Source organism: Miniopterus schreibersii (assembly GCF_964146895.1).
Source record: "Miniopterus schreibersii genome assembly, chromosome: 15".
In the NCBI taxonomy this organism is placed as follows: domain Eukaryota; kingdom Metazoa; phylum Chordata; class Mammalia; order Chiroptera; family Miniopteridae; genus Miniopterus; species Miniopterus schreibersii.
Genome location: NC_138115.1, coordinates 543000 through 664895, shown reverse-complemented (window position 1 = coordinate 664895; position 121896 = coordinate 543000). Strand labels below are relative to the sequence as shown.

Sequence of the window (121896 nt, the reverse complement as noted above, 5' to 3'; positions counted from 1 at the left end):
AAGTCAGCAGAAGCTGGACTCTTCCAAAGAATGGATTCTTCCCTAGGCCCTCCAGGGGGAGTATGGCCCTCCTGACACATAGCTCTCAGACAAGAGAATACATTTCTGTTATTTTAAGCCACCCAGTTTGTGGAAACTTGTCACAGCAAGCACAGAAAAGTAATATAATTGCAAAGGGGGCAAAAATCTTACAGAGGAGAAATCTGGCAGGCACGACCTTAATCATGTGGTCAAAGTGAACGTCATCACTCACGGGACACACTGAAATTGGGGCCATCCACTAGGATGGAATAAGAACATAGCATCCTTTCTGTGTCGTAGCGCCAGAGATGCATCACCTGAATCTAATCATGGGGAAAAGTCACACATACCCAAGATGAAGGAGAGTCTACTATTGTAATCTTCAACAGGATCAGGGAATGAAAGTCAAGGATAGACTGAGTGAAGGGGACAAAAGAGACATAATAAATGAATGCAACACCTTATCTTGGACTGGATCCTTCTTCTATAAAGGACATTACTGAGTCAGTTGATACAACTTAAATAAGCTTTGAGATCAGGTGGAGGTAATGCATTAATAGCATTTCCTGATCTTGATAGTATTGTGATTATGTGGTAGAATGTCCTTGTAGGAATTACATACTAAGGTTTTCAGAGACTTGGGGGTATGTGTTCAGCAACTTGCTTTCAAATGGTTTAGAAAAAACTGGTTTTTGTACTATACTTCCAGCTTTTTTGTGTGGCTTAAAACAACAGAAATCTATTTTCCCGTAGTTTTGGAGGCTAGAAGTCAGAGATCAAGGTGCCAGCTGGGTTGGTTCCTGTTTCAGACTTTGAGACTCTGTTCCAGGCATCTCACCTATATCTTCTAGGGATTGCTGGTGATCTTTGGTGTTCTGTGGCTCCTGCTGCATCACCTGATCTCTGCTTCATGTTCAGTGCTGTTCTCACTCTTTATGTGTCTGTCAATTTCTCATTTTATAAGGACATATTAGATTAGGATCTCAGCCTATACTAGTAAGAACTCATTTTGACCAATTATACCTACAATGACCCTATTTGGAAATAAGGTCACATTCTGAGATCCTGGGACTTGGGACTTCAACATATACATTTTTGGAGATAAACTTCAATCCATTACACATGATTCAGGTACAATCACATTGTGGGTATTTCATATGTGGGTGGAAGGATTCTCCTTCACCATCAGTTTGCAGACAAAGCACACTCAATGCACTGATGTGTGTAAAGCTGAATTATGTAGTTGCAACATCCTAAAATATGGGATCTAGAAATTTGTTATCATTTATGTTTCTGTAAGCATTTGCATAACAATAGTTCATTCTTAAATTATGCATTATCTTTCCCATTCTAGTGCTGCATGGCTATAACCTCTTGGCCAGGCTCATGTCCTTACTACAGGGGTCCTGCAAGCTCTTCATATTGTAACTGGTATATTTGGAAAATTAACTCAAAGTTTTTTCCCTACTAGTATCAGAAGTAACATTCATTCATTCATTATTTATTTATTTGTTATTTATATATTTACTCAACAAACATTTAATGAATCCCTACCATTAAGGTAAGACAAATCAGACTCCCCTTCCTTGGAGCTCTGGGTGGAATGAGACACATAGGTAAACACTTCAGTAAACGGCTGGACATAAGAAAATAGCTGGACAGTTTTCAAAAGAAAGAACTTCTCCTGACTCCGGATAGATGGAGATTTTAGAGCAATTAGGAGTTCTTCCAACTATTTTTTGAGTTTGAAATTATTTCAAAAGAAAAGACCACCACAAAGATTATTTTTGTAATTTTTAACCTAATTAAATAACAATAGCTAAATTTGATTGAGTCAGGTCACCAACTTAATTCCCACAGCAAACCTATGAATGAGGTACCACTGTTGACTCCAATTTACAGATAAGAAAACAGGCATCTTGATATTAATCATTTACCAGACTTCATGCAACTAGGAAGTGATAAGCCAGAAATTAAATCCAGATCTGTCTGATTTTAGACTCTTTTCTCTTAACCAGTAAATTTTACCATATTCAATTATTTGGTATTGTGCATGTGTGTGGATGTGTCTATGTGTGTGCATATATATTAGTGAGGGTTCTCCAGAGAAACGGTCAGTAGGGATGTGTTTGTGTGTGTGCTTATTATAAGGAATGGAATTATAATACCGTTATTGGTAATTATTAGCTGGCAAGCCCCAAGATCTGCAGTTTAATTCCAGTCTGAGTCTGAAGAACCAGGAGAGCCATTGGTGTAGTTTTAGCCCAAGGGCTAAAACTCAAGACCTAGGAAGAGTCAAAGTTTCAGTCTGAGTTCAAAGGCAGGAAAGAAGCCAACGTCCCAGACAGAAAGTGGTCAGGCAGAAAGAATTCTCTTTTGGGTGGTTCTCTTTTTGTTTTATTCAGGTTTTCAACTGATTGGATGAGACCTGCCCACATTAGGGAGGGCAATCTTCTTTACTTAGTCTACTGATTTAAATGTTATTTTCATCCAGAAACACCCTCACAAAAACACCCAAAATGATGTTTGGCTGGATCTGAGCATTCTGTCACCCAGTCGACACATAAAATTAACCATCGTAGTTCATATTACAATTGATGCTTAAACAACAAAGGTTTGAACGGCAAGAGTCCACTTATACACTGATTTTTTTTCAATAAATACTATAAAGCATTTTTTAATGATTTTTTTAAAAAAAGGTTATTCTTTTAAAAAACATTTTTATTGATTTCAGAGAGAGGAAGGGAAAGGGAGAGAGAGAGAAACATCCATGAGAGCCGTTGACCTGGGGCCTCCTGCGGAGCGAGGCCGCCGCCTGGGCTGCGGCCGGGGTCGGACCCAGGTCCACGGTCAAGCACCGCGCCCACGGCCAGGCAGTAATTTTCTTCGTAACATTTTTCTAGCTTACCTCATTGTAAAAAGGCCTTGCACAGCACCCACACCAGGAAGGACGGACTCACCGGCGTTTCCGTCGCGGCGCCCGGGGGGAGCCTCGGGCAATCCAGGTCAGGTGTGCGTTCCCACTGCAGGGCGCTGGCCCCTACCTTCCACTGCTCACGGGCAGACCGCGCGCCGCGCGTGGGGAGAGACGGGCAGAGGGGCTGCGGGCTGGAAAGCAGGCTCCCGATGACAGCTGGCCGGCGCCCCGCGGCGGGAGCCCAGGTGCCCTGCGCGGTGCGGCGCCCCCCCGCGGCCGTTCCTTCTTTATAATGCACCCTTGTCGCCCTCAGAGCGAGGAGAGGAGAGACACCACCCACGAGATCACGGGATGGAGCCGCCGGCCCGGACCCAGGTCCCCCAGCCCGGGGGCCGCGCCAACCACGCCCGCGCTCCGCCGGCCCTGCTCCCGGCAGCTGGGTCGAAGCCCCGAGTCCCGAGTCCACGGCCCGCGGCCAGGGCAGGGGAGACCTGCGTCCAGGCCGCGGCTGAGCCGACACGGCCCACGCCGGGCCGGACGCTTCCGCCGGGACCCAACGACGCGGGCCAGCGGCCGCGGCCCACTCGGGGGAGGCGCCTGTCCCCTGGGGGCCGGGAGGCCACGCGGTCGCCAGCCCCGCCCCGCCCCGCGAGCTCCGCCCACTCCACGGGCGGCGAGGCCACCCCGCCCGCCCGGAGCCCGCGCCCCGCCCCCCGGCGCGGCCCGGCAGCGCGCAGGCGCAGTGTCGCCGCGGGGACAGCGGGCCGACGCGCCGCTTCGCTTCTTGCCAACGAAAAGTGCCGGGTGCACATGTCTCCGGAAAGAAGTCAGGCCTGACGCCGGGGCGGCCGCTCTCGCGCTTAGGAAGCGGCACCCACCCCAATGTGTCCGCCTTCCCGCGGCAGTCCCTCGGCCCCTCGCCCCTCCCGAGGGACGCGCGCCGCGCCTTCTCCCGGGGCCGCGGGAGGGTGGTGCGGGCCCCCGGGCAGGTCGGGCCCCCGCGCCGCGCCCCGCTCCGGGCGCCTCCAGTCGCGGCCGCCTCCTCCGAGCCCGCGCCCCGCGGTTCCGCCCGGTCTCCCCGCTGGGCTGAGCCCGCGGCCGGCGCCCCGCCCCGCAGCCTCGGGAGGAGCCGCTCCGTGCCCGGGCCGGGGTCTCGCGGCCTCGGCCGCCCGCTGTCCGAGCCCACGCGCAACCTCCCCTCTCCGGGGAACCTGCCGGGTTCTCGAGGAGCAGCAGCGCCGGGAGCTCCCCGGAGTGCCGGCTGCAGTCACGGGCCGGCGCCGCCCGCGAGGCCGGGCAGGCTGGACGTTCGGCCCCGCACCGAGGGCGCGGCGGCTGGCTCCGGACGCGGGTGGACGCCCGCCGCCCCTGCCGCGCACAGAAGCCGCCGGCCGCCTCGAGCGGGGCGGGGGACGAACTGAGTTCACCGGAGGCCTCAGCAACGGAATTTTAAACTTTACTGGCTCGAACTTAAATGCCCTCACCCGGCAGCGCGCCGGAGGGGCCCGTGAGCGGAGCCCGCGCGTGGACAGCCGGCCGAGCGCTGCGCGCCGGACCCTGACCACTGGCGGGCGCTCTGGACAGCGAGTCCGAGGACAGGCCGGCTGGCCGCCCGCGGCAACGCGAGGGCAGCGCGTGTCTCTGCGGGGCGCGCGGGGGCAGCTCCCGCCGCATCTGCCCGCGGGTCAGGGCCGGCGCCGCCGTGTCCTAGCGCGGCCGGCAGCTGCAGCGGCTGCCTCCAGGCCGGCGCCTTTAGCACAAGTCACGGACAATGTCCTGTCGGCTGCCGCGGGCTTCCCGGCGCCCACGTCACGCGATCACCACCGCGGCGGAGGCGCAGCCAGCTCCCGAGGGCGCGCGGTCCCGGGCACCGCGCTGGGGGCCTCCCGCGAGCCCCTCAGCCCCGCGCCGGCTCCCGCTTCCCTCAGACGGGCCGCGCCGCGCCGGCCGGGAGGGTCGCGGGGACTCCGGCGGCCCCGCAGCGTCGCTCCCGCCGCGAGGGCACTCTCCCTCCCGACGCCGGGGACGGCGAGGCTCGTCCCTCACCCGAGTCACGCGGCCGGGAAAAGGCGGGGACTCGACGCGAAAGGGTCTCCTCCAGGCCCCCTGCGCCCGCGGCCGTCGGCCGCTCGGCCCGTCGGGACCAGCGCCCGCGAGCCCGCCCCGGTGCGCGCCTTCCGGCTCCGGGTCGGCCCGGCGGGCGGGGCGGGGCGGGGGCGTGCGCGGGCGCGGCGGCGGGAGCGTGCGCGGTGAGGCGCCGGCGCCATGTTGGAGGACTGGCCGTAGCGGCTCGGGGAGGTGCTCATTCTCTCGGTCTCGCTCTCTCGCTCGCTGCCCCGGCTCCCTTCGGTCCCCCCCCCCTCCGGTTGCCTGCGTGCGGGAGTGTGTGCGAGGGAGGGGGAGGGCGTCGGGGGCAGGGGGAGGCGTTCCGGTCCCCGGAGACCCGCGGAGGGAGGCGGAGGCTGCGAGGGACTCCGGGAAGCCATGGACGTCGAGAGGCTGCAGGAGGCGCTGAAAGGTGGGGGCAGCCGCCCGCTCTCCTTCCTCCTCGCCCTCCGCCGCCCTCTCTCCTCTCCTTCCGGGCGGGTGGCTGCGGGGCCGGGGCGCGGGGCAGGTGCGCTCTCCGCTCCCATCCCCCGCCTCCGGGCGGGGCCCTGCGGGCAGCTCCCCGGGCCGGCCCGGCTTTGTGTCCGCGCCGGCGCCCGGGCGGGGGAAGGGAGCGGGCGGCGGGAGCGCTCGCGGCGGCCCAGACCCTGCCCGCAGCCCGCAGCCCGGGCCGGCCGCGCGTCCGCGCCCGCGTCCCTGGCGGGGCGAGTTCTCCGTCAGGCCCCGCGGGCCGGGCGTCGGGTCAGAGTTAAAAGTAGAAGGTTGGGGGAGGGGGAGGGGGCAGAGCAACTTCAAATTCGTGTCTCAGGAAACCTTTCTCGGGGCTTCTGGCGTCGCCATTTCATCCTAATGCTAAGGTGGTCTCCTTCCAGGCAACAGGTTTGAGAACAGTGGTTTTCAAACAGAATAGTGTGATTTCAGCCTTTTGAGAATTACGCTTTAATATCCAAAATCATTTGGGGCGGCTACGTGAGATGGCTGGTGCTGCTCAACGCAGATGTGTGGGCTTCATAGAGATAGGTGCATCGAGTCCTTGGACATTAATTTTAATCGGATTTTCAGATGAAGCTGATGCTGATGCTCCCCCGGAACACACTTTGAGAAACATTTAATTAAGGATGGTTTGTGAAGTGAGTGCCCCCTTGAGGAAGATTCTTGTTAGCCTGTGAAAGGAGTAACGCGTGGAAGTAGAACTCGGAGAGTTGAAGTGGACATTTGTTGAGAGGCTAATTTTTTTTCTTGTACTTAATATGAGGAAGGACTGGAAAGAAAGTTTGTTTTTAGAGGGCATTGGAAATGGTTGGTGGACTTATGAGGAATACTGATAACTTTTCTTCTTTTCCGTATCTAGATTTTGAGAAGAGGGGGAAAAAGGAAGTTTGTCCGGTCCTGGATCAGTTTCTTTGTCACGTAGCCAAGACTGGAGAAACAATGTGAGTTGAAAACACGTATTCCTTGTTATAGACCTATGTGTCGTTCAGAATTGTTTGGGAAAGGGGAAAAGGCTTCAGAATAATTGAATAATCTGTGTAAAGCTCCAGTCATTTAAAGCAGTTATTTAATGCATATATTCGTTACTTTATGCATGATTTGTAATGAATATGAAAAACTTGGTTGGGTTTCAAAAAAAATTTTATACACACACACACACACACCCATGCTTTGGTACATTTAGAAAACGTTGTCGTCTAAAAGAGCCTGAGAAAGGAAGACTGCATGTTTCTCTTATGACCCTTTTTTGGCCATAACAGGCCTATTTCTAGGATTTTGTGGCTTTGGTTCTATTTCAGATTATTTTGTTGGTGGTATTTTCTCATATTGTCTTATATCCAACCTTTTGTTGTCATATTTATATATGTGGGTGTCTAAGGGGTCATTTTTGTATATTCTTTTGAGAATTTAGGGGGATTATCTGACGAATTCCAGATGCTACAGTTTTGACTGTCCTGTAAACTTTCTAGGATAGCTAACCTGTTACATCCGCTCAGCATTTTATTAGGCTTGTTTCCAAATGTGGTAAATCTGAAACTTATACTATGAAGTTAGGACTGTTTTCAAAAGGAACATTTCATTGCATTGCTGTGGAGGTAAGTTTGGGTAGCAGGAATTGTTTTCACACACTGGTGAAGTTAGTTCCTAGAGAGCAGTGCAGTTTATATGACTTTCTTGTAGTCATGTCTTTGAGTAGGGAGGGGGGAGTTGGAAGGGGAAAGATTTCTTTGGGTGCAGTGTTAAGTTGAATTTCTCGGGGCTCCCCTACTTCTTGTCTATTTAAAAATATTTCTTTGAGGTCTATAAGAATGTGAGCTTCAGCAAGTGATGTGTACTTTCTTTGGCTTTATTAACAAATGCTTGTTTTGCACAAGATTTGCTTATGGTTGTAGTGTAGCCTTAACTGGCCTAATTTTAGTAAAGAAAAAAAACCTCTTTGCTTTAGTGGTCCTTATTGCTTTATTAAAATTACTAGTCAACTTAATGTGATTGTGATGTTTTGTTCAGTTTTATATTTCTATTTGTGTTTAAAAAAGTGGAGCCATTTAGGGAAAAAAGTCTTCATAATCTCTTAGAACACTTGATTTTAAAAAATTGATTCAAAATAACCAATTCGTAGCCATATAGATAAGCTTAAAAATAAGTATGTGCCAACTTTCAAAAATAAATTGATCTCTAAATCATAAGTGCTTAGATTGCCACTGTTTCTTTCAAATTGCTGTTTGGTCCATACTTACCCTTTTCTGCATTACCAGGAGGAAAAGCATTTTTTAATTTCAAATTTTTGGTACACAAGATTATATGAAACTATTTGGAGATAAATACCTAAAAACCTCTTCCATTATCCCAGTAATCAGGTCTGTACATACTGTCTTCCCTTTTTGATAAAATAAATACATTGGCTGTAAATGTATAAGTAGTTGAAACTTTCTAAAATAAAGCTTTTTAATATCCTGACTGGATTACCAAGGGGCTAGGGAAATTTAACCTGATGTTTCTGGATGATTATTTTGTCCTTATAGAGCACATAAAGTGTCTCTGCCACCCCTATTAGGTGTTTGTACATTTACTATAAGGGTATTTTGTATTAAAATGATTGGTGGTGGTAGGTGGCCTATTGAGTATGGAAAATATTTTAACATTTATTCAAGCAGCTGATGGTTACACATTTAGCCTTTCTTGTTTTAATCACCATGGGCATGCCTTAACTTTTTTTTTTTTTTAATTTATCTTTACTGTTGAAAGTATTACAAATACCCTCTTTATTCCTCCATTGATCCCCTCGACCCTGAACCCCCTCCTCCAGGCCTTTGCCACACTATTGTCTGTGTCCGTGGGTTATGCATATATGCATGTAACTTCTTAAGATAATCTCTCCCCACCCACCCGCCCCTCCCTGCCTTCCCTCGGAGATTCACCAGTCTCTTCCCCGCTTCTGTGTCTCTGGATCTGTTTTGTTCATTGTTTTATTTTGTTCATTAAATTCCACATATAAGTAAGATCATGTGATACTTGTCTTTCTCTGACTGGCTTATTTTGCTTAGCATAATACTCTTCAGGTCCTATTTCATGGTGTAAATGTCTAAGAAGATGCTTGATTTGATTTCAGTCTTGAACTTGTAGAGGCTTGTTTTGTGTCCTAACATGCGGTCTATCTTTGAGAATGTCCTATGTGCACTTGAGGAGAATGTATATTCTGCAACTTTGGGGTGGAATGTTCTGTAAATGTCAATTTAATCCACCTGATCTAGTGTGTCATTTAGAGTCACTGTTTTCTTGTTGATTTTTTTTGTGTGGAAGATCTATCCAGTAAAGTCTGTGGGTGTTAAAGTCCCCTACTATGACTGTAGTGCTGTTGATCTCTCCTTTAAAGTCCTCCAGAAGTTTTTTTTTCAGCCTGTGTGAGTCTTTTGTTCTGAGATGGGTCTCTTGTAGACAGCATATATTTGTGTCTTGTTTTCTTATCCACTCAGCTACCCTGTGTCCTTTGATTGGAGCATTTAGTCCATTTATATATAAGGTTATTATTGATAGGTACTTACCTATTGCCTTTTTAATTCTTTATGCCTATGTTTCTCTATTTCTTCCTATTATTACAGCAGTCCATTGAACATTTCTTGCAGTGCTGGTATGGTGGTGATAAACTCCTTTAGCCTTTTTCTTTTTTGTCTGGGAAGCTCTTCATTTCACCATCTGTTTTGAAAGCCTTACTGTATAGAGTAGTCTTGGTTACAGATCCTTGTTTTGCATTACCTTGAATAGTTCATGCCATTCCCTTCTGACCTGTAGAGTTTCTGATGAGAAATCAGCTGACGCCCTTATGGGAGCTCCTTCGTAGGTAGACTGCTTTTCTCTTGCTGCCTTTAAGATTCTTTGTCTTGAATTTTTGGCATTTTAATTATGCCAAAATTATGTCTGGGCATGGGTTTCTTTAGATTCTTCTTGCGTGGGACTCTCTGTGCCTCCTGAACTTGTGTGACTTTTTCCTTCACCAGGTTAGGGAAATTTTCTGCCATTGTTCCTCAAGTAGGTTCTCTATCTCTTGCGTACTTTTTTTCCTTCTGGCATTCCTATGATGTGAATATTGTTATGTTTCATGTTGTCCCACAGCTCCCTTAAACTGTCCTCCTGTTTTTTAATTGTTTTTTTTTCTTTTTGGTTTTCTGATTGATTTTTTCCTACCGTGTCTTCTACTTCACTCATCTGATCCTCAGCTTCCACTAATCTGCTGTTTATTCCTTCCAGTGTGTTTTTTTTAAATTTTTTATTTCTACTCTGTCAATCTTAATTTCCTTCAGTTTCCATTTCTTTTCTCATGCTGTTGAGCATTGTCATGATCATTATTCTCAACTCTATATTTGAGAGATTGCTTATCTCCATTTCATTTCTCTCTTCTTCTGGTGAATTCTTTTATTTGGGGCTTTTTTTTTTTTTTTTTCTCCACATTTTGGCTGCCTGTTTGAATTTGTTTCTATGTATTAGGTAACTAGGCTAGGACTCCTAGTCTTTTGGATGGTCTCTGGTTGCAGGCCAATGTCAGACGATATTTGTGACTGGTCTTGAGTACCCTGTTTGACACTTTCAGCACTCCACAGCTTGTAGTTCCCTCTGCTGAGGCTGGGTACCTTTGGAAAGGACTAAGATGCACACCCATCAAGTTCTGTTTTTCCAAGCAGAAACCCCTGCTGATTTCACAGCCAGATGTTATTTGGGCACCTTTCTCAATTCTGGTGCTCTGGGCTGGGAAGCACAGCTTGGGGTTCAGGCCCCAGAGTTCTCAGTGGGAACCCTCCACAGCTGAGATATCCCTCTGGACCTTTAGCTGCTGCCTGTGGGAGCCCAGCCAGCCCTCTAGGGCCTCCACACTTCCTACCAGTCTCTATGCCATCTCCACTTTAGGTCCTTGGTTATGAGGGTGCTGTCCAGCTAGTCTTCAGTTGATTATTCAGGATGTTTTTTCTCTATTTTAATTGTAAGTCCAGTTTGGTCCTGGGAGAGTGTCAGTGTAGCTTCCACTCAGTCTGCCACCATCTTGGAATGTCTCATGCCTTAACTTTTGATATAAAATTTGCAGAGTTTCTGCAATTCATTTATGACTAAACTGAGCTTTATCTAACTTCTAAGGTTATAACATAAGAGAACGAAACTTGAAAGAATAGCAAGTCATATCTCTGATTAATGAGTTGCTTAAGATAAGAATTTCATAGTTCTGTTTTTATTTTCATCAATACGGTGGATAATTAACAGAAGGAATATTAGAAACTTTGTTTATGGAATAAAGTCATTGATAGCCTAAGCTATTCTTTATTTTTAAAAACTTGACGTGACCTTTGTGTTTTCAGCTTGAGAGAGATTTTAGTAGTACAAGTATAGATACTTACTGTGAAGGAGGTTGGTGGAAAATTAAAGAGCTTTGGAACAGTTTTCCTTCCTAGTTTTTTAGAAACTACCTGTGAACATCTGTTGTAGGAAGTTGGGGAAGATGCCAAAACATGGGATACGAAACTGTTACTGTTTTTATCTGTCTATCTGTAACCCCCAAATTGTTTTTGGCCACTTGAAAAATATTATTTTTATTTTGAAAAGGTTACTTCCTCCTGAAAATGGGGCATTTCCTTGAGCAACACTTTTCCAAAGGTTACAGTTTCTAACTTAATATGTGCTGAATAAACAGAAATGTGGTGGGTTTTAATCATAATTTAAATAGTTTGATGGGTTTTAGTTACAGTTTGTTTGTTTTTGATAATCAAATTGTCTCTTTGGCTAGTGGGAATCTCTTCTAATTGATTCTGGAGTCTTTGCACTTGAGCATAGTAGTCTTTGATAGAATCCTTATCTCTGGTATGAGAATATATTCTAAGTTCATTTTCTGCCCCAGAGCTGGAATCAGCCATTTCTGAAGAAGCCCTTTCTTTTAGTGGGAAATGGAGTTTCAAGACTACAATCTGCTAGAGATGCTTATTATGTTGAGTTGGTCATTCTTTCTAGCCTCTTCAGTGGACCAGAACTAAATAGAATACTTTATAATTTGTATTGATAACTTCCAATTCAAATTTAGGACTTCAGCGTGTTTTACTTTTTCCACACCAAAAATTCTGGTCCTCAAGGGCATAGTAGAGTTAGGATATCCCATAATTACTGACTTTATGTAACATTATATACCACCAATATAATTACTAAGAATTTACTTTTAGTTTTACAGTAGTTATATATGTAATGCTCACCACTAGTCCTTATGTCAGTGTCTCTAGTCAGTTTGGTTGTCTGAAGCTCATTGTCTAGTGGATTCTTAAGGCAGAGCTCTTGGGAACAGTATTTACAGTAGAGTTCTCATGTGGTGGTGGTAACATTTTGTGTTTTTTGTTCTTGAAGGTCAACTTGTCTGAAAGTAAAATGTTTGTTTCACACTTCTTGTCATTGAGTAGCTTAAATATGTTAATTCCATTGTTTCCCCCCATTTTAAAGAGTTACTGTCAAAAATCCGTTGACAATCTGACTTTCTTTACTTTGTAAACCACCTACTCTTTTTGCCTAAATTCCCGAAGGATTTTTTCTTTTTCTTTAAAGTGCAGTAAGTTTCTAAACAATCCTAGTGTTTGGGTTTTTGGGTCAGTCTACCCAGGTAATATGGCGTGCTTTTTTAATAGTTATTTTCAGGTTTGTCAGATTTTTTTTCTTTTAATTTCAAGAAAATTATTGTTTTACTCAACATAATTATTTTGAGATCCAATGTTAAAAATTTTAATAGTTTATTCCTTTTTCATTTGATTGTTTTTTATATGAAAATCCTACAGTTTTTTATACATTCACCTGTTGGTGAATATTTGAGTTATTTCCAATTTTTATGCTATAAAAAAAGCTGCTGTGAACATTTGTGTGTGAATTTTTGTATGGACACATGCTTTCTTTTCTTTTGGATAAAAACCCAGAAGTGGAATGGTTGTGTTATATGGCAAGTGTATGTTTACTTCTTAAAAAAAAAACAGTAAACTTTTCCAGATTGTACCAGTTTGCATTTCCACTGGCATTATGGGAGTTTTGTTTCGCCACATCCTTTCCAACACTTAGCGTGGTCAGTCTTTTTCCCTTTAGCCATTCTAATAGGTGCATATTGCATAGTAGTTTTATTTTGTAGTCCCCTAATAACTAATGATGTTGAGCATCGAGCACCATTTCCTATGTTTATTTGCTATTTGCATATCTTTGCTGGTAAATTGTTTGCTCAGGTCTGCTCACTTTAAAATTGGGTGGTTCTCTTATTGGGTTTTAGAGTTTCACATATTTTGGATACAAGTCATAGACCTGACATGATTTGATACCAGCCTGTGGCTTGTCTTTTCATTCTCAACAGTGTCTTTCAAAGTGAAAATGTTCATTTAATTCCATTTTGATTTTTAAAAATGTCCTCCTCTGAAGGACTTATTGCGTTATCTGTTGTGTTCATTTGTTCTTGTGTACTTTCTAGATTAGTCTTTATTTCCCGAAGTAATTTTTTCTTTTGTTTTAAATTCTTTGCTGAATTTTATCACTTCATTTTCTGAGTTTCTCTAATTCTGACTTGTTTTTCTCTGTGTTTGTGGCTCATTTTGAATTAGTATCATACAGTTGTGATCTGATTTGTACTAGTCGAAATTTCAGGCTTACTTTTGTTGTCTGTAGGGATGTTATTCTCCTTACTCTCCATTTTTTTCTTAAAACTTCATATTGACTATGTTTTTGTTGTGTATTTTTACATGAAATTTGTTCTCCTAAACTTTGGTTCAGAGTATCTTTTCTAACTTCACAGAGCGCTCTCATTGTTTTTGTAAAGGGTTTAAGGACATGGCAGTTTGCTTTCTGAAATTCCTGGGCTCCTCTACTTCTACTTTCATTTAGACCTTGTCTTTCCTTCGTTTCTATTGTTCCTTTCTCATTGTGAGGTCACCTCTGCATGGGAGTCTGGTGGGTTACTTTCAAGAGCTCATGGGAGCAAGACTGCTTCTCCTTTTCAGCTCTCCCTGCAGATCCCTTTAATTGGCTGGCTCACTACTGGAGTAGGCAGAACCCATCTTACTTTCAGTTGCTGTTCCCAAATTATCCTGCCATGATTTCCAGTGAATACTTATTGTTTTGTGGTTCTTATTTATTCCTAGGCCCTTCAGGTGCACTGTGGCTTTTCTCTGTTTTCTCTTGCACAGGTGTTGATAATATACAGTTCATGTTCCTCACCCATTTATTTTGAAGGATTTGTGTAAGTACCTTGTCAGCTAGTTTTGTTGTAAGTGTTTTTGTTCATTGGTTTTTGGCTTTGCTGTCTTGTTATTTCTGTTATATGGTGTTTTGGGGAGATGAAAAACTAGCACTGCTGCCTCCTCTGAGAATTACACTTTTTAGGAAAACTTTTAAAGTCAGATCCTGTTAAGTTAGTTTCCTCATCTGTAAAAAGTACCTCATGATTATGAGTAGATAATACATGGCAAACTTAGTAAATGCTTGGTAAACTGTAAGTGCTCAGTAAATAGTTGTAGTTGTTATGTAGATAATGCTTATATTGAGTGTGTTTTTTTTCTCCCTGCAGTTTCAAGTTCTTTGTTCACTAAAAGTTAGGGTTCTTAAAAGTAATTATCAACAGCTAGGACCTTCATTATTATAAATAAAATCTCCTTAAGGCCATGAGGCTGATAGATCCTTCTTCTGTGGGTTTCTTAATGGAGGAAATTTTCTTTTGTCTAACATTATTTATTGAACATTGTTTAGTCTTACATACTACCTTCATGATTTTTGCCACATCCTTGTAACATCTGTATAGCTGTATAATTATTTACATAATGATGTTCTTTAGGTTGGCTTTTTATCTTCAAATTTTTTTAAATGGAAAAATATTATAGATAGAAGTCAAACTCTCATTTTATCCCTTCCCGGAGGTATAATCACTTAATCCCCTTCCCCCTTAATCTTGTGAGAAATAAGATCTGAAACTATTGGTTTGTTGCATTAGTTATATCTTTTTAAGTCACTTTAACAAATACTAAAATATGTAATTAATATGAATTATTCATGTGCCAGCTAAAGTCCTCACATGTACCGTCATCATCATCAAAATGGTATACAGAGGAAGCACAGATTTTCAGTACATGTTAGTAAAATGATGCCCTTTGGGGTCTAAGTATCCTAGTAATTGCAGTGATTAATATAGGAACATGAAGAAAACTAGTTATTTTCACTTCTTAAATAACCTCATCTTGAAACCTGATGTGTACACTGCACAAAATCTACTCAATGATGTATACTGGAAACTAGACATGTCAACTTTGTCTGACTAGAGTTAACTTCAAATGTCAATCTCTTTGGTGCTCAAGTGAGTTTTATGTTTTCCATGCTCAGTCTAGATTTTTACTAGTAGTTGGGTAGTACCCCAGTTTTATGAGAGTTTGCATGTGGTAATGTCATTCTTGGAAGGAGCATGGCTTGAGTTCTGAATTTGGCTTGGCAACTTCTGTGTGTGAATTAAGGCAAATTACTTATGAGTTCGTTTCCTCACTTGAAAAGTAGGATTTATACCATATAGGTGCCTTAGCTATTGTGAGGACTTTATTAAATGAAAGTATATAGCTATAGATATTAAAATTTGGCAGTAAAAATTAAAATTGTCTATATGTTGGGCATAAATAGAATGAATTTGGCTCAAGAAGCAAGTTTGAGGTATTTAATCTTATGGAAAGAGTTCCGATTAAAGAGTCGGGAGAGAACAAGACAGACCTGGGTTTGAATTCCCAACTCAGCCACTTAGTTACCTTGTGATTATTGTTGATTTTTTTCTGTGCCTTAATTTTCCTCATATGTAAAAATATGGGCAATAAAGTATATCTATCTCAAGGAATGTTGTGGGAATTTGATGGATTTATACATATAAAATGCTTAACACAGTGACTGGCATGTAATGAGTGATTCTTTCCCCTCCATGGAAGCTCCTATGTATGTCTAATTATTTTAGTCTCCATTATTTAAATCACTTAAGTTGCTATGGGCCACAGTTTCCTCAAATACTAAATGAGGGACTTGTAATAGATAATCTCCAAGGTTCCTTTCAGCTCGAGAAGCTTATAGGAGTTTCTGTGTTGTAGCATTAGTTACCTAGGGGGTGGTATTGAAGCAGTAGTGATTAAGGGTGGAGAATGGGGCATGGTGATAGGCATTGATACTAATTAAAATGAAAAGTATAAACTATTGGGAGTATGTTGCATAGGTGAATGGTTTGGAGGCAGTCAAGAAATAATCAGTTGCTTGTACTTGGATGAGAAAGACCAGTTATTGTTACCATGTAACTCATTAGAGTCACAAGAGGTTCCTAGAATGCCTCTTACCTCTGTATGCACGTGTGGTTTTTATCTACATACAGAGTTTGTGCCTGCGATAAAGGTGTAAGTTCATGATGTTTATGCACTATCACTGGAAGCCTGTCAAAAACTTTATGTTGCTTCAGAACATGTCAATAGTAGGAAGGTAAGGGATTTATGGTCCAGAATTTACTATGGTTTCCCTCTGTTTTGTGGAATGGAGATCTTTTTCCTTTTTGATATGGAAGTTTATTCTTGGGGTGAGTGAGTGTGTATGTGTGTTTGTCTACCTAAATCAAGTTATAGTATGAATAGCAAAAAACTTTAATCAGCAGTCGAAGAGGCAAGTGTTGGCTATTATTTCATTTAATAATATACCTGTGAAAACAGACTTTAAAAATACCTAATCTGAGAAATGTATTTTAGATCTTTATTTTTACTAGACCCTTAGATGTGTACAGTTGTCTTTGCTTGCTCTGTTTTCACCTGCAGCAGTCCCTCTGGGTTTGGCATTATCTGTATGGAATTTACCTTGTATAAAAGGCACTTCCGTAGCCCTCCTGCAAACTCCATTGCTACCAAATATGTTGAATGTAATTGAGAACACCATTGAGTGTAAAGTGAATAATAGATCATTTGTCTCAAATTTATAATAATTAGAATAATAGTGCTCCCAGTGCTTTTTAAAAATGTGCCATATATATGGTAGTGCAAATAGGGCTGTTTGTTATTTATCAACTTGACTTTGGGAGAAAAAAGCTTTATTGAGAGGCTCTATAGTAGAGAGAGAAGCTGTATGTATGTCAGAGTATCTCTTGCTTTTTATAATCTTCTTGACCCTAGCTTAGAAGACAGTCTTGGTTAAAATTCTAGTTTTTTTATGACTATGATGGAACAAGTTAGAAGCCCTCTTTTTCTCACCTCCACAACATTTCTTTCTTAGAGTTTTTTGTGAAATAGCAGGCATTCAACAAATCTTAGGTTCTTTATATTGTTTATGTTTACACACTGACATGAAAAATAAAAATTAGTAAAAATATTTAATACCAATTTTGATACTTAAAGTTTTATAGTTTACTGTAGTGAAATTCTAATGACGAAAATAGGTTGATTAGTGATCTTGTGTCTCACACTTCCCTAAGTGCTTGAAATTTTGGTTTATTTTTGAGGGACTAGGATTTTTCACACAGGAACTTCTGTTTTGGATTATTGCTCCTTTTTCTTTCTAAAAGGCAGACACTTAATGAACGTTTACTTTGTGCCAAATACTGTCAGATGTTTCATAGCTAACTTATCCTAATTTAATCTTTACAACTACTCTCTGAAGTAGATGTATCTTCTTTAAAAGGATACTGAGGCTTTTAGAACTTAAATAATTTGTCCAATCTTGAGTCACATCTAGTGAGTGACAGAATTGGGATTTAAACTCAGGTATTCTGACTTCAGATCGTCTCATAATTTGTGCTTTATTCTGCTCGTCAGTTGTCCTTGTTCAGTTGTCTTCTCACATCTTCCCTCTTTACTGTAGCGTCTTAGAATCTTCAAAATCACTATTAGAATTTGAAACAATGTATTTGGTAGGAATCCATTATCACTATTATTTCTGTAATTTCTGAGACTTTCCTTACCTACCTAAGACCGACCTCATGTACCTGTTCAGCCCTCACAGCACACCAGAATATGACCTCATTATTGGCACCATAGATAGTTTCCTGGGACAAGGGATAATGGCAAGTATAGGTTGGTTGGGTATGGTGGTTGATGATTTAAGAAAAACTATGTTATGAGATATTTACTGGAAAATTCAATAAGGTAGATGACTTCATGTACCCGTAATACTTATAATTTTGTCTGTTTTCCAGTGACCGCAAAGGCCGAACATTTTTAGTAATTGTAATTTTGTGGAGGCATCTATTTGAAGCATATAGGTGATGAGACTGATGTATGTATTTTAGCTAGAAGTATGTGAGCCTAGCTTTCTCTTTAGTATATGCATCATCTCAGTCAACCTAACATCTTAATTGGTAACATTCCCATTTATAGGTGTTGAAACTGGAGAAAATACATGCTGTAAAAAGATTTAAAATTTGAGAGATGTAAAATGCCTTACAGATGGCATCTGTAATTTTGTATTGTGTATCCCTGGGAGGAGGTTGAGGTAGCTTTTTGTTAACAACAGAATATTTCTTATCAAAATTGTATGTATTAAAGTAAATTTGATATTTTTGGAGATTGTTTTAATCTGGTCTTACTTTAGGGATATTGTCCATGGTGTCTTCAGGGTGACTTTTGAGATTGTAGCTATTTTTGTCTCAAAGTAGTTCTTTAACTAGACGTTGGTTTGCCTTTTCTAGGGCCTTTGCACGCTAGAGTATTTCTGCAAGTAGTAATCTTGAATATGGGTAGAATGTAGCCTACTTTTCCTTTTCCCCCAGGAGTATTGTTGGTGAACTCAGAGTTTTTCTTTTCTCGGTTGTTAAGATAAGTTGTCTTTTTCCTTCTCCTAGATATTGATGATACCTCTTTAATCTTGTCCTAACTGTTCATATTAGAGAGTTTGTAGGGATGATGTCTTGTTACCTTGTCATCCAGTTTTCTTGTAAATTTTGTCCCTGGCGTTTGATATTGCTATCTTAGTTCTAGGATATGACAGTAATCAATGCCACAGCCAGGATATGGCCACTTTAAAAAAAACTTATTTTATGACAAAATAAAAGGTGAATAGATGGACAGGTGGTAAATTTTAAAAATTTGTTTTAAACTTACAGTCTTTCAGTTTTAAGTGTCTTAAATATGGAATATATCACATACATTTTCTGTTTGCATCTCCATTTTGGTTAAGGAGAAGTTTGGTGAGAACAGCTTTATTTTGAGTATTTTTGTTTCCTTGTTTCTTATAAGCATTTTTTCCTCAGTTTTATTAAGAAATAATTGACGGACCTCACTGTACATACAAGGTTTAAGGTATACAGCATGACGACTTGATTTACATATTGTCAAATGCCAGCCACATAGGTTAGTTATCATCCATACCATAGAAAAATGTTCTTGTGATGAGAATTCTTGGGATCTCTACTGTCTTAAGTTTCCTGCCAGTCATATAGCATTGTTGACTATAATCATTAGGTTTGTATATTACATCCTTAGTACATTTATAACTGCAAATTTGTACCTTTTGATTGCCTTTCTTTAATTCCTCCTCTTTCCACCCCATGCATTTTGAGTTTAAATGATCACATGAATTACATAAATATTGTGCCAATAAAACCCATGAACAAAGATTATGGGATCAGTACTACTTTAGATAAGCCTCTCTCATTTAAAAGTTTTTATTATAAAAATGCTCTATTTTTTTTTTTTTTTTTTTTTGTGACTTTGGCTAAAGGTTTGCCAATTTTGTTTATCTTTTCAAATGACCAGTCTCTTAGTTTCATTAATCTTTTGTTTTTCAGTCTTTTATTTCCATTTTGATCTTTATTATTTCCTTCCTTCTGCTTGCTTTGGGTTTTGTTTGTTTTTTAGTTCCTTGAGATGTAAAGTTTGTTGAGATTTTTCTTATTTCTTGAGGTAGGCTTGTAGTGCTCGAACTTCACTCTTAGAACTGCTTTTGCTGCATCCTATACATTTTGGAAAGTTGCTTTCATTTTCCTTTATCCCAAGGTAGTTTTTGATTTCCTGTTTAATTTCTTCACATATTTGTGTTTTTTCCAGTTTTTTTCCTATAGATAATTTCTAGTTTTATACTATTGTGTTTGGGGAAAAAATGCTTGATATGATTTCAGGATTCTTGAATTTATTGAGATTTATTTTGTGGTCTAATATGTGATCTGTCCTGGAGAATGTTTCATGTACACCTGAAGAAACTGTAATCTGTAATTTTTGGATGAAATGTTCTATAAATGTTTATTAAGTTGAAGTACTCTAATGTGGCATTTAAGGGCATTATTTTCATATTGATTTTCTGTCTGGATGATCTGTCCATTGACAAAAGTGAGGTTTATGTTTATCATTCCATATCTATAACAGATAGGGATTTAAGTTTGAATGTATCCTAAAAGTACTGTATTTTTACTCCCCTCTCCATGCTTTCTGTGTTTCACATCATATTTAAGATTGTTTCGTATTGTGTATCTCAACTACTTATTATGGTTATAGTTCAATTTGCTACTTTTTTTTTTTTTTTAATATATCTTTATTGATTTCAGAGAGAGGAAGGGAGAGGGAGAGAGAGAGAGATAGAAACATCAATGATGAGAGTCATTGATCAGCTGCAGCCCGCAACCTGGGCATGTGCCCTGACCGGGAATCGAACCCTGATCACCTGGATCCTAGGTGAACGCTCAACTGCTGAGCCACGCCCGGCCGGGCTGCTACTTTTTTTTTTTAATATATCTTTATTGATTTCAGAGAGAGGAAGGGAGAGGGAGAGAGAGAGCTAGAAACATCAATGATGAGAGAGTCATTGATCAGCTGCCTCCTGCACACCCCCGACTGGGGATCGAGCCTGCAACCCGGGCATGTGCCCTGACCGGGAATCCAATCCCAATCACCTGGATCCTAGGTCGAAGTTCAACCACAGCCACGCCCGGCCGGGCTCAATTTGCTACTTTTGTCTTCTAAATATCCTTTTTCTTTGGTTTCAGGTGTATGATTCTATAATATATCATCTGTATATTGCATTATGTGTTCACCCCAGGTCAAGCCTCCTTCAATCACCATTTATCTCCCCATCTCCTCTTCTACCTCCCCAACCCCCTTTCCCTCTGGTAATCACCATACTGTCATCTGTGTCTTTTCTTTTTAATCCCTTCATCTTTTTCACCCAGTCCCTCAACCTCTCTCCTTTCTGACAGCTGTCAGTCTGTTCTCTATGAGACTGTTTCTATTTTATTTTGTTAATTAGATTCCACATGTAAGTGAAATCTCATGGGATTTGTCTTTTTCTGACTAGCTTATTGTACATAGCCTAATACCCTACAGGTCCATCCATGCTGTTGAAAAAGGTAAGATTTCCTTTTGTTATGGCCAAATAGTATTCCACTGTGTACATGTAACATAGCTGTTTTATCCACTCATGTACTGATGGACACTTGAGCTGCTTCCAAATCTTAGCTATTGTAAATAACACTGCAATGAAAATAAGAGTCCATATAATCTTTTGAATTAGTGTTTTGGGTTTCTTCAGCTATATTCCCAGAAGTGGAATTGCTGGGCCATAAGGCAGTTCCATTTTTAAAATTTTTTGAGATAACTCCATACTCTCTTCCACAGGTCTGCATTCCCATCAGTAGTGTACAAGGGTTCCCTTTTCTCCACATCCTTGCCAACACTTGTTTGTTGATTTATTGATGATAGCCATTCTGACAGTTGTGAGTGATATCTCATTGTGGTTTTTAACTTGCATTTCTATAATAATTAGTGACGTTGACCATCTTTTTGTATGTCAGTTGGCCATCTGTATGTTCTCTTTGGAGAAGTGTCTGTGCAGGTCCTTTCCTATTTTTTAATTGGATTGTTTGGGTTTTTTTGGTGTTTTATAAGTTTCCTTTTTTATAAATTTTGGATATTAACCACTTATTAGATGTCATTGGCAAATATGTTCTCCATTAAATGGGTTGTCTTTCGTTTTGTTGTTGGTTTTCTTTGCTGTGCAAAACCTTTTAAAGTTGATATAGTCCCATTTGTTTATTTTTTCCTTTGTTTTCCTGATACATTGCTACAACAAATGACCTAGATTTTACTGCCTATGTTTTCTTCTAGGATTTTTATGGTTTTGAGTCTAACACTTAAGTCTTTAATCCATTTTGAGTTTATTCTTGTGTATGGTGTAAGAAGGTGGTCTAGTTTCATTTTTTTCACATATCTACCCAGTTTTCCAAACAACATATTGAATAGACTATCTTCACGCCATTGTATGTTTTTGCCTCCTTTGTCAAATATTAGTTGACTGTAAAGGCGTGGGTTTTTTCTGGGCTCTCTATTTTATTCCATTGATCTATATTGTTTTTATGTTAGTACCATGCTTTTTTGATTATTGTGGCCTTGTAGTATAGTTTGATATCAAGTAGTGTGATTCCTCAAACTTTGTACTTTTTTCTCAAGATTGCTGTGGCACTTTGGGGTCTTATATGGTTGCATGTACACCATTGATATCTGTAGGAATTGTGTTGAGTCTCTAAATTGCTTTGTGTAGTATAGACATTTTAATGATGTTATTTCTTCCTATCCCATGTGCTTCCACTTGGTGTGGTTTTTTTGTTTGTTTGTTTTTCATGCATTTCGAAATGAGATTGTTTACTTAGTTTCCCTTTCTGATAGTATATAAAAATGCAACTGATTGCCGGATTTTTATTTTGTGTCTTGCTACTTTACTGAATTCATTTATTAGATTTAGTAGTTGTTTTGGTAGAATCTTTAGGGTTCTCCATATACAGTATCATGTCATCTGCAAATAATGACAGTTTTACTTCTTCCTTTCCTATGTGGATACCTTTTATTTCTTCTTCTTATCTGATTGCCATGGCTAGGATTTTCAGTACTATGTTGAATAAGAGTGGTGAAAGCAACATCCCTGTCTTGTTCTCGATCTTAAGGGAAACACTAGTAGTTGTTGCCCACTGAGTATGATGTTGGCTGTGGGTTTGTCATATATGGCCTTTATTATGTTCAGGTAAGTCTTCCCTCTATTCCCACTTTGCTGAGAGTTTTTATCATAAATGGGTGCAGTTTATTAAATATTTGCCTTTACCTGTGAGATTTTTTCTATATGTTTTGTTATCTGTGGCTATGGCATTTTCTTTTTTGCTGAAATATGACCCTTTAACATTTCCTGTAAAGCTGGTTTAGTGATGATGAACTTCTTTAGTATTTACTTATCTGTGAAACTTTTTCTCGCTCAATTCTGAATAACTTGCCAAATAGAGTATTCTAGGTTGTAGGCTACTGTCTTTCAATACTTTGTCCTGGTACTTTCAGTACTTTGTCCTTCTGGTCTTTAAAGTTACCACTAAATAATGAACTGAGAGCCTTATGGCTGTTTCTTGTAAGTGACTAGTAGTTTTCCTCTTGCTGCCTTTAAAATTTTCTCTTTAATTTTTGCCATTTTATTTATTTTTAATCCTTACCCGAGGGTATTTTTCCATTGCTTTTCAGAGAGAGTGGAAGGGGGAGAGAGAGAGAAAGAAAGGAACACCGATGTGAGACGGGCTGGGTATTGAGCCTCCCACCTAGGTACGTGCCCTTGGCCGGAATTGAACCTGGGATACTTCCGTCCTAGGGCTGACGCTCTAACCACTGAGCCAAACTGGCTAGGGCTAATTTTTCCCATTTTAATTACAGTATTTCTTGATGTGTGTTTCTTTGGGTTTATCTTGTTTAAAACTCTGTTCTTCCTGGACCTGGATGTCTGTTTTCCAGGTAAGGGAAGTTTTCCATCATTATTTCTTCAAATTAAGTTACTGTTTCTTTCTCTCTTTCTTGTTCTTCTGGGACCCTTGTAATGCTAATGTTTGTGTCCTTGATGTTGTCCCAGAGTTCCCTGAAACTATCCTCATTTAAAAAAAATTTTTTGTTGTTGTTGTTCTGGTTGGTTGATCTCCACTAAACTGACTTTCAGCTCTGATTCCTTCTGTGTTAGCTGATTTGCTGCTAATTCCTTCTAGTCTATTTTTCATTTCAGTTATTGTAAAAATCATCTCCTTTTGGTTATTATACTTTCTAACTCTGTGTCTAACTTCTCCCTGCGTTCCTCTGTTCTCTTATGTTTGGTGTGAGGATCCTTACATTTTCTTTGTGTTCTTTGTAAGGCAACTTGTTTACTTCCCTTTCCTTTAGGTTTTCCTCCTCCCCACCTACACAAAGGAATTTTTCTTGTTCCTTCAGTTGAGACATACTCCTGTCTTCTCATTTTGTTTGACTCTCTATGTTTACTTACATGAGTTAGACAAAATAGCCATCTCTTCTAGTCTTATGTAGAAGTGACTCTGTATGCTGGGTTGTTTTGGCAAGCTGCTTGGGGCCTGGTGGGTGCTTATAGTCCCTGGGGGCCCAGGCTTGCTGGGTAGGGAGGCCAGGCATTTGTGGTTATGAGCTGTTGATTGTACTCGCTCACTTTGTTTGGAGCTGTGGCCAGTAATATTCTGAGCTGACCTTTTGCGTAGGCCAGAGCACCTGTGTAGAGCTTCTCCCAGCCTTCTTAGGTGGAGAGGGATGCTCACCAGCACACCCAATTCAGAGAGTCCTCACAGATCCCAGAGAACTTCCACGATTCCCTAGCCTTCTCAATATAGCCTCTCTGTTTTTTGATGAACAGAAGCCCTCAGTTGTCTCAGGATGAACTGCTGTATGTATAGGTGTATATCTCATTGTGCTCATTGGAGGGGGTGAGTTCAGTATCCTCCTGTGCTCCACTGTCTTGGACCTCTTCCTGTCTTATTCTTCGAAGGTTCGTTCTTGATCTGCGCTCTTCTTTCTTTTCCAATCTTATCTCATGCCAACATCTTAACTTTCATAAATTACTTGCAGTGCACTGAATATGCAGTGCTTTATTCATTTTTTTTTGGATAGTGTTAAATTCTAATAGTATCTTCCTGCTCATTGCTTCTGATGTTCTTTCTCATTGGATATCTTTTTTTAAATTTGTCTTTATTGTTGAAAGTATTACAGATATCCTCTTTTTTGTCCTATTGACCCCTTCTACCCCACCCCCACTCCCCAGTACCACCGCTGCCCCAGACCTTCACTGTACTATTGTCTGTGTCCTTGGGTTATGCATATATGCGTATAAGTTCTTTGGTTAATCTCTTCCCACCTACCCACCTCCGCCTTCCCTCTGAGATTCACCAGTCTGGTCCATGCTTCTGTATCTCTGGATCTATTTTGTTCATCAGTTTATTTTGTTCTTTAGATGCCACATGAGTGAAATCATGTGATACTTGTCTTTCTCTGACTGGCTTATTTCACTTAGCATGATACTCTCCAGGTCCCAACATGCTACCTCAAAGGGCAAGGGATCCTTCTTTTTTACAGCTGCATAGTATACCATGGTGCAAACTTACCACAAAGCAATCTATAGATTTGGTGCAGTGCCTATTAAATTACCAATGGCATATTTCACAGATCTATAACAAAAACCCAAAAATTTATATGGAACCAAAAAAGATCCCGAATAGCTACAGCAATCTGGAGAAAGAACAGAATTGGAGGGATCACAATACCGGATATCAAGTTACGCTACAAAGCCACTATAATCAAAACAGCCTGGTACTGGCACAAGAACAGACATATAAATCAATGGAACAGAATAGGTAACCCAGAAATCAACCCAAGCCATTACGCTCAATTAATATTTTACAAAGGAGGCAAGAGCATACATTTGAGTAAAGACAGTCTCTTCAATAAATGGTGTTGGGATAATTGGATGGGTAAATGTGGAAAAATTAAACTAGACCACCAACTTATATCATACACAAGAATAAACTCCAAATGGATAAAAGACAAATATAAGTTGAGAAATGATAAAAATCCTAGAAGAAGCCATAGACAGGAAAATCTCAGACATCTCTTATAGCAATGTGTCTGCCAGTACATCTCCTAGGGCAAGAGAAACAAAGGAGAAAATAAACAAATGGGACTACATCAAACTATAAAGCTTCTGCCCAGCAAAAGAAACCATGAACAAAACAAAAAGGGAGCCCACTGTATGGGAGAACATATTTGCCCATGATATATCTGATAAGGGGTTAATATCCAAAATATATAAGGAACTCATAACATAACTAAAGGAAGACAAACATTCCAGTTAAGTAAAAAATGGGTAAAGGACCTGAATAGACACTTCTCCAAGGAGGACATACAAGATGGCCAAGAGACATATGAAAAAATGCTGAAAGTCACTAATCATCAGAGAGATGCAAATTAAAACCCCAGAATGAGAAGACAGGAATGTCACCTCACACCTGTCAGAATGGCTGCCATCAGCAAATCAACAAATGACATGTGCTGGGAAGGATGTTGAGAAAAGGGAACCCTGGTACACTGCTGGTGGGAATGCAGAGTGGTACAGCCACTATGGAAAACAGTATAGTGTTTCCTCAAAAAATTAAAAATTGAACTGCCATTTGACCCAGTGATCCCCTTTCTGGGAATATATCCTATGAAATCGGAAACCACAGTCAGAAAGTATATATGCACCCCTATGTTCATAGCATAATTTACAATAACTAGCATCTGGAAACAGCCCAAGTGCTCATGGGATATCTTAATCTTGTCTTTTAAGACTATTCAGGCAGCTCCACTCAAATACATACTATTCTATGGAAAAGATTTCTTGTATCTGCTTTTCTTCATAGTAGCTGCCATATGTCTGACATGCATCAATCACATTTTATATTATAGCTGTTTCCTTACTAGTCTGTTTCTACTTGTGGTTCTTGCTCAAAATGTTGCAGGTAGGAATAGAAGAAAAAGAAAGACCGTATCATCAACTATTAAAGAAATTGTTTCTAATTTTAGAAAATAATAGAAAATATTGTTCATATCAGTATCTTGATCTGTGTGTATATGAATATTCTGATAAAAGCCTACTTTCTCTCTTTTCTTACAATTTTCCTATATTCAGATTCTAACTTACCCCTTGTCAACTTTGCTTATGTTTAAGCCTTCCCTGATTTTCGAACAAGACAGTAACCAAGTCTTTCTAAATTCTTCATTTTGCCATTTTCTATTCTGTATTATGTGTATTTTAATATAAATATTACTTTTCCTACCGAAGTAGGCTCCTATAGGTCATAACTTGGTTTTGTGATTGTTACGTCTTTCTGTATCATGTGTTACTATTTCTTGGAAATAGTAAACTTGCTGTCATAACTTGGGTTGCTATAACAAAATACTATAGACTAGGTGGCTTAAACCACATTATTTTCTCAGTTATGGAGGTTGGATGTCTGAGATTATGGTTCTAGCATGGTTTATCTTGTCTTGCAGACAGCTTTCTTCTTGCCATGTCTCACCTTCTTGCTTTATCCTGTGGTAGAGGGAGGAGGGAGGGAGGGAGGGAGGGAGGGAGGGAGGGAGGGAGGGAGGGAGGGAGGGAGGGAGGGAGGGAGGGAGGAGGCCTGTGTTGTCTCCTCTAATAAAGCTACTAATTTCATCAAGAGGACCCACCCTTATTACCTCATTTATACTTAATTGTCACCCAAAGGCCTCATTTACAAATACCATACTTGTTAGGTATGGTAGGTGTGTTAGGTGTGTTAGGGCTTCAACATGAATTTTGGAGGAACACAGACATTTAGTCCATAACATTTACTAATGAGTTGCTCAGTTAGTGCAACTTTTTCTTTATATTCATTGATTAAATTCAAGTATGGATTGTTTTATGAGGTATGATCTTGAAAATTTTGATGTTGAGTTTTTTGAAGTATTTTAAGTGTATGCTTTTTAAAAGACAGGAAAGAGAAGGGGCTGGGATTTATGGAAGGGTATACAATGTGATGGCGAATGAATACCACATGACATTCTATGTAAAAAATGCTGGTGTGAAGTTTTCTGAAAGCAAAACTTCTTTTGTTATGTACTGTCATTTAAGTTAACAAGTATATATTGAATATATAGTCTGTGCCAGAGACTGTGCTAGGTGCTGAGGATGCAGTGGTGAGCAAACGAACCAGTACTTTGTTATTTATTATTTTAACAGTATTTTGTTTCATTTAATACTTTACTCACTGTTTTTATCAGCATTTGCCTGTATTGCATATATTCATTTTTTTTATTAAATATATCTTTATTAATTTCAGAGAGAGGAAGGAAGACGGGGAGAGAGAGATAGAAACATCAGTGATGAGAGAAACATTGATCGACTGCTTCCTGTATGCCCCTGACTGGGAATCGAGCCCGCAACCTGGGCATGTGCCCTAACCAGGAATCGAACTGCGATCTCCTGGGTCCTAGGTCAGCGCTCAACCACTGAGCCACACCGGGCTGGGCTTCACTTCATATTTAAAATTAAGATGGAGAAAACTTATAAATATACTTCCTTAAAGAGTAAATTTTTTCAGTTGCTCTTTCAGTTGGCATATGTTATGAGCGTAAGGCTAATCAGGTATAGGAGTCAACCAAACCTAATAATTATTTTTGTTATACACTTCTATTTTTAAATTTTGGGTGGGAAAGTGAAAGCTTAGAGTCAAGTGATACTAGCCTCATAATATGAGGTATAATAGAGCTTGGTTAGATTAGATGGGAATAAAAGTGAAATTGCTTTAAAATTCTGCCTTTCAGATTTTTTTCTGCTATGTATAAATATAAATTACCAATATTCCTGAAAATTTTGAATTACATATTGTGTTAAAAGTTTATCTTAGAATCTCTCTGCTCCCCAAAAAGACATTTAAGTAAATATTCCTCATCAGTGTATGTTTCGTTTGTTTTGATTTTTGTTTTTTTGTTAATCCTCACCTGAGGAGGATATATTTTTTCCCCCTTCCTTTTTGGGGAGAGAGGGAGGGAAGAGATTGAGAGAGAGAAACATGGATGTGAGAGAGAGACATGCACTGGTTGCCTTCTGCATATGCCCCAACCTGTGGTGGGAAGTGAACCCAAAACCCAGGTACGTGTCCTTGACCTGAAATCGAACGTGTTACCCTTTGGGGCCCTGGCTGATGCTCTTAACCACTTAGCCACACCAGCCAGGGCCTCATCATTGTATGTTTTTTTAACACTTAGTATCTCTGAAATTGAATGTGTTTCAAACATTATAGTGTCCTAGAATTCTTAAAATAAGGGAGTTTTACAGTTGATTCTAATTTAGATTTGATGAATATACAGGGTGGGGCAAAATTATGTTTACAGTTGTGAGTACATGAAACAGTTTATTCTTGTGTTATTATTTATTGTATTATTTTCCATATGAACAACTGTAAACCTACTTTTGCCCCACTCTGTAGTTTGATTAGCTTTTTGAAGGTTTAGGAAAGACATGTATTTAAATGTATTAGGTAGCTATCTTAGACAGTTTGGAGGATTCGTTCACTCTTTATAAAGAAAGGCTTCTGAGTATTCATTGTAAGTAGGTTGATTTAAGTGTTGGCATATTTCAAGTAAAAGGTTTCAAGAAATATTTTTTTAGTACATTGTTTTTATATTTAGTTGGTTGTCTTCAAAAGTTCATTTTGGAATGAGGATTTGTGGATAAAATTGTAACCTTATTTGTGACTATTTGAAGGTTTTGCTTTTTAAAAATTTGTAGTTGAACAGTATGAAAATTTACAGAATTAATTTAATGGAATGAGGTTTTCTAAATGTGCTAATTTTTTTTAATTTATTTTTATTGTTGAAAGTATTACAGGTGTCCCATTTTTTCTCCCTAATTGACCGCCTTCACCCCGGTATTGACTGTGTCCATGGGTTATGCATATATGCATATAACTTCTTTGGTTAATCTCTTTCCACCCTCCTTCCCTCTTCCCTTTGAAATATGATCGTTTGTTGAATGTGTCAGTGTCTCTGGATCTGACCCTCAGCGACAGTCCCTGCTGCTTTTCACAGCCCGAAGTTGTGGGGACTTTTCTTCCTGACCCTGGAGCCCTGGGCTGGGGGCCTGCTGTGGGGCTGGGACCCCTCACTCCTCCAGGAAACCCCCACCGCCGAGATGTCCCTCCCAGGTTTAACCCGTGGCATCCGGTGTGGGACTGCGGCTGCGTCTCCACGATTCAGCCCCTCCGCCCAAGTCTGCCTCTCCTACTGGTCTCCGTGCTTCTTCAGTTTCCTGGTTGTAGGGCTTCTGTTCAGCTAGATTTCAGGAGGTTCTGGGTGATGGTGGTTCTGTATTTTAGTTGTAATTTTGATGTGGTTGCGGGAGGCTGTGGATTCAGCTGTTACCTACGCCACCATCTTGTTTTCCTCTGTACTAATTTTTAAAATTACTGAATGTGGTATTGATGTATAGAGTTAAGGAATGTGGCTAGGTATTTAAAATGTATTATAAAAGTGGGACACCTTATTTAAATCAACTTGAACATTCAGTATTTCATAAAGGAAGAAGTAACAATTCCTCCACTTTAGTGCTCCAAATATGCTTAATACTTGTTTGTACTCAGTAAAATACAAAATGGATGTGAGAGTTCAGTTATTAGTAGCTTTAAAAAAAATGTTAACAGGAAAAACAAAATTCAGATTTTTCAGCTTTACTTGGAAAAGAAATGCCAGCAGCCCTTTAAAGATATAATTTGGAGCAACTTTGCTTTTCAGTATTTAGTTTGAATGCTTTTATTTTTGAATTACAAAATTTCACCATTAATAGCTTTAATTTTTCTCAGTTTATAATTGCACTAGCTTTAAGCAGTTACCTTTTTGTACTTTTAAAAGGTAATGACCTCTTATTAAAAAGAAAAACTATAGATATGATTGGCTGAAATGTATACATTTATAAATTCAAATTTATTTCTAGTGTAGGAAAACTAAGCTTTAGGGCTGATTCAGGATCATTCATATAGTTTGAAGACCTAGGGTATTTTTATTGGAAAAAAAGAAGATTCACCAATTATAATCAAGGGATAAAGTTCTAATAAATAACAATAAAGTTACTTTATTGTGAGTGTGTATAACATTCTGGAGAGTTTCATGCATAGAACTAAACTAAAACCCAAATTCTCTTAATACTGTGGGTAGTCTGCTAGATTGAGTGTTCAGATGGTTCATTTGGGAACGTCTACTCAGACTTGAATTAATTTACTAGTGCTGTAGCATTTTAAGTATTGAAATACAAGAAATACACTTTAAATTCTAATTTGGAAATCCAGAGAGGTTTTTTTTCATAGCTTAGATTTCTGCTTAAAAAATAGAGCACTAAAGATTTAATTCCAAAACAATATTTGGCTTTTTGGAAGCATCCAATTAATTTAAAACTTTTTTTCTTGCAAGCAGCACAAATTGATTTTGGTTCATTTAAGCCCCAAAGAAAACAAGAAAAGAAGAGAAAGAAAGATTTATTGGAAGGATTAAAATAGCACTTAGAATCAAAGCTTGAGCTATACCTCCAAGCCAAGAATATGAGGATGGGGTACCTTAGGGACCTCAGCAGAAGTTGCTGGACCTTTTCTTGAGATTACTACCATTTGCGTCATTTAACTCCAGTAACTTTCAGTCTCTGATCTCTCCATATTTCACATTTCAGGGGAGAAAGTCCAATTGGCCTACCTCATGATTAATCCACTTTTTGCAAGGGGGCTGGTACGGTGGGCAAGGGAACAGCTGGCTACTGGAGGCCCATTCTCTGGGAAAGAGGGAACCATGAGCTCCATAGCAACTCATTGGTATATGCTGTAATTACCATATATGCAAATATAGCATACCCAGTTATCAGGTAATGTGTATTAAAATGGTTAGGAAATCACCTTGACCTTTAAGGATCTAGATAAAATTAGCACTTACCCCTCTTCTATTATTGTGAGGAATTCAGTGTTCTTACCAACACCTCTGAATTGCTGAAATGCTTAAAATTTCTTGAGGCTGTAGCTTTTGCTATATTAGTAACATAGTAGCAAAGTGTTTTCATGACAAAGATAGTTCCTTCCCCAAAGAGAAGTTTCTGTTGCATAATTCTTAGCTTCAATGGAGCCTGATCTCATGAGGTAAAAATAAGATGTAGAACTAGTTGTTATAGTCTGGGGCAAAATATAATAGTTGCTTTAAGGGAGTTCAAAGTGCTTTGGGAGCAATAGAGGAAGAAGTTTGTTTCTGGCAAGGAGGATTAGGGAAAGCTTCCTTCTATAAGAAACTGTTCCTAAATCCAGGTCTAGGGAACATCGAGCAAGGAAAAGGTGGAAGACTATGAAGGTAGATTTGGGATAGATCAGAGTGTCTTGTTAATACATAGAAATTTGAATTTAGAAAGATGTTACTAAAAGTTACTGAAGGTTTTTGAGCAGGGGGATTATCTCCCCCTGGAGCTTTCCCTTGGGGAACTACAAGTCTAGTTCAGGAAAGTCAGGGAAGTCACTCAGGAGGTTGTTATGGGAGTTTAAGCTACAGGAAACGAGAATTTGAAATACAGCAGTGTTATTGGAAATGGACATGAAGACTCAAAGACAATATAGGATTATGGTTCTGTAGACATTTATCTATCCATCATTCTCATCTTGCCTGGGTTTCTGGCAGGCATTCTAAATGGTTTCCTAATTTTGGTTTTGCTTGCCTGGTCTAGTCTCTAACCTATGCTATTAGCAGTGGCTGTGCAACAATGTAAATATTATGTTATTTCTATGATTAAAATCTTATGACCCTCCTCCTTGCTCAAGTTAAAATTTAGATCCTTATCATGACATTTAAAAATAGATATGATTGAATCTCTACTTACCTTGCTATCCCCGTTTGCTCCCTTTGTTTTTCTGCTCTCCTAAACTACAGTAAACCCTCAATTTTGTGGACCTTGATTTAACAGAGTTTGTATTTAATGGACAAAATTTCTGGACCATATGTCATGTGAAAATTAATACCTGTTAATTTTAAAATGCTTTTCACCAAGATTTACTTAGAATTTTTTTTGTTCTTAATTCACTCTTATTTTTAGCAAATTTTAACAAATAGACCCTACATTATAAAAACACTGTAGTAATATCTTCGACATAAATAAATATTAAATATCTCTAACTGTAGTCTTAAATCCAGAAGTCAACACTCGTAAACAATGTTTGGGGAGTGATTGGCACATAGTCACACTACATCATGTGCAGTAATTGGTTCTGTTGTCATATGGTATGACTTGCTGTAGCAGTTTTAACTCCTGCCACTGATGTTCCAGTATGCACTAACCCACACTCCAGCCGTGTGCATTTATTTGCTCATCGTGACTGCTGAATGCACACATTTACTAGACCTATTCAGTATAAATTTAAAATTACTGTAATACATACAGGAAATCATTCTGTGAAATTAAACTTTTCATATGTACTTAATTTTAATTACATAAATGTCTACAGAAGTAAAAACAAGTTAATTTGCCAATTTTTTAACATGCGCATTGGAGAAACCTCCTCTAGTATGTATAGTGGACTTTCTACTTTAACGGACATTCCCTCACCCAAATTAGTCCGTTATATCGAGGTTTTTCTGTACTCACAATTCTCCAGTGTATCATCTTCCCTCATCCCAGTGCCTTTGCACATATTGCTCCATCTCCCTGGAACAGATGTTTCCTTTGTGCTCATAGTTTAAGATGATAAACTAAGGGTCTAGAAAACTTTCCTTCACCCTAGGTTAAGCATACCTTACCCCACTATAATACTTTATGATTATACTTCTGTATTTTGCTAGGCTCTCATTTTTTGTTTAGACTGTGAATTCCCTGAAGACAACTAGACTCTTTTTTTGGTGTATCTTTTCCTAGCACAGAGTAGCTTAAAGATGCATATTTGCATTAACTTTTTAGCTTATAATTTTTCTATAACTAGATGTTACAGTTTATTAAAAGTATGGATTCTGAAGCAAAATTTAAGGATTGAAATCCTGGCTCTGCCACTTACTAGCTATGCAATCGTGGGCAGGTTATTTAAACTCTTCGTTTTTTATTTGTGTTATTGATAATAAGATAGGTGAAATAGTACTACCTCACTCATAGGGTTATGAGGATTGTGATAAATATAAATATGCCAGAGTACTTAGGACAGCGTCTGGCATTAGTGGTTATGTTTTGGCTGCTATTATTGTACATAGTCGTTGAAATAGACATTTATATACCCATTGCTAAAACAGTTGCACGTATAAAACTTTCAAAATCTGCTTGGAAAGTGGCATTTTCTTTGCGATTTCTTTTTTCCACAGTAGGTGAGTATGAATATTATTCCCACAAACAGGCTTCAGAATACTCACCAAATAATTATTAAGCACTTATTTGCCTGGTATATTCTTAGGACTTGTGATATATATGGAACATATATTTGGGTAGACAGATAGTAAATATATTATGTTACTAGATTGTAAGGTCAGAAGAAGAATAAGAAAAAGAGTAAAGGAAATGAGAGTTAAGGGTAGAGAAGTAGTTGCAATTTTATTTTATATATTTTTTTTTCCAAAATATTACAGATGTCCCCTTTTCTCCCCATTGACCCCTTCCACCCCGCACCCATGCCTCTCCCCAGTCCCTCACCACACTATTTTCTGTGTCCTTGGGTTGTGCATATATGCATAGAAATTCTTTGGTTAACCTCTCACTCCCCACCCACCCCCACCTTCCCCTGAGATTCCTCAGTCTGATCCATGCTTCCATGTCACTGAATCTATTCTGTTCATCAAATTATTAAGTTCTTTAGATTCCACATATAAGTGAGATCATGTGATTGATTGTCTTTCTCTGCCTTGCTTATTTTGTTTAGCATAATATTCTCCAGGTCTTCCATACTGTCTCAAAGAGTACAAGATCCTTCTTTACCAACACATATTATCCCATGGTGTAAATGTCCCCCAGCTTTTTTATCCACTCGTCTACTGACTGGCACTTGGGCTGTTTCCAGATCTTAGCTATTGTAAATTGTGCTGCTATGACCATAGGGGTGCATATATTCTTTCTGATTAGTGTTTCAGAATTCTTAGGATATATTCCTAGAAGTGGGATCAATGGGCCAAAAGGCAGTTCATTTTTTAATTTTTTGAGAAACCTCCACACTATTTCCCATAGAGGCTACAACAGTCTGCATTCCCACGAGCAGTGTCCCTTTTCCACCTCCTTGCCAGCACCTGTCACGAGTTGATTTGTTGATGGCAGCCATTCTGACAGGTGTGAGTGATACCTCATTGTGGTTTTAATTGGCATCTCTTTGATGATTAGAGACATTGAGCATTTTTTCATATGTCTCTTGGCCATCTGTATGTCTTCTTTGGAGAAGTGTCTATTCAGGTCCTTTGCCCATTTTTTAATTGGATTGTCTGTTTTCCTCTTGTGTTGTATGATTTCTTTGTACACTTAGGAGATTAGCCCGTTATCAGATACATCCTTGGCAAATATGTTTTCCCATACTGTGGGGTTCCTTTGTAATTTGAGGCTGATTTCTTTTGCTGTATGGAAGCATTTTAGTTTGATGTAGTCCCATTTGTTTATTTTTTATTTTGTTTCTGCGGCCCTAGGAGATGTATCAGTGAAAATTCCACTATTTAAGATGTCTGTGACTTTACTGCCAATGTTTTCTTCCAGGATTTTTATGCTTTTGTGATTTACATTTAGGTCTTTTATACATTTTGAGTTTATTTTTGTGTATAATGTAAGTTGGTGGTCTAGTTTCATTTTGCTGCATGTACCTGTCCAATTTTCCCAGCACCACTCATTGAAGAGACTGCCTTTACTCCATTGTATGCTCTTGCCTCCTTTGTCAAATATTAACTGACCATAATGGTGTGGGTCTATTTCTGGGGTCTTGGTTCTGTTCCATTGATCTATATGTCTGTTGTTGTACCAATCAGGCTGTTTTGATTGCAATGGCTTTGTAGTACAGTTTGATACCCAGTAAAGTGATCCCTCCCCCTCTATTCTTTCTCAAGATGGCTGTAGCTATTTGGGGTCTTTTTGGTTCCATATAAATTTTTGGAATATTTGTTCCAGCTCTGTGAAATATGCTGTTGCTATTTTAATAGGAATTGCTTTGAATCTATAAATTGCTTTGGGTGGTATGGACATTTTAACGATACTAATTCTTCCAATCCATGAACATGGTATATTTTTCCACTTGTTTATATCTTCCTCTATTTCTTTTTTCAGTGTCCTGCAGTTTTCCGAGTGTAGGTCTTTTAAATCCTTGGTTAAGTTTATTCTTAGGTATCTTATTCTTTTAGTTGCAATGGTAAATAGTATTTTTTTATTTTACCTTTCTGAGAGTTCATTGTTGGTATATAAAAAGGCCATTGATTTCCAGATGTTGATTTTGTATCCAGCTACCTTTCCAAATTCATTTCTCAAATTTATAGTACTTTGGTGGAGTCTGTAGGGTATTCTATGTACAATATCTTGTCATCCTCAAATAATGACAGCTTTACTTCTTCCTTTCCAACTTGGATACCTTTTGTGTTTTCTTCCTGTCTGATGCTATGGCAAGTAATTCCAATACTATGTTGAATAAGAGTGGTGAAAGCAGACGACCCTGTCTTGTTCCTGTTTTTAAGGGAAATGGTTTTAGTTTTTGCCCATTGAGTATGATGTTAGATGTAGGTTTGTAGTATATGGCCTTTATTATGTTGAAGTATGGTCCCTCTATTCCCACTTTGCTGAGAGTGTTTATCAGAAATGGGTGCTGGATTTTGTCGACTGCTTTGACTGCAATCTATTGATATGATCATATGATTTTTGTCCTTCATTTTGTTTATGTGCTGTACAACATTTATTGATTTGTGGATGTTATAGTAGTCTTGCATCCCTGGAATAAATCACACTTGGTCATAGTGTATCACCTTTTTAAAGAATTGTTGGCTACAGTTTGCTAGTATTTTAGTGAGGGTTTTAGCATCTGTGTTCATCGGGGATGTTGGACTGTAATTTTCTTTGCAGTGTGTTTATCTGGTTTTGGGATTAGGATGATGCTGGCCTCCTAAAAAGAGTTTGAGAGTTTTCCCTCCTCTTGACTTTTCTGGAATACTTTGAATAAAATAGGTGTTAATTCTTCTTTGAATGCTTGGTAAAACTTGCCTGTAAATCCATGTGGTCTAGGACTTTTGCTTGCTGGGAGTTTTTTGATTACCTCTTCAGTTAGTTGTTACTGTTAACGGCCTTTTCAGGTTTTCTGCCTCTTCTTGATTCAGCTTTGAAAGTGTGTATGCTCCTAGGAATTTGTCTGTTTCACTGGAGTTTTCCAGTCGTTGGCATATAGTTGCTCATAGTATTTTCTTAACAATCTTTTGTATTTCTATTGGGTTGGCTGTTTTATCTCTTCTTTCATTTCTGATTTTATTTATTTGGTTCCTCTCTCTTTGTTTCTTGGTGAATCTGGCTAAAGGTGCATCAATCTTATTTATCTTTTCAAAGAACCAGCTCTTGGTTTCATTGATCTTTTGTATTGTTTTTTTAGTTTCTATGTCATTAATTTCTGCTCTGATCTTTATTATTTCCTTCCTTCTACTTCCTCTGAGCTTTTCTTGCTGCTCTCGTTCTAGTTGTCTTAGTTGTTGTGTTAAATGGTTCATTTGATCTTTTTCTTGTTTCTTGAGATAGTCCTGTAATGCTATGAATTTTCCTCTCAGGACTGCTTTCACTGTGTCCCGTAGAGTTGGGGTTGTTGTCTGTTCATTTTCATTTCTTTCCATGAAGTATTTGACTTCTTCCTTGATCTCATTGGTAACCCATTCGTTGCTATTTATTCTCCATGTGTTTGAATATTTTTGAGTTTTTTATAGTGGTTGATTTCTAGTTTCATGGCATTGTGATATGAGAAGATGCTTGATATGATTACAGGCTTCTTGAATTTGTAGAGACTTGCCTTGTGCCCTAACATGTGGTCTATTTTTGAGAATGTTGCATGTGCACTTGAGAAGAATGTGTGTTCTGCGTTGGGATGAAATGCTCTATAAATGTCAATTAGATCTAGTGTGTCATTTAAGTTTTTTGATTCCCTGTTGAATTTTTTGTCTTGATGATCTGTCCAATGCTGACTGTGGTGTGTTAAAGTCCCCCATTCTGGTTGTGTTGCTGACAATCTCCCCCTTAAAGTTCACTAAGAAATTTTTTATATATTTAGTTGCTTTTATGTTGAGTGCATATATATTTATAATGGTTCTTTTCTCCTGTTGGATTGATCCCTTTATTATTATGTAGTGACCGTCTTTCTCTCTTGATATGGCCTTTATTTGGAATTCTGTTTTGTCAGAAATAAGTATTGCTACTCCAGCTTTTTTTTCCTTTCCATTTACTTGCTATATTGTTTTCATCCTTTCAAAATTAACCTTTGTGAATCTTTTGCTCCTAGGTGGGGTTCTTATAGACAGCATATATTTTGGTCCTGTTTTTATATCCATTTAGCTACCCTGTGTCTTTTGATTGGACCATTTATTGCGTTTACATTTAAGATAACTATTGATACATACTTATTTAATGCCATTTCCCCCTTTATGTTGATGTACCTTTCTGTCACTATTCCTTCTTTTTCTGAGACCAGTCCTGTTAGCATTTCTTGCAATGCTGGTTTGGTGGTACTGAACTCCCTTAGCCTTTTTTTCTGGGAAACTATTTCACTGTCATTTTTAAATGATAGCCTTGCTGGATAAAGCAGTCATTGTTTGCATGTTCTGGCTTTTCATTACTTTGAGAACTTCATGCCATTTCCTTCTGGCCTGAAGTTTCAGTTGAAAGATCTGGTATCAACCTTACGGGGTTTCCCTTGTAGGTCACTGCTTGTCTCTCTCCTGCCGCCCTTAATATTCTTTCTTTGTCCTTAACATTTGCCATTTTAATTATGAAGTGTCTTGGAGTGGATCTCTTTGGGTCCCCCTTGTTTGGAACCCTCTATGCTTCCTGAACTTGTGTGGCTTTCTCCCTCACCAGCATAGGGAAGTTTTCTGTCATCATTTCCGCCACCAAGTTCTCTTTCCCTTGCTCTCTTTCCTCCACCTGTGGCACCCCTATGATGTAACTGTTGTTTCATTTCATGTTATCCAAGCTCCCTTAAACTGTCCTCATGCTTTTTAAGTGTTTTTTCTTTTTGCTGCTCTGATTGTTTGTTTCTACCTCATCTTCTAAGTCACTTATTCTGTCCTCTGCTTCATTGAGCCTGCTTCTAATGCCTTCCAGAGTATTCTTGATATCAAATATAGTATCCTTCATTTCTGTCTGGTTCTTATTTATGATTTCTAGCTCTTTTTTCATGTTTTCACTAAGTTCCTGGACCTTTGTATTAAGTGTCATCTTGTTCTCATTATTTCCCTTGAGCATCTTTATAATTGGTTAACTCTATCTCATCAAGGTCTTTTTCTGGCGATTTTTCCTTTTCTTTAGTTTGCAGGGTTGGGGGAGTGTTTCTTTGTCTCCCCATTTTATTGACTCTTAATGTTTGTTTCTATATTTTAGCTATATTTTCTCTCTCCCATTCTTGTGGGGTGAGATTTTTAGTGTATGTCCAGTGGAGCCCAGAGATCTGTTTTCCTTATATTTCCGAGCTATTTGCTCTTGGTGTGTCCCTTTGTGTGTGTCCCTTTTGTGGGTTCTTTGGGCTCTCCTGTTGTGATTGCGTCTAGATTGTTGACCCGTCTTGGGAGAACTCTTCTAACTGTGTGGGTCAGCCCCAACCATGTCATGTGAGCTGTTGTACAGGTGCTGGTAAGGCAAAACAACACAACCAGAGTGCCAGGAAACAAGCAGTGTCTTTCAAAATATCCTGACGATCAATGAAAACATCCCAAGAGAGTAGAATTGGGAGAGTGAAATGAGAACACAAATGCTAAATCATTGAAATAACAAAACAGAATATCCTGACAATCACAATGAATACATTCTAAGAGAAAGTAGAATTGGGAGAGTGAATCGAGAACACAAATGCTAAAGCAAAGGAAAAAACAAAACAAAACGATAAATGTAGAAAAGGATGTTATTGCTAACAGTAATGAAAGTTTTCAAAAAATAATAAAATAAAGAGTGAAAAAATAGAGATTCTACTGGGAGATAAAAGGGGCAGAGAAAAGATTCTGAAAGAAGGGCGAGAAAAAAATTGACCGTAGCGCATTAGGAATTGGTAAACTGTTGGAAAAGGAAAAAATGAAAATAAAATAAAGAGATGAACAGAAACAAACAGAAAGACAGGAAGACAGAGAATAAAAGGCGGGGGGGGATGAAAGAAAAAAAAGTTATGACAATGGAACAAGAAGAGAGAGAGATAAAGCCAGGGCAGGGAGGGAGTCCAGTAAGGCAAATGGGGGAAACAATAGAGAAAAGCAGTAAACTTTTTGGTTATGGTGATAATATCCTAGTAATTAAACAGAGAATATCAAGAAAATCTTGATAATAGAAGAAATTTAACAAAACAAAGCAAGGAAAGCAAAACAAAATTTTTAAAAAACAAAATTTTAAAAGAAAATGTTTTCTTTTTTCTAAAAAACAGAAAAAAAGAAGTCAGTCAGGTGAGTTTTGTCTGGGCAGCTTTTTTCATCTGCGGCTCAGTTTTGTATGCTGATTTCTGGTCTTCTGGGAGGTACTTCTGTGTCAACCAATGTGAGGAGCTGTCTAGGTTTGCCTCTGGTGTCCTTAGGTAGTTGGCTGATCTGAGACTCTCTGTGGACCACCTCTACTTGTGAGCTCTCTTGCCTCCCCTTTGTGGTTGGTTGCTTAGTCTTACTCCAGAGTCTTCTGAGGAGTCTTTAGGGTACAGGCCGGCTAGTGTACCTCGGATATGCTCCCCTTAGAGGTTTCGCTGTCAGACAGACGCTCACTGTGGGGAAGTTAGTCTCTGCTTCACAGCCATCTCCTCAGTCCCTACCTTGTCCTCCAATACTAGTTCCCCATACAGTGACCTGCTAAAGGTTCAGGTTTACTTCAGTCTGTTGCCTTTTCTGTATGGGCAGTTTCAGTGGTCTGGGCTCAGTGGGTTTGATTAAAAAACATTCCAGTGAGCGCATTATCTGCCCAGCCCCCAGAAGGGGTTTTAAGCTTTTCCTCTAGTTCCCAAACAAGAGTCCCTGAGAATCTTATTCTTGTATTGTTGTCCTGTGAGCTGTTCTCCCTTCCCCCTTAGGACTGTGCCCTGTGGGGGTATCTGGGGCCTCAGTGAGCTGGATCAGCCCCTTTCCTGTTGGATGTGGTGCTCCTAACCTGCATGAGAGGCAGGCGGGCTCTGCCCCTCCCTTCCCAGATATGTTTGGCTGATCATTTCATACTCTCCACTATGTAGACACAAATCCCAGCTTTCGCTGGTCTGTCTTCTCAATGCAAGCCAGGAAGGTCGACCTCTGTTCAGCGATCAAAAACTCAAAAACGCACAAAGCGACACACAGGCAGAGAACCCGCCCTGCGAGGTCCCGTCACCCCCACGCCTTAGAACCAAGCAGGTGGGGTTACAAAGTCAGCTCCTTGCATGCTATCCCTGCTCCCCCAGAGCCGGTCAAAAATTCCCGATTCGCCTCACTGGCAGCTCAGGGCTGGAGACCCAAACCGCCCCACCGGCAGCTCTGGTCCCTCTCTGGTGGCTGGATGCTGTCTTCCTCTTCCCACGCCACACAGTTCAAATGCTTACTTGGGTTCTACACAGTGCCTTACAGGAAAGCGGAAGTTCCCTGTTGGTGTCTTCTCACTGCAGACTTCTGGCCTCTTTATGTTGGGAAGCCACACACTGTGGGACAGCCTTTTCCACAGTCAGCAGCAGGTCAGCACCCAGGGTGAAAGACTCCTCTCCTGTGTGCTGCCATTAGATGCATTCTTTCATTGGGAAAGCAAGGTCCCCTCCTTGCAGGCACACTGTTCCCCTGGCTCCCGCTGCCCATTCTGCATGGACTTTCCTTCACTTCTCTGCTTCTGGTTTGAGATTCAAGCCTTTGGATGCCAGTCCACACTCCTAAGGGGAGGGAGCTTTGCAGCCTCTAGCCCTCAGGCCTTGGAGTCCAGCACTTCCTTCAGGGTGACTCCTCCTTTCTATGGCCCCCCCTCTCTTACCACATTCTATGATGTTTCTTCAGTGCTCCTTACTCAAAATATGTCCACTCAGGTATATTTCTCTTTTCTTTCCATGCTGGTTACACAGTGTTTTATTGGAAAATCGAAGCCATGGGTGGGTGCTAGGGTGCTCTGCTTCTTGTCAGAGTGCCGCCATCTTAACTCCTGTAGTTTTAAATGAGGTGGTCAGAGTAGGCCTCATTTAGAAGATAACATTTGAGCAAGATAGGAAATTAGCCGTGCAATATATAGTTGAAGAGCATACCAGGCAGAGGGATCTTCTAATGCAAAGGCCCATAAGTAGAAGTGTGTCCTGAATTTTCACAGACTAATGCAGAGGCCACAGACTATAAGAATGACCAAGTTGTGTCAGAGATGTAAAGGGAGTTGGGGTTGGATTGTATAAAGCAATGTCGACCATTGTAAGGACTTTGTCCTTCACTCTTGTGTGAAATCAGGAGCCATTGTCGGATTTTTGAACAGAGAATTGACATTATCAGACTTAAAGAGGATTGTTCTATGAATGGCTGTGCTGAAAATACTCTTTAGGGTAAAGTAAGCTACAGGTAGTGTGTACTGAAGAGGTAATAGTGGCTCAGACTATTGGTAGCAAAAGGTGGTAAGAATTAGTCACATTCTTTAGATACGTATTTTTAAGGTATGACTGAAAGGAGTCCCTTACAGTTTGGGTGTGGTATGTGAGAGAGAATGGAGTCAAGAATGAGTTGGCTTTAAACCCATAGCTAATATACTCAGTGGTAAAAACTGAAGGCTTTTCCTCTAAGATCAGAAGCAGTGCAAGGATGCCCACTATCACCATTTCTATTCAACACAGTATTGGAATGACTAGCCATAGTGATCACATAAGAAAAAGAAACAAAAGGCATTCATATCGGTAAGGAAGAAGTGTAAAACTGCCACTATTTACAGATGGCATGATTCTATATATAGAAAACCCTATATACAACAATCACATTTATAAATGCATCAAAAAGTATAAAATATCTACAAGTAAATTTAACCAAAGAAGTGAAAGACCTCTACCCTGAAAACTGTAAGACACTGAAGACATAAATTGAAGAAATTGAAGACATAAATAAATGGAAAGATGTACCTTACTCATGGACTGGAAGGATTTATATTAAAATCCCTTTATAGCCTGGCCGGCGAGGCTCAGCAGTTGAGCATTAACCTATGATCCAGGAGATCAAGGTTCAATTCCCAGTCAGGGCACATGCCTGGGATTGTGGACTCGATCCCCAGTGGGGATGTGTGCCAGAGGCAGCCAGTCAGTGACTCTCTCTCATCATTGATGTTTCTGTCCCTCCCTCTTGCTTCTTCTCTCTGAAATCAATAAAGGTGGTTTTTTTAAAAATTACTCTTACAGTCTATAGCAATATACAGATTCATTGCAATCCCTGTTAAAATACCAGAGGCAAGAATGACTTGAGTTTGCCTAAGCAGCTAGGAGGTTGGAAAGTCATTGCACCTGAAATGGGGAAGGCTGTGGGAGGAGCAGTGTGTAGGAAAGATCAAGAGTTCAGTTTTAGTCAAGCTGAATGTTACATTGATGTGGAGCAGATGGTTGGGTGAATGACACTGGGAATCAGATATATAGATAGTATTTAAAGTCTCCAGACTGGATAAGATCTCCAAGTATAGATAGAGAAGAGATAGACTAAGCTTCAGATCCCTGTATTTTTGGGAAACCAGAAAAGGAAAATGATCAGGAAGTACCAGTAGATAAAAGAAAATCCAAGAGAGTAAGGAGGAGTGGTCAGCTGTGTGAGAAATATTCTTTACAGGCCAGTTAAAATGAAGTCTGAGAAATGACCATGAAGGTCATTGAGGATTTGAGATGATGGGAGGGAGACATCTCTTTCAAGGAATTTTCCTTCAAAGGAGAACAAGTAAGGTGGGAGCTGGGAGGGTAAGTGGAAGAAAGAAAAAAATTTTGAAATGGGAGAGAGTATTAGCTTATTTGTACGGTAATGGAATTGCAGTATTAGGGACACAAAAGGGTGATATAGATGTGTAGTTGATACAGGAGAAAGTGGAGAATGACACAGTGATGCTTTTGAGTAAGTGCATAGATGGGGAACCTGGTATGTAGATAGGTGAGCGCATAAGTGATTAATCTGTGGTAACTGGTGGGGATTCAGGTGTGTACATGAGCAAGCTGGTAGATGGGTAAATGTGGTAGGACTCTGCAAATTCCCTCTCTATTCAGTCTTATGAGTGAAACAAGCAAGGCCATTAATTGTGAGAGAGGAAGAATTCATTGAGGATGTAAGGAGAGAGAAGATAGGAAATAGTTATCTAGTAGAGTCTGAGAGTGAATAAACTAGGGAAATAGAGTATCTGTCAGCATTAATAGTGTACTTCAGACTACCCACCCAGCATGGCTGTGCATATTGTCTAATCTTGTGTTTTGTCCCCGTAGGGTTTTTTTAACACAGTGAGACCAGAGAGGGACTAGAAAATCAATTATAGCAAGGTGTAGTTATAATTAATAATTATAATTTAAGCTGTTTACTGAAGGGAGAAGATGTCAAAGGGGGTGAGAGAGTAAAAAGGTGGTAGGATCAGTGGATTGGAAATACTGGTAGAATTGAAGAATTTTTGAAGTAAGTGCAATGTATGTAAATATCTTCTAGCTCATCAGGAACCAAAAAATATAACTAGTTTTGACAAAGCTAGGTGACATAGGCTTTCTCCCACCCTGACCCCTTCTCTATTCTTACCTGTAAGCTGAAATATTTCTTTAAAAAAGAAAAAGAAAAATAGTTTTATGGACGAGCGGAGAAGGAATATTGGGTAAAGAATTTTCTCCTAATATCCCTGTCTCTAATAGAAGGGGATGATTAAAATGCTTCTAGAAGTATTCTTAGTCCAGAGAGATTGTCTCAAGTCATTATGTGCCTTTTGTGTGACTGTACATAAAACAAGCTCAGACCGCCCTTTCTCAAGATGCTCTCCTCATTCGTAAGCTCTCTGCATATCTCTTAATATGTTACTCAGATATTTCTCCCCCATTCTGAGTTTCTTGAGGAAAAGCTATCATCCAGTGCTTACTAGGTATCCGCCACTTTGCTAAAGAACTCTGTTTACTCATGTCCTCACAGCAGTACTGTGAAGTAGATACATACTGTTATTCCCATTTTATAGATGGAGAAACAAAGGAAGGCTAGAGTTACCTGTCTTAGGTCATACAAATGAAAAAGTGACTGAACTGAAATTTGAACCCAACCAAGCGTCCAGACTCTAGCACCACCCAATTCTTTCTAAATAGATTTTGTTTCTTACTCTCATCAGAGTTTTACATCCACATGATTTAATGAGTTTATTCATACAGCAGAGGTAACAAAAAGTCATCTGTGTGCTTTCCTCTATTTCCTACTCCTGAGAGACAACCACTTTTAAAATCATTATTTTCTATGTTAACCTTACTACTTTTTTCTTTAAAATTTTGGAATTAATTACTGATTTCTTGACAGTGAAGACTAGTTTCTTTTACCTGCTCTTCCTCACTCCATACATTCTTCCCACTTCCATTGCTCAATTTATTCAATGTAATTATATCGAAATTTTGATCAGCTCAACGTTCGTTAAATACGTTGTCTCTGCGAATGCTATTTTTTCATTTAATTTTCTATATAATTATGACTAATTCAGCTCCAAACTTCAGTTGTTTATATCTCATTGCAATATATTGAGCTATATTTATTAGATCCTTTACCAATTTCATGTTATTAAAAAAGTCTATTGTGGAACCTTCTTAACCTCCATTCTGAACTGGCTGCTCTCTAGGCCTGCTTTAATCCTGCTCTTGGGATCTGCCTTCATCATCCTGAAATTCCCTTTCTTGTCTGGGTCTTCAGTTGCCTAGACACCATGCCATGCTCTTTATCAATATGTTGTTTTTTTACTTTCAAATTCCAAAATGTGTTTATTCTACTCATTTAAATGGGTAGTTGGGATATAAAATTCTAGGCTGAAAGAATTGTGTCTCTGAATTTTGAAGGTATTTTTTCATTGATTTACTACAGTGTTGCTGTTGATAAATCTGAAGCCCTCTTTGTATATGACCTGTTTTATATCTCTGGAATTTTGTAGGATCTTCTCTTTGATTCCAAAGTTAAGCAATTTTAGTATGATGTGCATTGCTCTTCGGTCTGTCCGTCAGCTTTCTGTTGGACACTTTGAGCAACCCTTGGGAGCTCTCTCTATTTGAAAATAATGCCTTTTAATTCTGGGTATTTTTATTTTTACTGTGGTAAAACATAAATAAAATTACTATTTTAACTATTTCCGTCCAACCTTATTGAGATATAGTTGACATATAATTATGTTTAAGTGTACAGTTCAGTGGCATTAATTACATTCACAGTGTTGTACAACCATTACCACTATCCATTTTCAGAACTTTTACAGCGTCCCAAACAGAAATTCTGTACCCATTCAGCAATAACTCCCCATTTCTTCTCCCTGCAGTCACTGGCGAGCATTTTCCTCTTTTTAAGATGCCACATTTAAATGATACTGTGCAGTAATTGTCTTTCTCTGTTTGGCTCATTTCTCCTAGCATAATGCCCTCCTGGTTCATTCATGTTGCAACTGACAGGATTTCCTTATTTTTAAAGGGTGAACGACATTCCATTGTACATACATTGTCCTCACTGTTGTCTACAGGCTCTGCCACTTTTAGGCAAAAAGACCTTTAATGAACCATTTTTACCATAGACTAATTGATATAAAACAAGAGGTAAGTTCCTATGGCATCTCATTAATGTTAAAACAAAACAGTGTTGAATGAGATGCCGTTTTTTGAGGACCTATTGTATACACTACATTTTCTTGATCTGTTCATTCCCTTGCGAGACACAGGCTGTTTCCTTTGGCTGTTGTGAACAGTGTTGTAATGAACATGGGAATACAGTTACCTCTTTGAGATAATGGTTTTTTTTTCCTTTACATGTATACCCAAAAGTGGGATTGCTGCATTATATAGTTCTATTATTACTACTTTCTTGAGGAACCTCTATGCTGTTTTCCATAGTCGCTGTACCAGTTTACATTCCCACAGTGTACAGAGGGTTCCCATTCTCTACATCCTCTTGTCTTTTTCGTAATTGCCATCCTAATACCTAATGAGGTGTTACTTCATCATAGTTTGACTTGAATTTCCCTGTAATTAGTGATGTTCAGCACCTTTTTATGTATCTGTGGCCATCTGTATGTTTTCTTTAGAAAAATGTCCATTAAGATCATCTGCCCACTTTTTGGTTGTTTTGTTTTTGCTATTCAGCTGTATGATTTTGAATATTAACTTCTTATTGAATACGTGGTTTGCAACTATATATGGTTTGAAAATATTTTCTCTCATTCCATATGCTGCCTTTTCATTTTGTTGATGGTTTCCTTTGCTGAGCAGAAGCTTTTTTTTTTTTTTAAATTGATTTCAGAGAGAGAAAGGGAGAGGGAGGGAGAGATAAAAACATCAATGATGAGAGAGTCATTGATCAGCTGCCTCCTGCACACCCCTGACTGGGGATCGAGGCCACAACCCGGGCATGTGCCCTGACCAGGAATCGAACCTTGATCTCCTGGATCCTAGGTCAATGCTCAACTGCTGAGCCACGCCTGGCCAAGCCATCCCAAAAGTTTTGATATGTTGCATCGCCATTCTTATCTGTCTCTATGTATCTTTTGATGCTTTATTTTTTTATTTTTTTGGTAGCATGTCGTTTAATCTCCACATATTTGTGGGGTTTTTTCCACTTGCTTTTTGCAGTTCATTTCAAATTTGAAAGCACAGATAACATATTTGATAAGATTTCAGTCTTCTTAAATTTGTTAAGGTTAGTTTTGTGCCCCAGAGTATGATCTATCCTTGAGAATGTTCTGTGTGCACTAGAGAAAAATATATAATCCGTTCTAGGATGAAAGGCTCTCTAAATATCACTTAGGCCCATTTGGTCTAATGTGTCCTTTAAGGCCAATATTTCCTTATTGATTTTGTGTTTGGATGATCTATCTATAGTTGTCAATGGGGTATTTAGGTTCCCTATTTATGATTGTGTTTTTATCAGTTTCTCCCTTTAGTTCTGTTAATAATTGCTTTATATATTTTGGTGTTCTCTGATTGGGTGCATATATCTCAGTGTTTTGTGTCTTCTTGATATTGTGTCTCCTTTATCATTGTAAAATATCCCATCTTTATCTCTGGTTACCTTTGTTGTCTTGAAATCTATTTTGTCAGATATAAGTGGCTACACCTGCTTTTCTTTGAATGCCATCTGCTTTGAGAATCATTTTCCACCCTTTCACTTTGAGTTCATATTTGTCTTTGTAGGTGAGATGTGTATACTGAAGGCAGCATATGGTTGAAGTTTTTTTTAAGTTATGCACCTCAGTTTTGGAGTGTGCGTGTGTATGGTTACTGTTAGGTCTATGCAAAAGGAAGTTTCATATAATACAGTAGTCATTTTTTTCCTGAATGTATCTTATCTCCATTTCACTTTGCAAATTCTGACCTTTACCTCTTTCCTTTAATGATTTTGTCGTCACAAATTATCTTATTTATACTGTGAGTTCATTTCTGAATTACAGTAGCTATTCTCTTTTTAATGTGTTACTTCCTTTAACCTTTATGTTATACTTAAGTACATAGTACCCTGGTTTTGTAGAAGGGTTGTAATATCTTTCTTCTGTCTGTTCATAATTCTTATTCATAATTTTGTATCCTTTAGTTCTTTGTTTTAAGTAGAATAACCCCCTTGAGTATTTCCTGTAACTGAGGTCTTCTGGTGATGAATTCCTTTAGCTTCTGTATGTCTGGGAATGTCTTATTTCTCCTTCATATCTAAGGGATATCTTTGCTGGATATATTATTTTTGGGTGGTAATTTCTCTCTTTCAGTAGTTTGAATATTTGATTTCACTTTCTCCTCCTCTGTAGGACTTCTGCTAAGAAATCTGATGTTAATCTAATGGGTTTTCTTTATAGGTAACTGTCTTATTTTCCCTGTTTGCCTTAAGAATTTTTTTTGTCATTAATATTTCACAGCTTTAATACAATGTGCTTTAGAGAAGAAGGCCTCTTTGGGTTGAGATAATTAGGTGTTCAGTTTGTTTCTTGAATTTGAGGATCTAGCTCTTTCCATAGATTTGTGAAGTTGTTGTCAACTATTTGTTTGAATAGGCTCTCTTTTCCTTTCTGTCTCTTTCTGGTATATCTGTTATTCATATATTTCTCTTTCTGGTGGAGTCAGATAGTTCTTTTTAATTTTTTTTAAACTCTCAAGTCTCTTCCTCCATCTACCTCATTTCTAGATATGTCTTCCATATCACTAATTCTTTTTTCCATCTGGTCATCTCTATTTCCTAAGCTTGCTAGCTCATTCTTTATCTCTTTTAAGTTCTTCATTTCCAGAATTTCTATTTGGTTTTTTAAAAGTTCCTATTCCTTTGATAAAGTACTCATTTTGTTTGTTGATTTTATTTCTGGGTTCATTGAACTGTCTGTTTTCTTGCATCTCTGAGTTTCAGAACTGCAATCTTTAATTTTCTGTAATTTAAATCACATATTTTTTAAGTCTTTGAGTTTACTTTCTGGCAGTTTTTCATTTTCTGTGCTGCCTTGTTTTCTTGGTTATCCATGGTGTTTGATATATTACTTCTCTGTCTAGGCATCTAAGGGAATGAGATATGCCTTTTTTTTTTTTTCTTTCCCCCTTGAGCGTGACACTTCTCTAGTAGGTTGAAAAGAAGTCTTGCTTTTGTTTTCTAGTCGGTGTTGATGAAACACAAATTTTTTTAGTTTCTTTCGCAGTGCTCAGGCTTCTCAGATATTGTAGGGGTTGGAGGTGGAGGGGTGAAAGAAAATGCCCTGTATTCTGTTGGGGGGTGGGCATCTCCTCTGTGACCAGGTTGCCTTGGTTTTAGGGCACCACCCCTGTGGGGAATGTGAAATCCCAAACTGTCGCCTGCAACCAGAGGCAGCCACCAGTGCAGCTGCAATGCGTGGGGGCAGGGTAAACTGGGAGAGGCTGGCTGGTCCTTTTGTGGCTTTGTTCTCACAGCAGTGGTGACTGGCATAGCTCAGCAGCCTCACCTTTGTTTCTCCACCCTGGGATTATCCCCACCTGTTGCTCAGGGCAAAAATGTTTCTGTGGCTCTAGTTCTCAGGTTTGCGGATAATGTCCTTTGCAACCTGACACTCACTGCTACAGCTTCTGGGGCCTGGCTGCTAGCTCTGGGAGGGCAAGGGGAGTGGGCCAGGCTCTGTGGCTTTGTTTTTTTCTCTCTGGAGATGGTGGTTGCCAGACAACCAGATCAGCACTTCTGTGCTCTGTCTCTGCCCAGGTCACTGGGTTCAGTGCTGTGCCTACTGACAACTCCCACTGGAACATTCACTGTATCTCTCTACTCCTGCTGGCTGACAGGAGTGGACTGGCAGCCTGATTCCTCCCCTTTCCTGATACTGGAAGGTGAGATCTGAACTCCAGCTCCAGGCTGCAGGCTATTTTCGAGGCATCATCTCAGCTTTTTCTCTTCTCTCCTCTCTTGTACGCTCCCACTCTCCTACCTTCTGATGTTTCAACACACGGATATATCAGACATATTTGTGTGTTGAGCAGGGAATCTTTTGTTGAATTATGGCTGTTCAGGTTGTTGTAACTTAAAGGGCAGAGACCAAGGGGACCACTCACACAGCCATTCCTCTGATGTCACTCCCTAGATTTTTTTTTAATGGTAGCTGTTAAATAAATGGTACAACCATATGTGCTGCAAATTAAAAAAATCTTCAAAGTCTGTCTGTCCCATGTATAAGGTGGAGAAACTGAGGGATATTAAACGGGGGTGCCAAATTGAAGTAAATAAAAATAGAATAAAGATTAGTGAAAAATACATTAAGACGTATATTAGTGGTGATCACTGGTCAGATTATGGGCCATTTTTATTATGTTTCTATCTTTTGTATGTCCTTTTTTTTTTTACAATTACTACTGTTGATATAACCAGAAAAGGAAAAACAGATATCTCTTTTATTTTTAAACTCTTATTACAATTTTGTAGTAGTCTTACTGAGTAGGTCTGTGTTTTCTCATATACCAAGTTTCCATTTATGTATAGGTTTGTTTCTAGGCTCTCTGTTCCACTAATATATTTTAATATTTGCTCATTTAATCAATAAGATATAACATGATATGATATAATAATGCAAAAGGAATGTTCTCTTGTTTGAGGACCCAGTTACAGAAGTTTTCTGGGCTAATAATTTGTATTTTAAAATTAGTTCTTTAAAATGTCATAATTTTGTGTAAGTAGTTCACAGTGTGTTCTTATTTTTGCCAGTTTTTCACACACTGAATTCAATATTCAGGTTAAGTTTACTTGTTTTTGTTTATGGTAGCCACATAATTAAGACTGAATTCTATGTCACTGAAGTCTTCTGATTCAGCTGCCCTTCTAAGGTTGTGTTTTATAAACCTGTCACCTTGCATGAATGATTTCCTCATTAAATTTCTTTTTGTTTTTATTCATTAGTTCTTCCCGTTTTCCCTTTGTTATTTACAAATGGTGCTGTATTTGCTATCCCTCGGAGGTGGTAGGGCTGTTCTGTGTTATGCTCTCTTGTATTAGCTTCTCACACAGATTTTTTGCGGAGAGCAATGAGGCTAGGTAGAGAGTAACCTTAGTAGTATTTGGAACTGTGAAAGGCTACAAGTTAAGATGGCCACTAAAGTTTTTTAGAACCAGCTGGGAAAATGATGGGATGGATTTTCTGCCCTTGAGCCTCTGAGAAGTACCTTTAACCTGAGAATTGTGAGGCAGACATGTTTGTTTTAGTGTAGACTTGTGAGTTCCTGTGGAGAAGAAAGGTCATTGTGGTTCTATAATAGGGTATATTCATTATAGTGATAGGAATTGTTTTGCCTTCCTAGAGGAGAAACTTCATAAAGGGGGAAAATCGATGGGAAATAGAACAGAAAGTTAATGGGTAAATTATTTCAGTAAATTCTTGAGTTAATTCTAGCAAAGTAGATTTAAATTCTGAGTATGTATTTTGGAGAGGTTTTTTTTTTTAATGTGGAAGAATTGATTCTAAAGTTGAAAATGTTTCATGAGTATCTGTTTAGAATAAGCTTATTTTCATGTTGAAAATAAGGGGGTTTTTTGTTGTTGTTCTTTTCTGGTTTCTACTCACCCAATAAGTACATTCCTGAGAAAATTATTTTTGTTGTCAAATTTTCAGTTGATTTGCTCATCACTTGTTTTTGTGCTCAAATTGTATAATTTTCAGGGAAGCATTTTCTTGCTTTGTTTTATTAAATAGTTGTGTTGCAGCAAAAAGCTATCTTTTACATTTTATAAAACTGTGTTTTTAAAATCTATACATGGTGTAGGAACTCTTAAATTGAATGTCTTGGATCTAATTTAGAGTAACTGTACTAGATATATTTGAAATTTAAAATACAATGTGTTCATAAAATTGTTTCTGTTTATGCTACTTAATGCCTGTCTGATCACTTAATATAGGGTTTTTGAAGCTCCCCACAGTTTGCTTTACCTGGGCTACTTGTCTGGCTATTTCCATTAATGTGTGTGTGCATGTATGTGTTTATACACAGGCCATTATGGGTTTTGGCGGGGGGAGGTGTCACCAGTTGATTGGGTCTTGGCGGGAGGAGGTGTCACAGGTTGATTGGCAAGTGGTTACTGTGTATGTGGAAATCTTAATTCATAAGACAGATTATGATTTAGAGGGTGATGATTAAAACTACATGAAGAATTTTTAATTTATGAAATGAAAAGTACAAGATTCCTGTGTCAATGATAACTTTCCATGGTGTGTTTAAGTATTAGTTAAATGCCTATGGGAGTCTAGTGAAATTTAAAAATAAATTTTAGTAACCACTGACAATTTTATATTAATCAGAAATTAATATTAGGCATCTCAAAAAATATAATGTGCTGCCTCTGCTTGGTAAACTGCATATTCCCCTTTCTAGAGAGAAAGTAATTGTGCGAACAGCTTTTAATAGTCATCCTCACCTAATTTTTTAATAGTAATAAGCTTTACATGTCATATAATTCACTCATTTAATACATGAAATTGTTGGGTCATGTATCAACTTTGTGCTTCAGTTTTTGAGGAACTGCCAAACTGTTTTCGAAATTGCCTTACCATTTTACATTCCCTCCAGCAGTTTCCCTACATCCTTCCCAGCACTTGTTCCTGTCCATCTTTTGGATGACAGCCATGTAGTGGGTGCGAAGTGAAGTGGTATCTCCTTGGGGTTTTTATTTGCATTTGTTAAGCATCATCTTTAGAGATATGCCTGTTTGAATCTCTTGCCCATTTTTAAAAAAACTTCTTAATTTGGGGTAAAATATTCAGTGACATTAAGTACATTCACAATCTTGTGCCAAAGCCATCATCACCACTATCCACCTCCAGACCTTTTTCATCTTCCCAAATGGAAACTCAGAACCAATCAAACAGTAATGTTTTACCCTTTCCTTTTCCCAGCCCCTGGCAGAGCCTTTCTGCTTTCTCTCTCTTTGAATTAGACTATTATATAATGAAAGCATAAAATACCTGTTCATTTGTGTCTGGCTTATTTCACTTAGCCTATGTCTGTCTTCAGGATTAATCCAAGTTGCATCATGTGTCAAAATTTCCTTCCTTTTTAAGGCAGAATAATATTCCATTGTGCATGTATGTACCAATTTTTAATCCATTCATCTGGTGGTAGACATTCAGGTAGTTTACACCTTTTGGCTATTGTGAATAATACTGCTGTGTACATTGGTGTACGTGTATGTGCTGAGGTAGCTGCTTTTAGATCTTTTGGGTATCTCCGTGGAAGTGGGATTGCTGGATCATATGGTATTACTTCATTTGATTTTTTATTTTTTTGAGGAACTCCTGTACTGTTTTCCACAGAGGCTGCACCATTTCTCATTCCCAACAGCAGTGCACGAGTGTTCCACTTTTCTTTACATCCTTGCCAGTCAGTACTTGTTTATTCCTTTTTTTTTTTTTTTTTTTTTTTTTTTTTTTTTTTGATAACAGCCAACCTAATAGATGTGGAGAGTTCTGTCTTGTTATGATTTTGATAAATTTCAGTAATGACTAGTGGTATTGGGCATCTTTCAATATGCTTTTTGGCCATTTTTGGAGAAATGTTTATTCTAGTACTTTCCCCATATTTTAATTGGGTTGTTTGGGGTTTTGTTGCTGTTGAGTTATAGTTCTTTATTGTGGATATTAACACTATTAAATATATGACTTACGAATATTTTCTACCATTCTGTGGGTTGCCTTTTTATTCTTGGTGGTAGTGTCCTTTGACATACATAAGTTTTTTATTTTTATGTAGTTTAATTTATTTTGTTGCCTGTGCTTTGCTTTTTTATGTATTTATTTTATTTATTTACTTTTGGTGTCACACAGTATCCTTTATATCAACACTGATTGATGTTTTGGGAATGTATCAGGAACCTTCCAACTTCATAGTGATGAATAAACATTTTTAGACTTTAATTTTTTGTGTGTCAGTTTTATCATTGGCCACAAATACTTGAGTTGTTTATCTTGAAGTGATAGACTCATTCCATTTATTTTTGAGAAAAGTTCTACCAAATGTCTCCTGGTTTAAATAAGCATTGTTTGCAGTCCTTTCAAGTAAAAATGATTTTATAAAAAATAGTTAATTCAGCACACAGCAATAATCGACTGTTTTGTTCTTGAAATGGTAATAGTGTGTTGATATGCAGAAGTCCTTTGTATGTACTTATCATCACGTTACACAGAATAGTAAAAAGATGTGTATTCAAAAGGCAATATTTAATAAAATTATTAAATTTGTTTTATTAAGCTTTCAGTGAAACAGGTTTATTTCTGTTTTACTGTGAGGTTCTGTTGGTGAAGAGGACTGATGGCTACTGAGAGCACTGCTGCCTTGATTTGGGGTAAAGCGTCATTAGTTTTACCCACTGCTGCTTTTGCACCAACACCCCAAAAGTCAACACAGTGACATTTTGTTATGTAACAGATGGGGGGGGATTCTTTACTAGTCTATATAAGCATTATAGCGTAGAGTATGAAGACATTTTGACTCATACACTGAAAATTATAATGTGAATTTGTGCAAATATCTAATAACCTATTTTAAATGGAGGCAGTTACACTTCCCTGGTTAGATTTGTTATGTGGCATAGAATTAAAACAAAATAATGTGTTAAAATGCTAAGAATAGGGTATAGCACAGATAGTTAATTTTTAAAGTTTTTATCAGGGATTTGGATTTCATTTGGGTCAGGAGTTGGAGAAATTGATGGAACGAGGTTGGAGCTTGTGAGCCAGATTGATCAGGCATGGTGCATACTGCTGAACAAAGGCTTTCTTACTCATTAGGTTTTCATTTTGGTACCATTGGTGATGATAAATTCTGTATTTGTGCTTTGTGTTCAAGAATTGTAAAGCTACGTGTTATTACATGTTTTTAATTTTTTGCTTATAGGATTCAGTGGTCCCAGTTTAAAGGCTATTTTACTTTCAAACTGGAGAAGGTGATGGATGATTTCAGAACATCAGCTCCTGAACCAAGAGGTCCACCCAACCCTAATGTCGAATATATTCCCTTTGATGAAATGAAGGAAAGAATACTGAAAATTGTCACGGGATTTAATGGGTATGCACTTAATGCTATTTTAAAGGTTTGCTTTTTTTTTTTTTTTTTAAGTTTTGATGTATGTGGTGGTTTGATAATTGATTATCCATGAGACTAAGTTCTGTGTCTCTAGTGACATATATAGTAGTTACTTATTTTCAGTTTACAAGTATTTAAAATATTTACAGCTTTAAAAAAAAATTTTGTAAGAGTTTATTTGAGCCAAACTGACCACATATACTGGAAAGCAAGATCTCAAACACTCTGCATTTGAGAAGAGTGTTACAGTTTCTTCCATGCATTTAAAATTAAGAAGGGGAGTGAGGAAGATTAGAGGAGATAGGAGAAAGCAAGGTGGGGATTGAATTGCAGCACAGTTAGGATTATTTGTTCTCTCAGGGGCAGTTACCTTTTAGAAGGAGAGGTCTGAAAAGAGGCATTTCAAAGGTATGTTATGCCACATGCAAAGAAACTGTGGACAGGGCTTGTTTAAGGCAAGGATAAGCCTTTTAGTAAAGAAGTGCTATGCCTGGGGCTGGATTACCAACCAGAACCTACCCAGTTAGGAATTTATCATCAGATCACCCTGTGAGGTTACTTTCAGTAGAACCCCTTTTACATCTACAGTTCCCCTATTTGTTCATAAATCAATTCAAAGGATGCATGGATGACCAACCTTTTGGTTTGATAATGTGGTCTCACAGCTCTAGGAAGGCTCATTCTTAGGAAGTCTCATGATGGACATTGTTCTGTTGACAGTTGGGGATGGGGTCATAGCCATGGGCTCTGAGTTGAGGCTGAATTTTCCCCCAAAGGGAAGGACAGGTAAATGGAAGGCAGTCTCAAGGCTAACTTCATCACAAAAAAATACCACTTTGAATCATTTCTATAACTAGCATGATCTGTGTTTTGTCATCTGTCTCATTTTTATTAATTTGTCATCTGGTATAACATTTACATAAGCCATGAAAAGATTAACAGTTATTTTATACATGTTCAATAATCATAAACAGTTGGACTATATAGAAAAACTCAACAAGTATAACTATTATTATGACTAATATCCTTAGCAGACAGGTAAAGACAATCAAACAAAATGGATTCTGAGTTCAACAGTCTGTGAGCAATCAGGCCTTGTCAGTGTTTTGGGATAGCTCTCTACCTCTGCTGTCAGCAGCTTCTCATCCTTGAGGAGTCTGATGTCTGTTGTAGGTGGAGGAGAGTGTCAGAGGCAGGGGTAAATGTTCATTTGTGTTTAGGTGCCTGATAAGTTTCGTTCTAACCAGGTTGGAGAGTGTCTTTTATTTGGTGTCCTTCCCAAAAATAATAATCTAAAGTATGTGTCTCCTGGGAATTCACTATGAAAGGAAGCAGCTACCATCTTGGCATTTTCTTGAAATGATTCTATCAAACCTTGGCAGCAGTGTAAGATGTCTCCTTTCAGTAATGTCAGCTCACAAGTTCCTTCATGTAAGTTCAGCTTAAATGCACTCTGATGCTATAAAGGAACATAAAAACTGAAAAGTGGGAAGCTTGGGAGCAGAGAAGAACCAAGCAGCCGTCTTGGGTTTCCCACAGCCCTGACTATTCTTTTTTTTTTTTTAATTGCTGCTTTTCCCATGCAATTTAACATAAAAAACAAAATCCTTTGAGGTGTTCCAGGTACCCTGCTGGAATACCACAAAGTTATTTCTACATATATTGAAATTTTAACTAATGAAAACTAAGAAGTAAGCAATTAACATTCTTTAGCTTGGCAGATATGTGAATACATTTTATAACTTCTAGAAACATAGGCGTTTTACTGGCAGATATATTTAAGACATTGCGTAACCTCTAGAAACATTTCATAGACCTCAAAGTCAGTTATTAACATAGACTTAACTTTTGTATAGCCCAGGTAAAAATAAAGACATGTCTGTTTTATGTAAACCTACAAACTTAAGCTAGCTTTTATTTACAAGGATTAATCTTAGGATTAATCTTTCTATAACTAGCATGATCTGTGTTTTGTCATCTATCTCATTTTAATTTAAAAAGCATTTGAATTTCTGTATTTCTAAGAATTTTCAAGTACCCAATCCTTATAAGCACTTGCCTTTCAGTTAATTGTAACAATACCATTTAGATGTAGAAATTTCACATTTATGTCATACATATATAGACATACATGGATAGGCACAAAGAGAAAACTTGTTGGATTCAGATTTTATTTGGAGGCATTTGTAATTTATGTCTGTCCTTGACAAGTCAAGTTCCAAATGATCATCTGAGTTTTTAATACCTAAAGAATTGGGTTGACACCTAAAAGACATAAATTTATCCATTTATCTAAATCCTTTTGGAAGCTTCAAGAGACCAAGTAAATAGGCTTTCCTTTCTCTCTGCCTAATTTTAGAGCTACCTTTTTCTAATTGTACATGCAAAAATTATTTTAGAAGTATAAAAGGATCCTCAACTTGGCTATCTTAGTATTAATGAGAGGCTGACTGTCATGGGCCTTGTTAGCCTGGGAGGCATGATTTCCCATTAATTTTGAGATCTGTAGAGTTTGAACAAACTTCTAGAGAAAAAGTCCTTACATGCACATCTCCAGGAGCCAGATTTGATGGATATCCCTATAGGACTGCTTTCCACTGTTTAGAACATTTTTACTCAGGCAACACCACAAAGATTCTTAGTCACCTAAGAATACTCAAGCAAGGGCCATCAAGAGCTTACCAGATGCCTCCAGAACCTGAATGCTTCCCAAGGCATGGGCCCCTTTCTCAGGGTGCACCCATTTCAGTGTGCCCTGCCTGCCCTTTTCCTGGGGGCTGGCTTCTCCAGGATAGGCTGTACTGGATGTCCCCTGGTACCCATCTCCTCCACTCCAGATTCGGGGATCTGAACAACTATTGTCACCCCTTTGGCTATTCAGGTTGGGGAAGCAAGTGTCCTTTTTCGGAGCTAAAGGAGAGTTCATTCTCTCATTTAACCAGCAAAGATTTTGTTCATACTCTCAGTAAGCAATCCAATTAAAAGCAGCAACCCGTTTTTTTCCTTTCCCTCAGTTATCTCAACCCTTCTCCACCTCGAGGATTTTCTAAGCTCAAATAAAGTCATGGCCTGCTACTTAAAGCAAGGAGGCCCAGAATTCCAAGAGAAGACTCACCCGAGTTCACCCGATGTCAAGCAGGGAGCTGGTGGGGCACAGTGGGCCCTTGCTTTTACCCAGCACAGGGTCCGGGTCTGCAGGGTGGTCCTTCTTCAGAATCCTGCCGACTACACCAAGTAAATGACGTAAACATCCAAACCTGTAGAGAGTTTTTGTAAGAGTTTACTTGAGCCAAACTGATGACATATGCCTGGGACAAAGGTCTCAAATGATCCCGTAGCTTTTTAAAAATTTTTTTAAATTTGAACTGCCTTAATTGGGATCAGTGGCATTCAGAATTTAAATGGGTATGACAACCAAACAAAATATTTTAATGGTTTTTACTTGCATTTTATATTTGGTGTTATAAATCTTTATACTTTGTATAGAACCTATACACCATTGAGATGTCACTTTTTTAAAAAATGAAAATTAACAGTTTTTATGTTAAGTATTCTACATAGTGACTTTTTATTTTAAAATTTTTTGGAGTTCCCCTTTTGTCCCCAACAAGTAACCTTTTTAGCCCTTTGTAAAACATTGCACTTGAAAAGATACTCTGCACTATAATAAAACTGATCTTTAAAAAATGTTGCTGTGTCTCATTCTGTGTCATTTTAAATACTTTCATTTCGGTACTGTGTTTTTAGGGTTTCCTTTATTGAAGGAAAGTATTTGTGAAGTTGGATAGCTTAGCATTCAGTTAGGCATTGACAAATTAGAGTGTGGAGTGACAATAGCAAACTTAGTGAATCGTGGATCTGTTAACTGTAAGTTCATATTTAGGGACAGATTTTGTTGACGGGGTTTCACTTGTATTTTTAGTTAGCATAATAGTCTCATTCTTTTCTTCTTCTATTTAATGACATGAGATTTCCAACAGATAGTGTAATTCAATTAACCCTTTGTTGTATTCCATGTTCCCTTGTTTTTAAGTTTAGGAGTTTCGATTAAAATATCAAATCCTTATGCTTTGATTTCAGGTTTGTTCCTAAAGCACTGTATTGGAAGAAGGGAGAGAAATTTCAGCTTTATCTTATTTTTTTACAATTTATCTTTATTGTTGAAATTATTACAGATGTCCCTCTTTTTTCCCCCCATTGATCCCCCCACTCTACCCCTGCCCCCACCCCAGGCCTTCACCACCCTGTTTGTCTGTGTCCATGGCTTAGGCATATGTGCATGTAAGTTCTTTGGTTAATCTCTTCCCACCCTCCCCTTCCCTCTGAGATCCCTCAGTCTGCTCCATGCTTCTATGTCTGTGGACCTATTTTGTTCATCAGTTTATTTTGTTCATTAGATTCCACATATGAGTGAGATCATGTGGTACTTGACTTTCTCTGACTGGCTTATTTCACTTACCATAATGCTCCCCAAGTCCCTTCATGATGTCTCAAAGGGTAAGATGTCCTCCTTTTTTACAGCTGCATAATATTCCATGGTGTGAATGTCCCACAGCTTTTTATCCACTCATCTACTGATGGGCACTTGGGCTGTTTCCAGATCTTAGCTATTGTAAACTGTGCTGCTATGAACATAGGGGTGCATATATTCTTTCTGATTGGTTTTTAGGATTCTTAGGATATATTCCTAGAAGTGGGATCACTGAGTCAAAAGGCAGCTCCATTTTTAATTTTTTGAGGAACCTTCCTGCTATTTTCCACAGTGGCTGTACCAGTCTGCATTCCCACCATCAGTATACTAGGGTCCCCTTTGCTCCACACCCTCGCCAGCACATTTCATTTCATGATTTGTTGATGGCAGCCATTCTTATAGATGTGAAGTGCTACCTAATTGTGGTTTTAATTTGCATCTCTGATAATTATTGACTTTGAGCATTTTTTCATATGTCTCTTGTCCATCTGTATGTCCTCTTGGGAGAAGTGTTCATTCAGGTCCTTTGCCCGTTTTTTAACTGGATTGTTTGTCTTCCTTTTGTTAAGTTGTATGAGTTCTTTATATATTTTGGATATTAACTTCTTATCAGATATATGATTGGCAAATATGTTCTCCCATATAGTGAGCTCCCTTTTCATTTTGTTGATAGTTTCTTTCACTGTGGAGAAGTTTTTAGTTTGATGTAGTCCATATCTTTCTTTTTTTCTTTATTTCTCTTGCCTTAGGAGATGTATCAGCAAACATATTGCTACAAGAGATGTCTGAGATTTTGCTGCCTACGTTTTCTTCTAGGATTTTTATGGTTTCACAACACACATTTATGTATTTTACTCATTTTGAGTGTATTTTTGTGTATGGTGTAAGTTGGTGGTCTGGTTTCATTTTTTTGCATGTATCTGTCCAGTTATCCCAACACCATTTATTGAGAAGACTGTCTTTACTTCATTGTATGTTCTTGCCTCCTTTGTCAAACATATATTTTCTTACTGATACTAATTTTTTTATGTACATACCCAGAAGAAGCCACATGCTATGTATTAGAAGTACTTTGCATAAGATTTAATACTAAATGAAATGTGTTCAAGATAAGAATACTTGGGGTTCTCAGTTTTGTTCCACATATCTGTATGCCTGTTCTTGTGCGAGTACCAGGCTGTTTTGATTACAGTGCTGCCTTTGTAATATAGCTTGCTATCTGTATTGTGATCCCTCCAACTTTGTTCTTTTTCTCAAGACTGCTGTGGCTATTCAGAGTCTTTTTTTGGTTCCATATAAAGTTTTGGATTACTTGTTCTAGATCTGTGACATATGCCTTTGGTATTTTAATAGGGATTGCATTGAACCAGTAGATTGCTTTGTGGGTTAGTATAGTCATTTTAATGATGTTGTTTCTTCTGATCCATGAACACAGTATATTCTTCCACTTATTTATATCTTCTATCTCTTTGCAACAACCTGTAGCAATATGTTTGCTGATATATTTCCTAGGGCAAGGGAAACAAAAGAGAAAATAAACAAATGGGACTACATCAAAATATAAAGCTTCTGCACAGTGAAAGAAACCATCAACAAAACGAAAAGGTGGAGGGGGTTAAGAGGGTGGTGGGGGAGAGGGAGATCTGTAAAACTTTCAACAATAAAAATAAATTTTTTAAAAAAAGGAAGCCTACTGTATGGGAGAACATTATTTGCCAATGATACATCTCATAAGGGATTAATATCAAAAATATATATATATATAGAACTCATACAGTTAAAAGGAAGCCAAACAATCCAATTAAAAATGGGCAAAGGACCTAAATAAACACTTTGCCAAAGAGGACATACAGATGGCCAAGAGACATGAAAAAATGCTCGAAGTTACTAATCATCAGAGAGATGCAAATTAAAACATCAAGATACTGCCTCACACCTGTCAGAATGGCTCCATCAACAAATCAACAAACAAGTGCTGGCGAGGGTGTGGAGAAAAGGGAACCCTAGTACACTGCTGGTGGGAATGCAGACTGGTGCAGCCACTATGAAAACAGTATGGAGTTTCTTCAAAAAATTTAAAAAAGAAACTGCCATTTGACCCAGTAATCCCCATTCTGGGAACATATCCTAAGAAACCCAAAACCCCAACCAGAAAGAATTCATGCACCCCTATGTTCATAGCAGTGCAATTTATAATAGCTAAGATCTTGAAACAGCCCAAGTGCCCGTCAGTAGATGAGTGGATAAAAAGGCTGTGGGATATTTACACCATGGAATACTATTCAGCTGTTAAGAAGGAGGATCTTGTACCCTTTGGGACAGCATGGAGGGACCTGGAAAGTATTTTGAAGCGAAATAAGCCAGGCAGAGAAAGACAATGTAGCATGATCTCACTCATGTGGAATCTAATGAACAAAGTAGATTGACAAAGAAATGGACTGAGGAATCTCAGAGAGAAGGCGGAGGTCAGGAGTGTAGTGGGGAGAGATTAATAATGAACTTGTTTGCATATATGCATAACCTATGGACTCAGAGAATAGTATGGGGAAGGCCTCTTCGGGGGCAGGTGGATGCTGGGCAAAGGGGAATGAATGGGGGCAGCAAAGGAGGACATCTGTAATACTTTCAACAATAAAGATAAATTTGAAAAATAATATAAAATAGAAAAGAATGCTTGGGGATATTTCTACATAGTGCATAGATAAGTAGACATTAGGAATTATGGTGATTCATATTTCAGTAAATTATGGCTACCATTTAAATATGAGTTGAGATGAAGCAGTTCAGATTATACCACTCCTTTGTGAATTTTAAGCTTACTTATTTGTGATTCTGAATTAGTAATACCACTTTCAATTCTTTCAAATTAAGTTGTACTAGACACTGATATATGTTGACTATTAAATTAATCTAAGTGTAATTTGTTAAAATTACTTGAACAATCATTAAATGCCTAAGCATACTTAAACAATTGCTTTTAAAACATTTTTCATCTTCGAATCATAAGTATTTTGTACTTATTTTTTAAATTTAATATTTAGAATGACAGTTTAGGAATCATTTTTTCTAATGAGGCATAATCCAATCTTTATCAGTGATATGTTAGTATTTTTAATTTACCTTGTTTTGCCTCTATTGTAATATCACATATCGGTACATTGAAACATGTCTATATTTTTTTCAATTTTATTTTCATGTTTTGAATATAAATTTGTTGCTTTAAAAAAAATTTGCTAAGAGTGGTCGGTAGCCCAGCCGACGTGGCTCAGTGATTATCAACCCATAAACCAGGAGATGAGGGTTTGATTCCTGGTCAAGGCACATGCCCCCATTTTGGGCTTGATTCCCAGTAGGGAATGTGCAGGACGCCGCTGATCAATGAGTCATCATTAATGTCTCTGTGTGTCTCTCCCTCTCCCTTCCTCTCTCTGAAATCAATAAAAACATTTTTTTTTAAATCATGGTGGTTAGAAGTAGTATTTTGTTCATTTTCAACAAGTTTGAGGGTTTGTCCTTTTTAGTATACTACTCTTGCTATTTGTAATAGATTATATTTTGAATTACAAAGTAATATGTGTTCACAGTTTTAAAAAAATCCCCAAATGTCAGTTTTATAGGTACCTCAAACACTAGAAAAGGTTGTTATCAGCCCCTGATTGGAGAGGGATATCCCCTCCTTGTTTCGTGTCAGTCTCATAGAAATTAATTCAAACAAGTGACAGCAGTGTTGTAGTAAAGCCAATTTATTTAAAAAGTAAATTAAGAAAGGCAAGCAGATTTATCAAAATACATCTGACCTATAAGGCACAGACTGGCTCGCTCAGCTAACCTGAGGAGTGAGCCTAGTGGGTGTTCAAGGGGTTATAAACCCTTCTGTGTTCAGGTTTAAAAATTCCTCTGCCGAATATCGGTACAGATTAACTCTTAAGGTCTCCCCTTTTACTTTGTTATGGCTTTGCTAGAATTTATGAGAAATACCTGGCGATTTTGTCTTGATAGGCCCCAAGACTACTCACTTCACTGTTTAAATTCAAGTGAACACTCCCTCTTCTCTCATTGCCCAAAACAACTGCTTTGAGATAAATCTCTCCTTTCTTTCCCTCTTCCCTCCTCCTGCCTTAGCAGTTCCAGGGTGATTTATACTGTGTATACCCTGGTTGAGGAGAAGAGGCATTAAAACTCCCCCTCCTTTCCTGCATTTTTTGGTTAGTGAGGAGAGCCATTTGTTCTCAAGATAAGGTTTTGCAGCACACTGGCTGCATGTTTGGCCTTGTTTAATTTTTTTTGTCTGTTTCTCTCTTCCTCTTACCCTGGAATTTTCCTAACTTCTCACTATCCTGTAACAATAGGAGTACATAAAAGAATCAGAGTAGGATCATGCTAGATGCTAGTTGTGTTTGCCTCTTAGAAGAGCTTTGAAACCTCTATCAGTCCATTTACAGCTCTCTCTTTTGTCTATTTATTTGAAATGGCTGCATTACTTTCTATTATATGAACAGGTTTATAATTCGTTTGCCCTGTCCCCATTGGTGGCAGATGTTTATTTTTTGGCTGTTACCAGCAGTGCTTATAAGCATAAGTGCTTATGAGCATCCTGGTACATACCTTCTTGTGTTGATGAAGGTCATGTATTGATTATATGTATAGATTTATTGTTGCTTTTTTTTAATTTGTAGAAATGGAATTGCTAGTGTATACACACTTAAAATTTTCACTGGTACTGCCAAATTGACCTCACAAATATGTTCGTTTATGCTTCCATGTGTACGAGTGCAGATAGTGTAATTCTTAATTATTTTAGCGTGTATATGCGTGGATTTGTTTCTTAGATTGCAACTGAAATTGAATATCTTTTATGTCCTTATTGACTTATTAATTTCAGTTTCATACCCTTTTTTTTCTTTTGGTTGATTTCCTAATTGGCAAGTTCGTTTTGTTGTTTTGCTTTTTTGTTTTTAATTAGTAAAAACTGTATAAAGTTTTTTTGGTATTTGGACATGAAAAAAGATTATCCATTTTCTAAAATTATTTTTGTATATTGTCATCTTATAAGTTTTTCCTCTTTGAAGTGGAAATTGTCCACTTAAATGTTTTCTTGATTTCCTGAACTATAAGATTCTAGAAAGCAGGGGTAACATCTTTTCCAAACAAGGCCTGGAACAATGAATGCTTAAACATGGGAGGTTTGCAAACAAGTAGTGAATGAATAATAGGAAGGAATGAAGGCACACTTCTATATCCACATTTGGCTTAATGGGGAGGGGTAGATAGACTTACACAGCTGAGTGCATAAGTCCTTTATTTTTAAAAAAATTTAGTTATTCCTTTTAAGATTACCTTTGAACTTTAAAATTTTATAGGAGAGGATGGATTATAGCTACTCTCCAGAACTGAAGTTACTTTTTTTTTTTTTAGGTGAGAAAACACCAAAAAGTAAACAAAATTAAAACTTAATGGAATGGCCAGTTAAAACATTTGTTACCCTTTAGGCCCTCTGTTTGGGATTATAATGAACAAGAAGGGTATATGGGCTTGTTTAGTCAAACCAGGGCCACTTTTTAAAATCTTCTATCATGGACACCATGAATGTAATTTAGCAATGGCTAGCTAGTAGTTCAGTCCTATAATGGTACACAAAGGAGTGTTGAGAGGTAGAGAAAATCTAACTTACATTCCTAGAGGTTTTAAAAAAATTGTCCTCTAAATTACTGAGACTGAAAGAATTAATGAATGTAAAAGTAAATTAATTAAGTCTTGTCCCTCTGACAATGTTGCTAGACCTCTCTAAAATAAGCAGAAAATTTTACTTATTTTGGGTAGTTGACTAAAATATTAACATGGCTTTGCCTAAAAACCTTTGTTTACATCATCTCTAAGGCAGGCATAGTCACAATGAGGGGTGCTTACCTTTTGGCATGATAGTCTTTCTGACTTTTGAATTTCTTCTTTAAAGTTACTTTAATATATAGGATTAATCAGATTTTGCTTAGTCTCAAAAACTTTCTCCTGATTGTTTTATGTGTGTGCACAAATATATGCTTCAGAACCTCTTCACACTCCTTTTAAAAGTCATATATGAGATTTTTATACTCTTAAATCTGGCTTGTAGATAAAAAACACATACTCAATTTTTTAATTTTGTATTTGCTTTACAGTTTAAGATTATTCAGGGATGAGAGAATGGGTTCTAGCCTTTTTTGTTACTTTGTTCTCTTAGTCCCCTGACCTATTTTAGTGCTTGCTGGAGTTTCTGCTGCTTGATTTGTTTGGAAAAATAGAGTTTTCACATTTTTAAAAATTGTGTCATTGTTGAGCATATTTATTCTAGTAGTTAAAATGTGTTTATTTTTCTTTACTCCCTTTCTTTCTATTAGCATAACTAATTGAGAATCAGAATAATTTAATTTCCTCATTACTCCCTCCTTCCCCATCTTGTCTTGTGGTATATTGACAATTGCTAGAGATTTATTTTGGAATGGAAAATGGTAGAGATACTAGTTTAGGGTTACTTACTGTTATTGAAAGAGTCTTATTATTTTAATTTTTTATTGTCATTTCACAGTGACATTTTTAATCTCAGAATTTCTGGCATTTGATCTAAGGTATAAAATATGTATATGAAGATTTATGTATATGTATATTTACCTACATGTTAAATAAAGGCAGTATAGAAAAAACCTATTGTTTTAAGTAAAGACAATATTACAGAAAACCAGTGGCATTTCTATCTTTTTTGGGACTTCAGAAGAAACAAAACTGAACCCATCCAGCCTATAATTGTGAGATATGTAAATTAGTTTTCACCTAAATAGTTCAGGTCTCACTTAAGTAATTCTGTTAACTAAAGCACTGTACGAATGTGACCATTAATAATAGTAAATAAAGACATAGTAAAATGTCTATGAATAAAACAAAAGTGAATTGGCTATTTTAGTCTTTTTCTTAAATAAAGATGTCTGACTTATTGATTATCTCTAGCTTTTTACTCTAATGACCTCTTCGTTATATTTTGTATTTATCTTTTTCATGAGGAAAGTTGCTTATTATATACATAGAGGTAAGGTAGTCAATTATCTGGATTTTTTATCTTAGACTCCGAATGGAATGCACTTTTTAAAAAAATAGGAAATTACTCCTTTAGAGCTTATCCTTACTGTTCAAAATTTCTTTTAAAAAATATCATTGGGTTGTTAATTTATGCTTAGATGTATTTCTCAGATGATCAGTAGTGCTGGTATTTGAATTTCCATAGCTTTTAGGTATCCAGGAATTGTTCTTTTTTTTCAATCAGTAAACAGGGACAGATTGCAGTCAAATTAAGATAGGTAACTAATGTAAAATGTGTAATCTTATTTAGTAAGGATTAATTGCTTTCCTTGGAATTAAAAGGAATATTTTTAAAAACAGATATAATTTTGGTTTTGTTCCTCTGTAGTTGGTTTTTGGAGCATTTGTGCCTTCCTCCATTCTCCATTAAATAGTAAATGGGATCAGAGGGATGATAGGAACTAAGATTTATTGAATGCTTCATAAAATATTTTAGGTACTGTTAAGTATGTCATATTTAATTATCATGATCATCATGTGAGCAATGTGCTTTCAGAATCCCTGTTTTCCTGATACAAATGATGATTTAAGACAGGTAAATTCAACTTGGCAAGGTCTCCCAGTCAGCTAGCCAGTATATATATTATTTTATTGTTGACACTATTGCAGATGTCCTCCCCTTCCCTCTCTTTGCCCACCTCCACCCAACCCCTGCCCCACCAGCCCTCTGGCCTTCACCACACTGTTGTCTGTGTCCATGGCTATACATATATGTTCTTTTAGCTAGTATATTTTTTTGAACCTGTAAGATAGGAGATAATAATTTTCTTGTAATTTGTACATTAAAAGAGGACTGGTTGGTAGTTTTCTGTAGCCTTTCTGAGTAATGCCATTTGAAAGGACCTGTTCTTTTTGAATGGGTATGTGTGTGACTTTGTAGGCTTTTTTTTCTCTTTCATTTTTTTAATGCTGGCTAGTCATGTCCTTTAAAAAAATTTTTTTCAGTTCTTTAAATACTCTTTAGTTTTTAATCTTACAATGTGGCGGGCAAAAAAAAGGTAATAATATATTGCAGAGTAAACTGAATGCATTTTATTTGAAATAACCCAAGATATTTTTCTACTAAGTTACTTATTTTACAGTATACCTTTTCTAATGAACATCCTTCCCCCTTTACCCAAATTTAGAGATTCTGGTTCATATTTTTCATGAAGAGTGAGTCACGTCCTTTTTTGCTCTTTTTCCTTTTTGCACATGTGTCTTAATTTAGCCTAGTCAATTTTATTGAGAAAAGCCGTAATATTTTCAGGAGATAGAGTAAATTATTTTGTGTGCTATGTCTGATGGAAGAGTAACAGAAACCAAATCTTTCCTATAGTTGTACCAAGCATTCATTTTCGATTTGTTTATCTGGTTTATTCTTACGCCTCCTTTTAAAGACCTACCTCAGATTAAGTGTTCCCAGGTTCATGCTTGCTTCTCTGGCATGCATTTTATTCTTTCATAGCACTGTGTACATATTATTACCTTTTATTATTGTAGTTATTTACACATCTATCTGCTTGGCTAGTAAGTTTTTCTAGCTTATAGTAGGCCCTCATAGTTGTTTGAAAGTATTAACTGTATGTAAAGAGACCTTTTAGTGCAATTGTCAAAATTATAATGTTAAAATTTCCGATGGATACGGTTATTTGCAAGTAAATAATGTATTGGCCTGTTCAAGTGTTACATGACATTTTAGTGTCCTCTCTTGGGCACTTGGAAAAATGACTTTAAAAGCTCCTGATAGTGTCTTCAGAATGTAAACTTATTTTATCATAGGCTATTATTGCTGACATTCCTATGCAAAGATAATGTACATTTTTCCCCTGAAAGCAGTAATGATACTCACCAAAACATAAATTGTTCATAATTAGCTGCAGTTTTATTTACACTCCAAAAAAAATTAGCCAAGCATTTAATGTAAACAGTGTTAAGCAGGGAGTTTAAAAGTATTCCTCTTGCCCGGCCGGGCATAGCTCAGCGGTTGAGCGTCGACCTAGGATCCAGGCGACCTAGGATCCAGGCAATCGCAGTTCAATTCCCGGTCAGGGCACATGCCCCGGTTGCGGGCTTGATCAATGACTCTCTCATCATTGATGTTTGTATCTCTCTCTCCCTCTCCTTTCCTCTCTGAAATCAATAAAGATATATTTAAAAATAAATAAATAAAGTATTCCTCTTTTAAAGCTTATTTTAAGAGAAAGTATTAGTTTTTGGTGTGTGAAAAATTTAGTTGGAGGAAAAACATAACTAGATATTATCTGTTTAAGTATTTGTCAGTTAAGTTTTTTTTTTTTATTAGGAAAAGGGGAGGGAGAGAGAGAGACAGAAACACCAATGATTAGAGAGTCATTGATCTGCTGCAGCCCGCAACCCGGGCATGTGCCCCCACCGGGAACCGAACCCCGATCGCCTGGATCCTAGGTCGACGCTCAACCACTGAGCCACGCCCAGCCGGGCTGTCAGTTAAGTTTTTAAAAATTCTTAACATGGGGTGCTATTTTTATTTTTGAATAATATATAAACTTTTAATTACAGTATCACTATGAAATATTCAGTGAGGAAATAACAGCAGGTGGTCGTTGAGGTGGAGGGGTGTGTGTGTGTGTGAGTGAGAGAGAGAGAGAGAGAGAGAGATTTGAAGAGTAGTGATCTAGAAGAGGAGCTAAGATTCAGGTATACCACTATACTCTGAAATCATGTAGTGCATTTAAAATGTGTATGTATAGAAATAAGTTATATATTGGCCATAACATATGTGAAGAGATCCTGCCCTTTAGAAGCTTTCAATTATGAGATAAGAACAGGCAGTTTTGAAACTGATGTTTATTAAATATGTAGCTTGGGGAAATGTTTGTTTTTAAAATGGAGTTATAGTTTAGTGTATTAGCTATAGGTTTTCAATTACGTGTTTTTATAAAATGAACAAAACGTGTAAGCTTACTGTTTCATTATTAATGTTGGTGTGTTTTGTGCTTTTTTTCCATTTTAAAGATTCTTAGTTTTGACGATATTTTGCTCTAAATAGATTTTCAAAATCAAAGGAAAAGAATATTCTTTTTTCAGAAACCTTAAAGAATTTTCTATAGCAGTCATGATGAACATCAAAGAAGTTCTGTATTCCTGGCTATTTCTGAATATTTGTGATATCAGAAGCATTTCATCTTTTGTTGTTAGTGTTCAGTCTTTTGGTAGAATGATAGTTTTCTGACTTTATGTTTGATGCTACTTTAGAAAAGATTGATTCTTGCTCCCTCAAATAATAGTATTGAAGCTAAGAATATGAGAACTTAGTTTGTCCGATCAGAAAATAAACTTACAATTTTACATCCTGTGTGGTATAGAGGAAAGCAGGACATGGGATTTGAAGTTACAGAAAGTGGGTTTGAATCCTGGCAATATTATTAGCTCCTTTATCTTGGGTAGTGGGGGAAGAGTATTGTGTCAGATTGCCTGTAAACAATAAAGAACTGTTTGAACGTTAACTGTTAATTTGAGACTTTGTAATTTTCTTTATAAGAATAGATTTTTATGGCAAATACTAAAGTCTGGAGTTTATTTTGTACTTCTTAGCTTCATTTGTTTTATCTGATGCTATTTGCTGTTCAAATCGTAATTCTGAGGAATGCTGATAGTATGTGAGATCAAAACTTTTTATATTTATAAAATGATTTTAGTTCCAGCTTAGGTCAGTTTTGCATTTGTTTTGGTCAAGTGAAAATTCGATTATGGTTGAAGTATTTGGTAAAGTTAGCAATAAGGCATTTATTAAAATACTGAATGTTTTTGTATCTACTTTAAGTTTGATGAAACATGTATACATAATTATACTAAAGCAGAACCATATTTATAGTACTTTTTCCTTGGAATTATTTGTCTTATTCTGTCTGAAACATTTTTGTAGTTTTATTTGAAGACTTTAAAGAAATCTTTGTGTGCAAAAGAATGCTTGAGAAAAAGTTTGAGTTAAAATAAACTTAACTTTATTATTTGTCTTCTCTTGTAAATTTAAAATTGAATTATCAGAATTCATAATGTTAAAAAATTTTTTCTCAGATTTTAAGCTTTCTGTTAATTTTGGATGTTCTGCATTGCTTTTTAAGGTCAGGAAGGGAAAATCGTTTTCTTTGTAAATAAAAAGACAGGTGTGCCTGTTGTCTTGCCTGTTTTTAAGTGACTCATTCATTCATTCCCCTATTGTAGCATTTTCTTTTGTAGCTTAACAGGTGCTTGACTAGATAAAACCTTTAAATAGTGAGACTAATAATGTTCCTAATTCTCTTAATAATTAATGACCTCAAACTATAAAATTATATTCTTTTGCAGTATCCCTTTTACTATTCAGCGACTATGTGAATTGCTAACAGATCCAAGGAGAAATTATACAGGAACAGACAAATTTCTCAGAGGAGTAGAGAAGGTATATATTTTGTTATTGGAATTATATTAAACTGTAGCTTAATAGATTTCAGACAAACATTGAGTAAGAGTTGTTGTAGTCATCTTTTCTTGAAATATGTTTCTCAACCTACCTAAAGTTTTTCTCTATTTTTTGAACTGTGGTCAGAGTTTCAGAGAGAGATTTAATACAGGGGCAAAGGAGGGCTTATGATCAATTAAGTTTGACCAATTAAGCTTAGTATTATCTCTTGGATATTCACGGTATACATCAACATATTAAATGTTCTGAAAAGTTTTATAATTGATATTTTAAATTTCAATTGTGTTTTGCAAACTTGTTGGTCCATGGAATTCATTTATTTCAGTTCTGGAATTCAGATGTGCACAACTCTGGAAAATGACTGATATAAAGCATTTAAGTTAGATATTAAGAAAGGTAAAGGTCAGATTTAAGAAGGAAGGTAGTATACTAGGTTTTCTGTGAGTTGAGGAGATACTAGTAATAAGGGAAGGGCATTTCGGACAGAGGAAACAGCATGAGGAGCAACAGCAGCGTGTTTGAGTAGGTTGACTTCTGTAGAGGAGAGAAAAGGTGAAGGAGCCCTGGGAACCAAGATTGGACCAGTGGGTGGCTAATTCCCTCAGTTAGTGATTGACTCTAGTCCAGTGTTCATTTTAAGGTTATAATTCAAATTCAGTTTGTTTTACCCTGGGAGCTGGAATCCAGAACTGTTCCTTAGTGATTTACAATAGATCATAAGCCTTACTGGGTTAATATTTTGAGTTTCTTTTCTTGTGGTATGTGATACTACACACCAGGCTTTGACTGGTACTGCTTTTTAAGGAAATTCATTTTACTTGGCCTAAAAGCTTTAATGTCTAAGTATCTTGGGTGTGATTCTAACTCAAGTAAGGAGAAGAGGGTGTTTCTACTCCTACTACATGCAGCATATAACCTGAGGGCTCTTAGGGGACTGGAGCTAAAGGCAAAAACATAAATGCGTTAGGAGGATATTAGATTTCAGTCTCTTGCTGTTTAATTTTTGTTGTTTGTAGGTTTTTATTTTAAAACATTTATTTTATTAGTAAAATTAGAATAAATGGAAACTCTACCAGGATGAATTTGAGAAATTAAAAACATGATATCGTAGTACTTTTCCTCATATTAAATCACCAATTTTTGTTTGCAGAATGTGATGGTTGTTAGCTGTGTGTATCCTTCTTCAGAGTAAGTAGAGAGATTTTTTTATTTCTAATATATAACCCTATTACATTATTTCTAATATATGAGTCTTAAAATAGGTTGCATTTATTTTATATGTAATTATGCATGATTACATTTATAAATACTTGTGAATCTACCACCCAGTTTCTAAAATAGAATATTACCAGTAGCATTACCTGTGTGTTTTTCCAATAAAGGGATTTGGATTAAAGAGATTTGTGATTTACCATAATCTTCACATTGCTGGATTTATGTATTGTCCTTGCACTCAGGGCCCTGGGATGATCCCATCCTAGGTACCTTTCCAGGCATCTTTAGAGGTAATTCCTAGGTTTGGGATAGCTACTTGATCACATTCCTCTTCATGATGGAAAATTCTTTCCAGTTCTCCGTATTTATATAGCAAATTAAGATGTCAGTTAATGGCACAGTCGTTGGCACTATTAACATTTTGTTAATGAGTGAATATCCTGGAAATTACAGGACGTTTTGCAATGTCCCTGGCCTCTACCCCTAACTCAGTAGTGTCCCCCTCTCCCCTGAAAAATGTCTTCAGACAGTGCCAAATATCTTCTGGGGATGCAGGGTAGGGGTAGAGGGATTGTGAGGAGGATGTTCCCTCCCGTTCAGAAGCATTGGTTTAAGGTTATAATATCTCTGATTTAATAAACAAAAACTGAATTTCTTTTCAGAATTTTTTCAAGAATATATATATATTAATTAAAATAATCCCATAGTAGTTATTTCCCGAAGAGGTCTTGTTTGGTTTTGCAACAGTGAGATCTTACAAAAGATGTAGACCCATGGTTCTTGTCAAAACTAAAGCACTAAACCACCTATAACAGTGTGTGTGTGTGTGTTTTGTCTCGTAGGAAAAACAATTCTAATAGCTTAAATCGAATGAATGGTGTTATGTTTCCTGGAAATTCACCAAGTTATACTGAAAGGTAAGACTCTTGATTTTTAATGTTCAGAGGGTTTATGTTTTTCTAGTTTTGAGTAGCAGGCTGAATATACTTTTTTAAAAATTAGGCATTTTATGGAGGATATAGAATATACTAAACAGAATTTGTTAATTTGGTAACCTATGGATCTGAAAGTCAGAATGACCTTGAAAAGGATGACTTTTAGCAAAATGGGAAAATGATTTTCGTTTGTCTTACCACAGGTCTAACATAAATGGGCCAGGAACACCCAGGCCACTTAATCGACCAAAGGTTTCTTTATTAGTCCCTATGACAACAAATGGCTTGCCTGAGAGCACAGATAGCAAAGAGTCAAACTTACAGCAAACTGAGGACAAAAATCACAGGTTTGTTTGTGATTTATATTTAAAAACAAAAACTGGTTTTATAATATGTTAGCATACATTGGTGGTTTTCAGCACTCTTTTACTATCTGTAATTACTAATGTTTTGAGGGTTAGAACAGGTGTTAATGTGGTTGTAGGAGCTATTAGCACATGCTGAAGAGAGGCTTAAAACTGCTAAATTGGGGAGGTCCTCTTTAAAGTAGGCTCCTTAAAGTGGTCATGATGCTTTTTTTTTTTTTTTTAAGTTACTAGAAAAGTATATTTATAAATGATTTGAAATTTTGTAAATAATTTCTTACTATAGATCATAAAAGGAAACATTTTATTTATATCCCATCTCAAATTTTCTGCATCACATCAAGGGACAGAAGACTAAATGGGCAAGAGGGCTGAAAGGGCATGTCCATGGGGAAGACTTGTAGCTCTCCTACAGGGGGCGCTTCACTTGCTGGAGAATTGAACAGAAAGGTCATGTAGCTTGTTGACTAGTTACTAGTGGGAAATGTTCATTAGACAGTTTAGGTTCCCTTGAAATTTTTCTTGGCCCAGATTGTATAATTTTTAACTTTGACACTGAAATACAGTTAAAAAATCATTAGACCTTAAAAACGAGAATGTGGAGGGTGAGGAAGTAACCTGTTAATGACGCTGTACAAAACATTTGCAGTGACTCTTCGATGTCTGGATCAGAAGGTTCCTCAGTGAGCCCTGTAAAAAATAAGCACCCAGGTGAAGATGCTGTGGAATCTGAAGGGCATGAGGTAAAAAGACTTCGGTTTGACAAAGAAAGTGAAGTCAGGGAGACAGCCAGTCAGACATCTTCCAGTGAAAATCCTTCAGCTATGGTAGAAGAAACAGAAGCATCGTCTTCATCTCAGGATAAAGACAAAGAAAGTAGTTGTACCAGGCAACACAGCACAGAAGATCCTGAAGTGGAGGGTGAAGAGGAGGAAGAAGGTATTTAGAGGCCGTCTGTAAAAGGGTGGCCTGAGGAGACCCTCAGGCTCTCGTGCTGCGTTTTTGCGTGAGAGTGAGAGGATGGAACTCCTTTAATGCTGGTGTTGGGCTTCTCTCCCACGTTTATGTAGTTGCTGCTCAGTTTCAGGGGATATGATTTTGAACCATAGAATATCACAATTCATGAAACTTAACTGTTGGAGGTATTTTGAAAATAAAATTTAACTACAACAACATTTGCTTATTTTTAGAGTCTTTTATGACATCAGGAGAAATGATCCCTGAAAGAAAAAATCAAGAAAAAGAATCTGATGATGCCTTAACTGTGAATGAAGAGACTTCTGAGGACAGTAATCAGATGGAGGAATCTGATCTGACTCAGGCTGGGAAGGATTTACATTCTGAAGGCGGTGGGAAGACAGGCCCTGAGAGCAGTGGTTCTGGTGGCCATGCAGCGGAAGAATTGGTGGAACCCAGCTCCAGTGAAACTGGAGAGATTCTCTCAGAATCATCCATGGAGAACGATGGTGAAGTCACAGAGGAACCAATGGAACAAGACTAACTATTTAGAAACATTTAGATACAGTATTTTACATACAGTTCTGGTTTTACACTGTATAAAACTTTTATGTAATAAAGTGGAACCTTTAGTTTTACAAGAGAAGCAGGTTGTAATATAAAGTATTTTGTGGGATAAATCCTGAAAGAGTTGTACATGTAAGAACTGTGAATATCAGCTCCTTGGGTCCTGCTTACCGCTGACTTCTTTTGGTTTGGTCAAATCAGTGGTTTGTGTACAGATTTATTTTTTTTTTTAGAATTAAAGTTTAAACTGGAAAGTAATTATAATTTTGAAAATCTTTTGGAAATTATTTAGTTTATACATACACAAGAAAGCTTTTTGTCTTGTCTCTTTCTGACAGCTCTAGCAGTTTTCATATTTTGGTCATAGTTTCAACATTTTAACGTGAATTTTAGGGTTTCATGCTGATTTCCAGATTTTATTGTTTGACTGTACAATGGAACTTTAAGTCATATATACATACATATATATATATATACACATACATATATATATTATTCTAAGGGGGAAATGTTATATTTTTCTGTTTCTATAAGAGATGAATAAATACAGTGGATACTTTTTCTATTGGTAACGATTGAGTTCACTCTTTCAGAAGACATTTTCTTTCTCTTCTGAGTAATTCACATAAAATCTGGCCCTTGTGAAACCCTGGAAATCTAAAGTCTGCTGAAATACCAGGTTAAACACATTCCAAGAGATCTGTTCAAACTAAAATTCTTTTGTATACCTCTGAGGTGCCTGAGAAAAAGACTTTGTAATTTATGAGAAAATGTGCTTTATCTTGGAAATTGTGTTCAAACATTTGCTTACTATTTTGTAGAATGAATGCTTATAAAGCTGACATGAGAACATCTCAGAAGAACTGGGCACGTTCCTTAACTTTTTGCTTTGCTTTTCTGAACATTGTGAATATTACACAGTTCTTTCTAAATTATTCTAGAGTATACAAATGTCAATGACATGAAACACCACTGTACTGGAAAAATTAATATATTACTTTAGTAATGTACTGGAGCTAAATGACTGAAGCTTTAGGGGTACATAGAAATCACCATAATTTGTATGACATTTTGAAGTGAATTAAATATTTTTGGACATGCTTCTTCAACAGCCAGTGTTCTATTTTTCAGATCAACACAAAGCACAATGATTACTTTAAACTCAATATTTTCAAATTCGCATATCTAATGTCATGCAAGATGCAATTTTCCTGTCAAAATTACTGGCTGCCAAATTTGTACCTGTTTTCTTTGGCCGTACCTTTTGATATTTAGAATTTTTAAATTTCTGTAAAGTAGATTTTGTAGAATGTAATGTGTTCACTGCCTTTGTGACGCGGTATATAACTGTATAATTTCTGTGTGTAAACTGAATGCTTGGGCTTTCAATACAGTATTCATATAAAGCAATAAATACTAATGTTATGAAATATTTGAGTACATTTTTATCAAAAATTAAATAATTCCTTTTTTAGTTTCAGATACCTGAAGTACACAGATGAACTTATAAAACTGATGCAAACAATTTCTGACACTGTATCATCATATGCTTTTGGGTGATTTGGGTGGCAACCACAGTTTTGCATTTTGACTACTTAAATTGCTATGACTAAAAATACCAAAATGATCTGGCTCCGTTTATGTTTGGGGGGTAACATACTACTGATTGACTTGACTGTCAGGTTCACAGCAGCTAGATGATATATTTATGAATATGTCTAATAGTTGACATAAAAACAATACTGATTTGCTGAAAAATCACACGCAAATTTTTAATTTTGCAAAAATGTTAAAATGAAGCAATTTTTAAATGTGATACTCCTTTTTAGTGACCTGTTAACCTTATTTTGTTGGGTATTTTGCCAATGAGAACAGATTGTAAACATGTTAAATCTTGAAATTTTCTTTAGAATATTTATGAAATTATTGTCAATAAACCTGTTCTTTAAGATCCTGTGACCTTTTGATATTTTTATTTTATTGTGCCATGGATCATTTGTAAACAAATAGATTTACTTTGTTGCTTATAAGTTGAAGTTTTAGCACCATGACTTTGAGGTCTGTGGTTTTATTTGTAAACTTGCGATTGTTATTTTTGCAAGGGCAAATGTATATCTTTATTAAATAAAGTACAATAATGGTGAATGTACCAAAATGCTGTCACCTAACTCTATGAGAGATCTGCATTTTGATCTATAGTTTAATAATTTTCATATTTATAAGATTCATATGTTGATCATAGCTCAAGCTTGTTGATTTTCATACAGATAACAGAGTGCTTATGGAATGTCTTTAGCATAGATGCAGTACCTGTAGTTACACTGAGGAACATTATTTAGCTGGTGTAAGATATTGTTCCCCGTTTGGAGGTGAAGTTCCCCGAGTATGCATAGGTGCACTTACGCAGACTTTGCTTCATGAAAATGTCATTTCTACTTGTAACTGATTCAGATGAGAATTTTTAAGACTAATTTTAGGCACATTTTCTTAACACACCACCAGGAAAGTCGTATTAAAAGATCTAAAGTCTTAATGATTAATTGTAATCTCAGTGATTAAAACTTTCTTTTTTGGCCAGGAGCAGATTGTTTACCTATGACTCTAGACTCTGAACACAACATGTAAAAAGAATTTGAAATTCTTGCTGGTCAGAAAAGTGAGTATATAGACCTCATACATCTTTAGCCCTCTTCTCTTTTAAAATATAAACATCCCACTACTTTTTCTTTTCAGTTCTGAAAATGTAGCAGGACAGAAATTAGTGAGAAATGTCATGTTTTAAGGGTTTAGGATTTATTGTAACTGCACCTGTCAAAAGTGTGGCCTGGGCAGTGCAATTGCCTGTTAGGGAGCCATAACTCTTTGGCATGAAAAGGCATCCATGAAATCCTGGGCCAGAAGGTATGGCCTGTTAAAACATTGAGGCTCAGAGTATTTTGCTTTGCTGGTGTAGATAGGTATGTATTTATGCATTTTTACATATATAAAATCAGCATTTTTAAAAATAATATACTAGCTTACCTATAAAGGTAGTTGGGCAGAATCTAAAACTGCTACAATGTTTGATTATGAGAGATGTATCTTGTGGTAAGGCTGAAAATGCAACTTGTGGAAGCAAAGGAAGTAACAATTGGGTAGTGTTTCAAATTGTCTTCTGAACAGGAATTTCTTAAATGCATTGGTTTTGATCAAGTGAAGCTCAGTTCTCTTTTCATATTTGTGCTAATAAAATGGATGAATGCAAAAACACCTTGTAATTTCATATGCAATCATAATTAGGTTTATTGGGTTATCAGCCTAATGTTAGGATGTATTGATTAGAATACATCTAATATTTCACATTTTAAAACATCAGTACACTTTCAGAATTTTATTTCAATTTGGAGTCTAGATTACTTTGCCAAATGTATTATTTTCTTAGTGCAATAAAATATAAATTAGAAGACTATATGTGTGGAATTATTTTATTTGCTATAGTAATTCACACAGCCCCTCCCTCACCTCCCCCACCCCCCGCACCCCCCTGACCTCATAGTTCAGGATCCACAAGCATTTCCTGATCTATAGGGAGGAAAGGTTAATGCATTCATTACTTTGTTACAGATCTGCTTCTGAAGTGATAGCTTTTTGCAAGGAGGGTGCCTCAGAGTTGAAAGGACAGTTCTTTCCTGAGCAACGCAACCTGATACAACAAGATTTATATTTACTATGTCAGATTTCTCTTGGCTTAAGTTGGCGCTAGTTTGGATGCACAGATCTACAACAGTTGTTTAGAATAACTTTAGAAATCTCACTTTCAGACAACTATGTGGTAAGAAATGTAGAATTCTCCTAAGTAGACAGATTATGTTTTCAACTCTGGGTTCTCGTTTCTTTATATTGCACAGTAGGTGATAGTAGGTAGTGTAATATCTGTAGCTCTGAAGTAAAAAAATAGATGGAGGTCCTAGTCAGCATGTCTGAATTGAAATATTTTTTAATTTTAACTCATTCATATTTAATCTCGCTTATCCCCACTTCATTAAGTTTTATAGCTAACACAGAGATTCAAGTTAATGATACGAAGATTCGTTCTTCAACTAAGCAGGAGAGAGGCACAGCCTGGTTGCGTGGCCCTCTAGAACGAAGAGTGTACTGTTCCCTTGTGTTCTGACAGTTTTAGAACAACAGGTTTTTTTTTGGGGGGGGGGGGTTCTTTTACTTTAATATTGAGCATTTGAGTATCTGGTATTGAATTTATTTGTAAACTTCAAGGTTTTTCTTCCTAAAGGCAATACGTTTATTGAAACTAAAATGTATCATGAGACTACTTTCTTCCCATTTCCAGGGCGCTGAGTTTCTCCCTGAAGGTTTTGTTGTTGCTTGGTTTGTGGTGGGAGCAGTGCTGTTGGATGTTCTTGACAGAAATTCCTTAGGCAGTCAGACTGAATCCAGGAAATGTGCGTCCCAATAGAAGACTTACATGACTGTAAGACAAGTTACCCCTGGCTGTAGGGGGCACAATATACCCTCAACGTGGTAGGGGGCAGGTTTTTCTACAAGTGGGAAGTTGTGTCATTAAACCAGCCAAGTTCTGCTTTAGATGTGGTATAATGGTACTTGATATTTGGTCAATAATGCTTGCATCAGGAAATCTTTGCGGTTGAGTAGGCCTCCAAGGTTTTTAATGCTGCTTATAATTGATGAGAATTTGAGGGAAGAGTGTGGTCTTTGGCTATCTTCATTTCCGGTTAGTTTTTCTTTGCATTGCTTGTGCTGCTGTAGCACAGAAGGGTAAATGGGTGTGATGACTAACAATTGCCATGTGGTGCTAGAAGACTGCACACAAACTCCTGCTTTCAACCTGACTGGGTGCCTAAAATTCAGTTACTTGGTTGGAATTCAGAGTACGGTTTACTTATATAAATTATTAGAAGTTTAGATAACTTTCAGGCATTATACATAAAGCTATTTAGTCCTTAATATGAGTGATTTAGTAGTTAAGCATTTATAATATTTCTGTTGGAAAAATGTCCAGTTCCTAACAGGGGTTTGTCAAAATGCCTCTCCCACGGTTTTTGCAGAGTAAGTGAGAATATTGAGGTGTGTCAGGGAGGATCCAAGACTTGCCAAATATGTCAGTTTTTAAAGCTGGGTTATGAATATAACACAAACTACTAAATATATCTTTTTAAATATATATTGATGTCAGAGAGAGGAAGGGAGAGGGAGAGAAACATCAGTGATGAGTGAGTCATTGATGAGCCACCACCTGCATGGCACCCACTGGGGATCGAGCCCACAACCTAGGCATGTGCCCATCTCCTGGATCATAGGTCGATGCTCAACCACTGAGCCATGCCCAGCTGGGCTAAATATATCTTAATAGTGGGTGATTCATAATGCAATAGAATTTGCAGTGCCTTGTGGTCATTATGTTTTTGTATTGAATATTAGAAATAATATTACAGATACAAGAGGTTGAAGATAAATTTCCAATATATTTTGTAATTTTCTCTAAAAATAAGAGCACAGAAAGAATCCAAGGTGTTTGAGTGTTCTGTTTGCAGTCTATGTAAGGCATTTATGTTTTTTAAATTACACACAACAAACATTAAAAAAGTATTTCTTGTGAAGTGGGAACTTGTATGAGTTGTTACGTGCTGGGGGCACTAAAAGAGCAGATTTCTGACCTTTGAAGAATTCAGTCACCTGAGGGGAACAATGTGGAATGCACGTTTTTAACAGTGACCTGTGACTTTGAAGAGACACACAAGTGAGAACTACTAGTGCGGTTGTGACAACCTGGGGAGGCTTCTCAGATGTGGGGGGTTCAGCTTGGCCTTGAGGGAGGAGCGGGGCGGGGAGGTGGTGTGCTGAGATGGGCAGAGTGGAGAGACGTGGGAGCTGCAGTGATTCATAGCTTCATCCCCAGCTGAGACTTCTTGGGTAAGTTACAGTATTTGAGCCTTAGCTTCATTTATAAAGTGGGGGAAATAGTAGTATCCACCTGGTGGGATTGTTGAGAGTATTCAAAGTACTTACAGGTGTAAAGCTAGGGTGAAATGTCAGGACCTGACATTTCTTTGAAGCGAAATAGACATGGAGGGGAAAGGGTGTATTTATTGTCCCTGCGGAAGCCAGTTTTACTAGAATCAAAGTCAAGGTTTCAATGCTTGTCAGTACCAGGATTATAACACAGGCACAAATTGCGTACCTATATTACACTCCACATTTTTCTTAGCACGTAATACATTACCTCGTTTAACCTCATCAACCCTGTGAGATCAATACCCCATTTTATTGGTAATTGAGGTAAAGAAAGACATTTGCCGCCCTGGCCAGTTGGCTCAGTGGTTAGAGCGTCGGCCCGTGGACCGAAGGGTCTTGGTGTCTCTCTCCCTTCCACTCTCTCTGGAAAAGCAATGGAAAAAATACCTTCGGGTCAGGATTAAAAAATGAAAAAGAAAAAGAAAGGCAACTTGTCTTGAAAGTCTTCGAAAGTGAAAAGTCAGAGTGAAAGTCAAGACTCTGACTCCAAAGCCCAGTGGTTTTTGTCCAGTAGGCTTGGATCCTGGGCTGCCTTGCGAGGCTTGTGGAATCGGGCGAGGGCGGCAGGGGGGACCCTTCCCGGCGCCCGGAGGCTTCCAGGCCACTGACACTTGCCCACGTTCAAGTACGTCCAAAGCTTCATCGTTCCCAGCCCAGCGCTTGGTTTCACTCTCTGTACTTCATCGAGCTTCACCTTTTCCTTTGTATCACCCATGTTTTTCCAGCTAGACATTTTGAGTACATGGTCTATTTTTTAAATTTATTTTTAAAATCAGATAATGCACACCTGACAAAAATTCAAATAGAACAAAATACCAAGCTGTTTCTGTCCTACTGCCTTGCTTCTAAATCCTCAGTTGCCTCTTTTCCCTCACCCCAAGGCAAGTGCTCTTACCAGTGGTGCCCAGTGCTTGAGAGCAAGGATTCTGGGGCCAGATTTCTCAGGTTCAAGTCACAGCTCTGCCATTTTCCTGACTGTGATCTCGGTAAGATAAAGGTGAGTAGCTGCCGCGTGGGGCTGTTACGAGGATCAACCGTTAGGAAAGGGTATGGCATGTGGCGGGCACTACATGCATATGAGTTTAAAAATCGGCATTTTAAAAGAAATGTATGTTTCCAGAGGTGATCTTATACCATTGCATCCCCAAGTGTTTCCTTTCCACAGTGAATACACATTGTACACACTGAAAGGCAACTTGCCTCTATAAAAATGTTTGGTGCATTTTTGTGATATTTCTATACCAGTACTTAGAAAGCTGCCCCAGTCATTTTAATAGCTACGTAGTATTTCAGTGTAGAGATGAACCATAGTTTATTTAGCCCCCTTTAAGTCGTCTGGTGATACCTGTGGCCGTTGTTTGCTTAGTTTTAGCAGTTTGACACTAGGACATTGAAAATCAGCCTCTCCACTGAAGGGGGAGGGGTGCTCAAGAAGCCATAGAAACACCTTACAGAATTAAGTAATGTTGAAATAGACACCCAGGCCCCTGGGGAGGTGGAATTTTCTGTTTCGCAAACTCTATAGTATATTTCAAGCCACCTAAAATTATAAGATACATTATTATTTTCTGCAAATTAAGAATATAAGTGTAGGAGAACTAACTCAGAGATGCAATATGTATGGCTCTAGCAGCAGAGGCGTCTGGGAGAAGTCGGACTCTTCTCTCTCTGTAGCCCCAGAAAGCCGGGTGCTGCCCGGAGGAAAACGCCGGGCCCAGGAAGGAGGTGAGTGAATGTACGGAGTGTGATGCCTGCCCGGCCCCGTCGGTTAACCTAGACACGCTGCGCTTCCTGGTGGCCTGCGTGACGACCCGCCACGTGCTTTCACTGTCAACCCCTGTGGGGAAGGCCCTGTCCTGGGAGGGGTGGGGGTTCTTCCCAGTAGCCACTGCTGGGAACAAGCAGCTGCTTTGCCTGTGTGTGTAGTTTCTCCTATTAAAGCTCTTAAGACTTTGAATAGGGCTGTGTGTCAGTTTTTTGGAACTGATCCTGAATTTAGACTTCTGGGGCAGTATCCTGGCTTGACATTTTTATCTCTACTGACAAATTTTTCCATTTTCCCATTGTTTGAACTGCTTTGGCTTGTGATAGGTGATCCTGCAATTAAACAAAACACAGCTTCATTTCTTCGTGGGTACAGTCAAACCTCTGAGTGCACAGGTTCTGTATCCATGGATTCAACCAACCTTGGATCAAAAATATTAGAAAATAAAGTTAACATTGTTGCTGAAGTGTACTATGTAGTTAGGTCTGTACTGAACATGTACACACTTTTTTTTTTGGTCATTCCCTAAACAGTACAGTACAACAACTATTTACATAGCATTTACATTTTATTAGGTATTATAAGTAATCTAGAGATGATTTAAAGTATACGGGAGGATGTGCATAGTTTAATATGCAAATACTGTGTCATTTTATATAAGGGCCTGAAGCCGACAGTAAGCATCTAGAGATGTAGGCATAGGCTTCAACTAAATGTTTTAAGTGCTTTAGTTGTCATGCAGTTTATAGTCAGACACTCACAACCGTGTTTTGCTTACTGAGCACATTCTTGTTCCTAGGAATGATTTACGGAGAACTTTTATTGATAATGCTGACTTAATTTGGTTTACAAATGGATCTTATCTGAAACACGTACGGGGACGTCACTGATCTGGATATGCAATAACTTCTATGGTGGACATAACTGAAAGTTCTTATCTACCTGAAATAAAATCTGCCCAGCAAGCTGAACTAATTGCTCTAACTTGGGCTTATCAATGGCCGAAGTTCCAGTAGCCAATATGTACACTGATAAGTCATTATGCATTTGACTTTGGAATGTTATGGAAGCAGCTAGGCTTCTTACCTTCCTTAGGGCAGCACATAAAAAGTGGAAAACTGGTTGTGGAATTATTAGATGCCATACAGCAACCAAAACAATTGGCAATTATCAAAATTTCAGGGCATTCTAAAGTTGCTACCTTGGAAGCAAACGGAAATCATTTAGCTGATGCTGCAGATAAGCAGGTGCCATTGAACAGTCAAGTTATCCAGACCCCAAAATGTTCTTTACTTTCTATTAAATCAATAAAAGATTATCTTTTAAAGTTTCAACACACAGCTTTTTTATTTGTTTGTTTAAAATATTACACATCCCTTTTTCTCCCCATTGACCCATTCCCCCCCTTCCCACCCGCTCCCCAATCCCTCTCCCCACCATTGACCATGTCCTTGGGTTGTGCATATAGGCATATAAATTCTTTGGTTACTCTCTCCCCCTCCACCCACCCGCCCTCCTCCATCCCTCTGACATTCGTCAGTCTCATCTATGCTTCCATGTCATTGAATCTATTCTGTTCATCAGTTTATTAAGTTCTTTAGATTCCACGTATAAGCGAGACCATGTGATGTTTGTCTTTCTCTGCCTGGCTTATTTCACTCAGCATAATATTCCCCAGGTCCATCCATACTGTCCCAAAGGGTACAAGATCCTTCTTCTTTATAGCTGCGTAGTATTCCATGGTGTGAATGTCCCACAGCTTTTTTATCCACTCAGCTACTGATGGGCACTTGGGCTGTTTCCAGATCTTGGATATTGTAAATCACACTGCTATTACCATAGGGGTGCAAATATTCTTTCTAATGAGTGTTTCAGGATCCTTAGGATACATTCCTAGGAGTGGAATCACTGGGTCAAAAGGCAGCTCCATTTTTAATTTTTTGAGGAAACTCCACACTGTTTTCCACAGTGGCTGCCCCAGTCTGCATTCCCACCAGCAGTGCACTAGGCTCCCCTTTCTCCACACCCTCCCCAGCACTTATCATTTGTTGATTTGTTGATGGAGCCATTCTGACAGGTGTGAAGTGACACCTCACTGTGGTTTTAATTTGCATCTCGCTGATGATTAGGGACACTGAGCGTTTTCTCATGTGTCTCTTGGCATCCGTATGTCCTCTTTGAAGTGTCTATTCAGGTCCTTTGCCCATTTCTTAATTGGGTGGTTTGTCTTCCTCTTGCTGAGTGCTATGAGTTCTTTGTACACTTTGGAAATTAGCCCCTTATCAGATGCATCCTTGGCAAATATGTTTTCCCAGACCGTGGGGTTCCTTTGTATTTTGAGGCTGTTTTCTTTGGCTGTGCAGAAGCTTTTTAGTTTGATGTAGTCCCATATGTTTATTTTTTCCTTTGTTTCTCTTGCCCTAGGAGATGTATCAGTGAAAAGTCCACTACGTGGGATGTCTGTGACTTTACTGCCTATGTTTTCTTCCAGGATTTGTATGGTTTCGTGACTTACATTTAAGTCTTTTATCCATTTTGAGTTTATTTTTGTGTATGGTGAAAGTTGGTGGTCTAGTTTCATTCTTTTGCATGTATCTGTCCAATTTTCCCAGCACCACTTATTGAAGAGATTGTCCTTACTCCATTGGATACACTTGCCTCCTTTGTCAAATATTAACTGACCATATGGTGTGGGTCTATTCCTGGCGTCTCTGTTCTGTTCCATTGATCTATATGCCTGTTGTTGTACCAATACCAGGCCGTTTTGATTACAATGGCTTTGTAATACAGTTTGATATCCAGTAAAATGATCCCTCCCACTCTGTTCTTCTTTCTCAAGATACCTGCAGCTATTCGGGGTCTTTTTTGTTCCATATAAATTTTTGAAATGTTTGTTCTAGGTCTGTGAAATATGCTGTTGGTATTTTAATAGGAATTGCATTGAATTTATAAATTGCTTTGGGTAGTATGGACATGTTAATGATATTAATTCTCCCAGTCCATGAACATGGTATATTCTTCCACTTGTTTAAATCTTCCTCCATTTCTTTTTTCAGTGTCCTGTAGTTTTCCAAGTACAGATCTTTTACATCCTTGGTTAAGTTTATTCCTAGGTATCTCATTTTTTTAGTTGCAATGGTAAATGGTATTGCTTTTTTAGTTTCTCTCTCTAAAAGTTCATTGTTGGTGTATAAGAATGCCACTGATTTCCAGATGTTGATTTTGTATCCAGCTACATTGCCAAATTCATATATCAAATCTAGTAGTACTTTGATGGAGTCTTTAGGGTTTTCTATGTACAATATCATGTCATCTGCAAATAATGACAGTTTTACTTCCTCCTTTCCAATTTGGATCCTTTTATGTTTTCTTCCTGTCTGATGGCTGTGGCGAGGACTTCCAGTACTATGTTGAATAAGAGTGGTGAAAGTGGTGAAAGTGGTGAAAGTGGACATCCCTGTCTTGTTCCGGTTTTTAAAGGAAATGGTTTTAGTTTTCGCCCATTGACTATGATGTTGGCTGTAGGTCTGTCATATATGGCCTTTATTAGGTTGAGGTATGATCCCTCTATTCCCACGTTGCTGAGAGTATTTATCAGAAATGGGTGCTGGATTTTGTCAAGTGCTTTTTCTCTGTCTATTGATATGATCATATGATTTTTGTCCTTCATTTTGTTTATGTGATGTATCACATTTATTGATTTGCAAATGTTGTACCAGCCTTGCATCCCCAGAATAAATCCCACGTGGTCATGATGTATGATCTTTTTAAAGTATTGCTGGATCCGGTTTGCTAGTATTTTAGTGAGGATTTTAGCATCTATGTTCATCAGGGATATTGGCCTGTAATTTTCTTTCTTTGTAATATCTTTATCTGGGTTTGGGATTAGGATGATGCTGGCCTCATAAAAAGAGTTTGAGAGCTTTCCCTCCTCTTGAATTTTCTGGAATAGTTTGAATAGAATAAGTGTTAATTCTTCTTTGAATGTTTGGTAAAACTCACCTGTAAATCCATGTGGTCAGGACTTTTGTTTGCTGAGAGTTTTTTGATTACTGCTTCAATTTCATTAGTTGTTATCAGCCTATTCAGGTTTTCTGCTTCTTCCTGATTCAGCTTTGGAAGGTTGTATGCTTCTAGAAATTCATCCATTGCACCCATGTCCTTCAATTTGTTGGCATATAGCTGCTCATAATATTTTCTTACAATCCTTTGTATTTCTGTTGGGTCAGTTGTTATATTGCCTCTTTCATCTGATTTTATTTATTTGGGTCCTCTCTCTTTGTTTCTTAGTGAGTCTGGCTAAAGGTGCATCAATCTTATTTACTTTTTCAAAGAACCAGCTCTTGGTTTCATTGATTTTTTGTATTGTTTTTTTAGTCTCTATGTCATTAATTTCTGCTCTGATCTTTATTATATCCTTCCTTTTACTTCCTCTGGGTTTTTCTTGCTGTTCTCGTTCTAGTTCTTTTAGTTGTTGTGTTAGATGGTTCATTAGATCTCTTTCTTGTTTCTTGAGATGGGCCTATAATGCTATGAATTTTCCTCTCAGGACTGCTTTCGCTGTGTCCATAGATTTTGGGTTGTTGTCTGTTCATTTTCGTTACTTTCCATGAAGTGTTTGATTTCTTCCTTGATCTCCTTGGTAACCCATTCATTGTTTAATAACATGCTGTTTAGCCTCCATGTGTTTGAATTTTTTTGATTTTTTTTTATAGTGGTTGATTTCTAGTTTCATGGCATTGTGATCCGAGAAGATGCTTGATATGATTTCAATCTTCTTGAATTTGTAGAGACTTGCCTTGTGCCCTAACATGTGGTCTATTTTTGAGAATGTTCCATGTGCACTTGCGAAGAATGTGTATTCTGCTGCTTTGGGATGAAATGTTCTGTAAACATCAATAAAACACATTAGATCTAGTGAGTCATTTAAGTTCTCTGTTTCCCTGTTGATTTTTTGTCTTGATGATCTGTCCAATGCTGACAGTGAGGTGTTAAAGTCCCCCACTATGATTGTGTTGATGTCACTCTCCCCCTTGAAGTCCACCAAGACGTTTTTTATATATTTAGGTGCTCCTTTATTAGGTGCATAAATGTTTATAAGGGTTATTTCCTCCTCTTGGATTGATCCCTTTAGTACTATGTAGTGACCATCTTTGTCTCTTGTTATGGTCTTTATTTTGAAGTCTATTTCGTCATAAATAAGAATTGCTACTCCAGCTTTTTTTTTTTTCCTTTCCACTTGCATGTAATATTTTATTCCATGCATTCACTTTTAGCCTGTGTGAATCTTTTGCTCCCAGGTGGGTCTCTTGTAGACAGCGTATATTTGGGTCCTGTTTTCATAACCATTCAGCTTTTCTATGTCTTTTGATTGGACCATTTATTCTGTTTACATTTAAGTTTACTATTGATATAAACTTATTTAATGCCATTTTCCCCCTTTATGCTGATATACCTTTCTCTCACTATTCTTTCTTTTTCTCAGAGCAGTCCTTTTAGCATTTCTTGCAATGCTGGTTTGGTGGTACTGAACTTCTTTAGCCTTCTTTTGTCTGGGAAGCTCTTTATTTTACCTTCAATTTTAAATGATAGCCTTGCTGGATAAAGCAATCTTGGTTGCAAGTTCTTCCTTTTCATTATTTTTAGAACTTCATGCCACTCTCCTCTGGCCTGAATAGTTTCTGTTGAGAGATCTACTCTCAGCCTTATGGTGGTTCCTTTGTAGGTTACTGCTTGTCTCTCTTTTGCAGCCCTTAATATTCTCTCTCTGTCCTTGACATTTGCCATTTTAATTATGATGTGTCTTGGAGTGGGTCTCTTTGGGTCCCTCTTGTTTGGAACCCTCTGTGCTTCCTGAACTTGTGTGGCTTTCTCCCTCACCAGCAAAGGGAAGTTTTCTGTCATTATTTCCTTCACTAAGTTCTCTGTTCCTTGCTCTCTTTCCTCCCCCTCTGTCACTCCTATAATGTGAATGTTGTTTCACTTCATGTTGTCCCAAAGATCCCTTAGACTGTCCTCATGCTTTTTAAGTGTTTTTTCTTTTTGCTGCTCTGATTGTTTGTTTCTACATCATCTTCTAAGTCACTTATTCTATCCTCTGCTTCATTGAGCCTGCTTTTAATTCCTTCCAGTGTGTTCTTGATATCAGACACAGCATTCTTTATTTCTGTTTGATTTTTGTTATGTTACATATCTCTTTTTTCATGTTTTCACTAAGATCCTCGATCTTATCATCTAGTGCCTTGTTTTTCTCATTAACTTCCTTGAGCATCTTTATAATCATTACTCTGAATTCTGTTTCTGATAACTTGCTTAATTCCATCTCACTGAAGTCTTTTTTATGGCGATTTTTCCTTTTCTTTAATTTGGGGGTTGTTTCTTTGTCTCCCCATTTTGGTGGCTTTTAGTGTTTGTATCTATATATTAGATATATTTGCTGTCTCCCAGTCTTATGGGGAGGGATTTTGCATTGTGAGTCCAATATAGCCCAGAGGTGTGTTTTCCTCATACTTCTGAGCTCTTTGCTCTAGGCGTGTCCCTTTTGTGGGTTCTTTGGGTTCTCCTGTTGTGGTTGGGTTTAGATTGTTGTTCACCCGTTCTTGGGAGGACTCTTCTCTCAGGTTGGCTAACTGTGAGTCTCAGCCCCAACCACGTCCTGTGAGCTGTTGTACACATGCTGACAGGGTGAGACAATACATAACTAAAATTCCAGGAAACAAGGGGTATCCTACAAATATCTTGACAGTCACAATGAAAACAACCCAAGTGAAAATAGAACAGAGAGAGTGAAGGGAGAACACAAATTCTAGAAAAACAACAAGAAGGTAAAAAAATGAGAGAGAAAGAAAAGTAAAGCTTAGAGAGAGAAAAGTATGTTGTTGTTAACAGTGATGAAAATTTAGAAAATAATGATAAACTAAACTAAAATGTAAAAAATTGAGAAGCTACTGGGAGATAAAAGAGGCAGAGAAAAGATTCTGAAAGGACCAGCAAAAAATTAAAGGAGAGAAAAAAATGATAATAGTTGAAAATGAAAAAATAAAAATACAGTAAAGAGAAGAGCAGTAACTAAAAATTGAGCAAAAAGACCTGAAGACAGAAGGGAGGAAAACAAAAGAAAGAAAAGAAGAAAAACAAATTATGCCAATGGATCAAGAAGAGAAAGAGAGAGAGAGAGAGAGAGAGAGGGAGAGAGAGAGAGAGATAAAGCTTGGGCAGAGAAAACAGTAAACTTGTTGGTTATAATGATAAAGTCCCAGCAATTAGGCAGGAATATTAAGAAAGTCTCGATAGTAGAAGCAAGGATAAAACAAAACTAAACTAAACAAAACAAATAAACAAGACAAAACAAAGAGACAAAACCAAAAACAAGCTAAGTAAAACAAAATTCTTTAAAAAAAAATTTAAAAAATTTTTTTAAATTTTTAAAATACTATAAAATTTGAAAAGATGAAAAGAAACAAAAATTTTTTTTCCCTTTCTTGGGGAAAAAAAAAGTCAATCAGGTGAGTTTCTTTTGAGCAGCTTATGTTGTCAGTTGCTCACTGTTTTGTGGGCTGATTTCCATTCTGGGAGGTATTTGTGTGTCACCCAATGTGAGGAGCGTCACATAGGTTTGGCTCTGGAGTCTTTACGTAGATGGTTGGTCTGAGGCTCTCCGTGGACCACCTCCTCTTATCAGCTATTTTGCAGCCTTGTGGTTGCCTGGTTTTGCTCCAGAGTCTTCTGTAGAGTCTTTAGGATGCAGGGTGGCTAGTGTAGCTCAGGGTGTCACTCCCCTTACTTAGAAGTTTTGCTGTGAGGCGCTCACTCTGCGGGAGTTAGTCTCTGCTCCACCGCCAGCTCCTCAGTCCCTGCCCTGTCCTCTGGTTCTAGTTCCCCAGGCTCTGAGCTGCTGCAGCTTCAGATTGATTTCAGTCTGTTGCCTTTTCTGTATGGGCCACTTCAGCAGCCTGGGATCAGTGGGTTCGATTAAAAAAACATTCTGGTGAGCCCTTTGCCTGCCCAGCCCCCAGCAGGGGTTTTCAGTGTTTCCTCTAGTCCCCAAACAACAGTCTCTGAGAGTCTTATTCTTATAATGTCCTCCTGTGAGCTGCTGTCCTTCCCCCTCAGGACTGTGCCCTGCGGGGTGTCTGGAGCCTCAGTGAGCTGGACCCGCCCCTTTCCTATTGGGGGCGGTGCTCCTGGCTGCAGGAGAGGCAGGCGGGCTCCACCCCCTCCCCAGCTCTGGTTGGCTGGACGCACCAGGCCTGCCCCTCAGACCCTCTACTGTGCAGACCCCAATCCCAGCCTTCGCTGGTCTGTCTTCCCAGTGCATGCCAGGAAGGTGGGAGCCAGTTCAGCAATCAAAAACACACAAAGCAACACACAAGCAGAGAATCCGCCCTGCAAGGTCCAGCCACCCATGTGCCAAGGCCCACAGCGGGAGGGGACCCAAAGTCAGCTCTACACAGCTCCCCTGCACCGCTGATCTCAGTAAAGCTGGGGTGGCTCCATGCACCACCACAGCGCCCCTCAGGGCTGATCACAAATCCCAGACTTTCCCCACTGGGAGCTTAGGCAGGAGGGCTTGCCTCCCCTTCCCTGCGCCACTCAGAATCAATGCTTTCTGGGGCTCAACCCAACGCCTTACAGGGAGGCAGAGGGTCCCTATGTGTGGCTGCTCAGTGCAGACCTCTGGTACCTCACTACTGAGGTGCCACACACTTTGGGACAGCCTTTCCTATGATCCTGTGCCCTGAGCATGAGATGCTGGTCACAGCTGCCATTAGAAGCTTTGTTTTGCTAAGAAGGTGCCTTGCCCTCCTCACAGACTCACTACTCCCCTGGGTCCCTCTGCCCTCCCCGCGGGGCACTTCTTCCCCTCTCGTCTGCTCTGGGTGTGAGATTCCCGCTTTCAGACGCAGGTCTGCACTCCTGAGGGGAGGAAACTTTGCAGCCTCCAAGCCTTGGGGCTTGGAGCCCAGCAGACACTTCAGGGGGAACTCCCTCTTTCTACGCCCCCCTCTCTTACCAGACTCTATGATGTTTCTTCAGTGCTTCCTCCTTGAAATATGTCCACTCAGGTATGTTTCTCTGGTTTTTCCAAGCTGGTTATGTAGTATTTTAGGAGTAAATTGAGTCTGTGGCTGGGAGAGGGGGCGCTCTGCTGCTTCTCACAGTGCCACCATCTTCCCTCTCACTCAACACACAGCTTTGGAGGACAAAAAGAGGCTATGGTGGTAAAAAGGGGGAACCTTTTACCTAGACAGACAAATATGGTTTAGACCCCATCAGAAACCTATTTTACCTATAGGGGCCCAACTTCTTGTACTCCAACATGCACATGAGCTAACACATTGGGGGCCTGGAAAGATGATTTCATGGAGTAAACAATATTACTGGAAACCTCCTACTGTAGCTCATAAAGTGTAGAGCAGATGTTCTATCTGTTCAAAATATAACCCAGGAAAACCACTCCATGGATCCCAAGGACACCTCCCACTTCCTTTAGGACTATTTCAAGGATGGCAGTTAGATTTTATCCAAATGCCACTACTTCAGGGATACAAATATATATTAGTTATGATTTGTATGTTTTCTAACTGGGTTGAGGCATTCCCTTGCAAAAGAGCAACAACCTTAACAGTTGGTAAATTATTAGAAAAAATTATTCCCAGTGGGAAATTCCCTTTGAGTTATGTAGTGACCAAGGGACTCATTCACTGGCAAGTAATAAAATTATTTTATAACATTTGGCCTATTCTACAGCATTTTCATTGTGCCTATCACCCCCAGTCCTCTGGATTGGTGGAATGTATCAATGGTACCATCAAAATTCAACTAGTCAAAATTTCAGAAGCCTTTAATCTCACCTGGACAAAAGCTCTCCTTATAGTACTCCTCAACCTGAGATTTACTCCTTTTGGTAAACATAAACTTTCTCTTCATGAAATAGTCACTGGCCACCCTATGTATCTGGATGAAGGGACATATGAGCCAACTTTGCTAAAAGGAGACACTAAAAGGAGACATTCTGCATTATTGCTGAGGGCTTATAAGCCAGCTTAAAAAAATTGATAAACTAGTAACCAATGCATTTCACAGTGCACTCCCTGGAGATGAAGATTTCAAAGATCATGGCTTACAACCAAGAGATTTGGTTTATTGGAAAAGACATCAAATAAAAGACTCTCCAATATCATTGGAGGGGACCTTGCCAGGTATTACTAACCCATGTGCAGCCAAACTCAAAGGAGTTAACTCATGGACTTACATTTCTCATTTTAAAAAGGCTCCTAACTATAAGTGGACATCTATGTCTCTGACAGTAACCCCTGTCTACAGTGGAAATCAAAGACTTCTCAAGGATGAGAAGCCACCAAAAACAAAAGCAGACAGTTATCCCAAGACCTGTATGCTCGCAAATTGGTGCTGCTCAAAAATTATTCTTATATCACCTAATTGTTATTAATTGAATGTGCACAAAATGACTTTAATATTATTATTATCCCCTTATAGTTTCCTAATGGAAACAATATATGTCTCCCCAGACCTCCTCCCTTATTAGATATGAAAAATTTAACTTGGGTACCTGCTAATCTTTTCCACCTACTAGACCATTATCAATTGTGATAATGAAGTTAATGCCTTTTTGACCACACATTGGTTTTCTCCAACCATTAACATAAGCTTTGGTACCTTTTTTCTGGATAGGTCTGTTATAATGGAGCTATCTAAGGCAAATACCTCCAAGAGCACCTCCCTGATAATCCCTCTGGAAGAGTTATATATGGACCTAATCTAGATGAGCATTGTATAACTATAGGAATGGATCATGAAAAGCTAAGAAAAATACCTGGATATGATGAAAAAAAGCTTGCAGTGACCTGCCCTGTCATAGTATATCTTATCCTCAGACTCACTAACCATGCTCTTTTGGCTAGACAACCTTGAAACAAGAAAAAAAAATCAATGTGTCCCCATTTCAGAAATTATCAGCATTACTTGATGGATAGATATGTCTGTAACTATTCCTCTTTCCTTGCATCCTGGTTGCTTGTGGGAAGCCCTAGGGAATATTCAAACTCTAGCTCATTTTGGGGTTATCTCTATCCATTTAACTATGAAATGGGTGTTTTTAAAAAATATGTTTTTATTAATTTTAGAGAGAGAGGAAAGGAGAGGGAGAGATATAAACATCAATGAGAGATGTCAACATTGATCAGCTGCCTCTTGCTGAGAATTGAACCCAAAATCCAGACATGTGCCCTGACTGAGAATCAAACTGGTGACCTCCTGGTGCATGGGTTGACTCTCAACCACTAAGCCACACTTGCTGGGCTGGAATGGTATTAAAGAGAAAAAGAGAGGAAAAAGAAGGCAGACTGCACTCAGGGCACTGGGAGGAAGCATGCAGTGGATTGATTTAGGGAGTACAAACCTGCCTGTAATGTGCTGCAGGCCTCAGGATAGAGGAGTGAAGTTTTCATGTGACCATAGGTCCAGCCTGCAGAGCCCATTGGAAGCCAAGTCCCCTGAGAGCTCTCTGAGGGAGCAGGGTGGTTGCCTGGTCCAGGCTGAAGATGCAGGTAGGAAAGGATGAGCTTTATTCTGAAGCTTGTCACATCAGTGTTGCTTCTTAGGTGATTAAAAGGAAGCAGAGGGATCTTGGAGAAAACATTTGACAAAAGCACCTGTAAAACACTGGGCACAATGTGGTCAGGGTTGAGACTCACAATCAGCTAGCACAAGGGTTAAGACAACCCACAAACAAGACAGCAGCAATCAAGACTCAATTATAGTAGGATGGCCCACATAAACCACTCATGGGACAATCCTAGAGCAAGCAGCTCAGAAGATCAAGTAGACTACATGACTGATTCCCACAACAGAGGTCACCACACCAAGACAGAGAGTAATAGCATTCTTATTCAATACATAGAAACACACACACACACACACACACACACACACACACACACACAAACATCAGCAAAAATGTGGAAGCAAAGAAACAGGCCCAAAATAACAAAACAGAAGAAATCTCCAGGAAAAGAGCTAAGAAAAATGGAGGCAAGGAATTTATCAGAAACAGAGTATAAAGTAACAGTTTTAAAATACTCAGCAGTATGAAAAGGAACATACAAACCATGAAAAACAACCAGTCAGAAATGAAGAATGACATATCTGAAATAAAGAATACACTGAAATAAATAAACAGTACATTAGAGGAAACAGAGGATTGAATCATCAAATTAGAAAACAAGGTAGAAAAAAAATTAATCAGAGCAGAAAAAAAAATAGAACTAAAAAACAGGAGGATATTTTAAGGGAACTTGGGACAACACGGAATATAACAACCTCCAAATCATAGGGGTACCAGAAGAAGAAAGTGAGCAAGGGATAGAACCTGTTTGAAGAAATAATCACAGAAAACTTCCCTAACCTGGTGGAGGAAAAAGCCACATAAGGTCAGGAAACATAGAAAGTCTGAATCAAGATGAACCCAAAGAGACCCACACCAAGCTACATCATAGTTAAAATGGTAAAGGTTAAAGACAAAGAGAGACAGTCAGTTACCTACAAGGGAGCTCCCAGAAAGCTGTCAGCTGATTTCTCAACAGAAACACTACAGGCCAGAAGGGAATGGCATGAAATATTCAAAGTAATGAAAAGCAAGGATCTGTAACCAAGACTATTATATCCAGCAAGGCTATCATTCAAAACTTAAGATGAAATACAGAGCTTCCCAGACCAAAAAAAAAAAAAGGGCTAAAGACATTTATCACCACCAAACAAGAATGACAAGAAAGTTTAAAGGGACTGCTGCAAAAAGAAGAAATAGAGAGAGAAACATAGAAATAAAGAATTAAAATGCCAATAAATAAGTACCTATTGATATTAACCTTAAATTCAAATGGATTAAATGCTCCAATAAAAAAACATAGGGTAACTGAATGGATAAGAAAGCATGACCCATATGCGTGCTGTCTACAAAAGACCCAGCTCAGGACAAAAGACTCACACAGGATAAAAGTGAAGGGATGGAAAAACTATTCCATGTAGATAGAAACAAATAAACAAAAGCTGGATTAGCAACACTTGTGTCTGACAAAATAGACTTCAAAACAGAAGCCATTACAAGAGACAAAGAAGGTTGCTACATAATAATAAAAGGATTGACTCAACAAGAGGATATAACTCTGGTAAATATATGCACCCAATATAGGTGCACCTAAATATATTTTAAAAAAACGCAACTCTTGGTGGACTTTAAGAGAGAGATCCACAGCAATACAATCATAGTAAAGGATTTTAACACCCATTGACATCACTGGACAGATCTTCCAGACAAAAAGTCAACGAGGAAACCGTGACCTTAAAGGACACATTAGATCAGATGGATATAATTCATATTTACCGAAAATTATATCCCAAAGCAGCAGAATATACATTTTTCTCAAGTGCACATGGAACATTCTCAAAGATAGACCACATGATAGAATACAAAATACGTCTTAAAAAGTTCAAGAAGATTGAAGTCATGCCAAGCATTTTCTCAAATCACAATGGCATGAAACTTGAAATCAACCATGATTTTAAAAAAAGCTCAAAAATATTCAAACTCATAGAGGCTAAATAGCACCTTATTAAACAATGAATGGGTTACCAATGAGATCAAGAAAGAAGTAGAAAATTACCTGGAAACAAATGAAACTGAATACACAGCAACCTGAAATCTATGGGACATAGTGAACGCACTCTTGAGAGGAAAGTTCATAGCATTACAGGCCTACCTCAAAAAACAAAAAAATCTCTAGTAAACAATCTAACCCTACACTAAAAGAATTGGGAAAAGAACAGATAGAAAAGCCAAGAGTAAGTAGAAGAAAGGACATAATAAATATCAGAGCAGAAATAAATATCATAGAGACTAAAAAAAAAAATGCACACACAAAAAAATACAGAAGATCAATGAAACCAAAAGTTGTTTCTTTGAAAGGATAAACAAGATTGATGAACCTTTAACTGGATTCACCAGAAAAACAGAGAGAGAGAAATAAAGTCCAAAAAAAAAAAAAAAAAAAGAGAAGAGGTCACAACTAACTACACAGATATACAAATGATTGTAAAAATACATTACATACAACTATATGTCAACAAATAGACTACCTGGGCAAAAGGAACACATTCCTAGAAACATCAATCTTCCAAAACTGAATGAGGGAAAGGCAGAAAACCCAAAGAGACCAATAACAACTAATGAAATTGGAGCAGTAATAATAAAAACTATGAGAAAACAAAAGTCCTGGACAGGATGGCTTCAAAGGTAAATTTTACCAAACATTCAAAGAAGAACTCTCACCAATCCTCAAACTATTCAAAAAAATTGAAGAGGAAGAAAAACTTACAAGCTTTTTTTATGAGGCCGAATTTATAGTAATACCAAAAACTTATAAAGAGACAACAAAGTAAGAAAATAATAGGCCAGTATCATGGAGGAACATAGGTGCTAAAATCCTCAACAAAATATTAGCAAATAAGACCCAGCAATACATTACAAAATATCACACACCATAATCATGTGGAATTTATTCCAGGGATGGAAAGTTGGTACAATATTCACAAATCAATAAATGTGATATATCACAAAAAATGAAAAATAAAAATCACATGATCATATCAATAGATCCAGAGAAAGCATTCAATAAAATCCAGCACCCATTTATGATAAAAACTCTCAGCAAAATGGGAATACAGGCACCATATCGCAACATAATAAAGGCCATATTGAAAAATCTACAGCCAACATCACACTCAATGTGCAAAAACTAAAACCATTTCCCTTAAGATCAGGAACAAGACAGAGATGGCCGCTTTCACCACTCTTATTCAACATAGTATTGGAATTCCTAGCCACAGCCATCAGACAATAAGAAGAAATCAAAGGTATCCAAATAGAAAAGGAGGAAGTAATACTCTCATTGTTTGCAGATAACATGATATTGTACCTAGAACTCTAATGACTCCATGAAAAACTACTAGGTCTAATAAAAGAATTCAGTAATATTGCAGGATACAAAATCATTATCCAGAAATAGGTGGCATTTTATACACCAATAATGAACTACCAGAAAGATAAACTAAAATAAACAACCCCATTTACTATTGCCACCTGAAAAATAAGGTACCTGGGAATAAATTTAACCAAGGGGGTAAAAACCTATACTCCAAAAACTGTAAGACTTGAAGAAATTAAGGAAGATACAAATAACTGGAAGCATACATCATGTTCATGGATTGGAAGAAATAAAATCATTAAAATGTCCATACTACCCAAAGCAATCTTGATTCAATGCAATTCCTATTAAAATACCAATGGCGTATTTCATAGGTCTAGAAAAAATATTCCAAAAATTTGTATGGAACCAAAATAGACCCCAGATAGCCACAGCAATCTGGAGAAAGAAGGACAACATTGGAGGTTTCACAATACTGGCTAGCAAACTATACCACAAGGCCATTCTAATCAAAACAGACTGGCACTGTCATAAGAACAGGTATATAGACCAATGGAACAGAACAGAAAGCTCAGAAATCAACCCACAACTTTATGGTCAATTAACATTTGAGAAAGGAGGTAAGAATATACAATGGAGTGAAGACAGTCTCTTCAACAAATGGTGTTGGGAAAATTGGGCAAGTACATGCAAAAAAGTGAAACTAAACCACCAATTTACACCATACACAAGAATTAACTCAAAATGGATAAATGAGTCAAATGTAAGCCGCAAAACCATAAAATCCTAGGAGAAAACTTAGGCAGTAAAATCTCAGACATCTCTTGCAGCAATATTTTTGCCAATATATCTCCCAGTGCAAGGGAAACTCAGAAAAAGATAAACACATGGGACTACCTCAAGCTAATAAGCTTATGCACAGCAAAAGAAACTATCAACATAATGAAAAGAAAGCCCACTGTATGAGTGAACATATTCATCAATGATACATCTGATAAGGGGTAGTTTACAAAGTATATAATGAACTCATACAACTCAACACCAGGAAGACATACAATCCAATTAAGAAATGGGCAAAGGACCTGAATAGACACTTCTCCAAAGAGGACAGACAGATGGCCAAGAGACACAAGACAAAATGCTCAATGTCCCTAATCATCAGAGATGCAAATTAAAACTACATTGAGGTATCACAGCTGTCAGAATGGCTCCATCAACAAATCAACAAACAACAAGTGCTGGCGAGGGTGTGGAGTACACTATTGGTGGGAATGCAGGCTGGTACAGCCACTATGAAAAATACTATGGAGCTTCCTCAAGAAAGTAAAAATGGAACTTCCTTTAGATTCTGCAATCTCACTTCTGGGAATATATTCTTAGAATCTTGAACACCAACCAGAAAGAATATCTGCACCCTTATGTTTATAGAAGTGTTATTTACAATAGCCAGGATCTGTAAATAGCCCAAGTGCCCCCCAGCAGATGATTTGATAAAAAAAATCTGTGGTACATTTACACAATAGAATACTATGTAGCTGTAACAAAGAAGGAACTCTTATCCTTTGAGACAGCCTGAAAGGACCTGGAGATTATCATGCTAAGCAAAATAAGCCAGTTAGAGAAAAACAAATACCATATGATCTCACTGATACGTGGAATCTAATGAACAAAATAAACTGATGAACAAAGTGGAAACAGAGCATGGATACATGGAATAGACTGGTGGGTGCCAGAGAGGAAGGGGATGGTTTTGGCTGCATAAAGAAGGTGGTGGGATTAACTAAAGAACATATATGCATAACCCAGGGACACAGTGAATAGTGTGGTGAAGGTCAAGGGAAGGTGAGGTGCAGATGGGTGGAGGTGGGCAAAGGGGGTGGGGGGAAATGGGGAGCATTTGCAATAGTGTCAACATTAAAATTTTTAAATTGAAATTAAATAAATAAAAACAATGGTAACTCATCTCACTAACTGATTGTGAAGATCAAAAAGGTGAATGGTTAAGCCCCCAATGTACATGGAATACTGAATTTACCCAACAATGGCCTGTCATATCTACCCCAACAAATAACAATACGTGGTATCTGGGAAAGGGGCTTTTTTGGTTGGGAAGGGTTAGAAAATTCTTCTGTTATACTCTTTTTTTTTTTTTTTAATTGTGATAACACCAAATTTACATTAAATGCTACAGGAATATGATGTAATAGTAAAATTATAGGCAAAATAACTTTGCCTGTGTTTAATAAAACCTATGGTAATACTGATACTGAAAATCCCGTGTACTGGGAAATTGAATTTAATCCATCCCATGAAGTCATTTCTATGGAAACTAACTGGACAGAAGAATAGAGCTTTTGGATAATGAAATAGTATAGAGTCTTAATTCATCTGGCCAACATATCATAAGGTACAAGCAACAGTGGACAAAGGAGGAAAACATATTAATAGCTTAATAAAAAACTATGATAATACATTTAAAGGTTTTTCTCAGTTATCTGGGATGTTTGTTCCCCTCAGACTCTTCCTTGTCTAGTATTAAACATTTTCTGTTCCTAATTGGTGTTATTGGTTTAATACTGTTGCTCTTGTTCCTAGTATGTAAATGTTATACTAGACGTAGAAAAACAAAACTTAAGCAGCAAAAAGAATCAGATCATTGTAGCTAAAAGATTAGAAATGATCCATAATATTTTTTAACAAGGACATTTTGATCTGACTACCTCCCATTTCTCTGCCTTTTCCTTTTGAATAATATCAATACTGTTGTAATAAACCCAGTTATTAATAACTGGAAAGGAGCAAGGGGAAGGCCTAATATTATTATAGGCATGTCATTTGTGCAGCTTTGCTAGAAAGCTGCAATTTATACGCATGCCCAGTAAAGTCTGGAAGAAATAGGAAAGGTAATTGTCTATCAATCATACCTGGGAACAGGTCATTGGCCAATTAGGTGTGGCCACTACAAACATGGGAAGCTTTGAGATTCATAAACTCCTAAACAAAAGAGTTCCCTCCCTTAGTATGCATGGGACTTTTGGGACCCTTGTTGCAGGAGGTGTGCTTTCCTGGCTTCTCTGCATTTGCCCACATGGCCCACAGCCATATATTCCCTACACACTATGGACTGGTGGACTGCAACCAGCCTAATGCTGTACTGGACCCAGCTCCACCATGTAACAGGAACTTTGGACACTGGCTTTTATTCCAGTTCTGCTGAATTTCCAGCTACACTACTTTCAGAACAGGGGTAAGGGAAAAGAGACTTTGCAAACTGAGGGATATAATTCCATATAAATAAACTCACTTATTCTCCAGTGTGAGTCTTAGAAAATTTATTTTCTGAAGATATCAGAAGAACCCCTCTCCCACTAGTGACAGAGGAATTCCACCCACCCAATCCTCTGGCAACATGCTGTTCAGCAAGACAAACACTGACTCTGAGACTTCATAGGAATGAGTTTTTGTAGCACTGTGGGACCATGTTATTCAATCAAAGTGTTGGTCATAAATGCATTGTATGGATTGATTTATGGCCAAAAGGGGAATGTGTGGACAAAAAGAGGCCACATGCTAAACATGACAAGCTCAGGGTGAAACCAGACAACAAATGGGTCTAAGCTGCCTGTTCACTACTTGAGCATCCACCTTCCTGGCTTGCACTGGGGAGACAGACCAGCAGAAGCTGGGATTTGTGCCTGCATCGTGGAGAGTTTGAACTATGCACCCCGCCCCCTGCAACCAGCCAACCGGCTCTGGGAAATAGGGGTGGAGCCCACCTGCCTCTCCTGCAGACTGGGAGCACCATCCCCAACAGGAAAGGGGTTGGTTCAGCTCACTGAGAGTCCCAGATACCCCCAAAAGAACAGTCCTGAGGGGGAAAGGAGAATAGCTCACAGGAGGACATTACAAGAATAAGACTCTCAGGGACTATTGTTTAGGAACTGGGAGAAAGCTTAAAACCCCTTCTGGAGGCTGGGCAGGCAAAAGGCTCACTGGAATGTTTTTTAATTGAACCCACTGAGCCCAGGCTGCTGAAACGGCCCAGACAGAAAAGGCGACAGACTAAAGTCAATCTGAACCTGCAGCAGGTGGTTGCATCGGGAACTAGAGGCAAAGAACAGGGTAGAGACTGAGGAGCAGTTTTGAAACAGAGACTAACTTCCCCACAGTGAGCGCCTGACAGCAAAACCTCTAAGTAAGGGGAGTAACACCCTGAGCTACCCTGGCCACCCTGCACCCTAAAGACTCTTCATAAAACTCTGGAGTAAGACAAGGCGACCACAAAGGGGAGGCAAGAGAGCTCACAAGTGGAGGTGGTCCACAGAGAGCCTCAGATCAGCCAACTACCAAAGGACACCAGAGGCAAACCTAGACGGCTCCTGACATTGGCTGATGCACAAGGACCTCCCAGGAGACCTGAGATCAGCCCACAAAACAGTGAGCCGGAGACAACGTAACTTGCCCAGATGAAACTCACCTGATTGACTTTTTTTTCTTAGGAAAAAGAGAAAGGAAAACAAGTTTTACTTTTTAAATTTTTTCTTTTCTAAATTTTTTCTTTTTTAATTAATTTTTAAAAAAATTTGTTTTACTTTGCTTGATTCCCCCCCCCCACTCTGTTTTGTTTCATCTTTTGTTCTGCTATCAAGATTTTCTTGATATTCTCTGCTTAATTTCTGGGACATTATCATTATAACCAATAAGTTTACTACTTTTTCTATTGTTTCCTCTACACCTCTTATTTATCTCTCTCCCGGCCCTTGCTTTATCTCTCTCTCTTCTCATTTCATTGGCATAACTTTTTTTTCCTTTGTTTTCTTTTTCTCCCTTCTGTCTTCCTGTAGTTTTCTTTGATTGTTAATTTCTGTTTGTCTCTTTATTAAATTTTTATTCTTTCATTTTCACTATTATCCTATTTCTACGCTCTACCCTTAATTTTTTGCTTGCCCTTCTTTCAGAATTTTTTCTCTGCCTTTTTTATCTCCCAGTAGCTTCTCTATTCTTTACATTTTATTTTAGTTTATTATTTTTATTTTAAAAAATTTTTTTATTCCTATTAGCAATAATATCCTCTCTCTCTCATTTCACTCTTTTTTTTTTCCTTTAGCATTTGTGTTCTCACTTCACTCTCCAAGTTCTATTTCCACTTGGGATGTTTTCATTGTGATTGTCAAGACATTTTGTAAGATATTGCTTGTTTCCTGGCAGTTTGGTGTGTATTGTCTTGCCCTGTCAGCACTGGTACCACAGCTCACACAATGTAGTTGGAGCTGAGACACACAATTAGCCAACATGAAAGGAGACTTGTCCCAAGAACAGGTCAACAGTCTACACCTAATCACAACAGGAGAGCCCAAAGAACCCACAAAAGGGACACACACAGAAAAGTCATGCCTAGAGCAAAGAGTTTAGAAGTATAAGGAAAACACACCTCTGGTCTCTACTGGACACACACTATAAATCCCACCCCACAAGGCTGGGAGACTGCAAATATATCTAATATATAGATACAAACACTAAGAGCCACCAAAATGGAGAGACAAAAAAACAAACCCCAGAGATCCAAGATGGTGGTGGACTGAGTGGAAGCTACACTGACACTCTCCTGGGACCAATCTGGATTTACAACTAAAATATAGAAAAACCATCCTGAAAACCAACTAAAGACTAGCTGGAGAGCAGCCTCATAGCCAAGGAGGAAAGGAGAGACCGCACAGAGACTGGTAGGGAGTGCAGATGAGAGAGGGCTGGCTGGGCTCCCACAGGCAGCAGCTGAATGTCTGGAGGGAGATCTCAGCTGTGGGGGGTTCCCACTAAAGACTCTGGGGCCTAAACCCCAGGCTGGGCTCCCCAGCCAAGAGCACCAGAACTGAGAAAGGTGCCCACATAACATCTGGCTATGAAAAGCAGCTGGGTTTCTATCTGCCAGGAAGAGGCGGCTGGAACTGCAGGCACCAATGCACAAAGTTTCATGTGCAGCCACTCACCTTGGGCTCCTGCCGAAGGGGAATAAAGTAGACTGGAGCTGTGTGGGGAGAGTCAGAGGAGAGTCATTCCCCCAGATTGTGGGAGACATCTTTCTTTGGTGGTGAATTTTCAGCTTTTGCCTGAGGGGGGAAGCTATTGCCCCACCCTGCGGAAAAGCCTCTTGCCTTGCCCAGAGGTGTTTCTACAGCCTGAGGCTTGTTAAGAGACTGACAACAACCAGTGGCCCCACCCTGTGGAGCTTCTACATCCTGAGGCTCATTAAGAGAATCAGATTAATCATTCTGCAGGCAGAGGCAGACCTCAGAATGCTTTGAGTCTTTGCCTGATCTGTTTCAGAACTAGAGCCTTAGAAAAGCAGACTTTGGTGTGCATCTTGGTCCTGTCCAAACACACCCAGCTCCAGCAGTGGAGACTTCCAACCTAGGGTGGTTGATTGCCCCAAACAAGTTACTCAGGGCCAGTCACAAACTGCATCTGACATTGACCTATACCAGAGACCCTCTAAAAAGGCCAAGAGTCCTATCAGATCTACCTAACACTTAAAAAACAACCCCCAAAAAGTATCCAAAATGAAGAGACCAAAAAACAAGCCCCAAATGAAAGCACAAGAGAAGTTTCCAGAAAAAAAGCCAAATGAAATGGAGATAAGCAATCTCTCAAACATAGAGTTGAGAATACTGATGGTAAGGATGCTCAACAGCATGAAAAAAGATATGGAAACTATGAAAAAATGACCAGTCAGAAATGAATGACATAGCAGAAATAAAAACTACATTGGAAGAAATAAACAGCAGATTAGAGGAAGCTGTGGATCAGATCAGTGAATTAGAAGACAGGGTAGAAAATCACTCAATCAGAGACCCCAAAACAATAAATGATTAAAAAACAAGAGGACAGTCTAAGGGAGCTCTGGGACAGCATGAAACATAACAATATTTGTATTATAGGAGTGCCAGAGGAGGTGGAAAGTAAGAAGGTATTAGAGAACCTGTTTGATAAAATAATGGCAGAAAACTTCCCTAACCTGGTCAAGGAAAAAGTCACACAAGTTCAGGAGGCACAGAGAGTTCCAAGCAAAAAGAATCCAAAGAAGCCCATGCCTGGACACATCATAATTAAAATGCCAAGAATCCAAGACAAAGAGAGAATCTTAAAGAAAGCTAGAGAAAAGTAATCTGCTACCTACAAAGGAGCCCCCATAAAGCTGCCAACTGACTTCTCATCAGAGACTCTACAGGCCAAAAAGGAATGGCATGAAGTATTCAAGGTAATGCAAAACAAGGATCTGTAACCAAGACTACTCTATCCAGCAAGGCTATCATTCAAAATGGATGGTGAAATAAAGTGCTTCCCAGGCGCACACACACACACACACACACACACACACACACACAAAAGGCTAAAAGACTTTATCACTACAAAACCAGCATTACAGGAAATGTTAAAAGGACTGCTATAATTAGAAGTAGAAATAAAGAGATGAGAAACATAGACATAAAGAAACAAAATGGCAATAGATAAGTATCTTTCAATAATAACCTTAAATGTAAATGGATTAAATGCCCCAATAAAAAGATATAGGGTGGCTGAATGGATAAGAAAACATGACCTACAAGAGACCCACCTCAGAAACATGCTGGCTACAAGAGACCCACCTCAGAACAAAAGACTCACACAGAATGAGAGTGAAGGGATGAAAAAAATTTTTCCATGCAAATGGAAATGAAAAAAAGCTGGGGTAGCAATACTCATATCAGACAAAATAGACTTCAAAATGAAGACCATAACAGGAGACAAGAAAGGTCATTACATAATACTAAAGGGATCAATCCAACAAGAGGATATAATCTTGATAAGCATATATGCACCCAATATAGGAGCACCTAAATTTTTAAAAAAACTTCTGGAGGACTTTAAAGGAGAGATTGACAGTAATACAGTCATACTAAGAAACTTTAACACCCCACTGACTTCACTGGATAGGTCTCTCAGACAAAAAATCAACAAGGAAACAGTGACCCTAAATGACACACTAGATCAGGTAGTGACATTTACAGAACATTCCACCCCAGAGCTGCAGAATATACATTCTTCTCAAGTGCACACTGGACATTCTCAAAGATAGGCCACATGTTAAGACACAAAACAAGTCTCTACAAGTTCAAGAAGATTGAAATATCAAGCATCTTCTCAGACCACAGTGCCATGAAATTAGAAATCAACTACAATAAAAATATTAAAAAACATTTAAACACTTGGAGGTTGGAAAGCATATTTTTAAACAGTGAATAAGTTACCAAAAAGATCAAAAAAGAAATAAAAAACTTTCTGGAAACAAATGAAAATGAACACAAAACAACTCCAAATCTATGGTACACAATGAAAGCAGCACTGAAAAGGAAGTTCACAGCACTACAAACCTACTTCAAAAAACAAGAAAAACTTCTAATAGACTTTCTAACCCTACAACTTAAAAATTTAGAAAGAGAACAACCAGAAAAGCCAAGAGTAAGCAGAAGAAAAGAAAAAATAAAGATCAGAGCAGAAATAAATGACATAGAGACTAAAAAAAAATACAAAAGATCAATTAAACCAAGAGCTGGTTCTTTGAAAAGATAAACAAGATTGATGAAACTTTAAGCAGACTCATCAAGAAACCAAGAGAGAGGACCCAAATAACCAAAATCAGAAACCAAAGAGGTGAAATAACTGACCCAACAGAAATAAAAAGGATTGTAAGAAAGTACTATGAACAACTATATGCCACCAAACTGGACAACCTAGATGAAATGGATAAATTCTTAGAAAAATACAACGTTCCAAAACTCAATCAGGAAGAGTTAAAAAGCCTAAATAAGTCAATAACTGCTGATGAAGTTGACCCAGTAATCAAATGGCTCCCAGCACACAAAAGCCCTGGCCCGGATACCTCACAGGGGAGTTCTACCAAACATTCAAAGGAGAATTAATACCTAACCTCCTCAAACTATTTTTTAAAAAATCCAAGAAGAAATAACACTTCCAAACTCTTTATGAGGCCAGCATTAGCCTAATTCAAAACCAGATAAAGACACTACAAAGAAAGAAAATTACAGGCCAATATACCTGATGAACATAGATGCTAAAATCCTCAACAAAATATTAGCAAATCATATCCAGCAATACATTAAAAAGATCATACACCATAACCAAGTGGGATTTATTCCTGGGATGCAAGGTGGGTACAGTATTCACAAATCAATAAATGTGATGCATCACATAAAAAAACTGAAAGACAAAAATCACATGATCATATCAATAGATGCAGAAAAAGCATTCAATAAAATCCAACACACATTTTTGATAAAAACTCTCAGCAAAGTGGGAATAGAGGGATCATACCTCAACATAATAAGACCATATATGACAAACCTACAGCCAACATCATACTCAATGGGCAAAAACTAAAATATTTTCCCTTAAGAATAGGAACAAGACAGGGGTGTCCACTTTCACCACTCTTATTCAACATAGTACTGGAAGTCTTAGCCATAGCAATCAGGCAAGAAGAAAACATAAAAGGATACAAATTGGAAAGGAGGAAACAAAACTGTCATTATTTGCAGATAACATGATATTGTACATACAGAATCCTAAAGACTACACCAAAACAGTACTAGATTGAATAAATGAATTCAGTAAGGTAGCAGGATACAAAATTAACACCCAGGAATCAATGGCATTTTTATACACAAATAATGAACTCTTAGAAAGAGAAACTATAAAAACAATCTCATTTACCATTGCAACTAAAAAAATAAGATACCTAGGAATAAACTTACAAAGATGTAAAAGACCTTTACCTGGAAAACTACAGGACATTGAAAAAAGAACTAGAGGGAATATATAAACAAATGGAAAAATATACCATGTTCATGGATTGGAAAAACTAACATCATTAAAATGTCCATACTACCCAAAGCAATCTATAAATTCAATGCAATCCCTACTAAAATACCAATGGCATATTTTACAGAGTTAGAACAAACACTTCAAAAATTTATAGGGAACCAAAAAACACCCTGAATAGCCACGGCAATCTTGAGGAAGAAGAACAAAGTTGGGGGGATCACAATGCCAAATATAAGTTATACTACAAAGCCACTGTAACCAAAACAGCCTGGTACTGGCACAAGAACAGACATATAGATCAGTGGAACAGAACAGAGAATCTAAGCCATTATGGTCAAATAATATTTGACAAAGGAGGCAAGAACATATGATGGAATAAAGACAGTCTTTTCAATAAATGGGGTTGGGAAAATTGGACAGGTACATGCAAAAAAATAAAACTAGACCACGAAATTGCACCATATACAAAAGCAAATTCAAAATGGATGAAAGACTTAAATGTAAGACATGAAACCATAAAAATCCAAGAAGAAAACATAGGCAGCAAAATCTCAGACATCTCTCATAGCTGATACATCTCCTAGCACAAGAGAAACTAAGGAGAAAATAAACAAATGGGACTACATCAAAATAAAAAGCTTCTGCAGAGCAAATGAAACCATCAACAAAACGAAAAGGGAGCCCACTGTATGGGAGAACATGTTTCCCAACAACATGATAAAGGGTTAATATCCAAAATATATAAGGAACTCATACAACTTAACAAAAGGAAGACAAACAATCCAATTAAAAAATGGGCAAAGGACCTAAATAGACACTCCTCCAAAGTGGACTTACAAATGGCTGAGATATGAAAACATACTCAATGTCACTAATCATAAGAGAGACGCTAATTAAAACCACAATGAGGTATCACTTCACACCTGTCAGAATAGCTGCCATCAGCCAATCAACAAATGACAAGTTCTGGTGGGGGTGTTGAGAAAAAGGCACCCTAGTACACTCCTGGTGGGAATGCAGGTTTGTGCAGCCACTATGGAAAGCAGTATGGAGTTTCTTCAAAAGATTAAAAATTGACCTGCCATTTGACCCAGTGATCCCACTTATAGGCTTATATCCTAAGGAACCCGAAACACCTATCACAAAGAACTTATGCACCCCTATGTTCATAGCAGTGCAACTTACAATAGCTAAGATCTGGAAACAACCCAAGTGCCCATCAGTAGATGAGTGGATAAAAAAGCTGTGGCACATTTACAACATAGAATACTATGCAGCTGTAAAAAAGAAGGACATTTTATGCTTTGGCATAGCATGGAGGAAACTAGTAAGTATTATCCTAAGTGAAATAAGCCTGTCAGAGAGAGACAATTATCATATGATCTCACTTATATGTGGAATACAATAAACAAAATAAACTGATGGACAAAATGGATCCAGAGACATAGAAGCATGGAAAAGACTGAGGGATCTCAGAGGGAAAATGGGGTTGGGGGAGTCGGTTTGGAGAGATTAATCAAAGAACTTATATGTTTATAAACACAACCTATGGACACAGACATTGCTTTGGGGAAAGCCTGGGGGTGGGATAGATGTGGGGTGGAGGGGAAAATGGGGATAAAAACAGGACATCTGTAATATTTTCAACAATAAAGATACAGAAACTTGAAAGAAAAAAAGAAAGAGAAACAAACCCCAAATTAAAGAAAGGGAACAATCACCAGAAAAAGACCTTGATGAGTTGGAGTTAAGCAAGTTATCAAAAAGAGAGTTCATAGTAATGGTTATAAAAATGCTCAAGGAAATTAATAAGAACAAGACACTTAATGGTAAGGTCAAGGAACTTAGTGAAAACATGAAAAAAGGGATAAATATCATAAGAATCAGGCAGAAATGAAGAATACTATAACTGGTATCAAGAATACACTGGAAAGAATTAAAAGCAGACTCAATGAAGCAAAAGATATAATAAGTGACTTAGAAGATAAGGTAGAAAAACACACACAATCAGAGCAGCAAAAAGAAAAAACCCTTAAAAAGCATGAGGACAGTCTAAGGGAGCTATGGGACAACATGAAATAAAACATTTGCATCATAGGGGTACCAGAGGGAGAGGAAAGAAAGCAAGGAATAGAGAACTTGGTGGAGGAAATAATGACAGAAAAATTCCCTAGGCTGGCGAAGGAGAAAACCACACAAGTTCAGGAAGCAGAGAGGGTTCCAGACAAGAGGGACCCAGAGAGACCCACTCCAAGACACATCATAATTAAAATGGCAAGTGTCAAGGACAAAGAGAGAATCCTAAGGGCTGCAAGAGAAAGACGAGCAGTGACCTACAAGGGATCCCCCATAAGGTTAATATCAGATCACTCAACTGAAATTTTAGGCCCGAAGGGAGTGGCATGAAGTTCTCCAAGTAATGAAAAGCAAGAACATGCAACCAAGATTGCTTTATCCAGCAAGGCTATCATTGAAAATTGAAAATGAAATAAAGAGCTTCCCAGACAAAAGAAGGCTAAAGGAGTTCAGTACCACCAAACCTGCATTGTAAGAAATGCTAAAAGGACTGCTCTAAGAAAAAGAAGAAATAGTGAGAGAAAGGTACATCAGCATAAAGCGGAAAAATGGCATCAAATAAGTATCTATCAATAATTACCTTAAAGGTAAAGGAATAAATGCTCCAATCAAATGACATAAGGTAGCTGAATTGATAAGAGAACAGGACCCAAATATATGCTGTCTACAAGAGACTCACCTGGGAGCAAAAAATTCACAAAGTTAACTTCATGAATTCACAAAGTTAAAGGTGAAGGGATGGAAAAAAATATTCCATGCAAATGGAAATGAAAAAAAAAAAAAAAGCTCGAGTAGTAATACTTATTTCTGACTAAACAGACTACAAAAAAAGACCATAGCAAGGGACAAAGATGGTCACTACATAATACTAAAGGGATCAATCCAAAGGAGAAAATAACCCTTATAAACACTTACGCACCAAACATAAGAGCACCTAAATAAATAAAAAACTTCTTGGAAGGGGAGATTGACAGCAATACAATCATAGTTGGGGACTTTAACACCCCACTGTCAGCATTGGACAGATCATCAAGACAAAAAATCAAAAGGGAGATAGAGACCTTAAATGAATCACTAGATCTAATGTATTTAATCGACATTTACAGAACATGTCATCCCAAAGCAGCAGAATACACATTCTTCACAAGTGCACATGGAACATTCTCAAAAATAGATCACATGTTAGGCAAGTCTCTACAAATTCAAGAAGACTGAAATCATATCAAGCATCTTCTCAGATCACAATGTCATTAAACTAGAAATCAACCACTATAAAAAACTCAAAAATATTCAAACACATGGAGGCTAAATAGCATGTTATTAAACAATGAATGGGTTACCAATGAGATCAAGGAAGAAATCAAACACTTCATGGAAAGTAACGAAAATGAACAGACAACAGCCCAAAATCTAAGGGACCAGAGAAAACAGTCCTGAGAGAAAAGTTTGTAGCAGTACAGGCCTAGCTCAAGGAACAAGAAAAAGCTCTAATAAACCATTTAACAAAACAACTAAAGGAACTAAAATGAGAGCAGCAAGAAAAGCTCAGAGGAAGTAAAAGGAAGGAAATAATAAAGATCAGAGCAGAAATTAATGACATAGAAACTAAAAAAACAATACAAAAGATCAATGAAACCAAGAGCTAGTTCCTTGAAAAGATAAATAAGATAGATGCACCTTTAGCCAGACTCACCAAGACACAAAGAGAGAGGACCCAAATAAATAAAATCAGAAATGAAAGAGGCAATATAACAACTGAACCAACAGAAATACAAAGGATTGTAAGAAAATACTATGAGCAACTAACTATATGCCAACAAACTGGACAATATGGGTGAAATGGACAAATTCCTAGAAGCATACAACCTTCCAAAGCTGAATCAGGAAGAAGCAGAAAACCTGAGTAGGCTGATAACATCTAATGAAATTGAAGCAGTAATCAAAAAACTCCCAGCAAACAAAAGTCCTGGACCACATGGGTTTACAGGTGAGTTTTACCAAACATTCAAAGAAGAATTAACCCCTATTCTATTCAAACTATTTCAGGAAATTCAAGAGGAGGGAAAACCCTCAAACTTTTTTTTTTTTTTTTTTTTTTTAAGTATATCTTTATTGATTTCAGAGAGAGGAAAGGAGAGGGAGAGAGAGAGATAGAAACACCAATGATGAGAGAGTCATTGAGTGAGCCCGCAACTCGGGCATGTGCCCTGACCAGGAATCGAACCCCAATCGCCTGGATCCTAGGTCGACCCTCAACCGCTGAGCCAATCCGGCATCTATGAAGCCAGCATCATCCTAATCCCAAAACCAGATAAAGATACTACAAAGAAAGAAAACTACAGGCCAATATCCCTGATGAACATAGATGCTAAAATCCTCACTAAAATACTAGCAAACCGGATCCAGCAATACATTAAAGAGATCATACATCATGACCAACTGGGATTTATTCTGGGGATGCAAGGCTGGTACAACATCCGCAAATCAATATATGTGATACATCACATAAACAAAATGAAAGACAAAAATCATATGATCATATCAATAGATGCAGAAAAAGCATTTGACAAAATCCAGCACCTATTTCTGATAAAAACTCTCAGCAAAGTGGGAATAGAGGGATCAACCTCAACATAATAAAGGCCATATATGACAGACCTACAGCCCATCATACTCAATGGTCAAACACTAAAACCATTTCCATTAAAAACAGGAACAAGACAAGGTGTCCACTTTCACCCTCTTATTCAACATAGTACTGGAAGTCCTCGCCACAGCCATCAGACAGGAAGAAAACATAAAAGGTATCCAAATTGGAAAGGAGGAAGTAAAACTCCCATTATTTGCAGATGACATGATATTGTACATAGAAAACCCTAAAGACTCCATCAAAGTACTACTAGATTTGACATATGAATTTGGCCAGGTAGCTGGATACAAAATCAACATCCGGAAATCAATGGCATTCTTATACACCAACAATGAACTTTCAGAGAGAGAAACTAAAAAGCAATACCATTTACCATTGCAACAAAAAAATAAGATACTAGGAATAAACTTAACCAAGGATGTAAAAGACCTGTACTCGGAAAACTACGTGATACTGAAAAAAGAGGTAGAGGAAGATTTAAACAAGTGGAAGAATATACCATGCTCATGGATTAGAAGAATTAATATCGTTAAAATGTCCATACCACCCAAAGCAATCTATAGATTCAAAGCAATTCCTATTAAAATAGCAACAGCATATTTCACAGAGCTAGAACAATATTCCAAAAATTTATATGGCACCAAAAAGACCCCAAATAGCTGCAGGCATCTTGAGAAAGAAGAATAGAGGGGGAGGGATCATTTTACTGGATATCAAACTGTATTACAAAGACATTGTAATCAAAACATCCTGGTATTGGTACAACAACAGGCATATAGATCAATGGAACAGAACCAAGACCCCAGAAATAGACCCACAACATTATGGTCAGTTAATATTTGACAAAGGAGGCAAGAGCATCCAATGGAGTAAGGACAGTCTCTTCAATAAGTGTTGCTGGGAAAATTGGACAGATACATGCAGAAAAATGAAACTAGACCACCAACTTACACTATACACAAAAATAAACTCAAAATGTATAAAAGACGTAAATGTAAATCACAAAGGCATAAAAATCCTGGAAGAAAACATTGGCAGTAAAGTCACAGACATCTTAAATAGTGGAATTTTCATGGATACTTCTCCTAGGGTCGCAGAAACAAAATAAAAAATAAACATATGGGACTACATCAGACTAAAAAGCTTCCGCACAGCAAAAGAAATCAGCCTCAAATTACAAAGGAACCCCACGGTCTGGGAAAACATATTTGCCAAGGATGTATCAGATAAGGGGCTAATTTCCAAAGTGTACAAAGAACTCATAGCACTCAGCAAGAGGAAGACAAACAACCCAATTAAGAAATGGGCAAAGGACCTGAATAGACACTTCAAAGAGGACATACGGACGGCCAAGAGACACATGAGAAAACGCTCAGTGTCCCTAATCATCAGCAAGATGCAAATTAAAACCACAGTGAGGTGTCACTTCACACCTGTCAGAATGGCTCCATCAACAAATCAACAAATGATAAGTGCTGGGGAGGGTGTGGAGAAAGGGGAGCCCTGGTGCACTGCTGGTGGGAATGCAGACTGGGGCAGCCACTATGGAAAACAGTATGGAGGTTCCTCAAAAAATTAGAAATGGAGCTGCCTTTTGACCCAGTGATCCCACTCTAGGAATGTATCCTAAGAATCCCGAAACACTAATCAGAAAGGATATATGCACCACTATGGTCATAGCAGCACAATTTACAATAGCTAAGATCTGGAAACAGCCCAAGTCCCGGTCAATAGACGAGTGGATAAAAAAGCTGGGGGACATTTACACCATGGGATAATATGTGTTGGTAAAGAAGGATCTTGTACTCTTTGAGACAGTATGGAAGACCTGGAGAGTATTATGCTAAACAAAATAAGCAAGGCAGAGAAAGACAAACATCACGTGATCTCACTTATATGTGGAATCTAAAGAACTTAATAATCTGATGAACAGAATAGATTCAGTGACATGGAAGCATGGATCAGACTGAGGAATCTCAGGGGAAGGTGGGGGTGGGTGGGGAGTGAGAGGTTAACCAAAGAATTTCTATGCATATATGCACAACCCAAGGACACAGAAAATAGTGTGGTGAGGGACTGGGGAGAGGCATGGGTGCGGGGTGGAAGGGGTCACTGGGGAGAAAAAACGGAAATCTGAAATATTTTGAACAAAAATTTAAAAAAATGCATTGGTTTAATGTTATCTCTTAAAAAGTACATGCACTATTTTGAGTATGTTTCAATCTTTAAAGAAATAAAAAAGGGGAGCGCTGAGCAGAGTGCTCCCATATTCTATGAAGTGTTATAACATAATGGTATTTACAGAAGGTGCATGTTACTGCTTGGTTTACATAGTTCGTAGCTGTTTCATTTATTAATCATGATTGTGCCAAAAACTGTGTTTCACATATGTGTTGCCTACACCTTCCTAGGAGTGTACCGATAGTTCAAACTACATTTAGAGAATTCAATGTGAATTGAAATACTGAAACTACATTCTTCTACACAGTCTTTGTCATGAATTAATTTATGCATTAACAATCTGGAACATATTGAAATAATCTTTGATAGTAGACAGGAGTATTACTCTGCAAAATGCTCCTATTTTTCTCTTTAGTTTCATCATCTAAAGCCATTAACTGTAATACTGTGTTTGAACACGTATTATGTAGTGTGTATTTTTTTCTATTATGTGTAGTTTGTGCTAAAACTCAGTATTTCCAAATACTCTATGTATACAGCATTCTAAGAATGTACATAACCTTTGCTTGAATTTAAAACAATGCAAAAAACCCCCAAAAAAACCAAACACATTCAAACACTAAAAATAGACATTTCTCAAAAAACTTAGAAGGAACATGTACAAATGTACTGATTTTTGGTTCTTTCATAGAGTAATGTATGCATTAAGTCTCTTTGGAGTATGTTTCAATCGTGGATGTAATACACGGGTTTATTACTGTGTAGAATTCTGGTATCTTCTGTAAAGTATTGTAACATAATGGCATCTACTGGGGGAGCATGTTCCAACATTCATTATTTGGTTAATATCTCACTTCTTAGTTTAGTATGTGCTTAAAAGTTTGACAAAATCCTGCTTTGTACGAAATTTCACGATGCTCAGTCAAGGTTCACACAATGAGCTGCTACTTGAAACCTGAAAACTGTTCCAATACTGGTTTGCTATTACCATTTAAAACGCATTGAGTTCATGTTTTCTTTTGAAAAATACATTCATTATTTTGAATATATTTCAATCTTTGATGAAATACAAAGGAGGAATTCTGTGCGGAGTGCTCCTCTCTTCTGTGAAGTGTTATAATGTAATGAGATTTATGCAAGGTGCATGTTACTGCATGATTTAAAGGAGTGTACAGAAACTTCACATCATGTTTAGACAGCACAATGCTAATTGAAACACTAAAACTACATTCTTCTACACAGTCTTTGCTATGAGCTTGGACAAAGGTAAGGAGTTCATGTGATGATATGAATTAGATCATGCATTAACTATCTGGAATATATTGAAATAAATTTTATAGTCCACAGGTGTATTGCTCTGCAAATATTCCCATTTTCTCTTTAGTTTTATCATCTAAAGCCATTAACTGTAATATTGTGTTTGCATTTACAATTACAAATGCATTAATTTCATGTTATCTCTTGAAAAATACATTAAATATAAAGTTTTCTCAAAAGACTTTGAAGGAGCATGTACAAATGTATCGATTTTTGGTTCTTTTGTACAGAAATAGATGCATTACATCTCTTTGGATTATGTTTCAATCTTGGTTGTAATACACGTATTTATTACTGTGTAGAATGTTGATATCTTCCATAAAGTATGGTAATATAATGGTCTGTACCGGTGAACCATGTCCCAACTTTCATTATTGGTTAACATCTCCCTTCTTAGTTTTGTGTGTGCTTAAAACTTGGTAAAAATCCTGATTCATATGAAATCACTTTACAATGCTCAATCAAGTTGTATACAATGAGTTGCTACTTGAAAGCTTAAAACTACACTGTGCCAATACTGGTTTGCTATTCCCATTACAAATGCATTGGTGTCGTGTCATCTCTTGAAAAATACACTCATTATTTCAAGTTGTTTGAATCTTTGAAGAAATACACAAGAGGAGTCTTGAGCAGAATGCTCCTTTCTTCTGTGAAATGTTATAGTGCAATGATATTATGGAAGGTGCATGTTACTGCATGGTTTACATAGTCTTAACTGTTTTATTTATTAATCATGATTGTGCCAAAAACAGTGCTTGACATATGTATTGAGCACACCTTTCTTGGAGTGTTCAGATACATCCACCACATTTAGAGAATTCAATACAAATTGAAACACTAAAACTACATTCTTCTACACAGTCTTTGCTATAATCTTGGACAAATGTAAAGAGTTCATGTGATGATATGAACTAATTTTTACATTAACAATCTGGAACATATTCAAATAAATGATTGAAAGTACACAGGTGTATTACTCCGCAAATTCTCCTATTTTATCTTTATTTTTATCATCTAAAGCCAATAACTGTAATACCGTGTTTGAATAGTTATTACATAGTGTGTGTTTTCTTCTATTACATGTAGTTGGTGCTAAAAATCGGTGTTTTCAAATACTCTATGCACACAACATTCTACGAATGTGCATAACCTTTGCTAGAAGTTAAAAAAAATGCAAAACAAAATTCACTCAAATACCAAAAATAGACTTTTCTCAAAAGACTTTGAAGGGGCACATACAAATGTTTTGATTTTAGGTGCTTTCATAGAGAAATGCATGCATTACTTCTCTTTGGAGTATAATTCAATCTTGGACGTATGACACGTGTTTATTACTGTGTAGAATGCTGATATCTTCCTTAAAGTATTGTAATATAATGGCCTGTACCAAGGGAGCATGTTCCAACATTCACTATTTGTTTAACATCCGTCTTCTAAGTATTGTGTGTCCTTAAAACTCTCTGCCAAAGCCCCTCTTCATATGAATTAATTTTACACTGCTCAACCAAGGTTTACGCGATGAGCTGTTACTTGAAACCTGAAAACTACACTGTTCCAATACTGGTTTTCATTTACAATTTACAAATGCATTGGTTTCATGTGATCTTTTGAAAAATACACACATTATTTCAAGTATGGTTCAATATTTGAAGAGATACACAAGAGAAGTCCCGTGCAGAGTGCCCCTCTCTTCTATGAAGTGTTATAATGTAATGCTGTTTACCGAGGGTGCCTGTTACTGCATGTTTTACATAGTTCATACCAGTTTCATTTATTAATCATGACTATGCTAAAAAAAGTGTTTTACATATATATTGTGTACACCTTTCTAGGAGTGTACAGAAACTACATACCACCTTTAGACAATTCAATGTGAATTGAAACACCGAAACTGCACTCTTCTATGCAGCCTTTGCTATGAGCTTGTAAAAATGTAAGGAGTTCATGTGATGACATGAACTAATTCATTCATCAACTATCTGGAAAATTTTGAAGTAAATCTTTGATAGTACACAGGAGTATTTCACTGCATGATGCTCCTATTTTCTCTTTAGTTTTATCATCTAAGTCATTAACTGTAAGAGCGTGTTTGAACAGGTATTACATACTGTGGATTTTCTTGTATTACATGTAATTTGTGCTAAAAATCCATGTTTCCAAATTCTCTATTTATACAACATTCTAACGGTGTATGTAACCTTTTCTAGAAGTAAAACAATTCAAAACAAAACTCATTCAAACACCAAAATTTAGAGTTTTCTCAAAAGACTTTGAAGGAGCATGTACAAATATACATGCATTACATCTCTTTGGATTATGTTTCAATCTTGGTTGTAATACACATGTTTATGACTGTGAAGAATGCTGATATCTTCTGTAAAGTAATGGACTGTACTGGGAGAACATGTTCCAACTTTCATTATTTGTTTAACCCCTCTCTTCTTAGTTTTGTGTGTGCTTAAATCGTTGCTAAAATCCTGCTTTGTATGAGTTAATGTTATAATACTCAATCGAGTTTACACAGTGAACTGGTCATTGAAACCTTGAAACTACTCTCTTCCAATACTGGTTTGCTACTACCTTTTCAAATGTATTAGTTTTATGTTATCTCTTGGAAAAGTGCACCCATTATTTCTAGTATGTTTTTGTCTTTGGAGAAATATACAAGGAAAGTCCTGGGCAGACTGCTCTTATCTTCTGTGAAGTGCATGTTACTGCATAGTTTCCATAGTAGGTGTTTCATTTATTAATCATGATTGTGCTAAAAATGGTGTTTCACATTTTTATTGTTTATAAGCTTCTCATGTGTTCAGAAAATTCACTCCAGATTTAAACAATTCATGGTGAATTGACACACTAAAACTACACTCTTCTAGACAGTCTTTGCTATGAACATGTACAAATGTACTGAATTTATGTTATGTCAAAATCTAATTCATGCATTAATTCTCTGGAATTTATTAAAATAAATATTTGATAATGCACAATTTAATTTCTCTACAATGCTCATATTTTCTGTTTAGTGTTATCACATGAAGTCATTTACTGAAAGACAGTGTTTGAACATATACACATAGTTTGGATTTTCCTATAGTAGAATAATTTGTGCTAAAAAACAGTGTTTCCAAAAGCACAATGTATACAATATTTTAAGAATGTACGTAAACTTTGCAAGTGGTTTAAACAATGCCAAACATAACATATTGAACCAATTAAATTAGACTTTTTTTCAATTGGCATTGAAAGTAGCATGTACAAAACGTATTGATTTTAGGCTAATTCATAGAGCAATACATGCATTACATCTCTGGAGTATGTCTCAATATTTGAAGTAATACAGGGTGAATCACTTTGTCAAATGCTGATATCTTCTGTATTTTAATATAATGTTGTTTACTGAGGAAGCATATGCAAGCATTCATTTTATAGTGCATATCTCATTTCTTAAATTTTGTATTTGCTTAAAACTTTGCCAAAATCCCGCTTTGTATGAATTAATTTTGAAATGATTAATTAAATTTTACACAATGAGCTGCTAATGGAATCCTTAAAACTACACTGTTCCAATATTGTTTTGCTCTTACCATTTACAAATGTATTGATATTATGTTGTCTTATAAAAGTAAGCATATTATTTGGAATATGTTTCTACTTATGAAGAAATATCCAAGAGAACTCTTGTGTAGAGTGTTCTTATCTTCTGTGAAGTATTATAATATAATGATATTTATAGAAGATGACTGCAACTGCATTGTTTACATAGTTAGTAGCTGTTTCTTTTATTAACCATGATTGTGCTAAAAACAGACTTTCACTTCTCTATTGTGTACATCTTTCTAAGTATGTTCTGAAACTTCACTCCAGATTTAAACAATCAATGCAAATTGAAAGACTAAAAGTACACTTTTCCACACAGCCTATGCTATTAGCATGTACAAATGTATTGAATTCATGTTATGTTATAATCTAATTCATGAAATAACTATCTGGAACATAATGAAATAAACCTTTGATAATGCACAAGTGAATTTCTCTACAATGCTCATATTTTCTGTTTAGTGTTATACCATGAAGCCATTTACTGAAAGACCATGTTTGAACTTGAATTACATAGTTTGGATTTTCAGATAGTAGATATATTTTGTGCTAAAAATCGGTGTTTCCAAATACTCTATGTATACAACATTGTAAGAGTGTACATATACTCTCCTAGTGGTGTAAACAATGCCAAACAAAACTTATTCAACCAATTAAATTAGACTTTTTCCAATGGACATTGAAAGGGGCATGTAGAAATGTATTGATTTTAGGTTAATTCATCGAGCAATACACGCATAACATCTCTTTGAAGTATGTTTCAATACTTGAAGTAATACACAGATGAATTACTGTGTAGAATGCTGATATCTTCTGTAAAGTATTTTAATATAATGACATTTAGTGAAGGAGCATTTGAACATTCTTTATAAAATCAATATCTCATTTATAAATTTTGATGTTTGCTTAAAACTTTGCCACATCACGCTTCGTAAGAATTCATTTTACAATGTTCCATAGAGTTTTACACAATGAGCTGTTAATGGAAACCTTAAAACTACACTGTTTCAATATTGGTTTGCTAATACTATTTACAAATGCATTGATTTTATGTTATGTCCATAAAAAGTACATGCATTATTTGGAATATGTTTCAATCTTTCAAGAAATACACAAGAGAAGTCTTGTGTCTAGGGCTCTTCTGTGGTGTATTACATTCATTATATAGTTAGTTTCTCCTTTATTTATTTTAGTGTTGCTAAATCTTTGCTATATCCAGTATTAGGATTCCATTTCCTGGAGTTGGAGTCAGAAAACCAACCTCAGAGTCCTAAGGGAGTAGAACTTACAATTGTCATTGCTTGGTGAGAACAATTATAAACCTTTTGGTACAAGCTTGTGTTATGTATATAAAAGTTATTTCTATTTCCCTTTCAGGAGCAATTGACCTTCTGACCCACAAACACGGAGGCTTGCTGCTCCAGCTCAAACTAAGCCTGGAAACCTAAAACAAAGGAGTGTAGACACAGAGAGTTGAGACTCTGCCCTATTTTCCACAAAATGTTCACATAATATAAGGAAAAATGTGTAGCCACAGGTGTCCCTCATAATCACTTGTCTTGTTTTCCCTAGTCAACTACTTGGGCAGTAGTGGAGTAGAAAGGGGAGGGCAGGTGTCCAGTCCCCATTGAAATACTATCACACTCTTCTTCTGAGATCCACAAGTGAGAGAACTTCAAAAAATCTCTTCTCTTCTCCCATCCTGTAAAGCATGGAGGAAACCTTCATGAAAATATACCAAACCAATCCAGTTGATCCTGTTCCCTACAGTTGGGTGCAGAACTTCTGTTTCCCCCATGCTTGTTGCCAACTACTCTGCGGCCTACTGTGATTTCTGATAGGGCAGTGTTCAGAAGACATGGTTCCTGTTTTGGTATAAATGCAGGAAATTGCCTCAGGGAAAACAGGCTGGGAAAAAAGCACCCACCATTACCCCTGAAAGAGGCAAGGCTGTGGACACTATGGGCTAGCAAAGTATGTGTCAGATATCATCCTGCAGCAGCTCCAGTCCACATTCCACCATTGTGAGAGTAGTGTTGAGAGTGATACAGGTTTAATAAGCCAGGACAAATGGAATAGGGTGTAATGTAGGAACTCCAACCCAGGAAGCATCACACTGTTTTTTGCTAGTCCGAAAACACTATGCGGAGAACCTGAGGGGAAAGTCATAGCCTTTAT

At 37.9% G+C, this 121896-nt stretch overlaps 1 protein-coding gene across 2 annotated transcripts; it reads left to right on the top strand.

Annotated features, from left to right (window-relative positions):
* Positions 1–5168: 5168 nt before the first annotated feature.
* PPP4R2 (protein phosphatase 4 regulatory subunit 2) lies at positions 5169–77173 on the top strand. 2 transcript variants are annotated; one of them, XM_081159395.1, is made up of 9 exons: positions 5169–5236; positions 6396–6477; positions 54993–55163; positions 71068–71161; positions 72333–72370; positions 73240–73314; positions 73536–73679; positions 74347–74636; positions 74888–77173. In XM_081159395.1, coding segments are annotated over exons 2-9 (1125 nt in total). In that variant the 5' UTR covers positions 5169–5236; positions 6396–6475; the 3' UTR covers positions 75199–77173. The 2 variants fall into 2 exon arrangements, with proteins under 2 accessions (XP_081015521.1, XP_081015520.1); XM_081159394.1 differs by having other exon boundaries at positions 5172–5456.
* The last annotated feature ends 44723 nt before the right edge of the window (positions 77174–121896 follow it).

What these genes read in the sequence shown, in the direction of transcription:
- PPP4R2 (XM_081159394.1), top strand. Translation starts at nt 5,423, where the DNA reads ATGGACGTCGAGAGGCTGCAGGAGGCGCTGAAAG. An exon ending in TTCTCAGAGGAGTAGAGAAG is followed by an intron (nt 71,162 to 72,332) that starts GTATATATTTTG and finishes TTTTGTTTGCAG; the next exon opens with AATGTGATGGTTGTTAGCTG. An exon ending in GGGTGAAGAGGAGGAAGAAG is followed by an intron (nt 74,637 to 74,887) that starts GTATTTAGAGGC and finishes GCTTATTTTTAG; the next exon opens with AGTCTTTTATGACATCAGGA.